Genomic DNA, 144179 nt, shown 5'->3' with positions numbered 1-144179 from the left:
GGATGCTACCCTCGGCACTTGCGCTGTTCACTCTCTTGCTGCTCAGATTACTCTGTCCAATAGCTAGCTGCCGGCTGAGTCCTATTCCTCCTTTTAGCCAGCGCCAACCACAATTTGGCGCGCGCCAACTCACTTCCGATGGAAATGGGAAGTACTTTTGCTTTTCATTTTATACAACGTAAGTCTCTAGGTATGAACCAGCTTATAGGCAGTTGTAAACAAACATCTTTTAAAAAATCTTATTATTTAAATACATTAACAGGTCGACGCAAAAGTCACATAATTATTTTCCTCCAATTAATGCAAAGAATTTAAATAGTAAAGAGAAAACATTTTGCACTACTTTCCACTTCATTAAAACAGTTCAAAGACATTACATAGTGAAAAATACATACTTGACACTGAACAGAATTAATCAGTACAAAATATTTACAGTATTAATTATGGTGTAAAAGTCCTCGCAAGTTTCTGTGGTATCGCTTCATGTTTCCCGCCTGTGGTGTGGCACCGCGATCTCTGCACGATGCCACAGTTTGTGTTTTTGTTGTAATATTACGGTCACTTCCATTCTGTAGACATTTATTCTTTTGACAGTTTTTTTCTTATTACCTTACAAGTGCATTTCTTGCCGGATAGTAGAGCAGGATAAAGCATTCATTCCAGCTGAACAGTCCTAGTATTTATAGTTTCGTCATTCTTTCAGCTTACCGAGACAGTGGTGTCTCACAAGAACAAATCGAAAATGACGCAGCGACTTAAGAGACAAATTTTATTTAGTACTACACTAATGACCATTAAAATTGCTACACCACGAAGATGACGTGCTACAGACGAGAAATTTAACCGACAGGAAGAAAATGCTATGACATGCAAATGACTAGCTGGCGCCGGTGGCGACACCTACAACGTGCTGACATGAGGAAAGTTTCCTACCGACATGAGGAATGTTTCCTGTTTTCAACAGCAGTTGACCGGCGTTGCCTGGCGAAACGTTATTGTGATGCCTCGCGTAAGGAGAAGACATTGATCCTCGCGTTGGTCGAGATCCCATGACTGTCAGCAGAATACGGAATCGTTGGGTTCAGGAAGGTAATACGCAACGCCGTGCTGGATCCCAACGGCCTGGTATCACTAGCAGTCGAGATGACAGGCATCGATACGCTTGGCTGTAACGGATCGTGCAGCCACGTTCGATCCCTGAGTCAACAGATGGGGACGTTTGCAAGGCAACAACCATCTGCACGAACAGTTCGACGACGTTTGCAGCAGCATCGACTATCAGCTCGGAGACCATGGCTGCGGTTACCCTTGACGCTGCATCACAGACGGGAGCGCTTGCGATGGTGTTCTCAACGTCGAACCCGAGTGCACGAATGGCAAAACGTCATTTTTACGGACGAATCCAGGTTCTGTTTACAGCATCATGCTGGTCGCATCCGTGTTTGGCGACATCGCGGTGAACGCACATTGGAAGCGCGTATTAGATACTAGCGTATCAGCAGGCGTGATTGTGTGGGATGCCATTGGTTACACGTCTCGGTCACCTCTTGTTCGCATTGACGGCTCTCTAAACAGTAGACGTTACATTTCAGATGTGTTACGACCCGTGGCTCTACCCATCATTCGATCCCTGCGAAACCCTACATTTCAGCAGGATAATGTACGACTGCATGTTGCAGGTCCTGTACGGGACTTTCTGCATACAGATAATGTTCGACTGCTGCCCTGGCCAGCACATTCTGCAGATCTCTCACCAACTGAAAACGACTGGTCAATGGTGGCCGAGCAACTGGCTCGCCACAATACGCCAGTCACTACTGTTGATGAACTGTGGTATCGTGTTGAAGCTGCATGGGCAGCTGTACCTGTACACGCATCGAAGCTCTGTTTGACTCAATGTCCAGGCCTATCAAGGTCGTTATTACGACCATAGGTGGTTGTTCTAGGTACTGATTTCTCAGAATCTATGCGCCCAAATTACGTGAAAATGTAATCATATGTCAGTTCCAGTATAATACATTTGTCCAGTGAATACCTGTTTATCATCTGCATTTCTTCTTGGTATAGCAATTTTTATGGCCAGTAGTGTAGTTTGTTGAAGTATCGGCACTATAGAAATCAATGAGTACGGCCACAACGAAAGTAGCAACTTGAGAAGGTCGTAATCTTTTCCCCTGTTAGCAAAATATACTTCATGGTCTGCGTAGTCTAGAAACAGTAGTCTCGCACAGTAGTAAAGAGAGGAAATACTTGTGCAGTTGCTGAGAAGCAGCTCTTAGAGACCCAGGGCTCATGCATAAGTGATTGGTTTTCCGGCAGAACGAATTTCAAAGGAAGTTTACGGGAGACGCGTCTGGCGGGAGCGGTGGGCGTTCCCACTCGAACGGAGGGCAACTTTTGCGGAGGCGGACTAAGCGGCCCGCTGCAGCTGCAGCTGCGGCTCACACCGGGTTCCCGAGTTTAAACTGTGCAGCGGAACAAATCCAATCTGCGGCGCCGCCCCTCAGCCTGGGCGGGCCATCCGCGCGCCCGCTACACGAGATTCCGTGGCCGCGCCACCTCGCTCAGCGCACCTGACGCTTTTGTCTGTCAGCAGAGGAGGCGCCAGCTACTCGACGGCCTATCATGTATCTGCACAGAAAAAAAAACCAAAGAAATATCCGAATAACAAGCGTAAACTTAAAAACTTGTCTCGTCCAGGTGATAGTATAGTTTTAAAGATAGAGATGTCCACTCCCAGTAGCTGAGTACCTTGGCCGCCGCATCCAATCAGCCTTTGGATATTTCGAGGTCAGCAGAGGCACTTTTCAAAGTCCGCTACACCACTCTAACACTGCCTCCTGCAAAATACTGGCCTCACACTCGTCAACGTGCGGGCGCGATCCTCTGCACTCTTTGTCCACACTCTGTTGCGGCACTGCCAGGGGCCGGTCCCGTCCTTAACACGCAGTCTCTCAGATATCCTCCGACCAGCTTCTCTCGATCCACTGCTCAATGTGGCACCTATTTCTTCATTATTGTACCACGTCGCCAATTGTTTCATAGAACTCAGCTACGTTCGGGACGATCTTCCAGTCACCCGTCCTCCCCGTACAAAAGATTATTATCGTTTGTTTCTGCTGTCCAACCTTTGCGACCCCAAGGTGCTACAGCGCTCTGACATTAACTGTAGAACAGTTTTTGGGTGTGTGTCTGCATCCTTTTTACCGTCGTCTGTGTCTGCAGTCTCGTATGTTTTAGTCTATGGCAAATTCCCAACTAATAGTCGACTTTATCGCATAGGACTGGCCACCTCCCCACTCTGCCCTGACTGTCAGTTCGAAAACACCGACTAGCACCGTCTTACTTGCCCCCAGAAACAAAACGTATGGCTCCTCATCCAACGAATCGTGGGCTTTTACCTCCGTGCCCCGCCAACGACGGTAACCCCAGATTTCTTGTTGTTGCCCCAGACATTTTACTAGCCCCTTGTTAAACACCACACACTCATCTGGTTTCGAGGACAGGCTTCAGAATACCTCTTCAACAGTGGTCCGCATCAGTCCTTGACTTCTGGTACAAAGTTGTGACCACTCACAACACCCTCACCCGAAAACCATCTTACCGACAAACTTTTGCCGGTTATCTCCGCAGCGTCTTCCTTGACCTCCCTGAAAGTTGGGGTGTGCCATGCCTACCCGTCACATGATGCAACACCCTTATCCACGTTCTCATACATCGACCATCGAGCAAAACAAAAAATTAAAAAAAACAGAATATATTATATTTTGTTGTCTTTAATGTTTTTGTAATATTTTTCGTTTAACTGTCAATCATTTGTATATGTTTAAATGGTACCTTGAAGAACTGTTGCATTGTGTATGTACATGTACTGTTAGTTTGTTCCATAAATATTATAGAAAAAACAGAATATGTTATATTTTGTTGTATTTAATTTTTTTCTAATATTTTTCGTTTAACTAACAATCATTTGTATATGTTTAAATGGTACCTTGAAGAACTGTTGCATTGTGTTTATATATGTACTGTTGGTTTGTTCCATAAATATTATTGAAAAAAAACACAATATGTTATATTTTGTTGTATTTAATCTTTTTCTAATATTTTTGTTTAACTAACAATCATTTGTATATGTTTAAATGTAAAAAAAGTGGTCAGCGCGACGGACTGTCAATCCTACGGGCCTGGGTTCGATTCTCGGCTGGATTGGCGGTTTTCTCCACTCAGGGATTGGATGTTGTGTTGTCCTAATTATTATCATTTTCATCTCCATCTACGAGCAAGTCGCCGAAGTGGCGACAAATCGAAGGACTTGCACCCGGCGAACGGTGTACCCGATGGGATGCCCTAGTCACACGACATTTACATTTACATTTATGAAAGAAATAATATTGTGATAAAAGAGTTCACTGATGGGAGTAAAACTGAACGAGGAGTGGTGTTTGGAATAGCAGTTTTCATCAACAAAAAGCCAACATACCTGGTGAAATACAGTGGTCAAAGTACATGGTTATTCTAAATGGTAGACCCATTTTCAAAAATTCGTATGTATTCAAGTACAAATACAAAATGAAGAAGCTTTATACCAATGAAAAGAGGAAGTTTCAAATATTCTGGCTGGCGGCGGCGGGCGGGCGGTGATGGTTTCAGAAGCGACCGGTAGAGTTCGCGCGGCAATAGGACCGTCATTCCGTCCCACTGTCAGTTGTGAGTGAGATGGCGGCTGTGAAGCACAAGGTTTTCTGCGTTCCTGAGTTTGCGAAAAGTGAGTCGCAAATTGCAGTGCAGCCGACATTTCGTACCAAATTCGGTATTCAACCACCAACTCGCAAAAGCATTAGCCGTTGGTTTAAGCAATTTACACGGACTTAGAGTGTGTGCAAAGGAAAAAGCTCAGATCGACCGCTTGTGTCAGAGGATGATGTCTGACGGATTCAAGAAAGTTTTGCGCGCAGTCCTAGTAAGTCTACCAATAGAGCCAGTCGAGAACTTTGAGTACCCCAACAATTTGTGTGGAAAGTTCTGAGATGGCGCTTGCTGTGCAAGCCTTACCGATTACTGCTTGTGTAGGCTCTCAACCCCAATGACAAAGAGAAGCGTCTAGCGTTTTGTGGTTATGTGCTAGCAAAGATGGAGGATGACGCATTTCTACAGTATGTAATTTTTAGTGATGAGGCGACGTTCCACCTTAGTGGAAAAGTCAAGAGATACAATGTTTGCATAAGGGGTTTGGAAAATCCACGTTCACCATTGCAACACGAAAGAGGCTCACCGAAGATCAACGTGTTATGTGCTGTATGCCGAACAAAAGTTGATGGACCATTTTTCTTTGCGGAAAGCACTGTATAGGGAATCACGTACCTGTGCATGTTGGACCAATAGCTGTTCTCTCAAGTTATGGAAGATTCCCAGCACTTCATTTTCCAACAGGATGCAGCGCCGCCCCATTGGCACCGTGATGTACGAGGCTTTTTGAATGACTCCCTTCCACAGCTCTGCATTGGCCGTAGGGAACTTGAGGACCTCGCTCTACACTTCAGGCCATCGAGATGTCCTGATCTCACATCCTGCGACTATTTCTTGTGGGGCTATTTGAAGGAAGCTGTTCACGTTTCTCCGCTACTAATCACTCTGAACGATCTGCAGAACCAGATTACTTCTCCCATGCACTCAGTAACTGCAGATACACTTTCGCGTGTGTGGGACGAGTTTGGCTACCGTGTCGCTGTTTGCTGTGCAGCCAACAGTGGCCACATTTAACATTTATACCATTTCTAATTATTAAATAATTATTAAAAACTAGTTAATTACGAATTACTAAATTTATTAAATTGATATCAAACATTATCAAAAAAACTTTGAAACTTCCTCTTGTCATTGGTATAAAGCTTGTCCATTTAGGATTTGTCCTTGAATAAATACGAAGTTTTGAAAATGGGTCCATGATTTAGGATAAACCTGCACTTGTTGTACATTGCCGAAATTTTAAAAGTGAACGTTTTCATCCAGAAACGCTTTGTGGCATCAGTACATTGGTTTGTTTGTAACGGAAACAGTCCATATTCCTGCAGTCATGGGGCAGTAAGTACAGTCTTTGGGAACCGTGTCAACTGCAAACATTGCAGTACTTGTGCTGTGTATCATCATGAGGGTTGTGTTGGTTCGCGATGGTTTGGACAAAAATAATGTCGATCAGAAGCTCCGTGTAGTCACTCAAAAGGAGCAGCGAATGAGACAGGCTGACTTCGTAATATGTCGCTGTGACTCAAAATAATGTCGCTAGAATCTGGAACAAGCTGAGGATCGTCACAGAAGAGGCCTCGGAAGAAAGACAATAGACCTGCAGGACCGATATCTGTGTATAACAACAAGTAGACAGCCTCAATATAATGCGACACGTCTACAGCGGCAGTCCCAAACAGCTACAGGAGTGCAGGTATTAACACAAATGATACAAAACAGGTTCTGTGAGCAGAGATTACGTGTCAAAAGACCTCTCAAGGCTTCTCTTCTAAACCGGATTCGGAGAGGGGCTCGTCTTGCATGACCACATAACGACTGTTTGTGGGCTGGCAGCTGTGGGACACAACGCTCTTTTCTGATGAAACCTGCATCAGTATCCACCCTGACAGTACCGAAATTCGTGGCGGAGGTAACGAGGACAACGTTTACATCCCAGCTGTATCATAGTCTGCCAGTCATGTTTTGAGGTCAAATCGTGTATGGCCGCAGGAGACCTCTTGTGCCAATACATGGGAAGATGACTAGTGTGAAGTATCTGGACGACAACTTTGCACGCACTGTGGCTCCTTTGGGTGAACATACTGGGATGGGATCCACACTGATGGACTACAATGCACGCCCTCATTGTCACAATCGTGTGAACGCCTATCTAGTGGAGCATACAAACAGTCGAACTGAATGGCCCCCATATTATCCAGATCTTGGGTGTACTGGCAGTGCGTGGGCGGTACTAAAACGAACAGTTGGCAACCGTCCTGTCACACCATGGACCGCATGGAGGAATGAGACTGGTATCTCACAACTAGTGTTGGGATAGCATGAAACGTCCCCTTTGAAAAATTATACAAAACTGTGCTTAAACTGACACACAATATTTTTAGCGCAACGCAATCTGACTTGACTTGCGAGCATCACTACTGCCAGCTAAATAAAAGATTCTAACTACGGAAGGCACTAACTACTGATAGGTATAGTTAGCAAATGAAAGATTTTGAAAGAGAACAAACAATGTATTTACCTTAATATTCATAATATTTATAGCAGTTCATGACATCCAGTCTTACAAATTTCAAAACTCCGCCATCTCTCTCCCCACATCCACCACTGCTGGCGGCTCACCTCCAACTCCGCAACGCTACGCGCTGTTAACATACGGCTGCCGCTGCCCAACACTACAATGGCAGACAACAATGCAAACCAGCCACTGACTGCACACAGCACAGTCAGTGATTTTTCATAGGTGGCGGCGGCGTCACCAATAAAAAAACCTAAACAGCCTACTTACAATAGTTTTAAGCAAAACACAAGAAAGATGGACCCGCATATTTGGTCATTAGTTGTTTCATTTAGCTCACTTTATTTCTTAACAACAATGTTATCATTACTATTAGAAAAACTTATGAAAAGAATCAGAATTCTCACAATCAAAACTTGAACAGGCTCAATCCATTAAAAACAAGTTTTAACAATTGTATCATTAAGAGTAGAGCTTGAAACCGGAAGTATACAGTTCCAAAAACAGGAGACGGTCACACCAAGTGTGCGTGGCTGCAAGAACGTTCAACAAACAATTTTATCAACCAAATGAATTATAATTTCAGCCATTAAATGAGCTAATAATTTCCAAGCTTAGTTAACTGTTGCGCAATTGGACAACATTCATCCAAATACAGGAAGGACCACAAGTCACGCCACTGCCTGTAGCTGTTGGAAGGCCGCTTAGCAATGTACAAGTCTTAATGAAGGAATCCCTTATGCAATAAAATACACAGTCCCTCAAAACAAACAAACTGGCAAGGTATAAAACTTATATATAAATCGCAACCGGTTCACTCCAACTAAACCTTGAAAATGACCTTTAATAAACATACAATTGCCAAAAATTCAAGATAAGTTGGGAGTACATGCAACTAAAACGTACTCCTAACTGTTACAAACCAACAGAAACGTCGACAATAACTTATTGATGGAGAGTCGTTCAATAGGTAATGCCCCATATTTTTTTCTCAGAACATATTTATTGTTAAGAGTCAGAATTTGGCGACAATATACATCAACGCGTCCTGCCAGTGTCCTATCTTTCTATGTAGCCTCCATCACATTCCATGGCCGTAGGCCAACTTCATGGAAGAGTATGTATTCCCTGCTGGTAAAAGCTCTTGTCCTGTACCCGTAGCCATGTTTTCACTGCACGACTGACACTCTCGTCATCTTCAAGGTGTGTTCCTCATAGAGAATCTTGAAGTGGCCCAAAGATATGGAAGTCTGAGGGTGTCAGGTCTGGACTGTTGGGTGGATGAGGCAATGCTGTCCAACCCAATTTGGCGATCTGTTCCCAGATTCTCAGACTTGCGTGTGGGCATGCATTATCGAGTTGGATCAAGATTTTTGCTGGATTATTGTCCAATGGAATACGTCGGAAATGGTTCTTGAGTTCATTCAAAGTCTTCACGTATGCCCCTGAATTGACAGTTGACGCTCTTGGCATCACATCCACGAGGATGACGCCATCACAATCCCAGAAGACTGTCACCATGACTTTTCCCACAGTGGAGGTTGTCTTGACTTACTTCTTTTGTGATGAATGAGGATGATGCCTCTCCATGGACTGCCTTTTGGTTTCCGGTGCAAAGTGGTGCATCCAGCTTTCGTGCCCCACAACGATCCGTGACAGAAAGGCCTCTCCGTTTGGTCTCAAAACGCTCCAACAATTCAGATGAAATGGCCTTTCTTTGAATCTTGTGGCCCGCTGTGAGCATTCATGGAACCCACCGTGAGCACCTCTTTGTATACCCGAGAGTCTCGATCATTGTATACACACTTCCAATGCCGACCGACAACTGTAGAGCCAACTGTCGAATTATGATGCGCCGGTCGGCACAAATAATGGCATCAGCACGATTCAGCATGTCTGGCTGTGACAGGACGCCCCGAACCTGGCTTATCATGGAGCTCTGTTTATGCATGTCCTGAGGCTGTAACTTTCTTTACCCACCGCCGAACTGTACTCTTATCAGCTGCAGCTTCGCCATACACTGCACACAAACGTTTATGGATGTTCACCACGGTTTCTTTTTCTGCACACAAGAATTCAATAACAGCACGCTGCTTGTAGCGCGAGTCATATGTAGACGCCATTTTGAAGATGTACTACGGCTCTGCCATCTGCCAGAACAGTTCGAAATTTCACCGGCGCACAGAAGAAACATCAGATGTGAAGCATCAACAAGGACACAGGTCTATGTGTGTTAATGGCTTTTTAAAAAAAAAAAGTGGGGCATTACTTATTGAAGGACCCTGGTACAATTGCCAAAAATTCAAAATAAGTTGAGAGTACATGCAATTGAAATGTACTTCAAACTAATACAGAAACGTTGACAATAACATCTAATAAATGCACAAGTGACCAAATTCGAAGTAAGATGAGAGGTACAGCAGACAGCTGTCACAGCCAACAACGGAACGAGTTTCGCAGTAAGTTTAGTTAGCTAATGATTGTGCACCAAGGTAAACTTCGACAGTTTATATTGATAAGTAATAGGTCTTACAGTTAACACCCTAAGAGCTAGTAATACGAGTGCAAGGTTTAAATGACTAGTTAAAGAGGTATAATGAAGAGGAACTTCGGGCTTGGCAAACACACCTTAATCCTCCTGAGCTTATTAAATTCACCAAAGAGAGCAAACTACTGGTTCCCATTTAATTGGCGACGCTCCGCTGTGGCGCTCGTCTAACGATCAACTTACGTAACTTGAGCCACCACGACAAGACTGCCGGCCAACCCAGACGCCGTGCGGCGACGGAAGCGCCGCCCCGGCAAAAAGCAAACACGCCTCTGCTCCGGGCCCAGGGAAGAGGAAAGCGTGGTTTGCCGCCAAAGCTACTCTGCCAACACACATCAAAATGGAACAATAATCTGCGCAAATAACGTTACACACAAAAAATGTCAACTAACGGCACAAGCGGCTGCCGATACAGGTCACCAGTTTAACAATCCTTAAAATTACTGTAACTCAGGAGCGAAAATATCGGTGCTTGTTGACGCAATAACTTACACATACACAAGTACCAAGTTTGTTTTGCCTCTCACGCAGGTTATGTTAAATTTAATTCCCTTCATGGAACTTTCAGCAGGGTATACTTGTGCACTTGTAGACACATGGCTCGAGACACAAATTGCGATTAGTAAGACTGCCCAAGTCCAATTCCATATAACACAGACATGGCCTTACAGTATCAAGCACTCAAAGTAAGAAAACAACACTTAAATCCATTCAGGTGTGAAGGAGCCGTGACTTGCAGGATTCCAACTGGGATGTTATTGCCTCCAATTCTCACAGGCGACTGTCCAGGTGACGTTAACATTTAAGCTTACAGAGTGGGCCAGGAACTTGCCGACCAGACTACACGCAATGTCCGTGGCACTTCCCGCGGATCACCGCTACGGATCCTTGAGCAACCCGGCAAGGCCTGCCCCCTACCGATATAAGCATTCACGGCTTCTCGAGACCCGCGCTGGATAGCCGGAGTCCCCACCTCGACCTAAGACCTTTAACTCGCGACACACTATCGAATCGATATTGGCAACCAAAGCAGTTAGTGGCGCCACTGGAACGCCATGCAGAGAAGTTTAGAGCCCAACAGCTTAGGGACGACATACCACAAGACTATCTTGATAGATGGGTAAAAAATGTACCCAACCGCTTACGTTGTTGTTGTTGTTGTTGTTGTTGTGGTCTTCAGTCCAGAGACTGGTTTGATGCAGTTCTCCTTGCTAATCTATCCTGTGCAAGCTCCTTCATCTCCCAATACCTACTGCAACCTACATCCTTCTGAATCTGCTTTGTGTATTCATCTCTTGGTGTCCCTCTGCAATTTTTACCCTCCACACTGCCCTCAAATACTAAATTGGTGATCCCTTGATGGCTCAGAACATGTCCTACCAACCGATCCCTTCTTCTGGTCAAGTTGTGCCACAAACTTCTCTTCTCCCCAATCCTATTCAATACTTCCTCCACACTGGACCCGCAATCGGGAGGACGACGGTTCAATCCCGCGTCCGGCCATCCTGATTTAGGTTTTCCGTGATTTCCCTAAATCTCTCCAGGAAAATGCCGGGATGGTTCCTTCGAAAGGGCACGTCCGACTTCCTTCCCCGTCCTTCCGTAATCCGCTGAGACCGATGACCTCGCAGTTTGGTCTCTTCCCCCAAACAACCAACCAACCAATACTTCCTCGTTAGTTATGTGATCTATCCATCTAATCTTCAGCATTCTTCTGTAACACCATATTTCGAAAGCTTCTATTCTATTTTTGTCCAAACTATTTATTGTCCATGTTTCACTTCCATTCATGGCTACACTCCATACAAATACTTTCAGAAACGACTTCCTGACACTTAAATCTATACACGTTGTTAACAAGTTTCTCTTCTTCAGAAACACTTTCCTTGCCATTGCCAGTCTACATTTTATATCCTCTCTACTTCGACCATCATCAGTTATTTTGCTCCCCAAATAGCAAAACTCCTTTACAACTTTAAGTGTCTCATTTCCTAATCTAATTCCCTCAGCATCACCCGACTTAATTCGACTACATTCCATTATCCACGTTTTGCTTTTGTTGATGTTCATCTTACATCCTCCTTTCAAGACACTGTCCATTCCGTTCAACTGCTTTTCCAAGTCATTTGCTGTCTCTGACAGAATTACAATGTCAACCTCATTTTTAGTTCTTCTCCTTGGATTTTAATACCTACTCCGAATTTTTCTTTTGTTTCCTTCACTGCTTCCTCAATATAAAGACTGAATGACATCGGGGAGAGGCTACAACCCTGTCTCACTCCCTTCCCAAACACTGTTTCCTTTTCATGCCCCTCGACTCTTACAACTGCCATCTAGTTCCTGTAGAAATTGTAAGTAGCGTTTCGCTCCCTGTATTTTACCCCTGCCACCATTAGAATTTGAAAGAGATTATTCCAGTCAACATTGTCAAAACTTTCTCTAAGTCTACAAATGCTAGAAACGTGGGTTTGCCTTTCCTTAATCTTTCTTTTAAGATAAGTCGTAAGGTCAGTATTGCCTCACGTGTTCCAACATTTCTACGGAATCCAAATTGATCTTCCCCGAGGTCGGTTCTACCAGTTTTTCCATTCGTCTGTAAATAATTCGCGTTAGTATTTTGCAGCTGTGACTTATTAAACTGATAGTTCGGTAATTTTCACATCTGTCAACACCTGCTTTCTTTGGGACGTGAATTATTATATTCTTCTTGATGTCTGAGGGTATTTCACCTGTCTCGTACATCTTGCTCACCAGATGGTAGAGTTTTGTCAGGAGTGGCTCTCCCAAGGCCGTCAGTCGTTCTAATGGAATGTTATCTACTCCTGGCTTCTTGTTTCGACTCAGACTTTCAGTGCTGTGGCAAACTCTTCACGCAGTATCGTCTCTCCCATTTCATCTGCATCTACATCCTCTTCCATTTCCATAATATTGTCCTCAAGTACATCGCCCTTGTATTGACTCTCTATATACTCCTTCCACCTTTCTGCTTTCCCCTCTTTGCTTAGAACTGGGTTTCCATCTGAGCTCTTAAAAAAATATTCATACAAGTGGCTCTCTTTTCTCTAAAGGTCTCTTTAATTTTCCTGTAGGCTGTATCTATCTTACCCCTAGTGAGATAAGCCTCTACATAGTTACATTTGCCCTCTATCCATGCCGGCTTAGCCAATTTGCACTTCCTGTCGATCTCATTTTTGAGATGTTTGTATTCCTTTTGGCCTGCTTCATTTACTGCATTTTTATATTTTCTCCTTTCATCAATTAAATTCAATATTTCTTCTGTTACCCAAGGATTTCTACTAGCCCTCGTCTTTTTACCTACTTGATCCCATTCTGCCTTCACTACTTCATCCCATGACTATTAAATTTTCGTCTCCCTTCACTACCTGAATAATTTCTTTTATCTGATCATACATTTCTTAAATTTCTTCGTCATCTGCAGAGCTAGTTGGCATATAAACTTGTACTACTGTAGTAGGCATGGGCTTCGTGTCTATCTTGGCCAGCATAATACGTTCGCTATGCTGTTGTAGTAGCTTACCCGCACTCCTATTACTTTTATTCATTATTAAACCATCCTGCGTTACCCCTATTTGATTTTGTATTTATAACCCTATATTCACCTGGCCAGAAGTCTTGTTCCTTTAGCTTCATTAATTCCCACTATAATTAACTTTAACCCAACGCTTACAGGAGAGCCAATTGGTTCATAAATAGTGTGTTATGTAAAACAACAGTGAGAAGAAACTGTAAGAGAAATCTTTTGTAAGGTTTGACATTACGTGCATGTCCTCGGTTTCTCGCGACCGTATCTGACAGAACCAAACCAGTTTTGTTTCCTATTATGTTCAGTACTGACAATAAAGCAATAAGCAACAAATATTTTGACCACTGTATAAAGTGGGAAACACACAGTTTGAGTGCTCTTCTCAAAAAATTAAACACATTAGATCGCTTAAAAAATGGCACTAATACACGCCGACAAAGAAACAACAGATTTTGAAATTTATCTGTCCCAACTCTCATAGCTTGTGGTATTCTTTGTTTCATCCATTACTTGAAGAAGTCGTCGATGTAGGTGTTGAACAGTGTTGCTCATATACTGTACTACAGCTTTGCCTCACTCCCTGCTTAATCGCTATTACTGATGTCAACTCTTTGTCCCTACGATGCTTCTCGCTGACGGCAAGGTGAGCATACAGGACACCGAAGAGAAATTACAGACGACGTTATGTGCATTACACAAAAGAAGCTACTAACAAAATGGGCACATGATGTTGGTAAACGCTCAATCCATCTGAAATCCAAGTGGTACTGGTTGGTCATTTCAGATTCATTAGCCCAAAGAATCGGGAATCCATACCATCTATAACTCGAAATGGGACAAATATCAACTTCTCTCTCTCTCAGCAAATAGTCTAGGAGTAATGATAGATAAAAATCTAAATTGGACCAACCCATAACAGCAATGTGCAAGAAGGTATGAACGTATCTTCATGCCGTACAAAAATGTAAAAGGCTGTTTCCTCTGGACCTGAAGAAGAAACTTGTACAAGCACTTCTAGTTATTTATTTCGGCAATGATATCCTACAAGGGCTTTTTCAGGAAAGCTCACGGCGCCTGGAGCTGTTTATGAATGCCTCTATTCGTTGTATCTGTGATGTTCAACTCTTTCATCACATTTTACCATCATATACACAGTTATCCTGGCTGCGTGCAGACAAGCGCAGATATACGTTCTGTCCTTCTCTTCTGTCTTATCAACGAACATTGTCCCTCAAATCTCTCATCAAGCTTAACGCTATTATCTGAACAATGTGGCAGAAACAGCCGTTCTCATCAGAGCAAATTGCTTTCTGCCACTCTTCATCGTTCAGCCATTTTCTTTAAATCGTTCTCAGCATATTGAATCAGACTCGGGATGACCTCCAGCATTATAATAGAGAACTGAATAACATTCGCAGCTTCAGAAGGTAGCTAATGATATATCTGCTGAAGTAACAATAATGATTGCCGTTGTCCCTGTATATCCTACTTTCCAACCACATCTTCCTCTTCTCCCAGTATTCGTAGGTGGTGAAGTCTTCTTAAATTTCATTTTCATAGAACTCGCTACATCAGAATGCATCTCTTGAACACCAACATATTCGTCTTCTATCTGCCACTATCATTATTGTTATTATTGGCATTTTTATTATTATTACTAATATTAGTGGCAGCAGTAGCAGTATTATCCCCATTAGTTCATAGTATTATGTACTCACATTGTTACTTCAGACACTCAACTCATTTTAATACTGTTTGTCACATTCACACTGTTATTTTTTTAGGAAACTATGAAGTAAAAAGTGTGAAATCCTGGTCCGATGTAAGAGAGTGCCTAGTGGACCTAATCAGCTAAGGTGAAAAAAATAAAAAATTATTTTCTGAAGATTTCAACAACAAAAATAGAAACAACGAACTGTTTAGGAAAATAGCCCATAAGGACTAAGATAATGATAATACGAGGGTTGGAAGTTAAATAGTGGCAACAATTTATCCACACCGATACAAAAGAGTTACCTGCTTGTACCTGTTACTGTCCTTTGAAGTAGTCACCAGCGTTGTGTAGAACCCTTTGCCAGCGATGTAGAAGGCGCAGTATACCGTTAGCTGAGACTGTTCTGTTGATAGCGAGAATGGAGCGGTCTAAATAAATAAATAAATACTGCCTGTCGAATCTCTGGAACAGTTCTGAAACGAATGCCACGAAGTGGTTCCTTTATCTTCTGAATCAAATCAAATTACAAGGACTTAAGTCCGGGGAGTATGGTGGATGGTACAGTACTTCCCAGTCCCATCGACCGAACAGAGCAGCCACAGCTTGCGCTGTATGCGCCCGCGCATTGTCGTGCAAAATGATGGGTGGGTTGCGCAGAAAGTGTCGCCGCATCTTTCGCAATGCAGATCGCAAATGATACTCCAAAAACGAACAGCAATACTGTTCATTGACGGTCTGGCGCGGAGGAACGTAATGCGTTAGGATAACACCGTCATAGTCGTACACGAGAATCACCGTAAGTTTAGACCGCTCCATTAGTTATCATCAACAGAACAGGCTCTGCTAACAGTATGCTACGCCTTCCTCATCGGTGGCAACTGGTTCTACACAATGCTGGTGACTACTTTGAAGGACAATAACAGGTGCAAACATGTAACTCTTGTGTATCGGTGGTGACTACTTTGAAGGACAATAACAGGTGCAAACATGTAACTCTTGTGTATCGGTGGTGAATAAATAGTTGCCACTATTTAAGTTTCAACCCTCGTAATAGATAAGATGTCTCATTTCTGTTACCTAGGACGTGAAGCAACTTTTGAAGAAGAGAAAACCATAAATAAAAAAATTAACATCTACTGCGCGATAAGGAAAACACTGAAGGGTAAAACGAGAAAAGAACCCAAATGAAATTTTACAAAGTAGTGGCACTACATAGTAATACGAGCAGAAAGTTGGATGTTAAGATCGAGAGACCTAAGACAACCTGAAACATCATAAACGAAGTCCCCACATCAGCGAAAGGCAGCACAACAGAAGACAAAATAAGAAATGAAGATAGATGAAAAAGAAATGGGGTTAGCTATTAACTGGAAACGTAACCCAACGAAAGTATAATTGGAAAGAGCATGCACTATGTATGTCATCCCAGAAAAGCCGTCGAGAAGCGATGGAATAGAAACCTATTTGGTATCAGGTGTGTGGAGAGGCCGAGAAAAGGATGGTGAGGCGGGAAGGCCATAAGACCTAATCCTGGACTGTCAGGCGAAGAACCCAAATAAAAGCACGACAGCCTAATTGAAGGAACAGGAAATAACACTAGAATAATACCATAGAGGAGCTGGATTTTAGATGTTACATGTATTAAAGCTCACATCAGCAACACGGGAAGGCATCTGCAGATCAGATCAGACCAGACCAGCTGGCCAAAGAGGCATCCAGATCATGAGAGGAAGGTCAGTCTTCTGACTGATTTGATACGGCGCACCACGAATTCCTCTCCTGCACCACCCTCTTTATTTCAGTATAGCACTTGCAAATTAAATCCTTAATTGTGTGTTGGATGTATTCCTATCTCTGTCTTTCCCTACAATTTTTTCTTGTGCTATTTCTAGTACCATGGAGATTATTTCTTGATGCTTTAACACACGTCCTGCCATCCTGTCCCTTCTTCTTGTCAGTGTTTTCCATATGTTCTTTTCTTCGCCGATTCTACGGAGAAAATTCCCATTCCCTATCTTAACAGTCCACCAAATTTTCAACATTCTTGTGGAAAACTTCATCTCAAATGCTTAGATTCCCATCTGTTCAGGTTTTCCAATCTCCATGATTCCTGTACAGTTCTGTTCTAAAAACGTAAACTCTCTGAAATTTATTTCTCAAATTTGCTTCAAATTTTGATGCTGATTATCTCATCAGTCTTATTTCTGCTAGTTCTCATTACATTTGCCTCTTTCCAGTTTACCATTAGTTCATATTCTATAATCATTAAACAGTTCATTCCATTCAACAGATCCCGTAATTCTTATTTAGTTTCAAAGAGGATAGTAACGTCATCAGCGAACCTTATCATTTATATCCTTTCACCTAGAATTGTAATTTCACCCTTGAATCTTTCTTTTATTTCTGTAATTGCTTCTTCGATGTGTGGACTGAACAGGAGGGGTGAAAGATATCATCCCTGTTTTATTCCCTTTTTAAGCCAAGACATTCCTTCTTGGTCTTCCAATACTATTGTTTCCTCTTTCTTCTTGTACATATTGTGTATCACCCGTCTTTTTCTATATCTTACTCGTACTTTTCTCAAAATTTCGAACATCTTGAAGAATTTCCCATTGTTGAACCCTTTTTCTAGACCGGCAGATCCTGTGAGCGTATCTTGATTTAAGTCTTCCTTCCACTTTCAAGTCCAATGTAGTGGCAACTTATGTCACCAAATGTATCAGGATGACCCAATGTAGTGGGAAGAGGTCTAAGGCACCGTATTAAGACTCGTCCGAGCTTTCCAAGTGATTTATTGTTTGCCGGCAGGAGTGGTTGAGCGGTTCTAGGCGCTTCAGTCTAAAACCATGCTACCTCTACGTTCGCAGGTTCGAATCCTGCCTCAGGCATGGATGTGTGTGATGTCCTTAGGTTTAAGTAATTCTAAGCTCTAGGGGACTGATGACTTCAGATGTTAAGTCCCACAGTGCTCAGAGCCATTTGAACGTTTATTTTTAATTTATTGTTTCAACTACAGTGCCCCCGTTCATCTCAATCTGCGTCACTGGGTCCCGCAATGCTGAGGACACTACTCTGCTGTCTGTGGAATGGCTTGGAGCGGAATGGCTGCCTCAGCGACCTGTGCATGCACTGCTGTGTGTTGGCCTCGTACACCAGCAGAGTAGTGGCGTCGTCAGGATGCTGGCAGTTGACTCAGTGGTCTGTGTCCCTGCCAACTCAGCACCGCAGATGGCCAGCTGCATGCTTCTAGCCAGCTAAGATCGCGGTGACAACAAGCGCCCGCGACCCGGCATCCGAATCTGCGGCTCTCGCCTCTGGCATGTGTTGGAAGCCAGGATGCCTGCCCGCAGTAGCGAGCCGTGGAGTAGCCTGCTGCTGGCTGGCTACGGACCCCATGTCGGCCTCAGGGTCAAACCAGCCTCCCGCCATGGACTGGAACGCTGGCGCCCCATCTGCTGCTGCGTGTAGCTAGTGATGTGACATGCCCCACAGTCCAGGAGAGCTGCCACACTTGAACAAATCTCGTCAGAAGCCCGAACCTATTTGTACGCAGCTGTGTGCTCTGTTTTGCCATACGTGGCGCTTCGCGTCATGTACCCATAACATGCTAGGTTGGCCAGTGGGCCCCTTCTGCCTGTGATCTGCGACATGCAAAACTGCTACGTAAACTCTTTCAGCAATTTGACAGCCCTGTGACCTCTATTCTACATCGCAACTGTTTGTATGCGTAACTCACTGCAATCCAGCCAGCACCTGGCTGTAACTTGAGCTCAGAATATTGCACAAAACTAACTTTCCCTGTCCGAAACGTTGGTGCCGCTACATCAACGTTAGCACTGCCTTTCTGGTGTCTTTACCTATCCCAAAGCATAAATTGACCATCATCTAATAGATAATCAATTTTCTTTTGCTTTCTTCTGTATACAATTCTTGTCAGCAGCTTGGATGTATGAGATGTGAAGCTGATTGGTATGATATTTTTCACAAATACCTGTTCTTGCATCCTTCTAAATTGTGTGGAAGACATTTTTTCCGGAAGCCTGATGGTACTTAGCCAGCCTCATGGATTCTACATGCCAACTTTAATGGTTTGGTTGTTATTTACCATAATAATTTTAGAAATTCCGTTGGTTTGTTATCAATCCTTTCTATTCTATTTGATCTCAAGTCCTGCAGAGCTCTTTTAAATCCTGATTCTAATAATGGATCCTCTACGATTTCCTTATTGACTCCAATTTTCAAGTCTTCCTCGTCATAGAGGCCTTCTGTGTCCTCTTTCCACCAACCCGCTCTTTCCTCTGCGGTTAACAGCGTAATTTACATTTCACTCACAATATTACCTATCTTGCTTTTAATTTCATCCGAGGATTTTCTGATTTTTCTGTATACTGAGTTAATCCTTCCAGCGATCATTTCGTTTTCGATTTCTTCATATTTTACCTGCAGCCCTTTCACTTGGGCTACCCTGCACTCCCTATTTCTTCTGCGACTAAGTAATTTGTATTGCTGTATTCCTATATTCCCTTGAACTTTTATGTGCTTCCTTCTTTTGTCGATCAATTGAAGTATTTCTTCTGTTACCAAAGGTGATCAAAAGTATCCGGACACGTGGTTGAAAATGACTTACAAATTCGTGACGCCCTCCATCGGTAATGCTGAAATTCAGTAAGGCGTTGGCCCATCATTACCCTTGATGACAGCTTCCACTCTCGCAGTCATCGATGTCGGTCGGTGAGGCCTCGCACGAAGGCGGGTTTCCAAACATCCCAAAGGTGTTCTATAAGATTCAGGTCACGACTGTATGCAGGCCAGTCCATTACAAGGTTGTCATTGTCGTGTAACCACTCAGCCACAGGCCGTGCATTATGAACAGGTGCACGATCGTGTTGAAAGATGCAATCGCCATCCCCGAATTACTCTTCAGCAGTGGGAACCAAGAAGGTGCTTAAAACATCAGTGTAGGCTTGTGCTGTGATAGTACCACGCAAAACAACAAGGGTTGCAAGCGCCCACCATAAAAACCACCACCACACCATAACACCACCACCTCCGAATTTTACTGTTGGCACTACACACGCTGGCAAATGATGTTCACCAGGCATTCGCCATATCCACACCCTGCCATCGCATCGCCACATTGTGTACTGCGATTCGTCACTCCACACAACGTTTTTCCACTGTTCAATCGTCCAATGTTTATGCTCCTTACACCAATCAAGGTGTCTTTTGGCATTTACTGGCGTGATGTGTGGCTTATGAGCAGTTTCTAGACCACGAAATCCAGGTTTTCTCAGTCCCGCCTAACTTTTATAGTACTTGCGGTGGATCCCGATGCAGTTTGGAATTCCTGTGTGATGGTCTGGATAGATGTCTGCCTATTACACATTACGACCCTCTTCAACTGTCAGCGGTCTCTATCAGTCAACAGACGAGGTCGACTTGTAAGCTTTTGTGCTGGACGTGTCCCCTCAGGTCTCCACTCCTCTATCACATCGGAAACAGTGAACCTAGGGGTGCTTAGGAGTGTGGAAATCTCGTTTACAGACGTATGACACAAGTGACCCAGTCATCTGACCTCGTTCAAAGTCCGTGAGTTCCGCGGAACATCCAATTCTGCTCTCTGACGATGTCTAATGGCTATTGAAGTGGCTGATATGGAGTACCTGGCAGTAGGTGGCAGCACAATACACCTAATATGAAAACCGTATGTTTTGGGGGATGTCCGGATACTTTTGATCACATAGTGTAGGTCCGACTACCTAAAATCTGTGGTTGACCTTTTTAAAGGTCATTCCTCTTAAAATGAACAACTTGCTTGTATATTTCTTACTGTAATATCCACATCCTTAGCCATCTACAAACGTGTGTCATCATTCCTGAGTCCATCACCATCCCACCTCCTTCTACATTCTTCCCTATGATTCTTTGAAACTTTAGTCTTCTCTTCATCTTTACTATATTATGATCTGAGTCTACATCTGCACCTCAGTAGTCCTTACAGTGCGTTATTTGATTTTGGAATCTCTGTCTGACCGTGATGTAATCCACCGGGGATCTTCCTTGTTTCTAGGCCTTTTCCTAGCACACTTCCACCTCTTGTGGTCTTGAAAAGAGTATTCGCTATTACCATTTGAAATGTTTTACAGACATCAATTAGTCTTTCTCCTGTCACATTCCATTGCCGAGACCATATTCTGCTGTAGTCCTTTCTTCTATTCCTTTCCTCATAACCGCATTCCATTCCCACATGATTATTAGAATTTCATCTCCCTTACATAGTGAACAACACGTTCAGTATCCTCATATATTTTCTCTACATCTTGTACCGTGATGTCACCATGTATACCTGAACTATCGTTTGCATTGGTTTGCTGTCGAATCTGATGAAAACAGCCGTGACTCTCTATCCTGCTTCCCTGCTCATAAAGAATCCTACTCTCTTTATGCCATTTTCTGCTAATGTTATCCTGTATTTGTCTGATCAGAAATCCTCGTCTTTTTCCCATTTCATTTTGCCGACACCCACTACTTTGAACCTCTGCAGTCCCTTGTCAGATTTTCTAGTTTTCCCACTACGTTCAGAGTTCTGACATTTCATTCTCCTACTCATAGAATGTTATCCTTTCAATGGTTATTCTGTCTTTTTCTCACGATCACCTCACCCTCCACATTCCTCAGCCATAGATCCGAATGGAGGACTATCAGGAATTTTTCCCAATGGAGAGATCATCATAACACATTTTCAATTACAGGCCACATCTCCTCTGGATATTCGTCATGTCCCTTCAATATATTGATTTCCGTTGCCTTCTGCAGCCTTACGCCGTTCATTAGTGGCAATTCTTCCACGTTGTACGGGAAATTTCCTACGTTAAGGGCAGGGGAGTGCCCTGAACATATCTCTGTTCCTCTGTCCTCTTTGACAAAGCCGATGGCAGAGCGAGTGTGATTTCTCATGTTGGAAGTCTTTGGCCGCCATTGCTGATGACGTTTACTCAAAATGTAAGGGGTGACCGGGTTCGGACCCTGGGCCCATGGCATTTTTATTACTAGTTAAAAATGCTAACCCTGCACCAAGGTCTCAGATTAGTATTTGCTGCATAAAAGGTCATAAATCCGTCGTGAAGCAAATGTCACGAAAAACAATTCTGAAGGAAAGGGAGAAATAATGGCAACAAATTTCAAAAGGAATAATTACAAAAGAATTTTTTCAATGGTAGGCCAGAGGCTGGTGATCGGATTACCAATATCCCCTAATTCCATAGTGACATTAACTGGACGTAAAAAACTGAAGACTTGTCACCATCGATTCGAACCAATGATACTGTGTGTCCATTCTTGGAAAGGAGAGAAACATACTGCCAAAAAGTGTAATAGTAAATGGTGGAAACTGGCCACTTAGTAAGAATGAACAGGTAAAACTCCTTTTAAAAGACTTCTGTGAATTCTGTAATTCAGTATAGTTTTCGAAAGTATGAGTTGCACACATCAATTTTAAAACAAGCATTGTACTAAATTTAAGGCGGTAACCATTGCAAGGGAAATTAAACAATATTTAATATGGCTATGTCAGGTCTACTTACTTCAAGACACAACAATCGTTACACTTAGCGTCTTCCATTTTCCATTGTATATATACTAATGTCTGTTTATTCCTGCAGTTTTGCTCCCTCTTCCAACATGGAAGTTCTGCTCCCTCTAGCACCACGGTATTTATTACCTAATGTCATTAAACTTGGTCTACTGTGATGTCTCCACTAAAGAGGGGAGGTGGGCGAGTAGAGACAGAGAGGAGAAGGACATAAGGCAATCAATCTAGGTGGAACGGTTTCCATTTCACGACTCTTTGGCAGCTTGCGTGCCAATTTCGCTGCTTATTTTGTCAAATAACTTCTCGTTTTATCTCATGAGATGAGTGGAGATCTTTCCAGACCATATATGCCACAGAAAAATCAGAGGTGGTCATCGGGACTCGATCTCTGGACCTCCTATTAACCAGAAAATGAAGCTGATTACTAGACCATGAAAGAGTTATTTTCCTAGTTTTGTTGTGGACATCCTGTAGGGATAGTAAACTATTCTCGATCAAAAACGTTTTGAAAAACAACTGGAGAATCGCTTCTGCTCTGTGTCACTGCATGGATTGAAAAATGATGATCAAAGTGTCATTTGTGTACTTAGAAGAATAAAATTACTTTGATAAGTTATTTAACTGATGTGATGATTTTTATGGAAATGTCATTTAATTATTACCTGCATTTTAGAGGATTTTCAGTTGGCGCCGATTTCTGGAGAACTTTTATCACCCAGCCACTGACAAGGGAAAAAAACTTTTTTTTGCCTCGTAAGAGACATTAAACTATCATGTTATCCCTTCTTGCAGTTATTATTTTCCATGTCTTCATATCCTTGGCGATTCTATGGAGAATCCATTTCTTACCTATCCAATCTACTTAAGGGCCAACATTCTTCTGTGACACTTGCAAGGTGGCAGTCCATTTCTATCACCTTCCATGGGCAACAGATATAGTGATAGTGCAGTTTACCATCTTCTACGGCTATCTCCTTCACGACATGATTCGAATAATATGTCAAATGCCATACTTTGGGCGTAACAGACTTAATTTTCATATGAAATTACAATGAAAGTGTACATGTCTGACAGGAATACGTTACTAAGTAATCTCTTTTCCCATTTGGATGTACATATATTTCGGTAGCAACACAAATCTGCAACGGAGGGTAGGCGACGAGCCCCGACACAACATTTTCCTTTAAAAGCCACTTTGCAAACCCTTGTTGAAGGATAGGGATGGGTCATAAATATCACGGCCGCAAGGGACGCAGTGTGGGTCTCGACAGATTCACCTAATTTATTTCGCCACAGGTGGCCAGTGGTGCATTTACTTCCTCAGGTGTCCCAAGGGAGAGGCGTCTGTGCAGTTCACACTAATTGAATGGGCTGCATTTTCAGAGACAGAGAAGGAAATACGTAGTTAAAACAGCAAGCGGAACTCACGTGAACATTCGTGATATCTACTTAGGGAAGGGAAACTGCACCCTTTACGTCATTTCCCTATAGAGATGGAGTTAGCGAATATGACGACTGAAAGTAATGTTTTGAGAGTGAGAGAAATAATTCCTTTTTTCATAGCAGTTTGGTTGGTAGACTCCAGTTTCGGAGGGAGCCAATGTACTTCACAGGCAGAGGAAACTGAGCGAAATAATTCCTGTACACAGCAGTTTGGTTGGTAGACTCCAGTTTCGGAGGGAGCCAATGTACTTCACAGGCAGAGGAAACTGAGAGAAATAATTCCTGTACACAGCAGTTTGGTTGGTAGCCTCCAGTTTCAGAGGGAGCCAATGTTCTTCGCAGGGAGAGGAGACTTAGATCGATATATAAAATTTACAGACAAGAAAAGGATCTCTCTCCGAAACTTTGTGTTGACACATGGGGTGCTTAACTCTCCGTAGGGTGTGGCGAGAGATTTCTTCTGTGGTCACTTTGATCGAAATGGACTCTAATTTGATCGGCGTTAAACATGCAGAGAGTCTCGAATATTCTACAAGAGGGGCGATCGAGAAGAGTCTTATTAGTTAATACGCTTTTGCGAGAACTGCACGGTCACCATTGTGTATGTCATCCCACCAACCAGGCGCGTGTACACAGCCGCTATAGACAGTCTTCTGCTTCATGGGAGAACTCGGTAAGAGAATACAACTGACACTTCAGTCCAGAACAAGCAGTTTTATGGGTTGACAGGCAGCACGGAACAGACGTAGCCGTCTGACGTCCTGCACATCCAACTACCCACCATGCAGCAAAGGTAAATGATGCAATGCAGTCGCGCACGAAGTACGTCAAAATACGAGTATGATACTGTCACAAGAAAGCATCCTCGTCCAGTTCAGTGTTTGATTTGGAGTACTACACTAAACCCTCCCTAGTGTTATTTTTAGCCATGTAATATCGTAATGTTGAACCTCAGTTGTCCAACTACATTAATTGACGTTGTTTGAATATAATATATTGCAGAAACCATTTGTGCAGAGTTTCTTTTATCTTACTTGTTTGTTTTAACTTATCGCGTAGCACAGCGTTGTTGTCTACACTGAAGAGCCAAAGAAACTGGTACACCTGTCTAATATCGAGTAAGGCCCCAGCGAGCACACGGAAGTTCTGCAGTATGAAGTGGCATGGACTCGACTACTCTCTGAAGTAGTGCTGGGAGGAACTGACCCCATGAATCCTTCAGGGTTTTCCATAAATCCGTAAGACTGCGAGGGGGCAGAGATCCCTTCTGAACAACGCGCTGCAAGGCACCCCAGATGTGCTCAATAATGTTCCTGTCTGGGGAGTTTGGTGGCCAGCGGAAGTGTTTAAACTCAGAGGAGTGTTGCTGTAGCCACTCTGTAGCAATTCTGGACGAGTGGGTAGTCGCATTGTCCTGCTGGAATTGTCCAAGTCAGTCGAAATGCACAATGGACACGAAAGGACGCAGGTGATCACACAGGATGCCTACATACATGTCACCTGTCAGAGTCGTATCTAGAGGTATCAGGTGTCCCATATCACTCCAACTGTACACGCCGCACACTATTACAGAGCCTCCTCCAGGTTGAACAGTCCCCTGCTGACAAGGAAGGTCCATGGATCCATGAGGTTGTCTCCATACCCGTACAAGTACACACGCTCGATATAATTTGAAACGAGACTCGTCCGACGAGGCAACATGTTTCCAATGTCGGTGTTGATGGGCCCAGGCGAGGCGTACAGCTTTCTTTCGTGAAGTCTTCAAGGGTACACCAGTAGGCCTTCTGCTCCGAAAGGCCCATATCGATTATGCTTCGTCGAAAGATTCACTCGCTGACTCTTGTTGATGGCTCAGCATTGACATCTGCGGCAATTTCCTGAAGGTTTGCTCATGTCACGCTAAATGATGCTCTTCAGTCGTTTCTGGTCCCGGTCTTGCAGGATCTTTTTCCGGCCGCAGCGATGTAGGAGATTTGATGTTTTACCGGATTCCTAATATTCACGCGTACACTCATTAAATGATCATTTGGGAAAATCCCCACTTCATCGATACCTCGGAGGTGCTGTGTCCCGCCGGCCGCGGTGGTCTCGCGGTTCTAGGCGCGCAGTCCGGAACCGTGCGACTGCTACGGTTGCAGGTTCGAATCCTGCCTCGGGCATGGATGTGTGTGATGTCTTTAGGTTAGTTAGGTTTAAGTAGTTCTAAGTTCTAGGGGACTAATGACCACAGCAGTTGAGTCCCATAGTGCGCAGAGCCATTTGAACCATTTTGCTGTGTCCCGTCGCTCATGCACCAACTATAACACCGCGTTGAAACTCATTTAAATCTTGATAACCTGCCATTGTAGAAGCTGTAACCGATCTAACAACTGCGCCAGACACTTTGTAAGGTGTCCGGCAAATCCAACACCTTCCATGAAAACCCTGACATGATAAGCAAATCCAGTAGTATGTCACATAGCTCCGAATAAATCGAGACATTAAATTAACCAACGTAATACGAGTAACGAGTGAGCAAATGGAATACCACAGACATTTAGACAGAATGTCTAAATGCATGTCATACCTTCCCACCGTGAGACAGACGCAGTTCCGAGGGGAGAAACGAGAACAGAAGCCGAGAGCAGAACAGTGTTAAGCTGGAAGGCCCTACGATAAGGGATGGACGGACACCCACGTTTCCAGCTAACCGCTAAGACCACGCCACCCACAAGTTTTAGCGTGAGACTTTTTCGCGTCTCTGTTACGTCAAGGACCACCCCCAGCCCATGTTAAAAGCTACAGACCTCTAGAAAAACAGTATAGATCTTACGATAACACAAAAAGGGCCACACCACCCGCAAGTTTTAGCGTGAGACTGTTTGGCGTCTCTATTACGTTAGGACCACCCCCCAGCCCATGTTAAAAGATACAGCCCTCCAGAGCAACAGTAGAGATCTTACGATAACGCTGAAAGGACCACACCAGCTGCAAGTTTTATCTGCGAATTTTTCGCGTCTCTGTTACGTTGCAAACTTTAAAAACATTGCCCCACCACGAAAAGTATAACGTTTCTCATTGGATAGACAGAATTTTTGTAGGCGGAGCTAAAGGTTAACATTGAGACCGTGATTGGTCAGATGAAAACACAGCCAGATAGTGTTTTTTAAACCAACTTCGCTAAATGGTAGTAAGGAGAAGTTAGGAGAGGGGAATTAGCTCCTAGACAGCGAGCTGGATGGCTGCTGCGCCGGCCGCTGCCCCCCTGAAGCTGCCTAACCAACGACAAGGTAATGAACGCATGCGATGCCGCATAACAGCGCATAAAGTTTCACTCAGAACTGCAGAAGACTCATCTGTTACACCCCCTTTTTGCGTAATACTAGTGCCGATCGTCAATTAAAGGTCATGGTGTTCACATTTGCCACTAGTTATTGAGAAGCCACATCAGCCACTGTAATTTACGACAAGTTAAATAAGTAATTAAAGATAATTGAGGGTCACTGTAGACCATTTTCATAGTTTGCTTTTTTGTGAAACTTAATTTAAACCTAGATTATAGATGTGATATGGCATAGGTCATCCTTCGATCCATTGTAGAACTTGGAAACCCATTCAGGGAATAGTCGTTCACATTTTTGTTGAACGCAGTTGGTTTTTACCATCCTGTATTAAACCACATCCTTTTATCAATAGTGCTATTTATAAACAATGTTTTGCGAGTAGAATAAAATTTCCAATGTTAATCTTAACTGCTTTTTCGACGTTATCTTACCAGCTAACTAAAAATAGGAATGCCTTTAACCGCTTCCACTACATTTAGTTAGTATTAAGATTCTTTTACAGGGAGTGCAGTGGAGCTGACGCTGTGATCATTAAGTATTTGGTTATATCATCGCTAGTCTCACTGAACTCTTCTGAATTCTACATGTCATATGTGGTCTGGCGTCTCCTTACCAGCAACAGGTCCCATGTCCAAACTAGTCAATTCCCTAAAAAACACGCTCAGAGCGTCGTTGCGCGAAAGTGGTAGGGAGACATAATATAGAACAAACAGACACCACCATGAATGTTAGAACTTGTTCTCTTATATAGGTGGTGTCGACCGCAGCGCTGTATTCTGCCTGTTTACATGTATCTGTATTTGAACACACAGGCCTTGCCAGATTCTCTGGCGTTTCAGTGTATGACTATATGATACTTGCATCAAGATTCATGTGTACTTTTTTCAATGTAAGTATCAGTAAACCATTTCTATTCTGAATCTTTTGTAAACAACCCGATAGTAAAAACAGAATAACAGTATAGGTAATGGATTATTTGTCCTAGAAGTAGGTTACCTACTCGCGTTAAATTAAATCCCTTGGTAAAGAAACTATTTCAGGAATTCACACATAATCATTTTTCTGATGTCTAATCAGTTACGCGATTCTTGCTCCTTACCTTGCAGGGCCAGAACATAAACACTTCTATACGTACTCAAAGCGATCCTTGGATGCCAGGTGGTGGGGAGCAGACTGTAAGAATCGCCAGTACGTTAACACTGCATTGCAAACGCTTGGATGTTCTTATTCACCAGTTTTCTTGTCCATGATTCACTTCCAAAAACTGCAGTGCTTAGAGATTCACGTTGTTAGAAACATGTTTCTCAACGTAAGTTCAAATGGTTCAAATGGCTCTGAGCACTATGGGACTTAACATCTATGGCCATCAGTCCCCTAGAACTTACAACTACGTAAACCTAACTAACCTAAGGACAGCACACAATACCCAGCCATCACGAGGCAGAGAAAATCCCTGACCCCGCCGGGAATCGAACCCGGGAACCCGGGCGTGTGAAGCGAGCACGCTACCGCACGACCACAAGATGCGGGCTCTCAACGTAAGTCTTACGTTTGATATTAGTAACTTCTTTCCGCAAGGAGCTTCCTTGTGCGTGCATTGACTAAATATTCAAGTTTAAAGGACAGTAATCAGTAGCAAAATCCGTCATTTATTGAAGCATATATAGATTTGTTGTATTTCATAGTCATCTTTAGTGTAACTACTTATATACATATACCTCCATAACAAACAGTGTCAACTATATGTTGCAACTGCTACCCTCTTTCAGGCACTAACTGTTATCGACGGTAAACTGGTATGTATAAGAGTGCAAATACACACATCAAAAAAAGTTTACATCACCCCGGTTCTCACAACTCTTGAAGATAGATGTTGACAGTGAATATTGTATCACCCTTTGATTGTTCAGAGTTGTCACTAAGACAGCCCAAAGATGTAAACAACCATGCTTGAGCAGCCCCTATTTGGCGGAGGGGGTCCGACAGCCGTTTCAGGCACTAACTGTTATCGACGGTAAACTGGTATGTATAAGAGTGCAAATACACACATCAAAAAAAGTTTACATCACCCCGGTTCTCACAACTCTTGAATATAGATGTTGACAGTGAATATTATATCACCCTTTGATTGTTCAGAGTTGTCACTAAGACAGCCCAAAGATGTAAACAACCATGCTTGAGCAGCCCCTATTTGGCGGAGGGGGTCCGACAGCCGTTTCAGGCACTAACTGTTATCGACGGTAAACTGGTATGTATAAGAGTGCAAATACACACATCAAAAAAAGTTTACATCACCCCGGTTCTCACAACTCTTGAATATAGATGTTGACAATGAATATTGTATCACCCTTTGATTGTTCAGAGTTGTCACTAAGACAGCCCAAAGATGTAAACAACCATGCTTGAGCAGCCCCTATTTGGCGGAGGGGGTCCGTCAGCCGATTAGTTCCACTCATTCCATCAGGAAGGAGGCACATGGCTCATGTTGTTTGTAGTTCAATCTTGCCTAGACGATCAATACCGCGGTTCGATGGCGTCCGCATTGTTAATTTGAGCCAGGAAGAGCTCTGATCAAGAGAAGTGTCCAGGCGTCTCGGAGTGAACTAAAGAGCTGTTGATCGGACATGGAGCAGATTCAGAAAGACAGGAACTGTCGATGACACAGCTCGCTCAGGCCACCCAAGGGCAACTGCTGTAGTGGTTGACCGCTACCTACGGGCTATGGCTCGGAGGAACCCTGACAGCAACGCCATCATGTTGAATAATGCTTTTCGTGCAGCCATATGACGTCGTGTTACGACTCAAACAGTGTGCAATAGGCTGCATAATGCGCAACTTCACTCCCGACATCCATGGCGAGGTCCATCTTTGCAATCACGACACCATGCAGCAAGGTACAGATGGGACCAACAACATGCAGAATCGACCACTCAGGATTGGCACCAGGTTCTCATCACCGATGAGTGCCGCGTGTACTTTCAACCAGACAATCGTCGGAGACGTGTTTGGAGGCAATCCGGTCAGACTGAATGACTGAGACACACAGTTCAGCGAGTGCGGCAAGGTGGAGGTTCCCTGCTGTTTTGGGGTGGCTTTATGTGGTGCCGATGTACACCGCTGGTGGTCATGGAAGGCGCCGTAACAGCTGTACTATACGTGAATGCCATCCTGTGACCGATAGTGCAACCATATCGGCAGCATATTGGCGAGGCATTCGTCTTCATGGATGACAATTCGTGCCCCCATCGTGCACATCTTGTAGATGACTTCCTTCAGAACAACGACATTGCTCGACAAGAGCAGCTAGCATGTTCTCCAGACATGAACCCTATCGATCATGCCTGGGATAGATTGAAAAGGGCTGTTTATGGACGACGTGACCCACCAACCACTCTGCGGCATCTACACCTAATCGCAGTTGAGTAGTGGGACAATCAGGACCAACAGTGCCTTGATGAACTTCTGGATAGTATGCCACGACGAATACAGGTATGCATCAGTACAAGAGGACGTGATTCTAGGTGTTAGAGGTACCGGTGTGTACAGCAGTCTGGACAACCACCTCTGAATGTCTCGCTGTATGGTGGTACAACATGCAATGTGTGATTTTCATGATCAATAAAAAGGGTAGAAACGATGTTTATTTTGATCTCTATCCCAATTTTTTGTACAGGTTCCGGAACTCTTGGAACCGAAGTTTTGCAAAACTTTTTTTATGTGTATATTTGAATCCAGTTGCCCCTTCTGTAAGAGCGAGAACGACAAGTATTATCTCAGCAGTGCATTTTTCAAAGAATATACGTGAATGGTATTCTGAAATGGATTTTAGAAGTAGTTTTTAAATGGTATCCCAGACTCTGGAGAACCAAGAAGTTCTTAAGACATCCCATCACAAGACATACAAACTTGCATTTGAGCTACTGATCACATGTACTGACCGAATACTACTACAGACACGATGCGTAATTGAAAGTGTGAGTAGACAATACTATATTCCTTTCGTTAAACTAAACAACTTTTTATCTTACAGGAGGAAACATTGAATGCGTGCCAGATGTCAGTGGATCTGAATAACAGCGATACCAAGCATGTACCATCTCACCAAAACAACTCAACACTTCCTTCACAGAAATCGGGAGCTTTTTCTTGCGTTTCTACAAAGTGATGTTTTTTTCACAATAAGAGTCTTGAACAGTCTTAAGTTCGTGAATTTTTAATATACAGGGTGTTTCAAAAATGACCGATATATTTGAAACGGCAATACAAACTAAACGAGCAGCGATAGAAATACACCGTTTGTTGCAATATGCTTGGGACAACAGTACATTTTCAGGCAGACAAACTTTCGAAATTACAGTAGTTACAATTGTCAACAACAGATGGCGCTGCGGTCGGGGAAACTCTATAGTACGATATTTTCCACATATCCACCATGCGTAGCAATAATATGGCGTAGTCTCTGAATGAAATTACCCGAAACCTTTGACAACGTGTCTGGCGGAATGGCTTCACATGCAGATGAGATATACTGCTTCAGCTGTTCAATTGTTTCTGGATTCTGGCGGTACACCTGGTCTTTCAAGTGTCCCCACAGAAAGAAGTCACAGGGGTTCATGTCTGGCGAATAGGGAGGCCAATCCACGCCGCCTCCTGTATGTTTCGGGTAGCCCAAAGCAATCACACGATCATCGAAATATTCATTCAGGAAATTAAAGACGTCGGCCGTGCGATGTGGCCGGGCACCATCTTGCATAAACCACGAGGTGTTCACAGTGTCGTCTAAGGCAGTTTGTACCGCCACAAATTCACGAAGAATGTCCAGATAGCGTGATGCAGTAATCGTTTCGGATCTGAAAATAGGCCAATGATTCCTTTGGAAGAAATGGCGGCCCAGACCAGTACTTTTTGAGGATGCAGGGACGATGGGACTGCAACATGGGGCTTTCCGGTTCCCCATATGCGCCAGTTCTGTTTATTGACGAAGCTGTCCAGGTAAAAATAAGCTTCGTCAGTAAACCAAATGCTGCCCACATGCATATCGCCGTCATCAATCCTGTGCACTATATAGTTAGCGAATGTCTCTCGTGCAGCAATGGTAGCAGCGCTGAGGGGTTGTCGCATTTGAATTTTGTATGGATAGAGGTGTATACTCAGGCGCATGAGACGATACACGGACGTTGGCGTCATTTGGACCGCAGCTGCAACACGGCGAACGGAAACCTGAGGCCGCTGTTGGATCACCTGCTGCACTAGCTGCGCGTTGTCCTCTGTGGTTGCCGTACACGGTCGCCCTACCTTTCCAGCACGTTCATCAGTCACATTCCCAGTCCGTTGAAATTTTTCAAACAGATCCTTTATTGAATCGCTTTTCGGTCCTTTGGTTACATTAAACCTCCGTTGAAAACTTTGTCTTGTTGCAACAACACTGTGTTCTAGGTGGTAGAATTCCAACACCAGAAAAATCCTCTGTTCTAAGTAATAAACCATGTTGTCCTCAGCACACTTGCACGTTGTGAACAGCACAGGCTTACAGCAGAAAGACGACGTACTGAATGGCGCACCCACAGACTGCGTTGTCTTCTATATCTTTCACATCACTTGCAGCGCCATCTGTTGTTAAAAATTGTAACTACTGTAATTTCGAAAGTTTGTCCGCCTGAAAATGTACTGTTGTCCCAAGCATATTGCAACAAACGGTGTATTTCTATCGCTGCTCGTTTAGTTTTTATTGCCGTTTCAAATATACCGGTTATTTTTGAAACACACTGTATCTGCAATATTGAAAAACACTAATACAAATTTGACAGTTTTTCTGGGAGACAATTGGAAAGAATGCTCAGAAAATTCATTCAAAATGGTATGCTTTATTCATATTTTGTTCTTTATTCAGTCACCAAAATATTCATAATGATGAAAAGTGCGATTTAAAGAACAATAATTGGTGTACAGAACCACAAATTGTCACTGACGGCAGGTTGCTAAAAAGGGATATTTTTCCTCCAGAAATCCATACGCTTCTTTGCCGGGTCAAGTTTCAAGGAGAATCTGCTGCCCATGTGGAGGTAGTTGTGCATCCAACGCGTGTATGGCATCCAGAGTGTCGGGAATCCAAGCGTCGAAGGTCGTCTGAAACAATGAAGGACAATAGTTTTCAGGAGGTGCTGCCCCACAGCTCGTATGTATTTGAAAAAAAAAAAAATCTCAGAACTGCCAAGAGCTGCTGATAAAATAAATCTTTAATAAATATCGGTTTCTAACATCCGATAATCCTCAGGTAACACAAAATTATTTATAACAGACTACATGGCTACGCCCTTACTGTGGCGTTCCATAGGAAAAAAAAAACTTCCTGCGTCACTCTTGGCAACAGTGAAATACACTCCTGGAAATTGAAATAAGAACACCGTGAATTCATTGTCCCAGGAAGGGGAAACTTTATTGACACATTCCTGGGGTCAGATACATCACATGATCACACTGACAGAACCACAGGCACATAGACACAGGCAACAGAGCATGCACAATGTCGGCACTAGTACAGTGTATATCCACCTTTCGCAGCAATGCAGGCTGCTATTCTCCCATGGAGACGATCGTAGAGATGCTGGATGTAGTCCTGTGGAACGGCTTGCCATGCCATTTCCACCTGGCGCCTCAGTTGGACCAACGTTCGTGCTGGACGTTCAAACCGCGTGAGACGACGCTTCATCCAGTCCCAAACATGCTCAATGGGGGACAGATCCGGAGATCTTGCTGGCCAGGGTAGTTGACTTACACCTTCTAGAGCACGTTGGGTGGCACGCGATACATGCAGACGTGCATTGTCCTGTTGGAACAGCAAGTTCCCTTGCCGGTCTAGGAATAGTAGAACGATGGGTTCGATGACGGTTTGGATGTACCGTGCACTATTCAGTGTCCCCTCGACGATCACCAGAGGTGTACGGCCAGTGTAGGAGATCGCTCCCCACACCATGAGGCCGGGTGTTGGCCCTGTGTGCCTCGGTCGTATGCAGTCCTGATTGTGGCGCTCACCTGCACGGCGCCAAACACGCATACGACCATCATTGGCACCAAGGCAGAAGCGACTCTCATCGCTGAAGACGACACGCCTCCATTCGTCCCTCCATTCACGCCTGTCGCGTCACCACTGGAGACGGGCTGCACGATGTTGGGGCGTGAGCGGAAGACGGCCTAACGGTGTGCGGGACCGTAGCCCAGCTTCATGGAGACGGTTGAGAATGGTCCTCGCCGATACCCCAGGAGCAACAGTGTCCTTAATTTGCTGGGAAGTGGCGGTGCGGTCCCCTACGGCACTGCGTAGGATCCTACGGTCTTGGCGTGCATCCGTGCGTCGCTGCGGTCCGGTCCCAGGTCGACGGGCACGTGCACCTTCCGCCGACCACTGGCGACAACATCGATGTACTGTGGAGACCTCACGCCCCACGTGTTGAGCAATTGGGCGGTACGTCCACCCGGCCTCCCGCATGCCCACTATACGCCCTCGCTCAAAGTCCGTCAACTGCACATACGGTTCACGTCCACGCTGTCGCGGCATGCTACCAGTGTTAAAGACTGCGATGGAGCCCCGTATGCCACGGCAAACTGGCTGACACTGACGGCGGCGGTGCACAAATGCTGCGCAGCTAGCGCCATTCGACGGCCAACACCGCGGTTCCTGGTGTGTCCGCTGTGCCGTGCGTGTGATGATTGCTTGTACAGCCCTCTCGCAGTGTCCGGAGCAAGTATGGTGGGTCTGACACACTGGTGTCAATGTGTTCTTTTTTCCATTTCCACGAGTGTACATTACATTATACTGTTTATACTGTCATTATATTTTACTGAATTTTTGCCCTGTTCTTCTTTAAATCTTGTCTACTTTTTATTAATCCTATATGGTATGGGGCCCGGACTATGGAACAGTACCCAAGTTTCACCAAATGATGTACTAGTGGCATTCAGTAAGTAATGAAACACTTTTTTTTTCTCAAATCAGGTTATTTCATCCGGATTTCAATACATCATCTTATTCCTCACTCTTTTGGTTACAAAACGCTATTTTCAACGCAGTCTCTGTTCAATGTGATGGCTTTCGCCACTCTACTGGTAGGGCCTGTATGTCTCCATGGTGACACGCTCCTGGTTAATGGCTTGCTGTATCAGCAACCTCATCATCATCCACGTACTGCTTGTTCATTGGGCCGAAGAAATGGAAGTCGAAAGGTGCTAGATGGGGCTACACATCTATTAGTACCCCAACTGGTGTTTGAGCATTACCGACACAAACTTCCATTTGTGCAGCGAATTGTTTGATTGTGATTCGTCGATCAGCTGGAATGGGAGTGTACACACATTGTAACAGTGCAGGCGTCACAGCTGTGTGCGGCCAGCTGGTACGCTGGAGATCGAGAAGGTTTCCGCGACCTTATTGCGATGATGACAGACGCCTCTCTCAACGACTCGACGTGCTTTTGTTCACTGCCAGGTCTCCGAGTGCATTCTGCATGCGCGTATAAATATCTGTGAGGCTGTGGTTTCCTGCCAAAAGAAACTCAATGACAGCTCTGTGCTCGGTACGCTCCTCTGTCACAGACGGCATTTTGAAGGCTACATACAACGCCGCCGTCTGTCGGAATTTCGTGAATCTATAGGGGCTCAAGCACGAATATTCCATGATGTCTCACAACGAATTCTGCGTTTTTTCAACCGAAATTTACCGAGGAAAAAAATGTTTTTCATGTCATGTGGCTTCCTGAGATGTAAGGGGCAGCAATTAATATGATAATATTTTTGGAATGTACAATCTTGACATTTTAATAGCAAACATCTCTGTGATGTACAGTTCCTCCCTTTTATCATATGTCATTATTATTTATTATTTATTCGAGTCAGAAACAAATACAATATAAAATCTAGTAGGTGCTCCATGGTCAACGCTTCTCCACATTCATAGTTGGTAGTACCTACAGGGAAATTTATGGAAATTACTCCTCCATCTTCCATCTCCAGAACGAAGTCACTTGGATGACTTCCACATAATCCAGCTCTATTCTGTCTAGGTAGGACGATTTCCGAAAGAGTTGGCCTGGTAGAGTTATTTTCAAGTCGAGAAACCCACAACTGTTTAACAGCTGTAGCTGCTGTTCTTTGCAAGACTGAAGTGGTGTTGAGGAATTTTCTTTTGGACCTCATCATTTGGGCTGCCGGAGCTTAATCTGTTTTCTCTGCGTTGACAGCTACTTCGCAACGAATATCTGGTGGAGCCATCGCCACCAAATGGTAGAGTTTTACAAGTGTTGTAGATTTCACACAACCTGTAACAAGCCTACACGTTTCGTTGAGTGCATTGTTAACTAAGTTTGGGTAGGTCAATTTGTACCACCATGGGCACGCATTCTCTGCAGCATTGTAGCATGTTGCTATGCCATCGTTCTCAGAGTTTAAGGGCGAAATCTCCACGTGAAAACAGTGATCTTACGAAGGATATTATTTCTAGGTTCCTTCTTCATTCTCGTATTCTCGCAGTGTACGTTCCAGAAATGATGTCCAGATGTTTACTGATTGTATCCTTTGGCGTATGATGTTCAGTTCGCAACATGCCTCATTGTGCTTAAGATAAAACCTGTATACTTAGGTTTTAGCTGGGTTTGGACGCAGCTGATAGACAAAGACACTCAACTCTCTGAATCCATCTGTCAGGTGCGCTTGAACTACTGCAAAAGATTTCCCTTAACATGGTAATGCCTTATCACTGGTATAAAGGAAATTCCTTGTGTTCGCCGAAAGTGGTTGATCAGTCGTATGGGTGAAAAATTTCTTCCTTCTGACAAGTCATTTCTTTGAAATCTCCATCGACAACGCTGACCCTGGAAGTCCCGTGAAATCTGTTTTGGAGTGAACTTTCATTAACTTCGGTAAAACCATGATACTTCGTTATCCTGTAGATCTTTGATGACAATGCCCGGTGATTCACAGTGCCATAATCAGCCGTCACGACGATAAAAACTAGTTCTGTAATTTAGTGGGTATAAAAGCTTCCTCATTAAATTGCGTGAAAATGACGACCTGAGAGGTGCAGCTCTTCTCTGATCTGAAACCTGCTTCTCCTTGTATTAGAATTGGGTCTATAGCGTGCATTAAATGACTGAACAACATTCACTCGAAGATTTTGTGCATATGGCACATCATGGATAATCACACGTAGAGTTTGTACACAGATGTTGAAAAGTGCCAAAATCCATTTTCTCGCTTAACCGTCGAATTATTTGATATGCTCCGTGGTGAAAATGGGTAACCATTTTCATGAGACTAGTCTACCTGCTTAACATTAACAAAATGCTCTGCTCTCCTTTCGACCTTCCCTGTTCCTCAATGGATGCTGTCTGGTAAGGTCACAGACCGCCGAGCAGTAGCCAAGAACTGGTCGAGCTACGATTTCGTTAGCTACTTTCATCTACATCTACATCTACATCTACTCTGCTATTCACAATAAAGTGCCTGGCAGGGAGTCCAATGAACCACCTTCATGCTGTCTCTCTACCGTTCCACCCTCGAACGGCACGCGGCAAAAACGAGCACTTAAATTTTTCCGTGCAAGCCCTGATTTCTCTTATTTTATCGTGTTGATCATTTCTCCCTATGTAGGTGAATGCCAACAGAATGTTCTCGTAAGCGGAGGAGAAAACTGATTGAAATTTCATGAGAAGATCCCGTCGCAACGAAAAACGCCTTTGTTTTAATGATTGCCACTCCAATTCACGTATCATATCTGTGACACTATCTCCCCTATTTCGCGATAATACAAAACGAGCCACCCTTTTTTGTACTTTTTCGATGTCATCCATCAGTCCCACCTGATGCGGATTCTACACCGCACAGCAATACTCCAGAATAGGGCGGACAAGGGTAGTGTAAGCAGTCTCTTTCTTCGTGGGTGACTTACTTTTCCTTAGAAGTGTTTCAATTAATCCCATCTTTTGTCTGTACAGCTAGTTCTATTTGGTAGTTGTTTCCCGTTACTGACCGCCAAACGTGTTAGCAAACAATGGCAAGTCTTCCCATCACAACACGTGTCATTTGCCTATGTAGAGAGTTAACTGGCAGCCCCTCCACCGAGCGGTGACGTTCTGCAGATCTCCCAGTATTTCGCTACAATTTTCTAACATTACGACTCCTGTACATACAACCGCTTCATTCCTGAACAGTCCATGGCGCTTCTGATTACATCCTTTATGTATTTGTGTACACTGTGGATGTTAACGAATCTGAAGTAATAATTTCTGACGACATGACCCCGATAAGGAAGACGTGCTGTCCACACACCAAACTATGCAGCATAGTGTTCTCAAAAATTTCTGCAAGTTTGTCAGTGGACTTAATATTCGCCATCTGTACATTTTGTTGTGTTCAACTGAACAAAACGAGACGGTAGCCTTGATCATATACTGAATATCAGTATTCTAGACCCCTCAAATCAAACCGCACTTCAGGGAGGAGCTTATTCTGGGACTACGAAGGCGTGGACATCAATAAAAACTGACAAACTGCAGGGACGTATTCCTGACATTAGATGGAAGAAAAAAAGGTCCTACGAACATGTATCCGGAAATGCATCGTTGCCACGGTAGATGGAGCTGACGAATGACAGTTCCTTTGAGCACCTTCCGTGTGTTGCATGCTGTGTGATTGAAGCAGCGTATATAAGCATCTGAACGGTCCGGCGTTCATGCCCCGAACAAGCCAAGATGGTGTTTGTGTATGGCCAAGCAGCTGGAAACGGTCGAGAGGTAGCACAGCTATAATACAACAAGTACCCTCACAGAAGCCAACTACATCACACAACATTTCGAGTGCTTTTTGGACATTTGTGTGATCATGGGTCCTCTCAGACAGACGAACTTGCAGGGGAGACCCGGACTGTGTGTGCGCCAGATTTGGAGGACGGGATCCTACAGGATATTGACACAAATTCTAGTACAAGCTCCAGGCAAGTGGTACTCCAACGTGATGTAAGCCGTACGATTATGTCTGTTCTGCATAACAACCGCTACTATCCGTATTACCTACAATCCCATGGAGGCCACTTTGAACATCTGTTGTCACGTGGATCCGATGTGGCTCTGTACTTTGTTCCGAGACGATTTGCTGTCGTTGCACGCACACAGTTCACTTCCAGAGACAAGTTCATAGGAAGTTATTTGCTCCATTGACAGTCAGGAATCCGTTCCTGCAGTTCGTCGGTTTTATTAATGTTCACCCTGCGTAAGAAAGTTTATTACTCATTTCGAAAATTTTCGCTATGAAGAAAATTCAGTACCCAGATTTTGCGAAGTTTGTCCAGAGTTTCACCAGCAGCTGCCTCGTCCTGCCGTCCTTCGTCTTGATGTCCCAGCTGGGGCCAGTGTAGTTGGCATTGAACAGGTAATAAATTTCAATGCAGTGAGGTGCACCTGAAACATAAGACAAGTTAGCAGCTTACAGAAAGATAGTATATAAACACGCATATATCTTTTCTGTTAACTTCAGTTTTCAGTCTCATTTATTTATTTCCGAAATACCGGGTGATGAAAAAGTCAGTATAAATTTTAAAAATGAGTAAATCACTGAATAATATAGATAGAGAGGTACAAATTGACACACATTCTTGGAATGATATGGGGTTGTATTAGAACCAAAAAAATAAAAACGTTCAAAAAATGTCCGACAGATGGTGCTTCATCTGTTCAGAATAGCAATAATTAGCATAACAAAGTAAGACAAAGCAAATATGTTTTTTACAGGAAATGCTCAATATGTCCACCATCATTCCTCAACAATAGCTGTAATCGAGGAATAATGTTGTGAACAGCACTGTAAAGCATGTCCGGAGTTATGGTGAAGCATTGGCGTCGAATGTTGTCTTTCAGCATCCCTAGAGATGTCGGTCGATCACGATAGACTTGCAACTTCAGGTAACCCCAAAGCCAATAATCGCACGGATTGAGCTCTGGGGACCTGGCAGACCGAGCATGACGAAAATGGCGGCTGAGCACACGATCACCACCAAACGACGCGCGCAAGAGATCTTTCACGCCTCTAGCAATATGGTTTTTTTTTTTTTTTGTTCTAACAGAACCCCATGTCATTCCAAGCATGTGTGCCAATTTTTACCTCTCTATCTACATTATTCCGTGGTTTATTAAGTTTTCAAATTTATACTGACTTTTTGATCACCCGATACATTTATTGACGAGTGATTAATGATATGAGATATTTGAAAATTCTCAAGTCAGTTGTATATTTGTGGAAATTCTTCAACAACATGATAAACCAACATACATTGGCGGAAAAAAATTGCAACACCAAAAAGTGATTAACGTAGAGTAATGAAATTTCGGGAAAACATTTATCTAGGTAACATATTTAAGTGATTAACATTGCAGAATCATAGGTTAATGTAAGCACTCACTAAGCCATTACAAATATGAAATGCTTGTACATTAATAACCGGCGATTGACACACTGTAGACGATGTTTGGCTACAACAGCGGTATGTGGGCGAGTGTTATCCAGGTGGGGAAAAAAATTGAAATGCTGTCCATGGCCGGCCGAAGTGGCCGAGCGGTTCTAGGCCCTACAGTCTGGAACCACGCGACCGCTCCGGTCGCAGGTTCGAATCCTGCCTCGGGCATGGATGTGTGTTATGTCCTTAGGTTAGTTAGCTTTAAGTAGTTCTAAGTTCTAGCCCCATAGTGCTCAAAGTCATTTGAACCAATGCTGTCCATGATTGGCAGCACAACAGGTCGACACACCAGACCTACGTACAAATTCGCAGTCAGTGTGAGTGGGATAACCACGAGGGAGCTGCGGCTGTAATACGAAATCACAGCCCAGACCATAACTCCAGTTATAGGTCCAGCGTATCTAGCACGCAGACAGGTTGATTGCGAGTCCTCAAAACTGTCCTCTTTCTAACTCACATTCGAGCATCAATGGCACCGAGACAGAACCAGCTTTCAACAGAAAACACAACGGGCTTCCACCTTCCACCCCCCACCCCCACCCCCCAAAGAGCTCTTGGTTCACTTCACCATAGCCGCAGAAGGCGGTGATTTGGTGTCAGTGGAATGGGAGCTGCAGGGCCTCTGGCCCAGTGCTGTCCTAAAAGTAACCTATTTGTAACAGTTCGTCGTGCCACTGTCGGGGAAACTGCTGCTAAAATTGCTTCTTTAGATAACAATAAAATAAATAAATGTCGTGCGACTAGGGCCTCCAGTCGTTTAGACCGTTTGCCGAATGCCCCACTTCGTCGGCTTGCACGTCGATCTGGATGTAATGATGATGATAAGACAACGTAACACCCAGTCCCTGTGCGGAGAAAATCTCCGACCCAGCCGGGAATCGAATCCGGGCCCTTAGGATTGACATTCTGTCGCGCTGACCACTCAGCTACCTTTTTTCCTCTATATTCGTTGAATTTGTTCGTGGCGGACATCCAATGACACCCGTTCAGGTTGTTCGTTGATCCATTTACTCAGTTTTTTTTTAATTACAGTTGGTAGCTAAACCCTCTGACCGAGCACGCTGAACTACCGTGCCGGCACCTTTCAGTAGTGCCACGTGGCAGCCCTGAGCCCAGTCTTCTTGCCACCGTACATTATCGTGGCCGCTTCTGCAAGCGAACATATACAGTGGCTATATTCCTGCCAACTCTTTCTGCAGTACTACAGAAGGAACATCCAGCTTCTCGTAGCCCTATTACCCAACTCGTTCAAATTCAATTAGGTGTTGATAGAGGCGTCTTTGTTTCCTTAAAGTTATTCTTGACTAACTTCAACCCACCACGTCCAGTCTCAATGTAACTAACGCTTACGACCTTTGCAGTGTGTATTTAAAGCAAACCTGATTTGGATCCCCATTTCTGAGCTACTAGCCACACTCTTGTACGAATGGTGCGAAATTTGAATACACATCATATCTCAGTTTTAGAAACACGCCCACCAACTTCGCACAACTCCTTCTTGGTGTTGCGATTTTTTTTCCATCAGTACATAAATTATGCATAAAATGTGCCACATATTTTAGTGCAAGCTTTTGCATGTAGATACTCTTAGACGTATGACAGCGCTATGGCTAAAACATTTGACGATCACTGCAATTTACCTTCATGTGGAGGGCCATAACCTCGTAACAATGACAAAGGTCGCCTAGAGTACTGCATGAACGACGCCCTTTACAAATTATTCTCCAATGGCTCTACTTCATCTAGCAAAAGGCCTCAAAGTACTACGCTAAAGAGCACTTAGACTGTTATTCTCTTTTTTCGGCTGATAGATTCCATGACCCTGTTTCATGTTCCATCCCTTCCAACCTTCCTAGCATATTGACACGCAAGAAACATTCAGCTGTTAAAGTGGTTACATAACGGGATTGAATCTTTATGTAGTTAGGTCACTAGTAGCCTTCTCCAATTAGATGGAAAATATCCCTATTTTATAATCCGGTGGTCGAGGGAATCTCAAATAAGCGTCGTCAATGGCGTAATGAAGATGGCAGAATGCAGGTGTATCAGGTACAAATTCTGAGTCCATGTTTTTCTGACACGCACTCTGAATTTAAAGGCACCCTGCATGAATATTTTAAAAGGAGCCGCTTCAGTGTCAACGACACTCATCAGTGCTGGCCCAGGATATATGACGTTATATTGGTACAAGTGTGTGCACTGCAGTTTTAATTTCATCGACGTGTGCTTGTTGTTTAACATTTAGCAACGTTTCAAAGGACTTGAGCGGTCAAAATCAACGGTTCCAATGTGCGCGAGCAACTCCATCTCTGTCTCAGTATCGTAATCATCAGATTATTACTCTATAATTTGAATGAGACTATGGATATCAAAAATAGCCTTCGGTAAGAACGTGTCATCAACCTGCTATGTTCAAGAATCATGAGGAAGATTTCTTATTGCGTCACTCAGTTCCCGCAAGCATCAAAGCATAACCAGGAATATAATTAAATTTAAAAATGTATAAGATTTTAGAAGTTTCTGTTCTACTAGTCATGTATTTATACCTTTATTTATTTGTTTAAATTTTGTAAACTTAAAAAGAAATTACAATTTTTGTTTCACTGGAGGGCATAAGATTTGTAAGTCTTCATACACTGAAGAACTACAGAATTTGGTACACCTGCCTAATATAGTGTAAGGCACACGGGAGCACACAAAGTGCCGCAACACGACTTGTCATGGACTCGACTAATGTCTGAAGTAGTGCTGGAGGCAATTGACATCGTGAATCGTGCACGGCTGTCCATAAATCCGTAAGAGTACGGTTGAGGGGGGGGGGGGGGGGGGGGCGAGATCTTTTCTGAACAGCAGATCGCAAGGCATCCCAGATATGTTCAATTATGTTCCTCTCTGGAGAGTTTGGCCGCCAGCGGAAATGTTTAAACCCAGAACAGTGTTGCTGAAGCCTCTCTGTAGCAACTCTGGACGTGTGGGGTATCGCTTTGCCCTGCTGGAATTGCCCAAGTCGGTCGGAATGCACAATCGATAATGAACCGACGCAGGTGACCAGTCAGGAAGTTTACGTACAAGTCACCTGTCGTCAGAAGCGTATCTACACGTATCAGGGGTCCCATATCACTCAAACTGCACACGACCCACACCTTTACAGAGCCTCCGCCAGCTTGAACAGTCCCCTGATGGCACGCAGGGTCCACGGATTCATGAGGTTGTCTCCATACCCGTACACGTCCATCCGCTCGATACAATTTGAAACAAGACTCGCCCGACTAGGCAACATATTTTCAATCATTAACAGTCCAATATCTGTGTTGACAGACCCAGCCGTGGCGTACAGCTTTGTGTCATGCAGTCATCGAGGTTACACAAGTGGACCTCCGGCTCCGAAAGCCGATATCGATGATGTTTCGTTGAACGGTTCGACCGCTGACATTTGTTGATGGCCCAGCATTGAAATCTGCAGCAATTTGCGAAAGGGTTGCTCTTCTGTCTCTTCAGTCGTCGCTGGTCCCGTTCTTGCAGGATCTTTTTCCTGCCGCAGCGATGTCGGAGATTTGATGTTTCAGCGGATTCCTGATATTCACGGTACACTGGTGAAATGGTCGTATGGGAAAATCCCCACTTCATCGTTATCTCGGAGGTGCTGTATCCCATGACTCGTCAGCCGACTATAACACCACGTTCAAACTCACTTAAATCTTGATAACCTGCGATTGTGGAAGCAATAACCGATCTACCAACTGCACCTGACACTTGTCCTACAAGGGGGGTTGTCAACCACAGCGCCGTATTCTGCCTATTTTAATATGCATGCCTGTACCAGTTTCTTTGGTATTTCTGTGTATATTCCATACCACTACAAACTGCAGGGCTTGATAGGAGTAAAAACATATTTGACAACTGCGTAATGTTTGTTACCAATAATTATAGATTTTGAAGTTGGGAAATGTCGGGTGATATTGGTTCGATTATCTTGTTATGTGTTTGTGTCTAAAATAAATAAAAAGGAAGTGTCATTGAAATTTGTCTTCCAAAAACAAGATATGTATTAGGTCAAAAAACAAAGCAGTACTTACCGTATTCTGTGTATCCCCAGCCGTCGTAGTCGTAATGGTAGTAGTAGACAGGCGCTGAGCTCACCTTCACCAAAGCCTGGACGAAGGTCTCGCAGGGTTCGATGTAGTAGATGTCCGATATCATCTGCAAAAACAATATCCAGTCAGTCTACTAAAGCCCCATTACTGGGACACTGTAAAAAAGTACAACGTAGCCGGCCGGAGTGGCCGAGCGGTTCTAGGCGCTACAGTCTGGAACCGCGTGATTGCTACTGTCGCAGGTTCGAATCCTGCCTCGGGCATAGATGTGTGTGATGTCCTTAGGTTAGTTAGGTTTAAGCAGTACTAGGGGACTGATTGCCTAAGAAGTTAAGTCCCATAGTGCTCAGAACCATTTGAACCATTTTTGTACAACTTACACTGAGATGATAACAGTCATGGGGTAGCGATATGCACTTATACGGATGCCGACAGTATCTCATACACAAGGAATACAATGGCAGTGCATTGGCGGATCTGCCACTTGTACACAGGTGATCCATATGAAAAAAGTTTCCGGCGTGATTATAACCGCATGACGGGAATTAACAGATTTTGAACGCAGAACGGTAGCTGGATCAAGACTGATGGGACATTCCATTTCGGAAACTGTTTGGGAATACAATATTCCGAATTTCACAACGTCAAGAGTGCGCCGAGAATGACAAATTTCAGGCATTACCTCTCACTATGGACGACGCAGTCGCCGACGGCCTTCACTTAACGAGCAAGAACAGCAGCAGCTGGGTAGAGTTGTCAGTGCTAAGAGACAAGCAACGCTGCGTGTAACAACCGCAGAAGTCAATGTGAGCGTACGACGAACGTATCCGTTAGGAACATACTGGCTTTAATGGGCTATGGCAGCGGCCGATCGATGCAACTAAACTACTGGCCATTAAAATTGCTACACCAAGAAGAATTGCAGATGATAAAAGGGTATATGACAAATATATTACACTAGAACTGACATGTGATTACACTTTCACGTAAATTGGGCGCAGGGATTCTGAGAAATCAGTACCCAGAACAACCACCTTTGGTCGTAATAACGACCTTGATAGGCCTGGGCATTGAGTCAAACAGAGCTTCGATGGGTGATATGTAAGGTGTCAGGCAAACCATACACCTTTCATCAAAAACCCTGACATGATAAGCAAATCCAGTAGTATGTCACATAGCTCCGAACAAATCGTGACATAAAATTAGCCAAAGTAATACGAGTAACGAGTGAGCAAATGGAACACCACAGACTAACACAAGAATGCCTAAATACATGTCATACCTTCCCACCGTGAGACAGGCGCAGTTCCGAGGGAAGAAACGAGAACAGAATCCGAGAGCAGAACCGTGTTAAACTGGAAGGCCCAAGGATAAGGGATGGACGGACACCCACGTCGCCAGCTAACCGCTAAGACCACGCCACCCCCAAGTTTTAGCGTGAGACTTTTTCGTGTCTCTGTTACGTTTGGACCACCCCCCAGCCCATGTTAAAGGATAGAGCCCTCCAGAAGAACAGTATAGATCTTACGATAACGCTAAAAGGACCACACCAGCTGCAAGTTTTAGCTGCGACTTTTTCGCGTCTCTGTTATGTTGCAAACTTTAAAAACATTGCCCCACCACGAAAAGTATAACGTTTCTCATTGGATACACAGAATTTTTGTAGGCGGAGCTAAAGGTTAACATTGAGACCCTGATTGGTCAGATGAAAACACAGTCAGATAGTTTTTTTAAACCAACTTCGGTAAATGGTAGCAAGGAGAAGTTAGGTGAGGAGAGTTAGTTCCGAGACGTCGAGCTGGATGGCTGCTGCGCCGGCCGCTGCCCCCCTGAAGCTGCCTAACCAACGACAAGGTGATGAACGCATGCGATGCCGCATAACAAAGCAAAAAGCTTCACTCAGAACTGCAGAAGTCTCATCTGTTACACCCCCTTTTTGCGTAATACTAGTGCCGATCGTCAATTAAAGCTCATGGTGTTCACATTTGCCACTTGAAGTAAAAATCTGAAACGCGATGATTTTTCTCTTACATAGTTATTGAGAAGCCACATCAGACACTGTAATTTACGACAAGTTAGATAAGTAATTAAAGATAATTTAGGGTCACTGTAGACCATTTTCATAGTTTGCTCTTTTGTGAAACTTAATTTAACCCTAGATTATAGATGTGATATGGCATAGGTCATCCTTCGATCCATTGTAGAAATTGGAAAGCCATTCAGGTAATATTCGTTCACCTTTTTGTTGAACGCAGTTGGTTTTTACCATCCTGTATTAAAACATTTCCTTTTATCAATAGTGCTATTTAGAAACAATGGTTTGTGAGTAGAATAAAATGTCCAATGGTAAACTTGACTGCTTTTTCGACGTTATTTTATCAGCTAAATAAAAATAGGAAAGCCATGAACCCTTCCACTAAATTTAGTTAGTATTAAGATTCGTTTACAGGGAGTGCAGTGGAGCTGACCCTGAAATCATTAAGTATTTGGTTATATCATCACTAGTCTCACTGAACTCTTCTGAATTCTACATGTCATATGTGGTCTGGCGTCTCCTTGCCAGCTACAGGTCCCAGGTTCAAACTAGTCAATTCCCTAACAAACACGCTCAGGGCGCCGTTGCGCGAAAGTGGTAGGGAGACACGATATAGAACAAACAGACACCACCATGAATGTTAGAAAATGGCGACCTCTAACAAACCTATGTTATTGGATGCACCCTGTGGACATCGTGATAAAGCATCTGCTAATACATTCGCTGATCCTGGTATGTGTGTAATAGTGAAGTCAAACTCTTGTAGTATTAACATCCATCTGGCTAACCTCCCATGAGTTAGTCTGGCGGATAACATAAATTCTAATGCTTTGTGGTCAGTGTATACTTTTGTTTTTCTTCCGAATAGGAAGTATTGAAAACGTTGGAAGCCCCATACAATAGCCAATGCTTCCAGCTTTGTGACTGAATAATTTTTCTCGCTTTTTGTGAGTACCCGACTGGCAAATGCAATTGTTCTATATGATGTTAGCCCTGCCTGTTCGTATTCTTGGAATAAAACAACTCCTAAACCTGTTTTCGCGCTATCAGTGGCCATACAAAAATTTTGTGTTAGATCAGGATGTGCTAAAATAGGTGCTGCTGTTAGTGCGTTTTTCACTTTTAAAAATTCTTCATTGGCTTGTTGATCCCATACCCATGGCGTGATTTTTTCCAGTCAATGCACATAGGCGTGGTGTTGCGAGAGAGTAGATCCAAATAAATTTTTTATAGAATCCGGTGAGACCTAGAAATCCTCTGAGAGTTTTCTTATTATATGGAGTACAGAATTCTTTGATTGGGTCGGGCATTACCCCTATCTCGGAAATTATGTGTCCTAGAAATTTGACCTGTCGCCTTCCAAATTTGGATTTTGTTATATTTACTGTGACCCCATGCTCTTTCATGATCTGTAAGAACTGATTTAATGTGTCGTTGTGATGTTCCCAAGAGAATTCTGCTATAATCACGCCGTCAATATAACAAGTAATGTTTTGTAAAATTTCAGGACTGAGTATAGTATTAAATCCCCTAATAAACGCTGCTGATGATATGTTTAAACCAAATGGCAATCGTTTAAACTGGTAACATCTACCGAGTACGATAAATGCTGTAAATTTTCCACATTCTGGGGCCAATTCTATTTGCCAGAAACTACTCCGTAAATCAATTGATGAAAATATCTTAGCACCTTGGAAGTTCTGTATCAATTCCTCTAATTTTTCTGGGCGATCTGTCACAGTGATTATGGTTGTGTTGATCTGTCTGGAATCAAACACTAACCTGATGCTCCCATCTCGTTTTTGTACAATATCGTCATTTAACATTTTAGATATCTCCTGGAATACTTTATTCCTGTAGCTTAATGGGATTGTATAGGGTGGCTCTCTAAATGGTTTGTGCTGTTTTACTTCAAACTTCTACTGGAAGTAATACTACCAGTCTTAGGTAAATATACCTCTGCATTATCTCGTAAAATACCCTCTAATTCTCTTTTACTGTGTTCCGAAATACCTTGAGCATCTTGCAATTTTTCGACGATTTCTTTATGGACTTCTAACATGAGTTGAGGCGATTCCTTCTTTTGTGCATACCATTCTAATTCTTAATCCTCTTTATCTCGCGTCATTCTTAATCGTTTGTTTATAACTGGTGTTTCTTCTAATTTTAGCTTTTGCTCAAAGAGAAGTGTGACATTCCCGGACGTTACGCTACATTTCCCCATAACTATTTTCGCTCATCTCTCATTTAAAAAATCTGCACCTATCATCAAATCTACAGTTAGTTTAGGTATAATCACGAAGTTGGCTTCGAACTTTTGACCTTGGCACGAAAGAGTTAACTTCGTTTGTCTCGTAACTTCCGCAGCATTGTTTCTAATAGGATCTCTTACTTTAATCTTACGTGTTTTCAGAACTGGCAATTCCTCATTGGCATTACATTGCATGAATAAAATTTCTGAGATCGCAGTCAGTTCACTTCCGCTATCAATTACAATATTGACTGGGATATGCTTTACCATGGCCTTCACAATTGGTTGAATTTGAAAGGGTTGCTTATGTTCTTCTTCTTCTTCTTCTTCTTGCATAAACGAATCCTCCACTAATTCATACACGATTTTTTTTAGGAATTTCCCTTGTGAATTCGAACTTTCTGTAGGATAAGCTTCGACTGTTACTTCTCTCTCTTTTATTTCCTCTTCTCTATTTCTTCCTTCATTTACGCTTTCTTGTACATCCTCTACTTTCTCCTCATCCTCGTCTATCCTCTCCTTCTTCGTCGCTACTTCCACATAATCGCATCTAAAGGCTCTAATTATTGCTTCATAACTTCCTTCATTATATACGTTGGGTTGTGTGCCCACTTGTAACTTATTTTCAACATCTGTCGACTGCGCATTATCCTCATTGAATTCGCTTTCCCTGGTTTCCATCTCACATAGCTCTGCAGTACTCATTATTTCGTCCTTTCCTCCTACATTCGTTGTGCATGCCTCTGGTAATTCATCTTCCTCATCAGTATTCTCCCAATTAATTTCGTCCCAAAACGATATTGTTATTTTCTTGTCTTCGTTTTCATCTGGTCCCTGCGGATTTGTTTCTTCCTTAATCTCTTCTCGTGATAAGATTTTTACTTCTCTGTTCAAGGTGCTGCAATTGTCCTGGGTCGGTGCGTCATTCTCTATGGCATGGGCGCTTAGCTGTCAATTCGAACGTTTATTGGGGTTTGGTGGTTTTACCTCCACCTCTTCTATCTGTATTCGCTTTTCATGTTCAGCTTGTTGGTAGTGGTTTCTTTGTTGATAATTTGTCGGTAATTGGTTCTCCAGTACCCGTTCCAGTTGTTGTTATTCCCTCTGTAATAGTTGTTGCCGTTCCTGGGTGAATTATAGTTATTGCTATATTCTCTTCTAAGTCCATAACCGGTTCTTTGTTGAAATCTAATGTCGTTTCTTGGTGCGAAGTTATCACGTGGTTCGTAATTATTGTTTCTTCGTACTGTGTCTTGTGGATTCCACTGCTTTTTGCTTTCGTTTTCACGTGTGCATCTTCATTTTCTTGCGTCATCTTCCGAAAATATGAACTCTAGTTCCCTTAGAATACCTTTAAATGCTTCGAATTCATTGTCTCCGCGACCTACTAATGATTGCCGATATTTCAATGGGAGCTTCATCGCGCATAATTTAATCAACTCTCCGTCACTGTATGGTACATCTAAGCATTGATTTTTCTTTGCAATCAATTCGAAAAATTTCAAGGGACTCTTCTCTCCTGAATTTTCAAAATATGGGTTGTGTAATAATTCGTACTTCACTCTGTTCTGTGCTTCGCTGGACAATATCGTGAGAGAAACTTCTCTCTGAAATCTTCGTACGATCAGCATGTCGCTGCAACATTCTGCATGGTTTCTGCGACTGTTCCTGATATATGTGCACATATAAAGTCTAATTTGTGTGCTATCGTCCAGTGTTCTGGTAATCCTACTCGGAATTGATCAATAAAAGATTGTGAATGTAATGAGTTTCCTTCTCGAAAGTGTTGAAATTTTCTGACTGTGAGGAAATGATCGATGTCGTACTTCGTCATAGTTCCATATGAAATTCGCGATTCTTCGCCACTTTTGTTTCTGATAATTTCTCCCGTCGTTCTTTCCGGTTGTGGTAGATCCATTGGATATTGTCCACTGTAAATTTCGGCTACCCCTGCGTAGTATCGTTGGAGTGGTACGCAATAATTTTCTTTCACCGGTTGTGAACGTGTAGCTGAATGCATTGCACTGTACTCTTAGCGACCTGGCTTTCCATTGTCATGTAATGGTTGGGTATCTTGTCTGGCTAACCTTAACGCTTCATTGCACGATCCAGGCTGTCTTGAAACATACATTTGTAGTTCCGCATGTGTTTGTGATGACGTTTGTTCATCAAGAATTTCGAAACGTGTTTGTTGCTGTGCAAGCTGTCTGATTTCACGTATGTTACTTTCCGCCTGTGATTGGAATCGCAAATGCGTAATATCTTCGTTAATTGCTTGTTTTTCCGGTGCTGATACAGATACGGATGTTGTTGCAGATTCTGTGCTTATTCGATCCTGTTCACTACGCTCTCCAATGGTTTGCAACAACTCTGTTCGCAATTTCTGAAATTGTCGCTTCGTTTGCGCTTCTATTTTGACTATGCGGTTACCATATCTTTTCAGCGCTGCTTTTGTGATACGTTTGTGTAACACACTGTTTTCAACAATTTCCCGCGCTGTACCTGCTGCTTGTCTAGTAATTTCGTTTATCTGTTTCTTTAGTTTCTTGACTTCTCCCTGGGTGTTGTTACGTAATGTTTTGATCTCGTCCTGAATGTCATTACGCAATGTTTGTACGTCCGCTTGTACCTTGTCAATGTCTGTTCTCAATTGTTTGTGACCTGCTATTAAGTTTCCTATCACTTCTCGAGATTCTTTTGCCTCGTCTTCAATATGACTTAAGTGTAACTGAATTTTTTTGTTTTATTCTTTAATCTCACGCATTTGTCTCGTGGTTACTGCAATTTGCTTCGTCATTTCTTCATTCTGAATTTTAATTTGGTTCGCAATTTCTTTATTTTGTCTTGTCATGGTTTCCGTCATTAATTGTAATAATTCTGCCAGATTGGTGGGTCCTATTGCGTTTTCTTCCGACGTCCCACTCTCTGTGTTTTCGCTCAAGTGTTGGTTCGCAACCGATTGCATTGAACTGTGCTATGACACGTTTCTGCTTGCATTCCTTGTACTCTGTGGTGAGGGAGCTCTGATTACTTGTACTATGGGTTCTCCGTATTCAAGACGCAAGTTAGAATCCTCATCGACTGTCTCTCTACTTTCCTGCTCCTCTGTCGTACGCTGACTTACGTTTTCCGTGCCTTGACGTACATTATCCTCGTTATGGTGCGTTATATGTCCTATTTCTCGCGATACTGCATTGTCTGTTGTACTGTCCTGTATTCTCTGGCCATTTTCATGCTGAATCTCTACCTCAATTAGGTCAAGGTCTCGATCCGCCATTGCTAATCTTTCCGAATCCCTTATTTTCTGTTTTAAAAGCAATTCCCGCGCCCTACTTCGCGTCAACATGCGCTCATACGATCTCACGGGTTTCCTAAACTTTTTGTTCACACGACTTGACAAAACATTCACTTACTTGTTGGGTGAGAATCAAATTGTCAATGATGTATCCGCCACCTGAGCGCTTGCATTGGAGAGAAAACTTAATTCTAACAATATCAAAATTCATAACTTAATTATGCTGTTGTCTCTGTTACGACGTCTCACTATTTATTGAATACTTTCTTACTATCTATCGCTGCAGCTACTGTTTTCGACTATATATAACTTTAAGAAAAAATTTTTTACTACGAAAATTTTTCAGCAGGTATTTTTGTGACCTAGTTAGGCATGTGGTCGACCTTCAATCATGGTATTTTACCATCCTGGCAGGGTCGCCATTTTCTAACATTCATGGTGGTGTCTGTTTGTTCTATATCGTGTCTCCCTACCATTTTCGTGCAACGACGCTCTGAGCGTGTTTGTTAGGGAATTGACTAGTTTGAACCTGGGACCTGTTGCTGGCAAGGAGACGCCAGACCACATATGACATGTAGAATTCAGAAGAGTTCAGTGAGACTAGTGATGATATAACCAAATACTTAATGATTTCAGCGTCAGCTCCACTGCACTCCCTGTAAACGAATCTTAATACTAACTAAATTTAGTGGAAGGGTTCATGGCTTTCCTATTTTTAGTTAGCTGATAAAATAACGTCGAAAAAGCAGTTAAGTTTACCATTGGAAATTTTATTCTACTCACAAAACATTGTTTATAAATTGCACTATTGATAAAAGGAAATGTTTAAATACAGGATGGTAAAAACCAACTGCGTTCAACAAAAAGGTGAACGAATATTCCCTGAATGGCTTTCCAATTTCTACAATGGATCGAAGGATGACCTATGCCATATCACATCTATAATCTAGGGTTAAATTAAGTTTCACAAAAGAGCAAACTATGAAAATGGTCTACAGTGACCCTCAATTATCTTTAATTACTTATCTACCTTGTCGTAAATTACAGCGGCTTCTCAATAACTATATAACAGAAAAATCATCGCATTTCAGATTTTTACTTCAAGTGGCAAATGTGAACACCATGAGCTTTAATTGACGATCGGCACTAGTATTACGCAAAAAGGGGGTGTAACAGATGAGACTTCTGCAGTTCTGAGTGAAGCTTCATGCGCTGTTTTGCGGCATCGCATGAGTTCATTACCTTGTCGTTGGTTAGGCAGCATCAGGGGGGCAGCGGCCGGCGCAGCAAACATCCAGCTCGACGTCTCGGAACTAACTAACGTCTCCTAACTTCTCCTTACTACCATTTACCGAAGTTGGTTTAAAAAAAACTATCTGACTGTGTTTTCATCTGACCAATCAGGGTCTCAATGTTAACCTTTAGCTCCGCCTACAAAAATTCTGTGTATCCAATGAGAAACGTTATACTTTTCGTGGTGGGGCAATGTTTTTAAAGTTTGCAACATAACAGAGACGCGAAAAAGTCGCAGCTAAAACTTGCAGCTGGTGTGGTCCTTTTAGCGTTATCGTAAGATCTATACTGTTCTTCTGGAGGGCTCTATCCTTTAACATGGGCTGGGGGGTGGTCCAAACGTAACAGAGACACGAAAAAGTCTCACGCTAAAACTTGTGGGTGGTGTGGCCCTCTTTATGTTATCGTAAGCTCTATACTGTTTTTCTGGAGGGCTGTAGCTTTTAACATGGGTTGGGGGGTGGTCCTTGACGTAACAGAGACAAGAAAAAGTCTCACGCTAAAACTTGGGGGTGGCGTGGTCTTAGCGGTTAGCTGGCGACATGGGTGTCCGTCCATCTCTTATCCTTGGGCCTTTCAGTTTAACACGGTTCTGCTCTCGGATTCTGTTCCCGTTTCTTCCCTCGGAACTGCGCCTGTCTCACGGTGGGAAGGTATAACATGTATTTAGGCATTCTTGTGTTAGTCTGTGGTATTCCATTTGCTCACTCGTTACTCGTATTACTTTGGCTAATTTAATCTCACGATTTGATCGGAGCTATGTGACATACTACTGGATTTGCTTATCATGTCAGAGTTTTCATGGAAGGTGTTGGATTTGCCTGACACCTTACAAGTTCATCAACAGTATTGTGGCGAGCCACTTGCTCGGCCACCATAGACCAGACGTTTTCAGTTGGTGGGAGATCTGGAGAATGTGCTGGCCAGGGCAGCAGTCGAACATTTTCTGTATCCAGAATGGCCCGTACAGGACCTGCAACATGCGCTCGCGCATAATCCTGCTGAAATGTACGACTTCGCAGGGATCGAACGATCGAACGAAGGGTAGAGCCACGGGTCGTAACACATCTGAAATGTGACGTCCACTGTTTAAAGTGCCGTCAATGCGAACAAGAGGTGACCGAGACGTGTAACCAATGTCACCCCATACCATAACGCCGGGTGATGCGCCAGTATGGCGATGACGAATACACGCTTCCGATGTGCGTTCACCGCGATGCCACCAAACACGGATGCGACCATCATTATGCTGTAAACAGAACCTGGACTCATCCGAAAAAATGACGTTTTGCCATTCGTGCACTCAGGTTCGTCGTTGAGTACACCATCACAGGCGCTCCTGTGTGTGATGCAGCGTCAAGGGTAACCACAGTTACGGTCTCCGAGCTGATAGTCCATGCTGCTGCAAACGTTGTCGAACTGCTCGTGCAGATGGTTGTTGTTTTGCAAACTCTCCATCTGTTGACTCGGGGATCGAGACGTGGCTGCACGATCCGTTACAGCCATGCGGATAAGATTCCTGTCATCTCGACTGCTAGTGAGATGAGGCCGTTGGGACCAAGCACGGAGTTCCATAATACCCTCCCGAACCCACCGATTCCATATTCTGGTGACAGTCATTGGATCTCGACCAACGCGAGCAGCAATGTCGCGATACGATAAACCGCAATCACGGTACGCTACAGTCCGACCTTGATCAAAGTCAGTAACGTGATGGTACACATTTCTCCTCCTTACACGAGGCATCACAACAACGTTTCACCAGGCAACGCCGGTCAACTGCTGTTTGTGTATAAGAAATCGGTTGTAAACTTTCCTCATGTCAGCACGTTGTAGGTGTCGCCACTGACGCCAACCTTGTGTGAATTCCTTGAAAAGCTAATCATTTGTATATCACAGCAACTTCTTCTTCGTGTCGGTTAAATTTCGCGTCTGTAGCACATCTTCGTGGTGTAGCAATTTTAATGGCTAGTAGTGTACCTTTGCTAACAGCACGTCATCGCTTACAGCGACTCGGCTACGTGGAGACCATTTGCATTCACGGACTTTGTTTTCCAAAATAGGGGGCCACAATTGTTTGCGATTGGTTTTAGGAAGATTCTGGACAGGTCGATGGAAAGATTTGGCCACTCACATCGCCCGACGTGAATTTCATTCGAACATTAAAGGAACGGAATTTAAGTCAGTTAATGCACGAAATAGTGCACTGGCAACACTTTCGCAATGGTGGACGGGAATAGAGGCAGCATGGCTCAATATTTCTGTTGGGGACTTCCATGCCACGTACAGCTGCTGCATTACGCCGGGCGAGAAAGGTCCGACAGGATATTAGGAAGTATCCCATGACTTTTGTAAGCTGAGTGTATATTACGTGTGAGCCGTGTCGGCTCCGTTTCCTTTCACTAATTGCCCGCCTCGACCACATGAGTTCGCAGCCGCGCGCTGTTCATGTAGGGAAGGGGGTGAAGGGGTGGTGTCGCTATAGGGGAAGCGAGGCGTGGCCTCGCGGAGTAGTGAGCTGGGAATGGTGGGGCTTGGCCGGCCACGACCTCCCCCCTCGGTGCCAAGGGGGTCACAGGGTTCGAATTTGTTCTAGGCGGACTGACTTTGTGCATTGCGAAGTTTGTGTGTGCCAAACGATTTTCTGGGGTCAGTCCCTTTCTTAATGTAAAGCTCAGTAACGTCTTCTGGAATTGATTAGTTTGCCGGGTGGTAATCTAGTTGCGCTTGGTAGCTGATCCGTGGCCGCTTTGCTGCTTCTTCGCCTAGAGTGGATTTTGGCTCCGAGAAACCGATTTCTTGTCTGAAAGTATGGTAATTTGATGTCACTAAAGGCCCCCTGGCTCAGCAGCTCTTGTGGCAGAGCGCCTTCAGGAAATTTTGGAAAATATTTCGAGTAGATTTCCCCGCCATGTTATAGTTCTGGATGGGGATTTTAATTTGCCGGCTATAGACTGGGAGACTCAGACGTTTATGACAGGCGACAAAGAATCCAGTGAAATTTTTTAAAGGGCTTCATCTGAAACCACCTTGAGCAGTTAAACAGAGAACCGACTCGTGGCGATAACATACACTCCTGGAAATGGAAAAAAGAACACATTGACACCGGTGTGTCAGACCCACCATACTTGCTCCGGACACTGCGAGAGGGCTGTACAAGCAATGATCACACGCACGGCACAGCGGACACACCAGGAACCGCGGTGTTGGCCGTCGAATGGCGCTAGCTGCGCAGCATTTGTGCACCCCCGCCGTCAGTGTCAGCCAGTTTGCCGTGGCATACGGAGCTCCATCGCAGTCTTTAACACTGGTAGCATGCCGCGACAGCGTGGACGTGAACCGCATGTGCAGTTGACGGACTTTGAGCGAGGGCGTATAGTGGGCATGCGGGAGGCCAGGTGGACGTACCGCCGAATTGTTCAACACGTGGGGCGTGAGGTCTCCACAGTACATCGAAGTTGTCGCCAGTGGTCGGCGGAAGGTGCACGTGCCCGTCGACCTGGGACCGGACCTCTGCGACGCAGTGCCGTAGGGGACCGCACCGCCACTTCCCAGCAAATTAGGGACACTGTTGCTCCTGGAGTATCGGCGATGACCATTCGCAACCGTCTCCATGAAGTTGGCCTACAGTCCCGCACACCGTTAGGCCGTCTTCAGCTCACGCCCCAACATCGTGTAGCCCGCCTCCAGTGGTGTCGCTACAGGCGTGAATGGAGGGACGAATGGAGACGTGTCGTCTTCAGCGATGAGAGTCGCTTCTGCCTTGGTGCCAATGATGGTCGTATGCGTGTTTGGCGCTGTGCAGGCGAGCGCCACAATCAGGACTGCATACGACCGAGGCACACAGGGCCAATACCCGGCATCATGGTGTGGGGAGCGATCTCCTACACTGGCCGTACACCTTTGGTGATCGTCGAGGGGACACTGAATAGTGCACGGTACATCCAAACCGTCATCGAACATATCGTTCTACCATTCCTAGACCGGCAAGGGAACTTGCTGTTCCAACAGGACAATGCACGTCCGCATGTATCGCGTGCCACCCAACGTGCTCTAGAAGGTGTAAGTCAACTACCCTGGCCAGCAAGATCTCCGGAGCCGTCCCCCATTGAGCATGTTTGGGACTGGATGAAGAGTCGTCTCACGCGGTCTGCACGTCCAGCACGAACGCTGGTCCAACTGAGGCGCCAGGTGGAAATTGCATGGCAAGCCGTTCCACAGGACTACATCCAGCATCTCTACGATCGTCTCCATGGGAGAATAGCAGCCTGCATTGCTGCGAAAGGTGGATATACACTGTACTAGTACCGACATTGTGCATGCTCTGTTGCCTGTGTCTATGTGCCTGTGGTTCTGTCAGTGTGATCATGTGATGTATCTGACCCCAGGAATGTGTCAATAAAGTTTCCCCTTCCTGGGACAATGAATTCACGGTGTTCTTATTTCAATTTCCAGGAGTGTATTACGCCATCGGGTGACAATCAAAACGCGAACTATTAGAAATAGTTAACGGGGAACAGTGAATCAGCGATCATAAAGCGGTTACTGCATCGATTATTTCTGCCGTAAATGGAAATATTAAAAAAGGTAGTAAGATTTTTCTGTTTAGCAAAAGTGCCAAAAGCAGGTTTCAGAGTACTTCACGGCTCAACACAAAAGTTTTGTCTCAAGTACAGATAGTGTTGAGGATCAGTGGACAACGTTCAAAACCATCGTACAATATGCATTAGATGAGTATGTGCCAAGCAAGATCGTAAGAGATGGAAAAGTGCCACCGTGGTACAACAACCGAGTTAGGAAACTGCTGCGGAAGCAAAGGGAACTTCACAGCAAACATAAATATAGCCAAAGCCTTGCAGACAAACAAAGATTACGCGAAGCGAAATGTAGTGTGAGGAGGGCTACGCGAGAGGCGTTCAATGAATTCTAAAGTAAAGTTCTATGTACTGACTTGGCAGAAAATCCTAAGAAATTTTAGTCCTATGTCAAAGCGGTAGGTGGATCAAAACAAAATGTCCAGACACTCTGTGACCAAAATGGTACTGAAACAGAGGATGACAGACTAAAGGCCGAAATACTAAATGTCTTCTTCCAAAGCTGTTTCACAGAGGAAGACTGCACTGTGCTTCCTTCTCTAGATTGTCGCACAGTTGACAAAATGGTAGATATCGAAATAGACGACAGAGGGATAGAGAAACAATTAAAATCGCTCAAAAGAGGAAAGGCCGCTGGCCCTAATGGGATACCAGTTCGATTTTACACAGAATACGCGAAGGAACTTGCCCCGCTTCTTGCAGCGGTGTACCGTAGGTCTCTAGAAGAGCGTAGCGTTCCTAAGGATTGGAAAAGGGCACAGGTCATCCCCGTTTTCAAGAAGGGACGTCGAACATATGTGCAGAATTATAGTCCTATATCTCTAACGTCGATCAGTTGTAGAATTTTGGAACACGTATTATGTTCGAGTATAATAACTTTTCAGGATACTAGAAATTTACTCTGTAGGAATCAGCATGGGTTTCGGAAAAGACGATCGTGTGAAACCCAGCTCGCGCTATTCGTCCACAAGACTCAGAGGGCCACAGACACGGGTTCCCAGGTAGATGCCGTGTTTCTTGACTTCTGCAAGGCGTTCGCTACAGTTCGTCATAGTCGTTTAATGAACGAAGTAAAAGCATATGGACTATCAGACTAATTGTGTGATTGGATTGAAGAATACCTAGATAACAGAATGCAGCATGTCATTCTCAAAGGAGAGAAGTCTTCCACAGTAAGAGTGATTTCAGGGGAGTGTCGTAGGACCGTTGCTATTCACAGTATACATAAATGACCTTGTGTATAACATCGGAAGTTGACTCAGGCTTTTTGCGGGTGATGCTGTGGTATATCGAGAGATTATAACAGTGGAAAATTGTACTGAAATGCAGCAGGATCTGCAGCAAATTGACGCATGGTGCAGGGAATGGCAATTGAATTTCAATGTAGACAAGTGTAATGTGCTGCGAAAGAAAGAAAGAAAGAGCTCTTATCATTTAGCTACAAAATAGCAGGTCAGCAACTGGAAGCAGTTAATTCCATAAATTACCTGGGAGTACGCATTAGGAGTGATTTAAAATGGAATGATCATATAAAGTTGATCGTCGGTAAAGCAGATGCCAGACTGAGATTCATTGAAAGAATCCTAAGGAAATGCAATCCGACAACAAAGGAAGTAGGTTACAGTACACTTGTTCGCCCACTGCTTGAATACTGCTCATCTGTGTGGGATCCGTACCAGATAGGGTTGATAGAAGAGACAGAGAAGATCCAACGGAGAGCAGCGCCTTCGTTACAGGATCATTTAGTAATCGCGAAAGCGTTATGGAGATGATAGATAAACTCCAGTGGAAGACTCTGCAGGAGAGACGCTCAGTAGCTCGGCACGGGCTTTCGTTGAAGTTTCGCGAACATACCTTCACCGAAGAGTCAAGCACTATATTGCTCTCTCCTATGTATATTTCGCGAAGAGACCATGAAGATAAAATCAGAGAGATTAGAGCCCACATAGAGGAATACCGACAATCCTTCTTTCCACGAACAATACGAGACTGGAATAGAAGGGAAAACCGATAGAGGAACTCAAGGTACCCTCCGCCACACACCGTCAGGTGGCTTGCGGAGTATGGATGTAGATGTACAAAGGGTAGACTGAACTTTTACAAGTGAGAGTGGTAGATAAGGCAGTGTAAGAGTCTCACTGCCCCTCCCCTCTCTTTCCTGGTGGATTTGTAAAACAGTGAGGAGCCGAGCTGAGCTGCAAATTTCTGGCTGTTTAGGTTTCTCAGTTCATGTAGGGCAGTACCTCTGGAATTATTTTTCTATTCTAACATCTTGTTTTGTGATGTCCACAGTGTGTGTGTACTATTACATGTTTAGCTTTTTCGCTGAGCGGTGTAGCTGCGGCAGTGTTGAGGAGCTTGCAGTGATGGCCCGGTCATAGACTGCTCATTCTTATTGCTTAGTAGTTTATTTAATATGACAGACCCCCCCCCCCTTTCTTTTAGTCCTTGGGACTGTAAAGGCACTGGTTTTTGGGGACCTCTACATCTGCATCTACATCTCGTGCTTGGTTTGGTCCAGTTGACTCTATTTTTCGTTATTTTGTCAGATCTATTTATTTTGTTTGGCGTTACCAGTCAAATCTTCCAAGAGGAAAAGCATATAATCTGAACGGCGCAGCTTAAACTTCTTGCTTAAGGGATTTATCCCTGCCGCATTGTTCAGTGTGACCGAACTTAAAAAGAAAAATTAATTTGTTTCTTCACTCGTTTAATTTCAAGCTTAGCTACGACGCCAGAATTTGTTTTTGTCTCTTGCTGGGGATGTAGAGGTAGCACCTAGTTCTGAAATTTCATTCTTTTTAATTTTTTTTAATTCTAAAGTTCGGGCCGTGCGCAAGAGCATAAAAAAGGAGATTAGCACTGGCAAAAAAAGCACTCCTGGCCACCAAGAAAAGTCTACTATTATCAAATATATGACTTAATTTCAGGCATAAATTTTCGAGAGTAACACAGAATTGTGCAGCAGTGAGACCTGGACTGTGGAAAACCTGAACAGAAGAGAACAGAAGCATCTGAGGTGTGGCACTATAGAATAATCTTGATAAAGTAGTGAATGAGGAGGTTCTCCGCAGTGAGGAAATGAATATATGGTAAACACTGACAAGAGGAAGAGATAGGATAACATGACATCAGGGAATAACGTCCATGGTACTAGATGGAGCTGTAGAGACTAAAAACAGTAGAGGAAGATAGAGACCGGGATACGCCCAGCAAATAAATGAGGATCTTGGTTGCAACTGCTACTCTTGAGATGAAGAGACTAGCTCATGAGAGGGATACGTTGGGAGCAGCATCGAACAAGTCAGAAGATTGATGACACCACTGGCCATTAAAATTGCTACACTAAGAAGAAATGCAAATGATAAACGGGTATTCGTTGGACCATTATATTACACTGGAACTGACATGTGATTACATTTTCACGCAATTTGGGTGCATAGATCCTGAGAAATCAGTACCCAGAACAACCACCTCTGGCCGTAATAACGGCCTTGATACGCATTGACTCAAACAGAGATGGCGTGTACAGGTACAGCTGCCCATGCAGCTTCAACACGATACCACAGTTCATCAAGAGTAGTGACTGGCGTATTGTGACGAGCCAGTTGCTCGGCCACCATTGACCAGACGTTTTCAATTGGCGAGAGATCTGGAGAATGTGCTGGCCACGGCAGCAGTCGTATATTTTCTGTATCCAGAAAGGTCCGTACAGGACCTGCAACATGCGGTTGTGCATTATCCTGCTGAAATGTAGGGTTTCGCAGGGATCGAATGATGTGTAGAGCCACGGGTCGTAAAACATCTGAAATGTAACGTACACTGTTCAAAGAGCCGTCAATGCGAACAAGAGGTGATCGAGATGTGTGATGGTATGGCACCCCATACCATCACGCTGGGTGATACGCCAGTATGGCGATGACGAATACGCGCTTCCAATGTGCGTTCACCGCGATGTCGCCAAACACGGATGCGGCCATCATAGTGCTGTAAACAAAACCTGGATTCATCCGAAAAATGACGTTTTGCCATTCGTGCACCCGGGTTCGACGTTGAGTACACCTTCGCAAGCGCTCCCGTCTGTGATGCAGCATCAAGGGTAACCGTAGCCATGGTCTCCGAGCTGATAGTCGATGCTGCTGCAAACGTCGTCGAACTGTTCGTGCAGATGGTTGTTGTCTTGCAAACGTCCCCATCTGTTGACTCAGGGATCGAACGTGGCTGCACGATCCGTTACAGCCATGCAGATAAGATCCCGGTCATGTCGACTGCTAGTGATACGAGGCCGTTGGGATCAAGCATTGCGTTCCGTATTATCCTCGTGAACCCAACGATTCCATATTCTGCTAACAGTCATTGGATCTCGACCAACGCGAGCAGCAATGTCGCTATACGATAAACTGCAATCGCGATAGGCTACAATCCGACCTTAATCAAAGTCGGAAACTTGATGGTACGCATTTCTCCTCCTTACACGAAGCATCACAACAACGTTTCACCAGGCAACGCAGTTTAACTGCTGTTTGTGTATGAGAAATCGGTTGTAAACTTTTTTCATGTCAGCACGTTGTAGATGTCACCACCGGCGCCAACCTTGTGTGAATGCTCTGAAAAGCTAATGATTTGGATATCACAGCATCTTCTTCCTATCGCGTCTGTGACACGTCATTTTCGTGGTGTAGCAATTTTAATGGCCAGTAGTGTAAGCAAATAAAAAATAAAAGCGTCCATGTGTGGCGTGCCGGACGAGCTTGTTTGTCCCCAGCATAGCTGGACAACGATCTTCTGGGCGGTGCTAGCGACCCTGAGTAGACAGAGGATGGGGTGACCGCTGTCGTCATCAGAGGGAGCCACGGCAGAGCAGAGGCAGTTGAAAGATTGCCAGTCTTCTCTGGAGAACAGCCGGCTTCATGTTGCGAAGCAGGAACTCGCAAAGCAAAGTAATGACACAGTTTGGTGAACTTGCATTCATTTCACTCTGGTCTGGAGCAGTGGATGGTACCAGGCTTCGAGGACGCAGAGAACACAGAGTGACCAGGAGTATAGTGTTGTTAGCTGCAGTATGTTTCCAACTGTCAGAGTTAAAAGAAAATTTACTGCTTGTGATCAGTGCAGTCTTCTAGAGCGTTGGTTGGACAAATGAAAATACCAAGAGATCACAATTTCCAGCTACGGTGGGGCTGCTGTGCGCCTAGTTCGTTAAGACAGGAAGAGTTTATGTTATTGTTGTTGTGTAGAATGAAATTGTAATCTCTCCTTGCTGATAGTGTTCACTGTTCTGTTATTCTCATTGATTGTGCCCAAAAGTGGTTTAGTATTGGTTAGCGTGTCTCCTTTGGTTGGGTATATTTTATTCTTTCTTATTCTGGATTAAGATTTATCATTGTGTTGTTTTCTTGTTCTTCTTTTACTGTTGTGTAATTACTTTTGGTATAATATTGTATCCTTTGCTATAAAGGTGGTGAAATACAAAGATGCAGATTATTTTATTGTGTGACTATTGTATTAGATATTAATTTGTACAGTTTGGTATACTGAGCACTGAATACCTTACTTGTGTCATCTTGTGTATGCACTCACAGTTGTTGAATTTGATTACTAAATATATTTAAGTATTTTTATGCACTTACACTCACACAGCCCCCAGCCTCTTTCCACTCCCACCATTTTTTGCACTGCAGTTGGTAGCATAATGTGAATGTATGTTGTGTCGGCATGTTGTAGGAATGGTGGCTAGGGACGTTACAGATACGAACCGGTTCAGGAAGGACGACTTGGCCTGAGAGACTGTCATTTGTCGGCAGCCACCTGAGCTGACCAGAAAAAAAAATTGTGAAATCTTACGGGACTTAACTGAACTGCTATGTTGGTTGGTTGGTTGGTTTGGGGAAGGAGACCAGACAGCGTGGTCATCGGTCTCATCGGATTAGGGAAGGATGGGGAAGGAAGTCGGCCGTGCCCTTTCAGAGGAACCATCCTAGCATTTGCCTGGAGTAATTTAGGGAAATCACGGAAAACCTAAATCAGGATGTCCAGACGCGGGATTGAACCGTCGTCCTGCCGAATGCGAGTCCAGTGTACTGCTAAGTCATCAGTCCCTAAACTTACACACTACTTAACCTAAATTATCCTAAGGACAAACACACACACCCGTGCCTGAGGAAGGACTCGAACCTCCGCCGAGTTGACCAGCAGCTTTGCGAGGTAGTGGTGGATCAGGCAGTAGAAGGATGTGAGTAGAGGATCTGCTCCTATCCAGTCAGCTTCGATTGATATTGAAATGTTATCATATTTTCGTGAGATGAGGCATGCTCCCACTCATAGCTAAAACGGTTTCAGGCTAGGATAACTCTGTACTTGAATTGGCTGAATTATTTGTCAAATAGAGACGGGGTAAACCATGCCATGTTAGCAGGATTACAAGTAAAGGCTCAGCAGGTAGAACTGATACTAAATGATATGCTCTTAGCTGTTTCGGTGTAAGGCAGCTGGATGAATTTAGATGTAGTACATGTGGAAATAAGGAGATCATCATGACAATTTTTTTGTCAGTTAAAGGCTACAAGTCCTGTAGATACACGTTAAGTGTCTTTAATGCAGTGATTCATTACCTTTTGCATTTTGGTGCCGTTGATAATTGCTGATGCTACCTCTACACGTAGGTGAAAGACAAAATAATGTAGCAATATTTATGCTAATCTTTGATTGCAAGAGCATTTTTATTTCATTTGATAGTTGTTGCAAGACAATGTTCGTTAGATCAGTCTAGAACACACAAAAAGAATGGGTATCTAATTGTAAGTGAAAATAGTGCAACGATTAGAAATTATTGACAATGACATGTACATTCAGCTCCCCCGTAGCTGGCCCCAAGACCAGTTGATAAAGGATGAGTGGGAGGAGTGACACCTCGTTAAAAAACAATGGTTCCCTTGCCCTGGATTATAGTACCTTGTGAACAAATAATCTCGTTCATGTTGAGCACTACAGTTGACAATAATGTTAATGATTAATGAAAACCACATCGGTTATATTATCATAACTTTATTGTGTTACATTCGATTTCGTTGGTTGAACATCTTCCAGTTGCCGAATTGTGCTGTAGCCAAGGCACAAGCAATTGTAATCTCGACTCTAGCACAAATCGGCAGCCTAAAGATTGTCAACGAATGAAACCGCGTGTAACACAAAAAATGTGTAGCAATACAGCTGAGGTGGTTTTCATGAACACCACCTGATGGTCCCTGTTAGAGCTAAGGCGAAGACTTCAGTGGCAGTGAATGCGGAGATGATGATCGTCGGAACGGCTGAGCTGTTGGATAAAACAACCCCTCCTTTCAGGGGTAGTGCAAACGCTCAGGAGATGCAAAACTGTGAAGTAAAAGCCATGCAGCATCTGTTGTTCCTATTAGGGGCAGCATGAAATTAACTCTGAGGCTAACAACCTCAGTGTTAAATCTGGGGAGTGTGCTTTGCCCATTCTCTCAACTGTCTTCAACTTATGGCATGATGGAAACACTCTCGGTAAAGACTACTCCAAGAGGTAAGCAGAAAAGAAAATCTTCCATGAGTGACGCAACCAGGCCATTGATTCTGGAGAGCCTGGAACATCGTTTGAAAGAGTCCGCGTTCTCCAGGGTAACAACACAGAAGATACATCCGAAACCAACACTCTTGATAGGAATCCTGAACACCAACATGCTCCTAAAAACAGCTAAATTAAAGCTACTGACTAATGTTTTTAAAGAGAGAAACATTTACATGCTAGCCTTACAAGAGACCAGATACCAAAATGGAAACGAAACAGATTCAGAAAAGTACAGAATCTTTAACAGAAGTCCTGCGGTGAAGAGTAGTTCATACATAACTATTCTAGGAAGGGCACTTGTAGTTAAAAAAGAATATAAGAGAATGTATCACTTTTTTATTTATCCACCTGCAGAATATAAAGACAGCGTGAAAGAAAACGACTGTCTACATTTCCTCACACATGAAAACAAACTGTAAATGATAAACGCGAACCTGAATAAAATAAAACGCCTTCGTGCATACTCCGACCATTACATGCTGAAGATAGGGAGATTCCGGGCTTCATGATGTACCGAAGCCGCCCTAGTTTCTTTAGGAGCCGCTTTGTTTCAAAAATTGTTTGCGTCGACTAGAGCAAATATAAGAACACTGAAAATGTAATTATAACTGAAAGAGTTGCTTCCTCTGGATACAACAGAACCACATGTTGCCGCACAACCTCTCCTCCAACAAATCCCACTCCCAACAGTGGCGTGCTCACACACACACACACACACACACACACACCAAAACGTTAATGCCATTTGACCGATTTATATGTAAATTTAAAAGAGTTACCGTTTTAGTACTTCATTTTCTACAGTGTTACATGTTAAGAAATAACTACATATTTGCATATTCTTTGACTGCTGCATGCAAACCTTAGGCATCTTGTTTTTAAGAGAACAAATGCGTCGACCTAGTTTTGTGTAGTTTTCCAGAGGCTTGACTAGACCCTGACGTTAGATTTGGATGTAATAGATACCATGAACTGGAACTTAAACTAGGGCAAGTGCCCACAGTAGCAAGGATACGAAGTGTAAGAGCTAACTTACTAGTATAGCGTCTCCTTGTTTTCTACACTCCTGGAAATTGAAATAAGAACACAGTGAATTCATTGTTCCAGGAAGGGGAAACTTTATTGACACATTCCTGGGGTCAGATACATCACATGATCACACTGACAGAACCACAGGCACATAGACACAGGCAACAGAGCATGCACAATGTCGGCACTAGTACAGTGTATATCCACCTTTCGCAGCAATGCACGCTGCTACTCTCCCATGGAGACGATCGTAGAGATGCTGGATGTAGTCCTGTGGAACGGCTTGCCATGCCATTTCCACCTGGCGCTTCAGTTGGACCAGCGTTCGTGCTGGACGTGCAGACCGCGTGAGACGACGCTTCATCCAGTCCCAAACATGCTCAATGGGGGACAGATCCGCAGATCTTGCTGGCCAGGGTAGTTGACTTACACCTTCTAGAGCACGTTGGGTGGCACGGGATACATGCGGACGTGCATTGTCCTGTTGGAACAGCAAGTTCCCTTGCCGGTCTAGGAATGGTAGAACGATATGTTCGATGACGGTTTGGATGTACCGTGCACTATTCAGTGTCCCCTCGACGATCACCAAAGGTGTACGGCCAGTGTAGGAGATCGCTCCCCACACCATGATGCCGGGTGTTGGCCCTGTGTGCCTCGGTCGTATGCAGTCCTGATTGTGGCGCTCACCTGCACGGTGCCAAACACGCATACGACCATCATTGGCACCAAGGCAGAAGCGACTCTCATCGCTGAAGACGACACGTCTCCATTCGTCCCTCCATTCACGCCTGTCGCGACACCACTGAAGGCGGGCTGCACGATGTTGGGGCGTGAGCGGAAGACGGCCTAACGGTGTGCGGGACCGTAGCCCAGCTTCATGGAGACGGTTGCGAATGGTCCTCGCCGATACCCCAGGAGCAACAGTGTCCCTAATTTGCTGGGAAGTGGCGGTGCGGTCCCCTACGGCACTGCGTAGGATCCTACGGTCTTGGCGTGCATCCATGCGTCGATGCGGTCCGGTCCCAGGTCGACGGGCACGTGCACCTTCCGCCGACCACTGGCGACAACATCGATGTACTGTGGAGACCTCACGCCCCACGTGTTGAGCAATTCGGCGGTATGTCCACCCGGCCTCCCGCATGCCCACTATACGCCCTCGCTCAAAGTCCGTCAACTGCACATACGGTTCACGTCCACGCTGTCGCGGCATGCTACCAGTGTTAAAGACTGCGATGGAGCTCCGTATGCCACGGCAAACTGGCTGACACTGACGGCGGCGGTGCACAAATGCTGCGCAGCTAGCGCCATTCGACGGCCAACACCCCGGTTCCTGGTGTGTCCGCTGTGCCGTGCGTGTGATCATTGCTTGTACAGCCCTCTCGCAGTGTCCGGAGCAAGTATGGTGGGTCTGACACACTGGTGTCAATGTGTTCTTCTTTCCATTTCCAGGAGTGTAATTATCATCGTTATTAATGGCTCAAGCCGGTGAAACATTACTTGAAAATAACGAGTACAGTTATTAAATAGAATACGTCTTTCCACATTTAGCTCTTCCACAGCGCTTATACATACATTAAACAGAAGGTATTAATTATCGAAATACTCGGGCTTCTTCATTGAATTTGGTCTTTGTCTCAAAATATACACTCTGCTCATAAATTAAGAATAATGCTAATGGTGAAACAACGCTCTGGTGGTCGGTTTGCGGGTTTAAATCACCTAGGGTTATGACCATGCGGTGCATTTGACCTGCGGTCGTGGCGTTGGCAACAGTCCACATACGCAGAAGTGTGTAGATGCATGTCAGAGTACGGTGCAGCGAGCGAGTGTGCAGACGACGTTTTCAGACGTGCTAATGGTAACTGTGTGTTGAAAATGGCTCAAAGAACACATATTGATGACGTTATGAGGGGTAGAATACTAGGGCGACTGGAGGCTAGTCAAACACAGCAGGTCGTAGCAAGTCAGTGTGCCACAAAATGTGATCTCAAGATTATGGCAACGATTCTAGCAGACAGGAAACGTGTCCAGGCGCTACAGTACGGGGCGTCCGCAATGTACAACACCACAAGAAGACCGGTATCTCACCACCAGTGCCCGCAGATAATCACGGAGTATTACGAGTAGCCTTGCTCGGGACCTTACCGCATGCACTGGAACAGTTGTCTCCAGACATACAGTCTACAGACGACTGAACAGACATGGTTTATTCGCCCAGAGACCTGCAAGGTGAATTCCACTGAACCTTGCTCACAGGAGAGCCCGTAAAGCCTGGTGTCAAAAACACAGTACATGGTCTTTGGGACAGTGGTTCCAGGTTATGTTCACGGACGAGCCCAGCTATAGTCTGAACAGTGATTCTCGGCGGGTGTTCATGAACCAGGAACCAGATACCAACCACTGTATGGAGGTCGTGGTATGATGGTGTGGGGTGGGACTATGATTGGTGCACGTACACACCTGCATGTCTGACAGAGGAACTGTAACTGGTCAGGTGTATCCGGAAGTCATTTTGCACCAGTATGTCCGCCTTTTCAGGGGTGCAGTGGGTCCCATCTTCCTTCTGATGGATGATAACGCACGGTCCCACCGAGCTGCCATCGTGGAGGAGTACCTTGAAACAGAAGATATCAGGCGAATGGAGTGGCCTGCCTGTTCTCCAGACCTAAACCTCATCCAGTATGTCTGGGATGCTCTCGGTCGACGTATCGCTGCACGTCTTTAAACCCCTACGACACTTCAGGAGCTCCGATAGGCACTGGTGCAAGAATGGGAGGCTATATCCCAGCAACTGCTCGATCACCTGATCCAGAGTATGCCAACCAGTTGTGCGGCCTGTGTATGTGTGCATGATGATCATATCCCACACTTATGTCGGGGTACATGCACAGGAAACAGTGGCGTTTTGTAGCACATGTGTTTCGGGACGGTTTTCTCAACTTGTCAACAATTCCTTGGACTTACAGATCTGTGTCGTGTGTGTTCCCTATGTGCCTATGCTATTAGCGCCAGTTTTGTGTAGTACCACGTTGTGTGGCACCACTTTCTTAAATTATCCTTAATTTATGAGCATGACTGTACCTATGGCAGCTACATGTGCTGCTAGTAGTGGACACGTTAACCGTTGGAATAGCTTTCACGGTTCTTTACAGGTGTGAATGGAATTACGCATGTCCACTTGTCCCGAAAGAGGCGTCAACCTACAAGCTTGTCTCTTCTTGCGTGTGAGGCATGACGTCTAGGCGCAAGGCGGATAGGTACAATGGCACCTTTAAGCTGCGTTAGTGGTCTATGTAGGATAATTAATGACTACTCGAACCGTCGAAAACGCTTTTTCAGTGAGATACCATGGTTCAGTTTCCCTTTTTTATTGCTTTACAATCGCTCACTTCTTTGTCTCCAAACTTCACCGACCTTAGAGCAACCATGTTGGATAATCATAACACCTTTTCAAGTAATTGCAGTACTTTCTGCACTCACGTCATAGACTGCTTGCGGGTCCTCTAGACTGAAGCCTTTGCCTTTGAAGTAGAAGTCCTGCAGCTTGGCGGCCGCTTCGGCCCTCTGCTGCTCTGTCGGCAGGCGCAGGTGCTGGCCCACGAGAGTCGTGAAGTTCTCCCGCACGTCCGCCACCAGCTTTGGGTTGTTGAAGAGATCCGTCGCTGTGAAGGAACGAAACAGTGGTAAAAATCTCGTCTGTGCTAATTCGATGTACAGGGAAGGACGGGAACGCAAACTTTACAACTTGCAATGTCGTACCAAGCAATATGCGGCAAGATAGTAAAACAACCATACAAACAATTCTCTAGTCAGACAATTCACAACGATGAAAATCTCGATTTTCATTACACCCTCCTCTAGTTTGACCAATGGACTGGTTCCGCCAGAGTAGAACAAGTAATGAAAAACAAATTTGACAATATTTTTAGTGTTTTGCGTGTCTGGTGATCACTTCGTGAGCTATTCTGTGATTGGCAAAAAAAAAAAAAACAGATCGGGCCATTTTTTTGTTACAGGAAGCCCTAGCAAACAACTTAACAGCCCATCAGTGTTCTGTCGATACACAAAATATACTGTCCATATTGGAAGAGCAAGTTTTGTCACACAGCAAACGTCTTCGATTACTTCAATAGTTATTCCGCGAACTCATCTTCATTTTGTTGTTAGAATACTTATCCTCCGTTACATATTTTCAAGGGAGTTAATTAGTACGTTAAACATACTGTAAATAGTGAAACAGCGCTTCAGGAAAGCTGATTAACAGACAAAATTGAACAAGTGTATTAACCTAGCCTAACAGCTACTTTGACGAATTCTAAGCGATCCAGGACGGTGTTCAGTCATCGCAAGTTCATTATCCGTTTTTACCACAAATACACGATTTGTCACAGTCCGGCTCTGACGTCATCCGAGGCAGAGCGCGATCCGACGTATAACAGACGTGGATCTTACAGTGGCTGAGTGCGAAGTGACCTTCTTACTAGACTTGGCCACTGTTTCTATGTTTCGATACAGTGAATCGATACGTGTAACTGTTTCACTGTTTCGAAACTGCTATGTTTCACTGTTACGAAACAGTGGTGTTTCATTCCACTTTTTGTCGGATAACGGAACCAGATTCGATCTCGAGCCAGCCACAGAAACTGTATCGTTGTTTCAAAATAACGGTATTTCAGTCCACTTGTGCTTGGAACGGACTAATTGTATCGAAACAGTGATGTTTCATTTCGCTTTGTCTCGGACGAGATTCGGGCACGGCACAGATACGGAAATACGTTTAATATACTACTTCATCAACTCTTTCAACAGTGTCGAAATCTTTTTAACACACAACAGCATGAAGTTTAAGATTTCCGAAAATAAAGTTTCGTTTCTAATTGACCGCTCTATTCCCAAATGGCGAAATATTTGCTTTAGAAACACTAACAAACAATAAAATAAAGCACACTATTCGCATTCAAAATAATAAAAGTGTGAAAACATTCAGTTAAATTACACATGTCCTATAACATATGCTTCTCTGTTCATGTAGGGCAACCACATTAAAAGACTCAAGTAAACCTACAGCATTTTGAATTAAAAAAGGCGTAGAGTGGCAGTTTTTAGACATATACGCAAACTGAATGTACTTTTAAGCAATGTGAATGACGGATCATTGATGATGTAATGGTGAACGGGAAGGATTGGGAAGCATGGTGGATTTATACACTCCTGGAAATTGAAATAAGAACACCGTGAATTCATTGTCCCAGGAAGGGGAAACTTTATTGACACATTCCTGGGGTCAGATACATCACATGATCACACTGACAGAACCACAGGCACATAGACACAGGCAACAGAGCATGCACAATGCCGGCACTAGTACAGTGTATATCCACCTTTCGCAGCAATGCATGCTGCTATTCTCCCATGGAGACAATCGTAGAGATGCTGGATGTAGTCCTTTGGAACGGCTTGCCATGCCTTTTCCACCTGGCGCCTCAGTTGGACCAGCGTTCGTGCTGGACGTGCACACCGCGTGAGACGACGCTTCATCCAGTCCCAAACATGCTCAATGGGGAACAGATCCGGAGATCTTGCTGGCCAGGGTAGTTGACTTACACCTTCTAGAGCACGTTGGGTGGCACGGGATACATGCGGACGTGCATTGTCCTGTTGGAACAGCAAGTTCTCTCACCGGTCTAGGAATGGTAGAACGATGGGTTCGATGACGGTTTGGATGTACCGTGCACTATTCAGTGTCCCCTCGACGATCACCAGTGGTGTATGGCCAGTGTAGGAGATCGCTCCCCACACCATGATGCCGGGTGTTGGCCCTGTGTGCCTCGGTCGTATGCAGTCCTGATTGTGGCGCTCACCTGCACGGCGCCAAACACGCATACGACCATCATTGGCACCAAGGCAGAAGCGACTCTCATCGCTGAAGACGACACGTCTCCATTCGTCCCTCCATTCACGCTTGTAGCGACACCACTGGAGGCGGGCTGCGCGATGTTGGGGCGTGAGCGGAAGACGGCCTAACGGTGTGCGGGACCGTAGCCCAGCTTCATGGAGACGGTTGCGAATGGTCCTCGCCGATACCCCAGGAGCAACAGTGTCCCTAATTTGCTGGGAAGTGGCGGTGCGGTCCCCTACGGCACTGCGTAGGATCCTACGGTCTTGGCGTGCATCCGTGCGTCGCTGCGGTCCGGTCCCAGATCGACGGGCACGTGCACCTTCCGCCGACCACTGGCGACAACATCGATGTACTGTGGAGACCTCACGCCCCACGTGTTGAGCAATTCTGCGGTACGTCCACCCGGCCTCCCGCATGCCCACTATACGCCCTCGCTCAAAGTCCGTCAACTGCACATACGGTTCACGTCCACGCTGTCGCGGCATGCTACCAGTGTTAAAGACTGCGATGGAGCTCCGTATGCCACGGCAAACTGGCTGACACTGACGGCGGCGGTGCACAAATGCTGCGCAGCTAGCGCCATTCGACGGCCAACACCGCGGTTCCTGGTGTGTCCGCTGTGCCGTGCGTGTGATCATTGCTTGTACAGCCCTCTCGCAGTGTCCGGAGCAAGTATGGTGGGTCTGACACACCGGTGTCAATGTGTTCTTTTTTCCATTTCCAGGAGTGTAGTAATGATTTGAAACACCTTGAGCGACAAAAAATTTTTTTCTCTCATATTTTGTTATTTTTTCGAATAATGTGGCTTTATTCATGAGTCTATAGTCAATGTGCCTATTCTCCAAAATGATTTCTTTTGTGTGCTTGAATATTAGCAGGCCGGGAATATATTATCCATACTAATGAAATTTGGGAATCCCAGTAGCGTATCCGTTGTTTCTGCAGTTTGTTCCCGCCTCCAGTGCAGTTCGTGTTGGTTCTTCTGTCTTCAGCTATGGCATTACGAAGCCCGGTGTGGGGTTATTTTATGAAGATAAATCCTGAGAAAATTAACTGTAACTTGTCCTCGGCAGTGTTGGCGTTTACAGTAGTTCAACTTCTTGTTTAAACAGACACTAGCGACATAAGCATCCAACAGTTATTTTAAGTGAAACTCGTCCGAAATCAGTTTTTATGAATCTGCCCAGTGAAGAAGCCAGTTCAGTTTCCGCAGCAACTGTTCAGGAATCTGCCATTTCAGTGCCTGTCTGTCAAGATGAACAATCTGTACAAGAAATACCCATCACTTCCACCAGTTCAGTTCTGGGTAGGTGTGGTAGACAAACAAAGATTACTGGATTTGCATCAAGACCAGTGTCTTCATCCAAACGAGCCAAAATAGACGAACAGATTTTAAGACTTGTTGTTAAAGTATACCTTCCATTTAATGTAGTTGAGAGTGTAGAGTTTAGAAAAATGACTTATTTATTAAATGAAAACTATGTACCTCCCAGCAGGAAAACACTCTCCCACAGTTTACTCTCTCAAGTGCTCGACAGCACACTAGTGAGAGTAAGATCTGCAGTGCAAGCTGCATCCTACATCTGCACTATCTGTGAAAATTGATACTTACATTGCAGGGACTGCTCACTTCATTGATGAAAACTGCAATCTGAAGTAATGTTTGTTATCTAGTTTAAAATTCCATGACAAGCATACAGCAGAAGACATTTCTAGTGAATTACAGAATGTGACTTCAACTTGAGGTATTACCAATAAAATTGTAGCTTGCACTACAGATAATGCACCTAACATGGTGAAGGCAGTGATGATGTGCAAATGGTGGCATGTACCTTGTTTTGCACATACACTGAATTTAATTGTGCAAGCAAGCCTTGAACCAATTACAGACACAAGGGCAAAAGTGAAGTCAATAGTGGAATTTTTCAAAATAAATCCTCAAGCACTTGAGAAATTACGCAATATTCAGAAGCAAATGGGATTCCCTATTTCAACACCGAAGCAATATTGCCCTACGAGATGGAATTTCACGTATGAAATGTTTGACAGGCTTTTGAAACTCAAAGAGCCTTTGCAAATCACCCTCACCATCATCAGTGTGGATTCACAAACAAAACTGTCCAACGAAGACTGGTTAGTTACTGAAAAATATTGTGAAATACTATCTCCTTTTGAACAAGTCACAACAGAAATTAGCAGTGAAAGAAATATAATCTTGTCGAAAGTTGTCTCATTAAGCAAAGGTTTACAAAGTCGTTGTCTGAGACTGAAAAACTCAGATCACAGCAATGAAGGCACTAATACAATAATTGCTAAACTTGAGGACGGAATCTGTACCCGCCTCGTTCAAAAGTATGCAGATCAAGCAATTGCTTGTGAAGCAACGTTATTGGATCCTCGATTCAGGGAACATGGTTTTCCAAAAACTGGGCATCGATTAAAAGAAACAAAAGATGCCATAATTAACAAATGCTCTGCAATACGACAGAAACCCACTCGGTGTTCTACAGAAAATCCACCATCAGCCAAACCAGTTGTGGTGAGCACATTCACCTCTAACAGTGGCAACATTTGGCAGGATTTTGTCCAAGCTGTAGGTAGCTTGATCCAAAGTGTAGACAATCCACGTGCTGCAATTATAGTCGAGCTTGATAAATATATGAAGATACCACTGATACACAGATCACAAGATCCATTGATGTGGTGGAAAGAAAATCATGTGTTGTTTCCTACACTGTTTGAAATAATGAAACGACGTCTTTGTATTATGGCCACTTCCGTTCCATGTGAGCGCGTATTTTCAAAGCAGGGGCAAACAATAACAAATAAACGATCCCGTCTTTCAAACGAAAAAGTATCAAAAATGACATTTCTAAACTACAACTTAGAACAGGTACAGCAGATCTACTCAGAAATGAAACAGTAAAATTTCAATTGATTTTGTTCTTCTCTGGACCGAGTGCGCTGAATTTATATTTGATTGTATTTTGTTTAGTCCACTAAATTGTGCATGTAACTACCTTACAAGAACATTTTTCTCAAATTTGTTGCTCACAGAAGACACGTTTTTGCTCACCATTCAGTGAGTTTAATTTTTTTAGTATGTTATTTATTCATTTATATGTTTGAGAATAATTATCTGATTTATATATGTATATGTTGGTGTGTTTATTTTTATAAATGTGCTGTGTTTGGTTACGACACTGTAGGCATCTTCATACTTGTGAATGATAAATAATTCTAAGGCAAATCAACAATGGTACTTCGATACTTTTGTTTTTGGCGTTCAGATACTGTGATAAAAATTGCATTTCAGCAGCAACGTAACTTCATCTCTGATTTCCTGGGGAAGTTTATAATAAAATGGTAATACATCTGCTTGCTGTCAGTACTTGAGGGATCTCCATGTACCTGTACCTCAAAGAAACTTCTTTAGCAAGAACTATAAGTGGTGTAGAGGCAGATCTGGCACGATATAGGAATCACAAAGTCATTTCACTCTATGAATTGTTTTAAATTTTAGTCTGGATTTTATATTTCAAAGAAACATACCTATCTCTGCATTTCAGTTACCTTGAAATGTTTTCCAGTTCTGCAAGTGTACTTACTATTAGATGTATCCAGCTAACTTGTGAATGTTTGATGAGAAACTGCCATACTTGACCATTGTGCTATATCCTTCAGTCTGTTACGGTAATTTTTTGATCTGTGTGGCATCAGTCACTTTGCATCCTGCTCTGTGTGACAAACAATGGAAAATTTAACTGTGAGTAGTAAAAGTGTGAGTGGCACACTCATAAATGTTAATTCAGTGCCTCGCTTCCCAGAATGTTATCTCAATAAATTATATCTCATGATATGCCTTTTCAAGAGGACACACTGATTATCACTCATAAAACCTATCAAAGTTATGCACTAGAAGACAGGGAAACGAGTTTGGCAAAATCTGTTATGTCAAACATATTTAGTCTGACCTCGGCCAATTGGAAAGTATGAAAGTCACATGACACGAAAGCAGCGCATTTGCTACAGGAAATATGGAACTGCAAAGACACCTAAGTGAAAGTTTCATACTTTCTGCGATATGATTGGCGGTCTCGCACCTCATTTGTGTTTTTATAACAATATTTATATAGTAGACACTCAAGATGATATAATGTGAAGGCCGATACGAATTACAAAACACAAACTGTTTCATTATTTCGAAACAGCGTTTCGAAACATTACATTGTACTGTTTCATTTGTTTAGAAACAGTTATGTGTTTCAGTTTGCCCATCTCTACTTCTTAGTGCCTCTCGGGCTGTATTTACATAGGTTCCACAGCGGACGACCGAGGGAACATCTGTTGTCAACTGCTTTAATACACGGCAGCAGCCTCAGAACGACCGCTTTCGCGTACACATAATCTTTAATATCATAGTTGTTAATTAATTCAGAAACTTATTAATTTTTACATGTATTCAGGTAAGTTGTTTGAAAGTCCAGAATAAGTTTCAGCTCGCTTGAATAAAACTTTTGCCTTCTAGAATTTTTGTAGTGGATCTAACGGTAGATCGTTACTTCTGAACCATACCTTTACTAGGACTTGTATTGGCTGTAATTAATACTGCAAATCTACAATTTGATATAGCTCTATTATTTTGTAGGTTTTATCATCTGATTTAGCCAAAACGCTCTACTAATAAATTACAGGTACTTAATCTACTATAAATGGGTATATTTTAGTTCCAAATCTGGTTTTTACTTAATTACTCAAAAATTATAAGAAGTAGCTTAACGTGGTCTCTTAGTTATGATTTTTACGATGAACTTAAGCATAAACCAAATTTAGCGCCTTCCATTTTTCCTAAAAACGTGGATTCCAGTGTTAATCTTCGTTTTTTAGCTTTGAAACTTGCACCACTCATTTATGAGCTCCATAGGCACATTCTGACCAAATTCTGGCTTTCTAGCTTTATTATTTAGTGCCATTTAGTTTTTCTTAAAACTGCATCTTTACGGAAACTGTCAAGTCCATGTACATAAAGACTTGATATTTGTAACATTATTATACTGAACTATATTTTAACAAAGTTTTAAACGTAAATTTTGACTTTTAATTTTATACTTAATTGTGTTGCAATACTTGTGCACTACGCGCAGACTCGTTAATGTGACGTGACGCTGCTATCAGTGAACTGGGATAAGTCGCGGAACAGTCGCTCGCACTCTGTATATCACAAACAATACAGCGCTTGCTTTGCTTCACGCACGAAAGTGGACAAGAAGGGCGCATGGGTGGTTCACCAAACCCGCGTCCAGTCAAGTGTGGGGTGACGTTACATAGTGTCGCTAGCCGGATTCCAGCATTGGAGAACATTATAATAAATCTTTGCTGTCGAATTCCGCGTCACCGGTATAACCCCCAACATACAGCTGTGCTCCACGAAAAACGTCTAAATATGTGATAGCGAGGGCGATAAATGTCCAAAGGTACCGGTGGGCACAGCGTGTGTGGGGCCACCTCTGCTATCAGGATGCCAGGAAGACTGTCTGTTGGTGAAATCCAGAATCGCCGCACTGAGCGAGGGTAGAACGCCAACGCTCTGTGTTTGACGTGAGTGGATCCAACACCTCCTTTGTGGAAGGGTAAAGTAAGAATAACAAAACGCATCTTGAAAACTGCACCAGCGTTCACCACTTGTCAAAACACTGCCCGCATCCTGGAAGCCATCGTGTCTGTCATCGGTAATACGTGGGCGTAATGGTTAAGTTGAGAAGTCATGTACACCTTGACGTACTGAGTGCGTTTCAAAATGTCCAGCTATCTAAATTTGTTGAGGCGAGTCTCTAGGCGGAGTCGTCGTAAGACCTTACGATATGTAAATGCCATGGTACGTTGTATTTTTTGAAGGGGCGATATCCCTAAACATTTGAGCATTGAGACCTTTCTCAGGGTACATCCAGTTCTGCAGGCAAACCTCGTCCCACCCCCACGTAGCTTGATCCCGGAGGTTTATCACACTACCTGCAACTGCCCCATACTGTTCGAGCCAGGAAAGCGCCGTTGGTATTTGGTCACCAGTTCGTGCTAAGAACATCATATCATCGACGTATGCGTCACATCGAAAGGTCACAGAGCGGAAGCTAAGATCTTCCATGCGTCTCCGCAGTCCGTGACGAGCTGGTTCGAGGGCACTGACGAATAACATGGCAGAAAGAAGACAGCCCTGTCTGACGGACCTGTCGATACGGACAAATAGCCGTTTACCATAATTCTCGTGACCGCCCCATGGATTAAACAAAGCACAACAGATGTTGTCGCACGTGGGATACCGATATGTTCTATTACTGGACGCAGAAAACTATGTCTGACGCGATCGAAAGCGTGGTCAAAATTCAGCGCAACAAGAGCGCCGTGGAGACGGCATGTTTGCATCTGCGTCACCATGTCTATATACGTGCTCAAAAGTCGTAAACACATTAGTGTTGCGTCCGAGGCAGGTTTGATCAGTGTGAATGGTCACCATTACTGTAGATCTGAGTCTCTCACGGAGGATGCGTGTCAACAGTTTGCAGTCGGTGTTTAGCATCGTCAATTGTCGAAAAACAAGTGGGCGACAGGCTCCTCCGGGTTTGGGCACCGGAATGAAGAGACCGTCAGTGAATTCAGATGGTGCTTGAAAATCGGGGTTCAGGAGTTCTCTGTACATCCTGACCTACATTGGGCCCATGAGATCAAAAAACCTTTTGTAAAATTCAAGAGACAGTCCGTCAGGGCCTGGTGTTTTGTTGGGAGCACCGCGAAATACAGCCTCTCGTAGTTCTTTCAAAGTCACCTCCTGCAGGAGCGTAGCATCGTCTTGCGGATTCCGAGAGACTGGTAGGTCGGACTGGACTTCCCTGACTCACACATCCACGTTGTGCTCTCACTCGTAGAGAACTGTATATGACTGCGTGAACGCTCGGACGATGTTCATTTGCGTTTCAGCCTGTCGGCCATCCTGTCTCGACATCCGTAATGAGCTGCCTCTTGCGTCTTTTCCTATCTTGTATGATATGGTGGAGGGAAGGTCGTTCTCCTCTAACATCATCAGTTGTCCTCGCCCATGCTCGCACACCCTCGAGACGTACGGCGGGGATACGTAACAATTGTGCCTTGACGTGGTGCTCTGCCGATTGTCTTTCCGGCGACGGCGGTTGCACAGTCAGTTCGCGGAGCGCAGTGTAGTGGAAATCAGTGGTCGCGGTGTACCAGCGCGGTCTATCTCGTCCATAGCTGGGTAATGTTCGGCACAAGGCGGGCTTGACATATCATAACCATCATTGAAGTATGGAACCTTTGGCGGGTAATCCCGGTGGCATCTGCTGTATGTGGAATCAACTTCGCGTCTGCAATTTACCTCATCAAGAAGGGCCACATTGAGGCGCCACAGACCTCTACTTCATCGGACGCGTTAGCGGGAGAGGACGAGAGTACACACATACGCTAAGTGGTCCGTGAACGCTGCCGGCCACATCTCAGCGTCGACAACTGCCGATCGCAGGCCGAGTGTGCCGTAAACTCGATCCAAACGGCTCGCGGAAGGAGTAGTAAAGTTGGTGTATGCCTTTCGGTCGCCGTGCTGTATGACCCATGTGACAAACCCATGTCCTTTACAAGCGCCTGTAGTGCTGGGCAGGTGGTACAGTGCGGCATCTGGTCGGATGGTCTGAGAACACAATTGTAATCTACGCCTACTTCCAAGTGGTCCGCATTGCCCTGGAAGAGCAGTGCTATGTCTTCGGCAAAAAAGGTACGGCTTTCTCTCCTTCTGTTGGTGCGTGAAGGAATATACAGGTTTACCAGATGAATTGTACCAACCGTGAGTGCGACCTCCCGCACAGACGGTAAAAAGGATACATCAGTTGTCATAATCCCTTCCCTCAGCAGAATAGCCGTACCTACTCCGCCAGCATCTGAAGGCGTCATATCCGTAGGTATCGATATAGAGTCCAGATCGGACTTCTTGAAGGAAAACGACACCCAGATCCGCAGCTCGCAACATATCTTGCAACATACGTGTTTTGAGAGCATAAGTAACAGCGTTCACGTTATTCGTGGCGAGGCAGTATTTCTGTTCCATCAAGTCGGGGGAGGCTATCCTTGGTATTACAGGTGGGCAGTAGACGCGGTGTGGAGCGTCTTCAGGACGTAGAGGTAGGAAGCGACGTGCGTGTGTCATGCCGACCTAGACGTCTGTCGCCGTCAACTAGACGTTGCCAACGGCATCGGTGTACCGTCTGGGTCCTTAAATGCATCCTGAATCTACATCCTGTGCGCCCAGTCTCCCAGGGAGGTCGATACCACTGGATCTCGAGAGGCAGACGTAGTCGTGGGTGCATCCCCGGGGGCGGAGCTTCGGTGACCTCCCGCATCCACATAGTGCGCGGTCCCACCGGTAGCGGGAGAAGACAGCGAACCGTGTGACACGTTAGTATCGGCCGTGTCGGATCGGTTTATAAGCTGACGCACCTCATCCTCCATCATTGCTTCCTCGGGCCGTTCTACTGCGTCGGTCGTTATGCGCCGTTTCTTAAGCCGCTTCGGCGATTTCTGTTTACGCTGTCTCGCCTCTGTGTCCGGCACAGGGTAGGGGGTGGACGCGCCATCCTGTTCTTCAAATTCCACCGCACCGTCGATGCGCCTGGGTTCGACGAGAGGGCAACAGAGGCATCGGCGCTGGAAGACGCAGGGGGCTCCTCAGGAACTGCTGCAAGGGCCTCCAAGGCTTGCACCAATATAGAAGGCTCGACATAAACAGCTGGCGTCTGCTGCTTCGCCGCCGCAACATACGTAATCGATATAGAGGTCACTATCGACGGTCCAAACTGATCAGCAGAGGGCGTCTGCACGAGACGGCGTTGCAGGCATTCGGTACGCACATCTCCACATCCGGAGCAGGTCCTCGGCTGACAGTCGTAAATAATTATCGCCCGGCAGCCAGTCATCGCGAGATACGAAGGTGCAATTCAATACGGACCTGCCGCACCCCGTTAAGGACAGGGTAAGTTTCGATGGTCTTCCATTTTTCTTCCGTATGGTCGAGGACTGTGCCATAGTGTCGAAGGTCAAGGGTGACCAAATCGACTGGAACTTCAGATGGTAGCTCAAACACACACATTTTGTATTCCCAGTCCAGCACGTTCAAGCGTTACCACGCCCACGTTTCCGTCAGAGTGGCAGAACATATAACCTTCCGTCGAGCGGTTGAGAAATTTGTCACAGACCTCGTCGTCAGTGAACGTACCGTAGACAGCGATGGAGATGATAGATAAATGGATACCTAGCAGCTCTTTCGGGTCAACATGTATCACGTCGCGTAAAAATCTATTTCCTGGGCCTTGGGTCTAGAGCACGTAGTGTCAAACTGCAGCTTGATCGTGGCTTTCTGATACGACAGAGCCATCGGACGTCAGGAATGTAACTATAACACTCAACACTAGAGCGGTGGCGCAGTAAGCAACAACACACCTGGAAAATCGCGGAGCGGCCGGGACGTATAGCACCGCTCCACAGCCTAAGGCCAATTGTACCATTTGGCTATCCATAAACGAGTCGCGGCCAGATCCAAACTTCCATAGGCCGTGAACCCTGCGTCTACGACCCGTACTCGTGCATCCATTATGTACATTCCCGTACAGGTCACACGTTGTACTTGAAAGTCGCTAGCCCAGTATCGGCGGATAAATAAGATATTGCAGTGCCTATGTTATTGTATATATTGACTAGTCCAACAGTAAACTTGAGACCTTCGTTGTAGGTGAAGCATGTGTAAATAATACTTCACTACGAAAGAGCTGTCTTCAGGGACAGACTACGAATGAAAATAATACCGACTATCTTCAGGGGCAGGTTCGTTGCACCAAGTTAAGAAAAAAATGTCCAGTAACATATGGTCTTAAATGCATACTTTAAGAGCTATAAGCACTTCCTCATCTACGCTAGTGTCAAACACACCTCTTCTACTGAATAAATACGAATAGCTTTCAAGATACGTGTTTCAGAGCCCATATTTACTAGACACCTGTTCTGGTTTTAGTCCATGTTACTTCATCCCAAAACGTGGAAAGCAAAGAGCTTCAATTTCATATATAGTGCGTAAGTTCGAGGGGTTTTCTTTAGGTTGGTATATATGGAATCGTTGTGTCAGTTGTAGTGAGTGGAGCTGTGGAAGCTAGAAAATAGAATGCCACCTGGAGAAATCGTAACGTTTCCGACATATTCTTCTGTTTGAGTTCAGTGGAGGGCTGACAGCAGCGGAGGCAGCCAGAAATATTTCCGTCATGTATGAGAATAGTGACAGTGGACAGATCACAGCACGAAAATATTTTTCTCGTTTTGTAAAGGATCGTTTTGACATTAATGATTTTCCACGTTCAGGACGCCCTTCGTGGTTTGACGAAGATCATTTAGACACAATGACGCTCGTTAGTATACTCGAGAACTGGGAAATATGTAGAACTATGATCTTTCCACCAGCGTGCATATGTTTGCAACTTGGGAGGTTCAATAATCAGGTGTACGCTACCGCACGCTCTAAGCCAAAATCACAGAAATCAGTGAGTGGCCATACATTAATCGCTGCTTGGTCGTCATTAATTAGCTCCTGAACAACACCGACCATTCCTATCCTGTATCGTTATTGGTGACGAGTAATGTTGTCCTTATGCTAATATACGGAAGACAAGGGAGTAGTTGAGCCCAAACAAAGCAGTAACTCCCCGTAAAAAGAACTGCGCGCATCTACAAGAGATAATGTTACGCATTGGTGGAGCATCGACGGTGTGGTGTACTATGAAATGTTTCCCCGAGGTCTAAATATCACTGCTTGCATTTATTGCCAACAACTTAGACGTCTTGCAGACGCAGTCCAAGAGCAACGACCAGGCAGACCGCGTGAAGGATGCTACTACACGATAACGCTCGCCTGCATTCTACTAGACTGACAAAAACACTATACACTCGTTGGGTTGGGAAGTTATTCCACATCCATCTTATTCACTTCACCATGCGCCAGCAGATTTTCAATTTCTCCGCTCTCTATTGAACAACTTTCAAGGGTGAAAATTTGTTCCGAATATGGCTCGACGAGTTCTTCGCTACAAAACCACGTGATTTCGACGGTCGCGGAATCGAAAAGTTACCACAGCGTTGGCAAACTGTTGCAAAGTGAGGGAAAATATGTTATTGATGAATAAAGTAGCCGTTGTGTGTATCTGTTGTGTTTATTAAACTTACGGAAAATCTCTACGGACTTATTCACCAACCCAATATTTGTGTGTGTGTGTGTGTGTGTTTGTGTGTGTGTGTGTGTGTGTGTGTGTGTGTGTGTGTGTCAGAACAGCAAGTGAGAGATCTGTCAAAAACATCTGCCAGTACTTACTCTGCACGAGGACGGAGCCATCAGCGGAGTCCACGCCAGTCATGACGGGGACTTGGTGGAAGCGACCTTCCTTCAGCACCAGAGCTGGATCCTCGACAATTATGGCCGTCGGTGAAGGTGGTTCTATCACCGGCACGAATGCCAGAGCGTTCAAACTCCGTAGCTCCTGTAACATCCAAGCATTCTCTTCGTGACCCTAGGTCGTGGTAACAGAGAACATTGGTCGCTTTGGAACGATAGGAATACTGTAAAACTTGCACCATTTGGTCATGTGACCCTCAACCGCAAACGTAAATTGTGGCAGTGAAGTAGTGTGTTGCGCCAGTCAGTTGTATGGAATCAGTGCAGTAAGGTGGATCGACGGCAGCTCGTGGTCGTGCGGTAGCGTTCTCGCTTTCCACGCCCGGGTTCCCGGATTCGATTCCCGGCGGGGCCAGGGATTTTCTCTGTCTCGTGATGACTGGGTGTTGTGTGATGTCCTTAGGTTGGTTAGGTTTAAGTAGTTCAAAGTTATAGGGGACTGGTGACCACAGATGTTGAGCCCCATAGTGCTCAGAGCCATTTGAACCAAGTTTTTGTGTTTTTTTTTTTTTTTTTTTTTTTTTTTTTTTTTTTTTTTTTTTTTTTTTTTGATCGACGTGGTGAAATGACAGAACTACAGAAAGCAGCTACTGTGTTTGGATGGTCGCATGCCCAAACGTGAACGAAGTTGCCCAATTGTTTGTATTAATCTGAACTATCCAAATGTCTGCAATGGATTGGGTACCACTTGTGTTGTGTAACACGGCTTACGAACAGTGTTAGTAAAAAGACAGAGACAGTATACGAGTGTCACACCTTGGCAACGGCAGTCGGTTTCAAATCATACAAGAAATGCTGTCCCCTGTGACTCTGAATCTATCTCTCCACCAGTTTTCGAGCGAAGTTTGTGAAGAAAACTACATGCAGTGGAGTTTTGGAAGTCGGGTACCTCGCAAAATTGCTCATAGAAGTACATATACCTGTAAGTCTTCAGCCATGCAACACACAAACTCAACATTAACTCACTGCAAACGTCCAATGTGGTCCGACGAGTCACTATTTTGCCTCCGTTTAAAATTGTACAAGTTGTTGAGTGTATTTACGACCAAATGAGGCGATTAACGTTCTGCATGTGGCGAGTTTAGTTCAGGCCGGAGGTGGTTCTGTGTTGTTTTTGGGTGATTTTTGCACCATGTCGAGGGCCCAGTCTTTCGTGAGTCAGGGTGGTTATTCCAACATTCTCGGTGATCAAGTGTTGCCCTCTGTCCTACATCTTCGTAATGAGTATGCTATAGCTCCACCCATCTACCAAAATGACAACAGGTTGTGTAACTATAATAACGATGTGTTACCTAAAAGTTTTCTCCATAACGTTTTTTTGTAAATACAGTGAACTTACCTCATTCTGTAAATGTTTAGATACTATGTGTTAATTAGAAATGTGATATGTGCTGTAACGAGTATACATTATTTTGTGTTAGGAATTATTTATTCTGCGTTAACAGCGTTTCAAAAGTTTAGGAAATGCAATATTGTTGAAGGACAGTAAAGATGTGTGTTAGAGCGTTGTCTCTGGACGTGAATGTGACCTCAGAGCAGAGTGGGTAGAAAACTTACATCGTTGTGAGACATAAGAGTGATCACACGCAAAAAGCGCACACCGTCGGGCCTATGTGCGACGCAATTGTTTTTAGCAAGGCACCAAGAGCATGACGAGTGTGGGCACATGTAAAAGGCTCCCACAACATCAAGGTCCTGCCCTAAATCGTCATTGCGAATTAAAAGTGTGCCCTCAATATTACAGGAGCAATGGAAGCATTGTATGCGCCAATGAAGAAGACGGCTTAATGTCTGCGAGGAACTGTAAGGTTGTTTTATTTTCGTTCACGTTAAAAACTTTGTGAGGCATTACTTAATGACAGTCACAGTTAATTTTATTTAAGAAATAAGTGTTGTATGTAAGAGCTGTCGTACCTAATCTCGCCACTATCCTCAGTCATTGTCACCTACTTAATGTGACAACCTTTTCCAGTTACTGAATTTCCGACTGTCATTGATTAAATATCAAAAGGAAAATAACAAGATTATCATCGCCAGTAATTAATAATGAAGCCTCAATAAATGAACAGCGTTGTGCAAGAATATTCAGAGGCAGCGTCATTCCTTCTAATTGAATGCAGACAAAGTAGACTCGAGAAAAGAACTTAACGTAATTTTTAGCAAGTTTACATATTTCATCTCTGTATTTGTTGTAATAATAGTATTGTGTACTGGCAGCGTTAATCTGTTGAAAGCAATAGTTGCTCATTTTGTGCAGTAAATTTTCATAGTAATTACAATCTATTCAAAGTATGTAGCTTGCCATGCCCAGGAATGTGCTACAGATGCGTAAACGTTAGTCCAATGTTACACTGATTACTGTCGTAACAAAAGAGCTACCGCCGGTCAATCACTTACTTTTTAACAAAGAGTTTCAGTATCTCATCCAATTTAACATAGCTGAGTTTTAATGACGTCAGGCGATTGCTTTACTTAGGCATTATTATTTCATAACGTACTGTGTTGTCATGAGCATGTGTCAACCTTCTGTTGCCAAACGTACACCGAAACAGTTACGTATTCATTGCTGTCCGGAATATTGATCAGACAGTGGCCAGACCACCCGCAAATGGGCGGACGACAGTATTAATTAATTTCTGCATTATTTCAGTTAGATATGTTGTGGGCCCCTTGTCATGTGGTGTCCCTTTTCGTTTCGTTTACTATGTAAGTAACGTCAGTGTTCTAAGAATTAAATAAAAATCCAAATAAGTAGAAGTTGCAGAACTAGAATAGTTTGCTCATTAGAGCAACTTCTGGTACACTTCTGTCCCCTAAGCGATCAAAATTTTCTTCGTAGACGGTAGCCTTGTACAAAATCAAATTCATTGTGCATACGCGATCAGGGTCATATCATTGCATTAAAACCGACTAGTAAGAGAGGAAGTTACATTGTATGCATGCATACGTTCCTCGTTTGTCAAATGCTCAGGCATCCTATCACGTATCGACTGGCTGATGGTCAGTTTCTGAGACTGTTAGCAATAGCAAATGTATCATTCAACAGCCCAGTAGACTGGTTGCTCTACGGGATCTAATTATCAGTGAAGTATCTTCAACTGGATATGCTACATCTGAAGGAACTCGTGGACTATCTTCCTTGCCAAAGTGAGACCATCATGGAGGATAGAGACGGTGTTACAAGCTATTATCGTGATGTCTCCTGTGGTGTGATTAAAGAAATCGTTTCTGTTCTATGAAACGGAGATTTTTCTGCATCAGCTAGCATGATATCAATCTCCCAAACGGTTGCTGTCTGTAACATCCTTTCACTGCCATACTGCAGAAGCATGTGGTGAGGAAATTGCACCCACAGTCGCCGATGTTCAGTTTCGCAAATGTTTTTCTCGGACAACACATTCATAATGGAATCGTCAAGGATCTTATAATAGTTTTCTACTGTTAATCGTTCCACAAACACGTGGGAAGTTTCCATAAATGAACGCGGCTTTAAACGGGCAAGTAAAATCCAGGATTATGTCATTAATTGTCGGGGTAAACTAAATACAGGAGATTTAGGATAACGTGCACGTGGGGGAGTTATTTAGCCGCCTAGAATTGGTAGGATGTGAATCTGCATGTGCGACTGACTGCTAGCCATTAGGCCGAGTGAGCGCAACGGCCGGTCCAGCAAAGCGATTGGTACGGCCCTACCCGTCCAGGTACAAAGGCGGACACCGCTTAGGCGAAAATGGGTAAAATCCAGCGCAGGGAATTTGTATGACAGCTGCTCGCTTAGCCGAAGAACAGACAATACAGCGGAAATGACAGAGTGTAAGACAGTTCGAACAATAGCTACTTACGGCTCTTCGAAAATCTGTAGCAATTCACAGTTAAATAATAGAGCGAATTTAAATACATTGGCAATCTCAGGAAAATGAGGTGCATCAAAGAAACAATAATAACATCAGTAACTTTAAAACTATGGAAATTAATGTTTTACAGTAACTATGTACACTGAAGCGCCAAAGAAACTGGTATAGGCATACGTATTCAAATACAGGGATATGTAAACAGGCAGAAAACAACGCTGCTGTCGGCAATTCTTATGTGTGACAAAAAGTGTATGGCGCAGTTGTTAGTTTGGTTACTGCAGTTACAATGGCAGCCTGTCAAAATTTAAGTGAGGTAGCGATGAAGTGACGATTTTCCCGTACGGCCATTTCACGAATGTACCGTGAATATCAGGAATCAGGTAAAACATCAAATCTCTGTCATCGCTGTAACCGGAAAAAGATCCTGCAAAAACGGGACCAATGACGACTGAAGAGAATCGCTTAGCATGACAGAAGGGCAACCTTTCCGCAAATTGCTGCAAATTTCAATGCTGGGCCATCAAAAAGCGTCAGTGTGGGAACCATTCAACGAAACATCATCAGTATGATAATCAAAATATCCACGGGTGTGCTGCCGGTCTATAGTGTCCAACGGGCACAATATTTCGGCGATCATACATGTCGCCATCATCAGGTGAACAGACGGACTGAGCTCCTGTGAATGTGCCGGCATGGAGATCCGTACGCTATGGCTGCTCAGAGGGAACTGGGTTCGGTCGCGGCTGCAGCCGATTTAAACACCCTCCGCCCGCGGCGCGCTCCCTCCGCCGTCCGCGCCCCGCGCCCCGCGCCCCGCGCCTCGGTCACGCGGTGGAACAGATTGCGGCGGCGTCTGAGATGACGTTGGAGTGATGGCTCTGTCCGCCGTGGTCATCACAACTATACGTTTGCTCGATTTACTCTTGATTAACCCAATCGCTGGTTCCCAAGCCTTGCTAAGATTATAGCCACAGTCACGGTTTATGAGGTCGTCATTGGTGCGAAATTCGATGGCCTCTCTAACAACGCTGTCCCAGTATCTCGACGTCTGTACCAGAATCCACGTGCGGTCATACTCCATAGCGTGGTTTTCCGACAATGTTCAGCGACCGCCGACATGCTCGGATACATCAGTTGAGTGTGCCTGTGGTGTTCACGGCATCGATCCTCGACGGTACGCAACGTCTGACCAATATACGACTTGCCACATTGACACGGAATCTGGTACACGCCGGCCTTCCTCAAACCGAGGTCATCTTTGGGGCTCCCCACCAGAGGGGGGACAAAACACAGTTCCGACCCGGTGTTTCTTCAGAATGCGGGCGATTTTCTCCGAGAGTGCGCCTGTGTATGGAATAAATGCAGTGCCTACCTCCTCCCTCGTGACTTCATTCATCTCAACAGGTTGTGCTGCAGTGGTTGGACGGAGAGCAAGTTGAATCTGTCACTCTGAGTACCCATTTTTCCGAAATACAGTTCTCAGATGTTACAATTCCTGGGGTAGACTCTCTGCGTCAGAGATAGTGCGCGCCCTATGTACTAGAGTTTTAAGTACCCCATTCCTCTGTGAAGGGTGGTGGCAGCTGTCTGCGTGCAAACACAGATCAGTGTGCGTTGTCTTCCGATACACCCCCGTGACCTAGGGTGCCGTCAGCCCTTCTCTTGACCAAGGAAAGGTAATTTACCCTCCGTTTCAGTCTCCATAGTGAATTTGATGTTGGGGTGTATGGAGTTTAGATGTGTAAGGAAGTCAAGGAGTTTATCCATACCATGTGGCCAGATGACGAACGTGTCGTCTACTCAACGGAAAAAGCAAGTAGGTTTCCATTTGGATGACGACAAGGCATCCTCCTCGAAGTTCTCCATGTACAAATTCGCTACCACCGGTGAGAGTGGGCTACCCATGGCGACTCCCTCCGTTTGTTCGTAGTATTCTCCATTAAAAAGAAAATACGCGGAAGTCAAGACATGCCTAAGAAGTTCAGTGGTCTTCTCGTCAAACTTCTGACTAATCAATTCTAGCGACTCTCGCAGGGGAACCCTCGTAAACAAGGAAACGACGTCAAAACTCACCATGATATCTGACTCATCCAACCTGAAGCTATCAAGGCATTTAACAAAATCCACGGAATTACGGATGTGATGAGGGCATTTACCCACATAAGGACTTAATATTCCCGTCAGGTATTTGGCCAACAAATATGTAGGTGCCCTGATGTTGCTGACAATGGGGCGTAATGGTACCTCCTCTTTGTGAACCTTCGGGAGTCCATATAGTCTAGGCGGTACCGGACGTTGGGGTAACAATTTCTTAGCGTCACCCTCCGGTAAATCTGCGTCCTTGAGAAGCGCCCTCGTCTTGTTCTCCACCTTCTTTGTAGGGTCAACGCTGAGCTTCCGATAGGAATCGTCAATTAGCAGGCTCTGCATCTTATCAGTGTAGTCCTTATGGGAGACAACATTGCCTTTGTCAGCCGGTAAGACAACAATTTCAGAGCGCTCCCTCAGATCACGAATGGCCGCCCTCTCTTTACTGTTGATATTTGACTTCATCGGCTTGGATTTCGTCAACGCACGACAAGTTTCACGACGTATTTCCTCGGCTGATTCTGGCGGAAGTCGAGCTGCAACCTGTTCTTCTGCGACCGGAATGAACTTGGGGTTGGCAGCGAAGTCGAGGCCTTTCTGCAAAACCGAGACCGCATCATCACTCAACACCATGCCACTCAAATTGATGACAGTCTTGCACGGTACCTGCAGAGATGGCTTATCAAGGAGACGTGAGAACTTAGCTGTTTGACGTCCCGTAGCCTTCTTATGGGCGGAATCAGCTGACACCCAGGTGACACCATCAATCCAATCCCAGGAACAAGAAGTGAACTTAATAGCCAGTTGCCCATCAATATGAGCTTTAGGAGCCGAAAGCACACTCGTGTGCCCTTGAAGACTGCACGACACGAAGCTTTACGCCTCGCCTGGGCCCGTCGATCCCGACATTGGACTGCTGACAACTGGAAACACGTTGCCTGCTCGGACAAGTCTCGTATCAAATTGTATAGAGCGGATGGACGTGTACTGGTATGGAGACAACCTCATGAGTCCGTGAACCCTGCCTGTCAGCAGGGGACTTATCAAGCTTGTGGAGGCTCTGTAATGGTATGTGGTGTGTGCAGTTGGAGAGATATGGGACCTCTGGTACGACTCCGACAGGTGACATGTACGTAAGCTACGTTTTATTTATTTATTTATTGTTCCGTGGGACCACATTAACGAAAGTCTCCATGGTCATGGAACGAGTCAATACATGAAATTACAACACGATTGTAGAAACAGATAAAATTAAATATAAGAAACATATTCAGTTGTAGATTGTAGAAACAGATAAAATGAAATATAAGAAACATATTCAGGCGACAAGTCGTTAGTTTAAATAAAGAAAATCAAGAATGTAACACTGGAATTTGCTTAATTTTTTAGCTCTTCCAGGAGCTCTTCGACAGAATAGAAGGAGTGAGCCATGAGGAAACTCTTTAGTTTAGACTTAAAAGTGTTTGGGCTACTGCTAAGATTTTTGAGTTATTGTGGTAGCTTATTGAAAATGGATGCAGCAGAATACTGCACTCCTTTCTGCACAAGAGTCAAGGAAGTGCATTCCCCATGCAAATTTGATTTCTGCCTAGTATTGACTGAGTGAAAGCTGCGAACTCTTGGGAATAAGCTAATATTGCTAACAACAAACGACATTAAAGAAAACATATACTGTGAGCGCAATGTCAGAATTCCCAGACTATTGAATAGGGGTCGACAAGAGGTTTTCGAACTTACACCACACATAGCTCGAACAGCCCGTTTTTGAGCCAAAAAAACCCTTTTTGAATCAGAAGAATTCCCCCAAAAAATAATACCATATGACATAAGCGTATGAAAATATGCGAAGTAGACTACTTTTCGTGTTGAAATGTCACTTATTTCAGATACTATTCTAATGGTAAATAAAGTGGCATTTAGTTTCTGAACAAGATCCTGAACATGGGTTTTCCACAACAGCTTACTATCTATCCGAACGCCTAGGAACTTGAACTGTTCCGTCTCGCTTATAATATGCCCATTCTGTCTGATTAAAATATCAGTTTTTGTTCAATTGTGAGTTAGAAACTGTAAAAACTGAGGCTTACTGTGATTTAGCATCAAATTATTTTCCACAAGCCACGAACTTATGTCATTAACTACATTATTTGATAATGTTTCAATATTACACACAAGATCCTTCACTACCAAGCTAGTGTCATCAGCAAACAGAAATATTTTTGAATCACTTGTAATAATGGAAGGCATATCATTTATATAAATAAGAAACAGCAGTGGCCCCAGCACCAACCCTTGGGGAACGCCCCACTTAACAATGCCTCATTGGGACTGAACATCACTACCACTCTCAATATTGCGGAGAATTACCTTCTGCTTTCTGTTCTTAAAGTAAGAGGCGAACCAACTGTAAGCTACTCCCCTTACTCCATAATGGTCCAACTTCTGCAGTAATATTTTGTGGTCAACACAGTCAAAAGCCGACGTTAGACCAAAGAAAACACATAACGTTCCCAACCTCTTATTTAATCCGTCCAAAACCTCACAGAGAAAAGAGAATATAGCATTTTCAGTTGTTAAGCCATTTCTAAAACCAAACTGTACATTTGACAGCAAATTATGTGAATTTAAATGCTCCAGTAACCTTATATATACAACCTTCTCGATAACTTAAGCAAACACCGATGGCATAGAAATAGGTCTATAATTGTCAATATTATCCCTGTCTCCCTTTTTTTAAAGTGGCTTCACTACCGAGTACTTTAATCGGTCAGGAAACCGACCACTCCTAAAGGAAAAGTTACAGATATGGCTAAGTACTGGGCTAACATACATGGAACAATACTTCAGTATTCTGCTAGATACCCCGTCATATCTATGAGAGTTCTTGGTCTTTAGTGATTTAATTATTAACTCAATCTCCCTCTTGTCAGTATCACGGAGGAGCATTTCAGGTAACAGTCTCGGAACACTTTTTTCTAAGAGCGCTATATGATCCCTGTTGGGACTAAGTTTCTATTTAGTCCACCTGCTGTATTCAGAAAGTGATTATTAAATACTGTATATATATGCGACTTATCAGTAACACGGACATTCCCACTACGCACTGATTCTATATCCTCTCCCTGTCTCTGCAGATCAGCCACTTCCTTTACGACTGACCATATGGTTTTAATTTTATCCTGAGACTTAGCTATTCTATCTACATACCACATGCTTTTTGCCTTCCTAATAACTTTTTAAGCACCTTACAATACTGTTTGTAATGGGCTGCTGCATTTAGATTGTGACTGTTACTAACGTTTTGATATAATTGCCACTTTGTTCTACAAGATATTCTTATCTGTCTAGTCAGCCACCCAGGCTGCCTGTTTGTGCCAGTACCCTGTTTTGAACGTTCTAACGGAAAACAACTTTCAAAGAGCATCAGAAAAGTCTTGAGAAAAGCATTATATTTATCGTCTATTGTATCAGCGCTATAAACATCTTGCCACTCTTGTTCCTTGATGAGGTTTACAAATGTCTCTACAGCAACTGAATCTGCTTTCCGAAACAGCTGATGACTATATTTAACACGTGATGCAGCACAAAAATCTTTTAGAGTTAAAATTTGTGCATCATGACCTGAAAGGCCATTCACCTTTTTGCTAACAGAATGCCCTTCTAGTAATGAGGAATGAACAAAAATATTGTCTATGTAAGCACACCGTCTGATCAACTGCGTCCATCCATGTCCATTGTGCATTCTGACGGACTTGGGCAATTCCAGCAGGACAATACGACACCATACACGTCCAGAATTGCTGCAGAGTAGCTCCAGCAACACTCTGAGTTTAAACACTTCCGCTGGCCACCAAACTCCCCAGACAGGAACATCATTGAGCATATCTGGGATGCCTTGAAACATGCTGTTCAGAAGAGACCACCACCCCCTCGTACCCTTACACATTAATGGACAACCCTACAGGATTCATATTGCCAGTTAGCTCCATCACTACTTCAGACATTAATCGGGTCCATGCCACGTCGTATTGCGGCACTTCTGCGTGCTCGCGGGGGCCCTATACGATATTAGGCAGATGTAACAGTTTCTTCGGCTCTTCAATCTATAATAAATCACAGTTAAATAATAGAGCAAATTTAAATATATCGGCAATATCAGGAAAATGAGGTGCATCAGAGAAAGAATAACAGCCCAGTAACTTGAAAAATTTGGAAATTAATATATTTTCACATTGAACCTTAGAATTAAGAACTTTTAAATGTTTCATGCGATTTCAACAAATGATGTCTCAAATGGTAGCATTGACTACAGCTATCATCCCGGAAAGCTACAAATATGCACCTATTTCATTTATTGATTTATTACATTTTACATCTTTTTCAAAATCCAAACATTCATAAGAAATCATATAATTATTTAAGGAATATGTTATTATGTTTGCCAACAGTTTTATTTATACATGATGACAATCTATACTGCAAAGCCATGGTAGTTTAATAAATGTGACATATGTTAGCTGACACTACCATCGAAAAAAATGCCAAAAGACGTTTCTATCAAGCAAACATAAATATTTGTTTAAACAATATTTAACGAAATTTTACTGTAATTTAACGTGAGCACTCCTTACAACAATATTAGCTTCTTCAAATGATTGTTTATATTTAATGTAAAACGTCTGAGTGTGACAGAATCTTTATAACATTCTTTATTTAAATATTGTTATAATGTATTAGCTCAGTGTGGAAAGTCGTCCGCTGAGTCGAATCATGTCTGTAGGACATGGAAACGAGGTATATTTGGTGGGGAGGTTTCAGCCAGAGATAGACAGTGGCGGAACACTGCCGGAGTCAAGTGGAGAGAGAGACTTTTGAGTGGTGTGCTCAAGGAAAGATCCTGGACACTTTTATGTTAGAGTTGGTGAAAGGCAGACCTGGCTGTGGTAACGAGTGTTATTTGGTCCTGTAATTGATTGATTCCGAGTGGTGAATGGCTGCTGAAGTTCTTTAACTTTTGAAGGGACTTCCACTTTTGCCAGGTCTGGATGGGCTCCAGTTCAGAAATTTGACTTTCTGCTTGCATCTGACAACAGACAGATCATGAGTTTCCACTCGTCATCTCTCGAGTGTTATTGTAAGTTGCTATACCAAACTCTGAAAAAGTGTGAGCTGGCGAAAATTTCGTGTATTGTGATCAAGAAATGGACTCATTTTTCGAGCTTCTTTTATGACTATTTAGGTTTGGTACTTTGCTAGCATTCTAGTTATGCTCTCAGCGTAACTTAACTCACTTTTAATTAGGTTATTTTCAGACTGTATAATAGAGATATACCTCCTTGAATTAATATTATTCAAAAAGTTCTCTGCTATCATTTACACTGCACTGCTTGCTTCTAAATTTATTATTTGTGTGTTAATTTTGGGCGTGGGTGGGAAACCAGTCCTATTCATCTAAATCCGTGAAGGAAATCCCTTAAAAGCTACGACTTTGTTGGAAGTAACACTAGATCAATAATCCTTAATTTGACGCATGGATTCCATCTTAGTGTAGCAAAAATCGTTGTTTTGTAGGTTATAGCTCCACTCATTATGTTGCACTAGCAAGGCAGTAGTACTAACTGTTAAATTACTACAAATGTTCATCTTCTAGAGCCCCCATCGTAGCAAGCATAGTGTTAAGTCTAATTGTTTGGAATTCTGTTAGTGATAATAGGAACAGAAAGATGAATGAAGAACTCACAATGTCGGAAAGACCGCGCGAATCATTCGCGGTGAGCTCCAACGCGTCGGCCGCCTTGAGGAACTGCGTCAGCTCCTGCAGGTCGTCCGTCTCGAAGCCCATGGAAGCGGCCAAGCGGAAGGCCTTCTCTCGCGGGTTCCTCTCCAGCCCCCAGGGAGCTATGGCCTCTCCGCTCTGGATGATAACTTGCTGGAACAGCCCTGTGTGAGAACCACAGGTCGTAGACAGGTGTGGTTACGGTCGCATTGACATCAGAACACAGCCTGCTTGTTAAAGCTCAGATATGTTTTGAAACAAAAGGCTAGCTGATCTGATTATTTTCCGTACATCATCATTCCTTCTGTATTTTAGAAACGGCATTTTCCACCTGACTTGTTAGTAAAGGTATACTGATCAGCCAGAACATAATGACCACCTACCTAATTACCAGTATGCCCACCTTCGGCACGGATAACAGTGGCGATGTGAAGTGACATGGTAGGTCGCCGGAGGGAGCTGGTACCACATCTTCACACCTTCACACACAAGTCTCCTAATCCTAGTAAATTCCTGGACGGAGGGCGATGAGCTCTGCCGCCATGTTCGGTCACATCCAGATGTATTCGATAAGGTTCAGATCAGGCCAATTGGAGGGGGGGGGGGGGAGGGGTGCACCACATCAATTGTAACTCGCCGCTGTGTTTCCATCACATTCCTAGTATTGTGACATGGTGCATTATCTTGCTAAAAAATGCCACTGCCGTCGTGAAGCACAATAGTCATGAAGGGGTGGTCTGCAACCAGTTCCATGCTCCTTGGCCATCATGGGGGCTCTGCATCAACTCCACTGGACCCATGGATGGCCACAAGAATGGTTTTCAGAGCATAATGGAGCCGCTGCCAGCTTGTCTCCGACCAACAGTACAGGTGTCAAGGAGCTGTTCGCCTGGAAGATGTGTGACGAAGAGGGTATCGGGATTCATTCGACCACGCAACGCTCTGCCACTGCGTCAACGTCGAATGCCCATTTCAGTCGTAGTTGCTATGTTGTGATGTTAACATTCGCACATGCATTTGTACTCTGACCAGAAGTAAAGTTGATGTTAGCAGTCTATCCAGTCTACGACGTCCGTAATGAAGAATGCCCGCCTGACCCCACGACGTCTGAACGTGGTATTGCCTTAGTTTCGCCACGTGTTGAAGGCGCCCATCACAGCACTCTTCAAACACCCTAAAAGTCGTGCAGTTTCCGAAAAGCCCCTGCATAGCCGCTGGGCCACCACAACCTGGCCTCGTTGAAACTCAGATAGAACGCGCGCCTTTCCAAATCCACACACACAGACAGCACGCTCGCTGATACCATATGCACCTTGCGTGTATCTGCATGGTAGTCATTACTCGCAAGGTGACGCTGCTATCGACTGTTGGGGTTTACAGGTATATCGATAGTAGATAGGTGGTCGTAATATTCTGGTTGATCAGTGTATTTACTTACGATCGTGAATTCGGCTGTTGTGTCAGTCTTAAGTAATAGCTGTAACAACACTGTAAGCGCCATTTTAATTCACCAACTACTTTTGCAGGCAATCTTTGAGGAGGTAACTAGTTTATTTGAAGCGGATGTAAAACCCTCCCCGTGGGTATCACGACGATGTCGGAGATGGAGTCAGGTTGTCGATCATTATATGTAATATGAAAGAAAACACACGGCACTTCTGAAATGTTTATCACTTAACTAACCCGTTTCCGGCTGTTAGATAATCATCAGGTTGAACGACAAATGAGTGTGACTGTGGATTTTGTGAGATCAATGATTTTAAACTGGGTGCATCCAAAGAGCCTCTTAATTGCCTGTAAATGATGCCTTTTGTTAACGTGGTGTTTAAGACCAAGCGAGAAGAATTATTTTGATAAACATGTGAAGTAAAGACTATTCAGCTTGGACAAATATATGAAACGTAGCGTTAACTAACAACGCGACAAATAACAGAATTGTTCAGAGAAGAAAAATAAACCGGGCAAAACACCGTTTCAAGGGTATGACTCAACAACATAGTATTTTCTTAAACAAGTTGATATTATAAACAAGTATGTTAGTATTAATACAAGTGACGTACTTGATGTGCTTAACTGCTAGTGAATCATTTGTAATTGTTAAGTAAATAATAGGGCTAATGAAACCCCAGTAACTTAAAAAAAAACGTGAAATATGGATCACATAAGTTGCAGTGGTAATTTACAAAGTAGTCTGGATGGTTTTTTTTTGTGGTGTCTGTTTTTAGAAGTGATGAATAAGCGAACTGTGTCTAAGGACTCAGAACCAAGTTTGGGCAAATAGCATATTTTTAGCAATTTGCAAAATGGTTCGTCTTTCTCTCTTAGTGGATGTCTTATAGGACTTTATGTTGCATCTTTTGGCTTTGACCTTCATAAAGCAAGTGGTAATTCTTCTCTGAACATCAGTTACAATTTGTGATATAGTTGTTTAAGTCAGTGTGCCACACATTTTATCCAAGCTAAAAAGTTTCTTCTTCGTATTTTACCGTAATACTTCTTCTCGCTTAATCTTATAGCGAACATTAAAATTATCATTTTTGACAGCTAATTTAGAGACTCTTTAGATGCACCTAGTTTAAAACCTTCAAAATTCACAGCTACAAGTATTTTTGAGCGCAATGATAATCTAACAACCGAAAACCGGTTAGTTAAATAATAAGTATTCTACAATATTAAACAATAAACATGTGTCGTACGCTTTTCATTCATGACGTATTACATGTTCGACCATGAACCAATGTACAGTCGATTGAAGCAGTTGTTTTTATTGTGACTATTTAACGTATTGTAAAACTACGGAGCAATGTGTCATTTATAAAACATAAAAATAAATGCTAACACTAACATCTGAAAATATTAACATATTATTATAAATTACAGCAAGTGAAAATATAGAAATGATATTAATATCGCAGTTCCATTAAGGGTCTGTGTCCAGAGAAGTTAACCACAAATGGTATTTGAAGAGGCCCTTAGGAATCTTTTGCATTCCCTTGACATCTCCGTACTGGCCATTCATTAATAATGAGTTCCGTTGTTGGCTCCATTACGGCACAATTTCTTAGTCCTACTTATGCAACTACATTTAAAAACAGGTGTTTGTTCGAGTTACAGGTACCAGTTTTCAAACAAAAAGTCGTCCATAGAATAGAAGGAATTTTTCAGAAGATATGATCAAAATTTTTTGTTGTTGCGTATTGAGCCCCTTTCTGACCCACTGACGGCTTTAATAATGGGTAACAAAGGTCATTTTTTCCTCTAGTGTTGTAGATATAAACATCTCTGTTCTTCAGAAATTGTAAAGGATTATTAATGACAAATTTCATTGGCGAATGTATGTATTGTGTCGGCGCAGTCACAATGCCTAACATCGTGAAAGGGTATATACATGACGATTGCTGATAAACATCACATATTATTTTTACTGCTCGTTTTTGTGCATTCAGTACTTTCTTTGCAAATGGCGAGCTACCACAGAAAACTATTCCATAAGACGTTATTGAGTGGGAATGTGCAAAATACGAGACATTGTTCGTTTATTTCCAAGGCTACCAATTATACTAAGAGCAAAATTAGCTGAACTTAACTATTTAGAAGAACAGTAATATGCTTCTTCCGGGTTTTCATCAACATACACATCCAGAAATTTGCAGCATTTTACCCTTTTTAGCCTAGCTGGAAGACTGTAGACCAGTTTGACAGCGGAGGCCTTGTCCGCCAAACGGTCAGATCCGTAGCACTCTTCTAGACTGCAAAGACTAGTTTGGTGTGAGATGCTGTAAAGACTCTCTAGAATTAATACTGTTACTGGCATGACATGGTCGTAGGGGCCTGTAAGCGCAGTTCGTAAATGTGGAAGATCAGGAAGAATTTTGTTGACTGGGGAGTTTCTGAAACTTCAACAATTGCATATCTTGTTCCATTCCCAATGCACTGCTTGTTGTCGTCTGAGACCTTCTGATACTGCATGAGGTGAGATATGAAAGCAGGGAACTGATGTTTCTCATATTGTATCTAGACGTCAATTTTGTTGCCTCACTGTTTCTTGCCCAAACAGAAGCGCAGAACCCAGCAACAGAGTACACAATCGACTGCGCTGCTATACGATTATCGTTGTCAACGTTGATGAGATATTATAAATTGCAATGGTATTGAACGCTGTAAAATGCAGTAGCGGTGCAGTAATAACTATAGTATAACAAGTTTGGAAGATTTACTGAGTTTTCCGTCGGCCCTTCTCAAGACAGGAAAATAATGTTAAAAAGGAAAACATTTCCTAATGTTCTATAGGCCTACAGTTATATTTATTTGATCACTAACAGGCATTCGGTTCCTACGATCATGTTTATGTGACAAATAAATGTTGCAAACACAGATAAACGTGATGTACGACTTAGGCAGCTATTATCTGCACAGAAGATACAAAAACGGCAGAGTGTTTCCATAGTGAAAGATTATATTTTTTGTCATTTAGAAATAATTACATTAACTAAAAAAGGAATTAAACAAAATTTTTATGTGAAGATACATTTAAAAACCGATGAGAAATGAGAGTTTGAATCTAGTATTTGTAACGAAAACTTAATTTAACAAAGGGATAATTTTAAATTGAATCCGATCATTTAATACTAGACTGGCACTCTGAGTAATGTATTGCTGATTTACAGTATTTTCATTAGAAATCCACTTTTAAACCTAAGCTAGGTATCAAAAATTCTGTGGCTCTTGTTGTTAAAATTAAGATATGCTGTAGCTTGTTTATAAATCTGCTACGATGAATCTATAAACATATCAACAGGTCTTTTGCAAACCCAAAGCAAATGATATAGACTTATATGACATAACCGACACTACCCAAATGTGTTTAAAATTGAATTACTTCCGGTTTAAGAACAAGTATTATATTCAGTCTGATGGCCTAGCTATGGGTTCACTTCTTAGTCCTATACTACGTGAAATTTTCATGGACAATTTCGAACAAATTTTCCTACAGAAAGAACCACTGAATTGCAAAATGAAGCACTGGTTTAGACATGTCGATGACATGCTGTGTTGTACCACTAGACAATTTGATACGTTACTAAAGCATTACGCTGCTCATCGGAGCTGAATTCGAAGGCGAGCTTATCACTGAGGGCAGTTCAACTCCCGTCAATGAATTCCAGGCTTAAGACGTGTCTGGAGACTCCAGGATACTGGTGGGATACGAGCCTGACTGTCGCCAGCCATACGGACGGACAACCTGGAGTGATTGTCTGGGATGCCATTTCTTTCCCTTTGGTTGTCAGCCACGTCACCCATAGAGCACAGCCATACGTCGACGATATTCTATGTCCTGTTTTGTTGCCCTTCATTGAAAGCCATCCTGGGCTTACATTTCAGCGAAAGTTTCTATTACTTGTATTTGTGCTTGCCAAACCATACATTGACCAGCAAGGTCGCCGGACCTCTCCTGAATTGACATCGCTTGGAGCATTATGGGTAGGTCCAAAGAGCTCGGAATTTTGACTATCAAACGCGCCAGTTGGACAGAATTTAGCAAGATTTCCCTCATGAATATATAGAACAATTCTTATCAATTAACGCCAAGACGAATACATCTACATCTACATTTATACTCCTCAAGCCACCGAACGGTGTGTGGCGGAGGGCACTTTACGTGCCACTGTCATTACCTCCCTTTCCAGTTCCAGTCGAGTATGGCTCGCGGGAAGAACGACTGCCGGAAAGCCTCCGTGCGCGCTCGAAGCTCTCTAATTTTACATTTGTGTTCTCCTCGGGAGGTATAAGTAGGGGGAAGCAATATATTCGATTCCTCATCCAGAAACGCACCCTCTCGAAACCTGGACAGCATGCTACACCGCGATGCAGAGCGCCTCTCTTGCAGAGTCTCCCACTTGAGCTGTTAAACATCACCGTAACGCTATCGTGCTTACCAAATAACCCTGTGACGAAACGCGCCGCTCTTCTTTCGATCTTCTCTATCTCTTCTGTCAACCCGGCCTGGTACGGATCCCACACTGATGAGCAATACTCAAGTATAGGTCGAACGAATGTTTTGTAAGCTACCTCCTTTGTTGATGGACTACATTTTCTAAGGATTCTTCTAATGAATCTCAACCTGGCACCCGCCTTACCAACAGTTAATTTTATATGATCATTCCACTTCAAATAGTTCCGTACGCATACTGCCAGATATTTTACAGAAGTAACTGCTACCAGTGTCTGTTTCGCTATCATATAATCATACAATAAAGGATCCTTCTTTCTATGTACTCGCAATACATTACATTTGTTTATGTTAAGGGTCAGTTGCCACTCCCTGCACCAAGTGCCTATCCGCTGCACATCTTCCTGCATTTCGCTGCAATTTTCTAATGCTGCAACTTATCTGTATACTACAGCATCATCCGCGAAAAGCTGCATGGAACTCCCGATACTATCTACTGCTTGCAAGAGGACAGAGGTGAATCAATGCATTATTGGCTTGCTCAATTTGTAAAGCTCTTTCTCTTGAATAAATCATGCAATTTTTCTGAAACTGTAGTCATTTGTCTGTCTGTACATATACATCGCATCTATGTATTTTCGTGCCATTTGGATAATTCCTTTGGTTTTTTTTTATTTTTTTATTTTTTTTATAAAGAGTATATAATACTCTAGCTTCGTTGATACTTCTTTTTGATGACGTTAACGAGATTCAGGTTGTCAGTGTTTCAAGAGTATTATGTATTTCTGATAAACACACATAAACTACTGCTACAAAAGCTTGTTGTGTTCTTAATCGGTGTTATCGCACAAACTGCTCGACGGATAATCGCGCTGCTGCCGTGGCCCCGGGCAAACAAGGGAGCGCTAATCTGGCGCGATGACACGTGCCGGGTGATTTACGCCGCTGTCGGCGGGAGGTGCGCGGGATTAGCGCAGAGGGGCGTGGCGCGCAGCCTACCTGGCGTGGCCGGCGACAGCAGCAGGTGGGACACGGAGCAGCCGCCGGAGCTGGCGCCGAACAGCGTGACGCGGCGCGCGTCGCCCCCGAAGGCCGCGCCGTTGCGCTGCACCCACCGCAGGGCGGCCACCGCGTCCTTGAGGCCCGCGTTGCCGGGGATCTCCTCCGTCTGCAGGCTCAGGTACCCTGCAACCACCACCAAGCAGCTACCAGAGTCTAGAGCCGGCAAACGAAACTGTTCCTTACCGATACGCACCATTATAATCACCTCGTAGTATCTAGAGAAAACACACTTTGTAGCGTGCACAGTAACTAGGCGAATTGGAAATTGCGACAGCACAATTTTACTGGCTCCATCAGAGGACTGTAATTCCCTAAACAGGGTCTGTCACATTAATGTACATTTATTCCAGATTTATTTATTTACTTGTTTATTTTTTTAACCGATTGAGGTGGCGCAATGGTTAGCACACTGGACTCGCATTCGGCAGGACGGACGATTGTTCAAACCCGCGTCCGCCCATCTTGATTTACGTTTTCCGTGATTTCACTAAATCGCTTCGGGCAAATGCTGAGATGGTTCATTTGAAAGGGGGACCGATCACCTACTGTTTGGACCTTTCTCCCACATCAACCAACCAAAGCAACCAGATGTTTTTTACTACTTATATTTCTCATTAATTGATTATTTCTCAACTCTTTGAGATTAGGGAACCTCTTCTATAACCAACTTCAGGCGCTAGAGCAGGTCTGGGATGATGGTGCCGAATTTTGTGACAGGTACATCTGTAACGTGCTCAACAAAGTTGCGTAGGGGGCACCGAAATGGGTGCTCTTCGCCATTTTATTCACGCACGTGTTGATGTTGCAGTCCCACGTGATCACGCCACACGAGGGCGCAAAACAGGAGGTTTGAAAAAGCCTAAGTACCCTTTGATGCTTCGGATCACGTTCAGATTTCGTCGAATGGTTCTGAGTGGTCCTTAGTGGTTTCAGCCTGCACACGAGACCAAAAATTGCGGTCACGCTGCACTCCGAAGGGGTGCTGCCACGTTCAATGGGGATGCATCCCACAATGTCCTTAGAGAAGGTTAGAAACGTCCATCAGTGTCGAAAATTGTCGGGGACATCTTTTCTGTTGAAAGGGTCCTGTAGCGACCTTTCATTATTCCGGTAGCCCATTTTCACTAGTATTTCTTTCTTTTCCTTGTTTCTCTTTTCTCATAATTATCATAGTGGTGTGATTGAATGAATGTGGTTGTGTGTCACGTTGCTAGACGGTGGCGTAGTCTGCTGCAGAAAGTCTGCGATAGTCGTACATATTCAGCAGCAGTTGTAGAGAATAGCCAATAGTGGTCAAGTAGGCAAAGAGGTTTTCGCTACTTGTGAGAAATCCACCTGCGTTGGGTTGGTGGCGGAAATGGCATCATTGGGTTTTCCGGGCCATGCGGAGCGTGGAAAAGGCTGGAGAAGGAACGGGAGGCAGTCTGCCGCTGGCGCGGGAAGCGTCCACAGCTGTGGACAGACGGCGTGGCGCGTTGTTACTTGGCGAGAGGAGAGCTTTTGGTCTCGCTTTTCAACTCTGAAAGATTGCTTTGCCTTTTCGCTGCAAGGAATGCAAAACTTTGGCAGATTTTTCTTTTAGTAAATTTCAGTAGCAGACTTGGATCCACTGGAAGAGTGCCACACAAAGGTGTCGATAAGAAGTGAGCACTCGCTTCTGTACGAATGTCTGGTTGCCTTCAGCTGTGCCTGTATACGCTTTTATTTTTCTAAATATCAATAGCTTTGCCTTCTCGTAAATTTTCCTTGCTTTATGTGTCTTTCGTCCGTGGGGAGCCAACCACGTGGTAGAACACTAGAGTTTGTTGGACTATCGTCATCACTAACTGTCCGATCTCATGTTTGTTTTAAGGAATGTTAACTGTTCATGATTGTGTGATGTGATAGTGTTGCAACTTGGCCACGATACCTAGAAACTGCGTCTTCACAAACCACGTGGGCGCGCGGGTGTGCTGCGAAACGTGTACCGCTTTACCAGTTATTGCGATCAGTTATCGGGCAACAGCAGTTGTATGAATGATTCACACTAATGATTTTAGCTGTAGATTATAACGGTGAATGTATCGATGCTTTTCTTTAATGTTTTAGGAATTAATGTTACCAGGGATTGTGTACATACCTCACATCCATATCTCAGGAATAAATGATTTTATCCATAATTTTCTCTTGTTTTCAGAGGTTACGTTTTTGCACCTAAGCCACTCACGTCATAGCTTTCCTGTTAGCACATCCAACGCGTTTCCTTACGCACAGGTTCACTGATTAGTTTCCCCTTTTATTTTAAAACAAATGCTTTAGATTAAGTCTTATTTTCAGGTGTGTTGCAGGGAGCTGATCTTATGCACAGTGTTCATGCATTTTCTAGTTTATTTTAAATGGTTGATTCTCGTGAATAGTGCACGGGCAATACTAGTAATTACATCGCATCCTCTATGAGCGATATCACGACGTATGCATTTTTATGAGTTTTTGGTCTGTGATCAAATTAATTTATTTTCCGACTCGGCCAAACCTTTGATTAGCTGTATGGTTAGAGTCGGTGGCGACCCTAATCTTCTCACGTTAATTTCACAATCAATAGGCATTTCCATTCCCACTCTTAACGTAATAACACATAGTAACAGGTTAGTTACACTGCGAAGTGTCGTTTTCGATCGTGAAGTGTGTGGGAATCAACGCCGCACGAGAAAAAGCCATTCACTGTTACTCTTTAAACCACGCTCTGGGGCGTTTTCCTGTCGATTCTGAGCGGCAGCGTATCTGCAATGTTTCTTTCGATCACCCACAAGAAAACAGCATGATTTTAGCGCTGGGTGTCACGGTTCTGACCCCACTCGTAGAGACTTCAAAAGAAGGGGTAAAATATGGGTAAGAGGACCTTGACTTCTTCCGTCTCCTCACGCTGTACTGTAGAGGCGGGATGGAGAACGCATCTGATCTGCCATTCCAAATGGCGCTCAGCAGATCAGACGCGCTCTCCGCCCCATCTCTACAGTACAGCGTGAGGAGACGGAAGAAGTCACGAAAGAAGATATAGCCACTGCCTATATACCGTATAGTGGCGAACTATCGGGGAAAATAGGACGAATATTGAGGAAACACCGAGTAGGAAATGTCTTTTGCCCACCAAATAAAACACGAACAATATTGGGAAGTGTCAAAGACGATTTCTGTTTGCGGGTTCCATGCCAGATTCCATGTCAGTGTGGGAAGACTTACACTAGGCAGGCAGTGCGCACCAGCGAAGATCTTTGCCTAGGACATCAGATGCACTCTCGACTTAGGTACCCTAACAAGTCGGCGATCGCAGAGCACTGTTTGTCCGAAAATCACGAAACGGGACTACCAACATATCAGGGTCTTGGCACAGACATCTAAGTACTGGGACAGCGTCGTTAGAGAGGCTACCAAAATTCGTACCGGGGACAGACTCATCAACCGAGATTACGGCTATAACCGTAGCAAGGCATGGGAACCAGCACTGACTCTAATTAAAAAGACGCTCGGCAAAGAAAACGAACTGGCGATCAGGGTGCAGGAGGCAATTACACCGACGCCACCACAGTCGCCGACGCCAGCGTCTCAGCGACTGCTGGCGCGGGCGCGGGCGCGGACCGCTGAGAGAACACCTCGCGAGGTGAGAGGATTTAAGACGGCCGCCCACCCTCAGGGCTCAGTTCGTCAGCGCACCTGACGATGGCGACATGTCTGATCGCCGAAATATTGTGCCCCTTGTACACTAAGGACTGGCAGTACATCCATGGACTGTTCGAGCAAGAACGTGAACTGTTTTACTATCGACAAATATCGATATCAAAACGAAACTGTATCATTCTAGATTCCACTGAAGATGCCTTAAAGTAAAAGGCAAAACGAGTCTGGAACAAAAAGAATACTGAGCAGCAACACAATGGCACTTTGTACTTACAAAAAAAAATATTTCTGTTCTTGCTTGCACCTGATGGTCGTGCAAACAAACTTCTGAAGGATATCGTTCTCGTGGTAGCACAATATGCTACAGAGATGATTGTTGCACCATGATGGAGGATATCAAACAGAATAACCCCTTCAGAGTCCTTGAAGTTCAGGTCCATGAATTTACTGGCTGAGGGTGCAGCTCTGAACGTCTTCTTCGGAGGAGAGATGGTGTGGCGCCACTCCATGGCAATGCGGTTTTGTTTCCACCTAGTAGTGATAAATCCGTATTTCATGGTCCAAGACGATGTTCGACAAAGAGCTGTCACGACCAGCCTCGTTTCGCACAAGCAATGGTGCTTCGTTGCTTTTTATGGTCTTTTGTTAGGCGGTGAGGAACCCAATGGGTACTCACCACCTTTGAGTGCACCAGCAACTGGTGGACGAGGGTGTCAGCACCGACAACAGTGAAGTCCAGCTGAGCAGAAAAGCAGAATAGTAATTCAGACGCATTAAGCAGGAAGTGGTTTTATGCGATCTGCCACGAATTCTCCTCCTGTGCCAACACCTTCATTTCAGAGCAGCGCTCGCCACTTACGTCCTCAACTATTTCCTCGATGTATTCAAATCTCTGTGTTCCTCTGTAGTTTTTGCACTCTACAGCCCCCTCTAGTACCATGGAAGTCATTCCCTGATGTCTTAACAAATGTCCTATCATCCCGTCCCTTATTCTTGTCAGTGTTTTCCACATATTTCTTTCCTCTTCGATTCTGCGCAGAACCTCCTCATTCCTTACCTTACCAGTCCAGTTTCCCCACAATCCATGTTTCCAAGCAGGAACGTAGCAGTGCTGAAAATTCTGGGTTATGGTCTTGTGGAGTGGCAGGCAGCACAGTGCACTAACAGTGACTGGAAATTACAGTTTGACACATGTGAGAGGCTGTTGTACAAAAAAAAAATGAGGTTAGGGCCACGGGTAGCAATACCAGTGAGGTTTAAAGATGATATTCTAAACGAAGCACATGGTCACAGAGTATCTACTCATGGAGGGTGTGGAGCAACAAACTGAAGAGTGGCTGACAGATATAGGTGGAGAGGAAGGCAAGCGGGTGTGGATCAATATGTGAGGAACTGCATACGGTGTGCACAGTGAGCTGATCTGAATCATAAGCGAGTGTCATTGCAGAGGCAACTGGAAGCATCAAAACCGTTTGAAATGCATGTAACTGATGTATTAGGACCGTTCAGTCGTACACTTGAAGGAAACCAGTTCATATTAACAATAATAGATAACTTTTCGCCGTACATGGAGATGGGTGCTATGTCGAACCAGCAGGCAGCGACAGTATCACAGGCTATGGTTAGCATCTGTTTGAAACGATAATTACAGACCAGCATACGAACTTATGTTTGACATATTGAAGGAACTGTGTCGGATGTTGCAAGTGAAGCATTTAAGAACTAATCTTCTTCATCCACAGGCCAGTGGTAAACCGGAACGGGTCATAGAACTGTTGGGAGAATGTTAAGTTTTGATGTGAATGAGCGTCACAACGACTGTGATATCTATTGTATGCTATGTCAGTGTGTAATTCAAAAGTACTCATGAATGATGTTTTATTAGGTGGTATATGGTCAGAAAATGCCATAACCATTCGATCTGACAAAGGCAAAGAAAGATAAAGACGGAGAGTCAGTCCATGAGCTTGCGAAAACAGCACGAGAAGTGTGGGAAGCAGTACAGAAGGCGAATATGAAGGCCTTACAGAAGCAGGAGGAATCAGTGCACCGTACAGCAAGTTTACTAGAATATATGTTAGTGCAATGGATAATGTTATCGAGTCCTTAAATGCTGAAAGTGAAGTTCATCACAAGGTGTCAAGGACCCTATCAGGTGGTGGAGACTATTTCGCCAGTCAGCATGAAGCTTCAGTTGCCAACAAGAACGACCATAGTACATGTTGGCTATCTACGACCTTTTCAAGGTAGTATGGAACTGATTCCAGGAGTTTCAAACATGGAGGTGGAGAAGAAATCAGGAAGAAGAAAATGGGAAGATAAAGAAGATGAGGGTTGTCTGTCAACGATTATTATATATTTGTACAGGACTGTAGTGAACAAGTTACGTTAGTGTGAACTTTTTTTCTGTTATTTTTGTTGTATGTGAGTGAGCTTGCTAGTCGCAGCAGCCTTCTGAGGATGAAGGATGGCTGATATTTGTTCCTGTTGTCAGGTTTCGATACGCCAGCGGCAAGACTGGAAGGAATACAAGTCATAGCAGTGGTGGTTTGGATTACAGGAAACGTAGAGAGAGTTACTGCCTTAGTTAAGTCTGATTGTGGAACCCAGTAGACAAAACCTGCCCTTATACTAGAAGACGGTGACAGTGAAAGTGAAAACTGACTGAGCACCATTGTATATTCTAATTCGATTCCCAATAATAGGATAACATCCACAGTGGACGTGTCACGCCATTCACACATACCTAGTGAAATGGGGATCCGCGAGATTTTACTAACTTCGGAGAATGGTAGCAGGCATGCAATAGTGGCAGAGGAGCAGTTAATTTCGAAGGTGGGGAAGTCGCGATGTTTCTGACCAGCGTTATACAAACCAGTCAGAGAACATGTACGGTACAGCTGTTCATAACCAGACAGAAGGGACTAGTTTTGTCCGAAGGATATCGTTGAATTTCTAGCAAGCAGGTTTTCTTTGGATTTGCTCCACTTATAATGATATGGTAATAGTGGCGAGTTGTTACAAGCAGGGGAAGCTCATGGATGCCAGACTGACTCAATTCAAAGGAAGTGGGTTATTAGTCGGAAGGATTACATGCAACATAACAGACTAGTCTCCCATCTAGCAACCACGAATACGGGAATCACGTAACCGAACGACTCACAACTGCAGTTGTATTGGCCAAACGTACTTTTGGAAATCATTGCCAGAGCCGAATATACCGTTTCTAAATAAAAGTTTAGAAACCGACCTAATCTATTCCCTGGATCGATTCATTGCCATGTATGAAGGATACATTTAAGCTGAGCAATTAATGGAGCATGTAGAGCAGTTCAGATTAGAACAATGATGAATGACGGTGACTGCGTGCCGCAATACCGTATGCCACAGTGGCTCTCACACTACTGTTTGTGGCTTTGATGTGGAGAGCCGACCATCAGCATAAACCACCGATAGTCCAGATTCCAGTAGACTATATCCATAGGGTATAAGGTACAGAGTGTAACCTTGTAGTGTGAATGCGGAAAAGATGTAAATTTAGGGTTAAGAGAAAAGAATGGAATGGGACAACTCAGGAAGGTTAAAACTGCCAGAGGCACAAGTATGTTTAATAGATTGGCAATAAGCATTGTAGTTGGAAAGCCAGGACTCGGTATCTAAATCCTGTGGGCAAGCCGCCAATTGTTTTGGCTATAAATTTTGTGTGTATTTTGCACAAACTTGTAGTATAAGATCAAACTGGTTTTAAGGTCGACCTGGGGGTCTGGGCCTTGTTCATAGAGGAGGGGAAGGGGGGGGGGGGGGTAATGTAGTGTGCCGACCATATATGGGCGTTTTCATGTGAGCCAGAGCGGTGTACTGTAGCAGTCCTGACAGTAGGCAAGCACAGGATGTTGTCACTGTAATAATTCAACAAGGCTGACGCAATGCTGCGAGGCAGTGCTGCAACAGCGTACTCAGCAGTACTGCACAGACTCATTCAGCAAGGGGCAAGGCACATTTCCTCACCAGCAGTGGCAGTGGTCTTCTAGGACACGTGACTGGTAGTGGCGCCCCTGCTCAACAAGTGCGCTGCTGCCGACTACAACTTCAGGAATTTTGTAACGAAACTATCTCAATCTTGCAGCTCTATCAAGACGACAGGGCTGTGCCAGGTGAAGTCGTTACATCCATCTGCCAGCAGAAGACATCGGCTCAAGGTCATGGTAGGGCAACAGCTATATGCCCTAAGGCTCTCCCAAAATTAATGCCACAGCCATCTCAGATCTACTTCAGCAACATGACAAACTTCTGTCCAGTGGGCATTGGGTTACTCACCGTGTACAACAGCCGTCTACCGTCATCGCATGGGGGTGCCTCATCCCTGTGGGCATCCCCCGCCGTGACGCAGCTGTGGCATTGCCCAAAGCTGTAGTATATATGGCATCATCGAGGATTTACGCCATTGGAAAGGGAGCCACGTGGCTGGCTTACATAACGTGTCTGCTGCCGCACCACAGACACTCCGTGTCAGCATCATAGCTTGTGCATGCTGCCATCCCAGCCGAATTCAGTGGCCAGTTGCCCACTGACTCGGTGTACTACAAGACGCAGATGTTTCAATAATGAACTTGTTACCTTTGCAGCAGCTTTTCTCTGGAGCCTTCTAGATTGTCACCTCGTTTCCCACATCCTCTCGCACCGTCCTGACTCATAGCCGCCCCTCCCTGCACTGGGACCACTATACTCTCTACAGTTTATACTGGCAGATGATCAAGGAACCAAAAAAAAAAGAAAGGATATAATTAAAACGGAGAGTAAGCGAAAGGATAGAATCTATATCAGCTCCAGGAAGAGTTCAGTTGAGAGCAGATTCAAAAGTGAAGCTGGGTGTGAACCCACTTGCGTAGTCTATCACATACCCAGGACGCCGCTGCGGTAGTTAAAGGTGACGAGAATAACCCCGTGGTCGACGATGAAGTCTGGACCATACAGATTGGTGGAGCTGGAGCCGCCCTGGAAGGCGCCACCGTAAATCATGAGCATGATGGGCATATTGACACCGCCGGCGGGAGCATACACGTTGAGGTACAGGCAGTCCTCCGAGCTCTCCCCTGGCCACATCTGTGGGCACTGCAGTGGCTCCGACAGCGCGTCGCGCACGCCGCTCCAGTTGGATGGTGGCTGTGGCGCCTGCAACAGCGGCAACCCGCGTCTGTTTGTGGCGTCCAGACGCTACACTACACTTATCCTCACCCCAATCAAGATCTTTTATCACATCAATGGGCAAAACTAAATTATCGATTCTTTGCTTATAACTTTCTGGCTGATAGGCCGTGGTCGATTTTCGGAAGACATCCTCCGAGGTAAAGCGCTTTACCTCGGATGATGTCCCCCAGAGTCGGAGACAGAACGTCAGGGGAGAGTTTTATACACCGACTACGACCTATCAGGCCGGTAGTTTTAAGTGAAGATAATACCGGCCTGAAAGCCTACATTGTATTATTTAATTACCGACTACCAATTTTATACTGTCGATCAAACCTTGGCAGGCCGTGTTGGCAGAAACCAAAAGTTGGAGCAAACATTTGGAGGAGACCAGTGGAAAACCATTCTGAACTTGCAGTGAGCAGTGCACCACTCTCAGCAGAGCACGCATTTCTTGCATAGCTAATAACAAAAAGGCGAGAAACACGAGCTGAGCATGCTCCAGGAAACGATCATCATATTAAGTTTACACACCCTGCTGTTTGGCTTGTATTAACGGCCTATGGGATATTGGAATTTAAGAAGTTATTGAAATAAAGATTACTGTTAACACTCTCAGCATAGGCAGAGGCCTCCAGCTGTGGGGATCCAGAGGTTGCGAAGTTGAAATGGCACATCGAACACGGTGTCATTGTGTGGCTATATATGATGATACTGCGGGCACCAGTGACGTCACAACCGGCACCTAGTGTATAAGGCCGTACCAGCAACCCATCAGCAACCAACTCAGTTGACAATGGCTAGTGAGAACTTGGTATAATGTTCGTGACATTTTAACCGTTTGACACCACTGGAAGCCCGAGACGTTTTTATGCAAAATATTTTGTGCACCGTGTACAGCAAGAACGAAGAAGTAAGGATATGTTCAAAGCATAATGATACTGAGTGTAACTCGATTATGGCTGTGCATTTGTCATTGTTTGTGGCTTTATCATAAAGACGCGTTTAATACTGTTAAGCTGCGGGAGTTCCTTTCAAAGAGTGGCAGTCTCTTTGTTTTATGTGGCGGCATTGTATCGATAACTTCAGTCAGATAACTATATATTTATTTTTGAAGTAAAATTTGTATAGATAATGATTATGCGTGTAATCCTGCAGTATCCAAAGACCGGCTATTGGTGGTTTTCAATTACTTTTTATGATTACAATATAAAATCAAAATGTTTGAAATACTTCATTTCATAAAATTAGTTTCGATAAATCCAAATTATTGTAATAATTATATATAAAAGAAGACTTAAAACGAAAATTGTTTTATTTGCCGACTCACAGAAATCATATTCCATTATATTTGTACGTAAATTATATATTTCATGTACTTTGTACCGATAGTTTTGGAGGGAGAGGTTCTATCTGTACTGTACAAGGGAAAGTGATAACGTAAAGTTGTGACTGAGCAAGGAGAGTGTAAGGATGTACTAGAATTCCGTTATACAATTTCTGGTATTATTTGCCGAATAAATGCAGAATAAATGGAAGTATTATTGAAAAGCACCAGTTCCACAAGTCATATAAAAATCCGTAGAACCAAGGTATACATTGGACCAGCAATCGTACAGAATATCGATCCAGAAAGATAAGTAAAAGATGGGTTTCATTTCCAGCTCATGAGTAACTATAAACGCTCTACAATGAAATCGTTATTTTGGAGTAAACTTAAAGTAAAATTAAAATCTGTGTAAGTTCTGTAGTCTAGAACTATGAGAGAACAAGTGGTAATGATATTTTTTCTAATTGGACCTTTTTAATCATACGTATCACGGAATGAAATTTTCACTCAGCAGCGAAGTTTGTGTACTAATATGAAACAACCTGGCAGATTAAAACTGTGTGCCGGACCGAGAGTCGAACTAGGGACCCTTGTCTTTTGCGGGCAATTTTAACCAGTTGACACCGTTGGAAGCCCGGGACGGGTACAATACCTGAGCCCGTGTACAGGAAGTTGTGCTTATCTCATCTGCATTGTGGTGTAGCTCGCGGGAATGCCAGTGCAACTCGTTGGTTGTACGCAGGAAGATGCCCGGCCAGACGACTTCCTAGCATTCCATTCCCTCCTAGTCGTGTGGCGGTTCGCCGCCGGATGCAAGTCTTTTCATGTGACGCCATTTAGATGACTTGCTCGTCGTTCATGGTGAAATGATGATGAAGACAATACTGTACTCAATCCCCGAGCGGAGAAAATCTCGGACCCGGCCGTGAATCGAACCCGAGCCACTTCCTCGTAGCTACCGCCCCATCTCTCTTACCAGCTGCGTTTGCAAGGTGATGGAATGTATGGTTCATGCCTGGCTGGTGTGGTGGCTCGAGTCTCGCAGTTTACTGACGAATGCACAGTGTCGATTTCGAGCGTGGCGTTCTGCAGTTGAGCATCTCGTTACTTTGTCCACCCATGTCATGAATGGTTTTCTGCGGAAATCCCTGACTGTGGCCGTGTTTTACGATTTGGGGAAGGCCTAGAACACCTGCTGGAGAACTGGTATCCTCCATACGCTTTACACGTGGGGCTTCCGTAGCCGCCTGCCCTTTTTCCTTCAGGCATTTTTAAAAGACCGAGTTTTGAAGGTGCGTCTGGGTTCTGCCTTGTCGGACACCTTTATCCAGGAAAATGGTGTGCCTCAGTGTTCCGTCCTAAGCGTAGTCCTCTTTGCTATCGCCATGAACTCTATAATGGCCTGTCTCCCGCCGAGCATCTCTGGCCCCCTTTTTGTTGACGATTTTGCCACCTACTGCAGTTCTCCACAGACCTGTCTCACTGAGCGGCATCTTCGGCGATGTCTTGATCGTCTTTACTCCTGGAGCATCGACAATGTCTTTCGCTTTTCCACTGACAAAACCGCCTGAATGAATTTCTGGCGACGCAATTGGTTTCTCCCACCATCTTTACATCTTGGGCCTGTTGCCCTTCCGTTAGTTGAAACTATGGAGTTCCTGGAGCTCATGCTCGATAGGAGATTATCTTGGTCTTCCCAAATGTCTTTCATGGTAGCGCATTGTACGCAGTGCCTCAATGTCCTGCGTGTCCTCAGTGGTGCTTCCTGGGTTGCCGATCGTACCACCCTCCACCGTTTGTACCGGTCATTTGTCCGTTCGAAACTCGACTATGGGTATTTGTTTATGCGTCTGCCGGCCGGAGTGGCCTAACGGTTCTAGGCGCTACAGTCTGGAACCGCGCGACCGCTACGGTCGCAGGTTCGAATCCTGCCTCGGGCATGGATGCGTGTCATGTCCTTAGGTTAGTTAGGTTTAAGTAGTTCTAAGTTCTAGGGGACTGATGACCTTAGAAGTTAAGTCCCATGGTGCTCAGAGCCATTTGAACCATTTTGTTTATGCATCTGCACGCACATCCCTCTTGCGGCGTCTCAACACTATCCACCATGGGTGCCTTTTACACGAGACCGGCTAAGAGTCTATGTGCTGAAGCTGCCGAACTACCACTGTCCTACCGCTGTGACTTTCTTCTCAGCAGGTATGTATGCTGTTTGTCTGCCACGCGTGGCCACCCATCCAATGCCTCCTTCTTTAATGATTCCTTTGATCGCCAGTATGGGGTGCGTTCCTCTTCGGTGTTACCTCCTGGAGTTCATTTTCAGCACTTGGTACGGCGGCTTAACTTCACACTACCTGCAACTTTCCCGGTGTGTGTGAACCCTTCACCACCGTGGCTTTGTGAAGGGGGCAATGTTAACCTTTTCTTTTCCTAAGGACACTACTCCAGCCTTGGTGTATCGCCTTCAGTTTCACGACCTTCGCACGGAACTTCGTGGTGGAACCTCGGTCAGTGGCACTTGTGTCTTTCGATATCGGCTTCCGGCATACTCCTCAGTATTTACAGCCGAGATCTTCGCCTTGTATCAGGACACGGAGTACATCCGGCGACACAGCCTTTTCGATTATGTTCCCTGCTCAGACTCACTCAGCGCCCTTCAAAGTCCATGTGCGCTGTAAACCGCCCATCCCTTAGTGCAGCGGGTCCAGGAAAACTGTCACTTGACTACTCTTGGTGGAGCCAGTGTGATTTTTCTGTAGGTTTCTGGTCATGCCGATCTGCGAGGAAACGAGGCTGCTGACAATGCTGCCAAGCCTGCAGTCCTCGTACCTCACTCCGAGTGTTCCTATATTCCCTCTTACGATCTCTGTGTTGCCAACTGTCAGGAGGTGGTGTCCCTTTGGCATCGCCGCCGGCCGGTGTGGCCATGCGGTTCTAGGCGCTTCAATCTGGAACCGCGTGACCGCTACGATCGCAGGTTCGAATCCTGCCTAGAGCATGGATGTGTGTGATGTCCTTAGGTTAGTTAGGTTTAAGTAGTTCTAAGTTCTAAGGGAATAATGACCTCAAATGTTAAGTCGCATCGCCTATGGTCCTCGCTTCACAAGAATAAGCTTCGACTTATGAAGCCTCTCCCAGTGACTTGGACGATCTCCTCTCTGTCCTCCTGCCGGGAGGATGTCATGTTAAGTAGGCTGCGGATTGGGCATTGTCTTTTTAGCCATCGCCATTTGATAAGTGGCGTTACCCTGCCACTTTGCGCACATTGCGCCCAAGTTTTAACTGTCCGCCACTTGCTGACGGACAGCCCATATTTTAACCGTTTACGTTCCCAGTTAGGTTTGCCGTCTGAGTTATCGGCCGTTTTAGCAAATGACGCTCGGGCTGTGGACCGCGTTTTACTTTTTATACGCCAAAGTAATATGGCGAAGGCCATTTAATTTATAGTTTTGGACCTTCGTTCCTGTATAGTGTCCTTTTTTTTTAGCCCTTTTTCCATGTCTTGTTTTTAGCTGTCTTCTATTATTTCCATTGGGACTGATGTATAGTCGTTTTCTAACTCCTCCCTGTCTTCGTGTTCTATAGTTTTGACTTGGGCGCGTATGACCCCAGTTGTTTTTTGCGCCCAAAAGCAAAACAAAACCAAACCAGCCGCATTCTGTACAGATTGTTACTCTACAAAAAGGATAGGTAATAAAAACCCAGAATGAGATTTTCACTCTGCAGCGGAGTGTGCGCTGATATGAAACTTCCTGGCAAATTAAAACTGTGTGCCCGACCGAGACTCGAACTTGGGACCTTTGCCTTTCGCGGGCAAGTGCTCTACCATCTGAGCTACCGAAGCACGACTCACGGCCGGTACACACAGCTTTACTTCTGCCAGTATCCGTCTCCTACCTTCCAAACTTTACGGAAGCTCTCCTGCGAACCTTGCAGAACTAGCACTCCCGAAAGAAAGGATATTGCGGAGACATGGCTTAGCCACAGCCTGGGGGATGTTTCCAGAATGAGATTTTCACTCTGCAGCAGAGTTTGCGCTGATATGAAACTTCCTGGCAAAGGAGAGCTTCTGTAAAGTTTGGAAGGTAGGAGACGGATACTGGCAGAAGTAAAGCTGTGAGTAGGTGCCGTGAGTCGTGCTTCGGTAGCTCAGATGGTAGAGCACTTGCTCGCGAAAGGCAAAGGTCCCGAGTTCGAGTCTCGGTGGGGCACACAGTTTTAATTTGCCAGGAAGTTTCAATAAAAACCCAGTTTGTAAATCAAATCGATCTACATACGGTACCAGATACTAAATGAAAAGTCTTCAGTGTCAAAGACGCTTTGGTGGTATGTGCTCTTGTGTTGTCTCACTGAAACATCCCTAAGTTTTTTCGCTAGCCATTACTTCTCTGAAGAAAGGTTGCAGAATTTTGAAGTACATTCGTAACTTATAGGTGTGATGTCAGCCTCATCATTTTTTTTTTTTGAAGTGTACTTCAGAGTTTTCTCATAAAATACCAATATTCTAAAATAATAAAAACATCCGAAGTTTCGATCAAGTCGCAGCTGCCGTCCCTGAGGGTGTAAACTCGTAATCCACAATATAATTCACAGATGTAATTATGACTCATAGCGGTTGCGTCCAGAGCTACGAGATGCAGTGCGTTGGTGGTGAGTATAGCCGTTTTGACTGGGGTGGTGGCTGGGGAGGGTAAGACAGTATCGGACACCGGACTGTATTGGACAAAAGCCGTTTCCAGGCTCTAGCGCTAATGACAGCACCTGTTGCGCCACTGCTGTGTGACCTGTGGAGGCACCAGACCTCACGCGATTTTGAATCAAAACAACAATGCATTTCGGAGTGACAATATGTTATCTATTCCTAGTGAATTTTTTGGTGCATTAACTTAAATTTGCAGTGTCCTTTTCTGTTCACAAGTATGTAATATTACATTTTTAACTTAAATTTGCAGAGTTGTTTTATGTTCACAAGTATGAAATATTACATTTTTATTGTGTCTTTAGGTGCAATTCATATTCTTTATGTTGCAGACTAAGGCACAGTGTAGTCCAGGGTCGACCAAGAATTCCGCTCAGGAGCCACACACAGCCTGGCACGCGTGCAATAATGCCCGGGCTCACTGCACACTTCCCCAATCACCACGCCACACAGTCTGGGCGTAAAGAAGAGAAAGGGGGACAGGGCGACTGCAAACGCGTCGCATTTAAAGGGCAGTGCAGTCATATATTCCCCGTTTGTAAACAACATAAATGACAAACAAAACAAAATTTCAGTATTATTTAATTATTCTTGGAGTGCTAAAGGCGTAATATACTTTTTCTCTGGTACCAACTGTCCTTATACGGACAGACGCAATTTCGCAGACTCTCGCACTCGGGTTGCCACGCAATCCACGCTTCACACAGATATATCGGTAGGCATATTATATTGTTGTTGTGATGCCTCGTGTAAGGAGGAGAAATGCATACCATCAAGTTTCCTATTTTGATAAAGTTTGGATTGCGGTTATCGTATCGCGGCATTGCTGCTCGCGTTGGTCAAGATCCAATGTCTGTTAGCAGAATATGGAATCGGTGGGTTCAGGAGGGTAATACGGAACGCCGTGCTGGATCCCAACGAGATCGTATCACCAGTAGTCGAGATGACAGGCATCGCATCCGCATGGCTGTAACGGATCGTGCAGCCACGTCTCATTCCCTGAGTCAACAGACGGCGACGTTTGCAAGACAACAACCATCTGCACGAACAGTTCGACGACGTTTGCAGCAGCATGGACTATCAGCTCGGAGACCATGGCTGCGGTTACCCTTGACGCTGCATCACAGACATGAGCGCCTGCGATTGTATAGTCAAAGACGAATCTGGGTGCACGAATGGCAAAACGTCGTTTTTTCGGATGAATCCAGGTTCTGTTTACAGCATCATGATGGTCGCATCCGTGTTTGGCGACATCGTGGTGAGCGCACATTGGAAGCGTGTATTCGTTATCGCCATACTGGCGTGTCACCCGGCGTGATGGTTTGGGGTGCTATTGGTTACACGTCTCGGTCACCTCTTGTTCGCATTGACGGCACTTTGAACTGTGGACGTTACATTTCAGATGTGTTACGACTCGTGGCTCTACCCTTCATTCGATCCCTGCGAAACCCCACATTTCAGCAGGGTAATGCACGACCGCGTGTTGCAGGCCCTGTACGGGCCTTTCTGGATACAGAAAATGTTCAGCTGCTGCCCTGGCCAGCACATTCTCCACATCTCTCTCCAATTGAAAACGTGTGGTCAATGGTGGCCGAGCAACTGGCTCGTCACAATACGCCAGTCACTACTCTTGATGAACTGTGGTATCGTGTTGAAGCTGCATGGACAACTGTACCTGTACACGCTATCAGAGCTCTGTGTGACTCAATGCCCAGGCGTATCAAGGCTGTTATTACGGCCAGAGGTGATTGTTCTGGGTACTGATTTCTCAGGATTTATGCACATAAATTGCGCGAAAACGTAATCACATGTCAGTTCTGGTATAATATATTTGTCCAATGAATACCCGTTTATCATCTACATTTGTTCTTGATGTAGCAATTTTAATGGCCAGTAGTATATATTACTTTTGCTTCCTGATTATGGAGACGTGAAAACTCTGCCTGAGGAAAGCAATGTAGGCGTTCTGGACAGTTTCAAAGTAATAGGATTTGTCATGAAAATGGGAATTACTTTGCAGATCAGTCTGTTCCATGCACAGGGGCGCTTTCAAATGAAACGGCAAATAGTCAGAAAACAGATGTAAGGCAGTGCCCCAAAGTGTTTAGAGAATTATTCTTGCAATTCTTTAAAGACCACTTAAAATGGTCAAGTCCACTAAAAATGCTAGGTCTAGAATCCATTCCGGGTGTTCTATGTTTCGTACTTCTACTCCTTTTTCCTTCATAGATTTAACAATAGTGAGTTCTAAATCAAAAAATCGTTTCAGGCATGCCCTTTGACTTAACCACCGTCCATTGCAGTAATATATAAGGTCTCCATTTCTTCGCGAATTGCATGCCTGTAACCTCAGCACAAAGCACTTGTTGATGTTTAGAACAATTAATCCCGACTGCCGCTCGTTGTAATTTTTTGGGCTTTTACTGTCAACTAAATCTTTAAATTCTTTCTGCACAATATTGTAATAATGTTTCGTAGCATATCTTCAAGACCGTCACTTAGGCAACTACATAATATATGTTGAGGAATATATGTTCTGTTATTCCCCATCATTTCTAAAGTCTTGTGACGATAAATCGCTAGACTGCCTGTTTTTGTTGACACAGCCTCTGAATCTGTGAGTGACCTTCATACCACAGACAAAAAGCGAAGGTTAAACACCGCCCACACTACGATTCTGCCGATCTGAAGAGAGTTGTGCAGACCAAAAAGTGTCTACACCGCAGTAGTATATGAGATGCCACGCTGTATCAAGTAGGCTACTTGCAGGAAGGAACGAGCAAAGCATACACACAGGCCGAGCCATGGTCGGCATGCAGCCAGCACACCCGGCGTTCATGAAATTCGGCGCGCTGTGGCTGGCCCTGCTCTAGCCCATATAACACTTTGAATGTTAAACTACAATCGGTTATCTCTGCTTTCATCGAATACTTTCGTGTTGTACCAGACAAAGCAGAGAGTAAAAAAACTTAAATTTTTACGCTTCTTCCTTACCAAGTAGAGGGGGAGAAAGAAGGACATGTTGTTGTTGTTGTGGTCTTCAGTCCCGAGACTGGTTTGATGCAGCTCTCCATGCTACTCTATCCTGTGCAAGCTTCTTCATCTCCCAGTACCTACTGCAACCTACATCCTTCTGAATCTGCTTAGTGTATTCATCTCTTGGTCTCCCTCTACGATTTTTACCCTCCACGCTGCCCTCCAATACTAAATTGGTGATCCCTTGATGGCTCAGAACATGTCCTACCAACCGATCCCTTCTTCTGATCAAGTTGTGCCACAAACTCCTCCCCAATCCTATTCAATACTTCCTCATTAGTTATGTGATCTACCCATCTAATTTTCAGCATTCTTCTGTAGCACCACATTTTGAAAGCTTCTGTTCTCTTCTTGTCTAAACTATTTATCGTCCATGTTTCACTTCCATACATGGCTACACTCCATACAAATACTTTCAGAAAAGACTTCCTGACACTTAAATCTATACTCGATGTTAACAAATTTCTCTTCTTCAGAAACGCTTTCCTTGCCATTGCCAGTCTACATTTTATATCCTCTCTACTTCGACCATCATCAGTTATTTTGCTCCCCAAATAGCAAAACTCCTTTACTACTTTAAGTGTCTCATTTCCTAATCTAATTCCCTCAGCATCAACCGACTTAATTCGACTACATTCCATTATCCTTGTTTTGCTTTTGTTGATGTTCATCTTATATACTCCTCTCAAGACACTATCCATTCCATTCAGCTGCTCTTCCAAGTCCCTTGCTGTCTCTGACAGAATTACAATGTCATCGGCGAACCTCAAAGTTTTTATTTCTTCTCCGTGGATTTTTATACCTACTCCGAACTTGTCTTTTGTTTCCTTTACTGCTTGCTCAATATACAGATTGAATGACGTAGGGGAGAGGCTACAACCCAGTTTCACTCCCTTCCCAACCGCTGCTTCCCTTTCATGCCCCTCGACTCTTATAACTGCCATCTGGCCTCTGTACAAATTGTAAATAGCCTTTCGCTCCCGGTATTTTACCCCTGCCACATTTAGAATTTGAAAGAGAGTATTCCAGTCAACATTGTCAAAAGTTTCTCTAAGTCTACAAATGCTAGAAACGTAGGTCTCCCTTTCCTTAATCTTTCTTCTAAGATAAGTCGTAAGGTCAGTATTTCTTCACGTGTTCCAGTGTTTCTACGGAATCCAAACTGATCTTCCCCGAGGTCGGCTTCTACTAGTTTTTCCATTCGTCTGTAAAGAACTCGTGTTAGTATTTTACAGCTGTGGCTTATTAAACTGATAGTTCGGTAATTTTCACATCTGTCAACACCTGCTTTCTTTGGGATTGAAATTATTATATTCTTCTTGAAGTCTGAGGGTATTTCGCCTGTTTCATACATCTTGCTCACCAGATGGTAGAGTTTTGTCAAGACTGGCTCTCCCAAGGCGGTCAGTAGTTCCAATGGAATGTTGTCCACTCCGGGGGCCTTATGGGATGAATTAATTTGAAAGAAGTCGTAGGAACAGCCTGATTTACGATTTCTTGAAACGAGAACCAATACTCAGTTCAAAGATGTTTTAATATAGAACCATCATGTGTCCACGAAACCTGAAGAAAACAATATTGTCTTATCGTGTTAAAAATTTAGGTAGCCGGCTTTTCTAAATCTAGTGTAAAAATTTGCAGAGCAACTGAAAATAAGGCCTCGGTTAAGCAAGTGAAAAATCAGGTAAAAACTTTCACTATGATTTTATGGAAAGATGTCACACTTACTTTAGAATGGGTACGTAATATTCGGAATATGGTGCAATAAGTGAAGAAAACGAATCTCCACAGCCGTATCACCAAAGAAATTTATTTCGAACAACTAGTTTCAGCGGAATACTTACGCCATCTTCGTGTTCATTATAATCAAAAGAGAGGTTTCATTCCTTGACCCTTGTATCGCATAACCCATATAATGCTAATTGTTGTGGATTGCATGCACCAGGAGCGTAAACATGGGCCAAATGAAAGTACTCTTTTGGTTTACAGTGGACCTGCAGATGGCGTAAGTGTTGCGCGGAAACTAAACATTTGAAATAAATTTCGTTGATTATACAGCTGTGGTGGTTCGTTTTCTTGTGGCGTTTCGCTGACGTATCACGGTGTCATCCACCTGGTACCACCGTTCTCGTTCGCTATTGGGTAAGCAGAGCTTCACCATATATAGTAGCAAGAAATTTCCTTTGCCGTGATTGGCTAAAACACTCGTGCCAGAAGCTACCTTGCATCGCTAAAGAACTCCAGTTTCACTGATAGTAATCACAATCTAATGGAGATGGCCACGGTGATGGGTCGTGTATGGCTAGTCACGGTGTAGAAATTAACAATTGTAAAGTAAATTAATTGTTTATTAAAGAGGATATCCGGTGACTCACGAAGTAATCGACCACGATTGTGATGGCAGTGGCCATTTGTTACTGAAAATCCCATTATTAATTGTGTCCTGATCGAATGCGAATGGGACTACGACGCTAATTCCAGCCGCTCAAAATAAGCCTGGTGATACGTGTGATTGTAATCAAAGAGAGCAGAAATAATTTTGTTTGAACGCTGTTCTGTGGCAAGATTTACAGAGCATAATAAAACATGGGATCCAATAAAATGCATGATGTTTTCTTTGGCGCAGATTAAATCCTCACTTTCCAACTGTTTTCATCTAACAGCACTACAGCTACTCCGTGGCCACAATCCTGTGCTGTCATCTGCTTCGAGAAAGATATCTTGAGAAGATACCACGTAGAAGACGTCTACAGAAACTTTGTGTGAGGTGTGACAGGCTTGCGAATCTCCAACCACAGCCCTCGCGTGTGCGATCTGTCTGTTACAGCCAGACAACAGGAGCACTTAACTTGTTAATGCAAGAGGAGTGTTGTGAAAACGTGAAGACTTAATGTCGAACACAACTGATTCGACGAGTTTGCAGCGAGCAGCAGGTTTCAGCAAGGAATAAGGTGACAGATCTTTTGATATATTAGGTGAGGCGAAGGCGAAGTTCGAGTATATAATCATTTACGATCCACGTAAAACATTTTTGCAACGAAAATAACTTTTCTACACGTTACTAAAGTCTTAAACGACCAAAAATAAATGGCGTAGAAAATATAAATAAAGCAACACCGAATTTTTAATCTTATGAAATAATGTATAACAATAATATAATTTCGAAACCTTTCGTGTCTGGAACTACCCAGTCAAGCTGAACGCCTTAGACACACTGTCCAGCGAGTGCAGCAATGTGGAGGTTCCCTGCTGTTTTGGGGTGGCATTATATGGGGCTGACGTACGCCGCTGGCCATGGAAGGCGTCGTAACGGCTGTGGCTGGTTAAAGTTTAGGATCGAATATCTCTGTGATGTTAAACGCTGTGACTGGAGATGTGACGAAATCTGCTGAATCCTAACAAATATTCATCTATCTGAAGCTGGTCTCTACTTACTCTTCCAGCAAGGTTTCTGTGGCGTTAAGTATCCTTTTATGATACAGATCGTGATGAAATTCGAACTGGAGATTTGCTGATTAGTACATATTTACTGGACGACACTGTTTTTTATACACACATCAAAACAAGTTTTGCATCAACCCGGTTCCGAGAACTCCTGAATATAGACGTTCACTGTGGATATTGTATCACAGACACAGTGCTTTTGACTGTTCAGGGATGTCACTAAACCCGCTCAAAGATGTAAACAACCATGCATGAGCAGCACCTATTAGACGGAGGGTGTCCGACAACCGATAAGTTCCAGTCATTCCACCAGAATGGAGGTATACGGCTCTTGTTGTCTGTAGTTCAACCATGCCTAGACGGTGAATACCGCAATTTGACCGCGTCCCCATTGTTACTTTGTGCCAGGAAGAGCTCTCAACAAGGGATGGGTCCAGGCGTCTCGGAGTGAACCAAAACGATGTTGCTAGGACATGGAGGAGATACAGAGAGAGAGGAACTGTTAATGACATGCCTCGCTCAGGCCGCCCAAGGGCTACTACTTTAGTAGATGACCACTACCAATGGATTATGGCTCGGAGAAACCCTGACAGCAACGCCACCATGTTGAATAATGCTTTTCGTGCAGCCACAGAACGTCGTGTTTGTTACGACTCAAACTGTGCGCAATAGGCTGCATGATACGCAACTTCACTCCAGACGTCCATAGCGAGCTCCATCTATGCAACCACGACACCATGCACAGCGGTATGGATGGGCCAACAACATGCCAAATGGACCGCTCAGGATTGGCATCATGTTCTCTTCACCGATGAGTGTCGCATATGCCTTCAACCAGACAATCGTCGGAGACGTGTCTGGATGCAACCCGGTCAGGTTGAACACCTTAGACACACCGTCCTGCGAGTGCATCAAGGTGAAGGATCAATGTTGTTTTGGGGTGGCATTATGTGGGGCGGACGTACGCCGCTGGCCAGGGAAGGAACCGTAACGGCTGTATGATACGTGAATGCCATCCTCCAACCGACAGTGCAACCATATCGGCAGCATATTGACGACGTCTTCATGGATGACAATTCTTGCCCCCATCGTGCACATCTTGTAAATGATTTCCTTCAGGATAACGACATCGCTCGACTAGAGTGGCGAGCATGTTCTCCTGACATGAACCCTATCGGACACGCCTGTGATAGATTGAAAAGGGCTGTTTATGGACGACGTACCCACCAACCACTCTGAGGGATCTACGCCGAATCGCCGTCGAGGGCCGCGCAGTGTAGCCGCGTGGTCTAGGGCGCCTTGTCACGGTCCGTGTGGCTACCCCCGTCTGAGGTTCGAGTCCTCCTTCAGGCATGGGTGTGTGTATTGCCCTTAGCGTAAGTTACTTTAAGTTATATTAAGTAGTGCGTAAGCTTACGGACCGATCGGTGACCCCTGCAGTTTGGTACCATAAGACCTTACCACAAATTTGCAATTTCCAGTTACGCCGTTGAGGAGTGGGACAATCTGGACCAACAGTGCCTTCATGAACTTGTGGGCAGTGTGACACGACGAATATAGGCATGCATCAATGCAAGAGGAAGTGACACTGGGTATTAGATGTACTGGTGTGTACAGCAATCTGGACCATCACCTCTGAAGGTCTCGTTGTATGGTGATACAACATTCAATGTGTTGTTTTCATGGGCAATAAAAAGGGCGGAAATGATGCTTATGTTTATCTCTATTGCCGGCCGTTGTGGCCGAGCGGTTCTAGGCGCTTCAGTCTGGAAGCGCCCTACAGCTACGGTGCCTCGGGCACGGATGTGTATGATGTCCTTAGGTTAGTTAGGTATAAGTAGTTCTAAGTCCTAGGGGACTGATGACCTCAGATGTTAAATCCCATAGTGCTAAGAGCCATTTTGATCTCTATTCTATACAGGTTCCGAAACTCTGAGAACGTAGGTGATGCAAGACTTTTTACTATGTGTGTATCTAACATGAAAGTAAGAAAAAGTTCGCAAGACGACTATAGAATAAACGAACTAATGGTTATCCTGAGCTATCGTTCTGGAGTCGTCGTGAAGATACTGCGCTGCACCATGTTTCACGAAACTTCGGGCGACGTGCTGTCCTGGCTTTTAAAGCAAATCCCTTCTTCAATCGATTGGTCTCTGTATGCTGAGATGACGTAATCTTCTATAAGTCAACAAACTCTCTCTGTGGCTTAATACAGCTCCTCTGAGCGCGAATATAAGCCGTATATTAGCTTAAACATTGAACTAAGGCACTTCTTTCACGTTTCCATCCATTCTGCGCGTAAATAAATAAAACATACTGCATATGTAACAATCTGTCCTGGTTGCTTTTGTAATGTATAAAATTTAGAATTTTATGCGTTTTGGCAACTGAGACATGTACACTGGCTGTGCAATGATGTCCTCGTAATATGGTTCCGAAGATGGCTTGATGATGAAAGCGCAAAAAATAATAAAGTTTATACCATTAAAAAGCGATCAGAACTATCATCGCATTATCTGGAGCAATTATTCTCGCAGACTTATTTAATTATTATATGTCACTGATTGACAAAATATAGACATACAAGTTTCAGCCGTATTTCAGAACTACGTGTGTCACAGATTATGCATTCATTAATCGTTCAGTTTTCCTAATATTTTCAAAAACATAAGACTAAACAGTTAAATTACTTTTACAGTACTCACCCGAAAGCGGAGGTCTCCCACCGGTGGCGCAGCGTAAGGCACCCCGAAGAACCTGTTGTACTCTGTTCCAAGGATGCTAGTGGTACGAACACCTCTCAGGAGACCTTGTTCCACCTTGGCAAACACATCTCTCGCCTGAGAAACAACATCAAGGGCTGTTATTATCTGTTGTCCGTTTGCTCAGCTATAATGAATACGTTTTACTTGGTGACTAAACGACTGAGCCAGTTTCATTACTTAAGTATTAAGTACACAAAGTATTTTGCATACGTCTGCTGTTCAGTGGTTTACAAAAAAAAGCATTAACGTCACACATTTCCTACGAGTGCTATTTCTTTCACCGTCCGATCGGTCACGAAATTAAAACCACAGTGAAAATTCTGTGAAGCCTTGCGCATTTGCGCTGCGCGATGCCTCTATTAAGCTTGCCTATCGCGTCACGTCGCGTATTTCAGTTCTGAGCCCACAGTGAGTACGTAAAGATGGCTATCGTCTCCTGCCAAGTGTAAAGTCCTCCGAAGGGTTTCGCCTGATTTCCTGCAGTCTGCATAACAAGTGTCATACGTTTACCTCTTCACGACAAGTCTGCAAACTGCAGGTGCTGCAAAGATGCTCCTGCAACGTTTCCGGTGAGGAGTTTTTGCTAACCCGCCAAACAACCTGGACTTGTATCCCTCTGATTTTCATCTCTTCACTCACATGGGCAGCTCACACGAGGACAGCATTTACGCACAGACACCGTGCTCCAGACCAGCGTAGGTAAGCGAGGAAAATCACAGGCGACTGCTTCCTATGGCGAGGACATTGGAAAGTTGTAACCATGCTACGCCAAGTGTCTAAGTCGGAGCACCGACTATGTGGAGAAGCAGATGCGGAAAATGGTACTGTAGATGTCGTAATGCGGAAACGGTGCAATTTATCTGACGTCCAAAAGGTTATGAACAATGGCTTTCGGACCAAGTACGGAGGCATTTCCGGAAACAGCCGTGACTTAACTTTTCGCGTGCCGCAGTGATCAAAGTATACTGTGCGTAGCAAAATGACGCTACCCAAATCCGCGCCGAGGCAACTGTACCGCACCATGGGCCATAGATGACTGGGGTGAACGACGGCTGATGTGTGAGGGCGAATAGACATGAAACTATATGTCAATTGAAGGTGGAGAGGGGAAGAAAGGAAAGGGAAGGGGAGAGATAACTGCTGTCAGCTGCACTGGGACATTAGGCCGTATCTGCGGCGACGAGTGAAGATGTGTATCGGACCGGGATTCGAACCCACAATCTCCTGCTTTCTAGGCAGGTGCGGTAACCACTGCGCCGATCCACACTCCCATTGTGCGCCACTTATCAGCAGCCACTGTCCATTTCCTCCATATTCGCTCTTCCGAGATTCCCTCCGGAGGTCGGACGTGTTTGTGCATCTGCACTGAGGGTAGTGGATTCATTCCCCAGCTAGGCGTATCACTTTATATGAATGAGTGGTGTCTGTTCTTTCGGACATGTGGGAAAGAACAGACACCACACATTCATAAAAGACTTGCAGTTGTTGAGCAACTGACCGTCCAAATGAACCAATGTGTAGCCAACGTTCGTTCAGAGAACGATGCTGCGTGTGTGCTACACAGTAGGCGCCTGCTTAATGCACCCATGCTGACTGCTGTTCACCGGCGACGGAGGCTGGAATTTGCACGTACCAGTACCGGAAATGGACGTCCACTGAGGGCGACAGATGTCCTTTTCGGATGAATCGTACACGTGTGCCTTGTAGTGTAAGGCGTGAAACTTCTGAAAGCACACCCTGGAAGGGTCCAGCCCGGAGGAGGGAGCATTATGGTCTGAAGAATATTTTAGTGATTTCGTCATTCTGGAAAGCCCAGTGGATCAACACAAGTGTCCCTCTATCCTCGGAGACCTCGCTCATACCTACAAGCAGTCTCTTTTTCCTCTGCACGGTGGCGTCTACCAACAGGACAATGCAACGCATCATACGTCTCGCAGTGTACGTCCGTGATTCGAATAGAACTAGGACGAGTTTACTGTACTCCCCTGATTACCAAACTCCCCGGATATAAACCCAATCGAGAATCTGTGGGACTGGCTCGATCTGGCTCTTCGCGCCATAGATCCTCAGCCGAGATACCCAGTGCAGCTGCCCATGTCACCGGAGCCGGCACAGGTCCACATCGCTGTCGGTACCCACCAGAACCTCACTGACTCTCCGCCAGCAAGTCCCACAGCGTTCTGCGGTGCAGAAGGCGATTATTCAGCATTTTGTCAGGAGTCTCATTAAAGTAACTGGCCATTAAAATGTCTACTCCAAGAAGAAATGCAGATGATAAACGGGTATTCATTGGACAAATATATTATACTAGAACTGACATGTGATTACATTTTCACGCAATTTGGGTGCACAGATCCTGAGAAATCAGTACTCAGAACAACCACCTCTGGCCGTAATAGCGGCCTTGATACGCCTGGGCATTGAGTCAAACAGAGCTGGGATGGCGTGTACAGGTACAGCTGCCCATGCAGCTTCAACACGATACCACAGTTCATCAAGAGTAGTGACTGGCATATTGTGACGAGCCAGTAGCTCGGCCACCATTAACCAGACGTTTTCAATTGGTGAGAGATCTGGAGAATCTGCTGGCCAGGGCAGCAGTCGAACATTTTCTGTATTCAGAAAGGTCCGTACAGGACCTGCAACATGCAGTCGTGCATTATCCTGCTGAAATGTAGGGTTTCGCAGGGATCGAATGAAGGGTAGAGCCACGGGTCATAACACATCTGAAACGTAATGGCCACTGTTCAAAGAGCCGTCAATGCGAACAAGAGGTGACTGAGACGTGTAACCAATGGCACCCCATACCATCACGCCGGGAGATACGCCAGTTTGGCGATGACGAATACACGCTTCAAATGTGCCATGTCGCCAAACACGAGTGCGACCATCATGATGCTGTAAACAGAACCTGGTTTGATCCGAAAAAATGACGTTTTACCATTCGTGCACCGAGGTTCGTCGTTGAGTACGCTATCGCAGGCGCTCATGTCTGTGATGCAGCGTCAAAGGTAACCGCAGCCATGGTCTCCGAGCTGATAGTCCATGCTGGTGCCAACGTCGTCGAACTGTTCGTCCAGATGGTTGTTGTCTTGCAAACGTACCCATCTGTTGACTCAGGGATCGAGACGTGGCTGCGCGATCTGTTACATCCATGAGGATAAGCAGCCTGTCATCTCGACTGCTAGTGATACGAGGCCGTTGGGATCCAGCACGGCGTTCCTTATTACCCTCCTGAACCCACCGATTTCATATTCTGCTAACAGTCATTGGATCTCGACCAACGCGAGCAGGAATGTTGCGTTACGATAAACCGCAGTCGCGATAGGCTACATTCCGACCTTTATCAAAGTCGGAAACGTGATGGTACGCATTTCTCCTCCTTACACGAAGCATCACAACAAAGTTTCACCAGGCAACGCCGGTCAACTGCTGTTTGTGTATGAGAAATCGGTTGGAAACTTTCCTCACGTCAGCACGTTGTACGTGTCGCCACCGGCGCCAACCTTGTGTGAATGCTTTGAAAAGCTAATCATTAGCATATCACAGCATCTTCTTCCTGTCGGTTACATTTCGCGTCTGTAGCACGTCATCTTCGTGGTGTAGCAATTTTAATGGCCAGTAGTGTATGTACCTGGTCATAATTTAGTGATTGTGTGGTGTAATTATTTACCGTTCGACGATAAATAATGAGCGCCTTGTATAGCAAAAACACCCCGTTGATTCGTGGGAATGCAGATAACTATTATGTTTCAGGTAGTGTAGCTAGAGTTTGATGGCCCACTGAATTAAGGAAGTGTAGACCGGATAGATATGGCTCAAATTCAAAGATACAGTATCGACAGCAATAGATAGATTCATACCGCATAAGTTAATAAGAGACGAGCCTGATCCACCATGGTACACAAAACACGTCGTAACACTTTGCAAAAGCAACGAAAAAAGCAGGAATCCCCAAGACTGGCTAAGTTTCACGGAAGATCGAAATTTAGTGCGGACGTCAATTTGAGATGCTTTTAATAGTTTCCACAATGAAGCATTGTCTCAAAATGTGATAGAAAACTCAAAGAAATTCTGGTCGTATGTAAAGTACATCAGTGGCAAAAAAACAGTCAATACCGTCACTGCGCGATATCGATGGAAATGTTACCGATGATGGTTCCACTAAAGCGGAGTTACTAAATACAGTTTTACGTAATTCCTTCACGAAAAAAACGAAGTAAATATTCCAGAATTCAAAACCAGAACTGCTGTTAGCATGAGTGACATAAAACTGGGTATCTTACGTGTTGCGAATCAACTCAAATCACTTAAGAAAGGCAAGTCTTCCGATCCAGATGGTATAACAATCAGGTTCCTTTCAAAGTATGCAGACACAGTAGCGCCATTCTTAGCAATCATATACAAACGCTCACTTGATAAAAGGTCTGTTGCTAAAGACTGAAAAGTAGCACAGGTCACGCCAATATTCAAGAAAGGAAATAGGAGTAACCCATTGAATTACAGTCCCATTTCACTGACCACAATTTGCAGTAGGATTTTGGAGCATATATGTACTCGAACATTATGAATCATCTTGAAGAAAATGACTTATTGATACATAACCAACACGGATTCAGGAAATATCGTTCTTGTGTAACACAGCTAGCTCTTTATTCCCATGAAGTAATGAGTGCTGTCGACAAGGGATCTGAGATCGATTCCATATTCCTATATTTCCAGAAGGCTTTTGATACCGTCCCTCATAAGCGACTGTTAATCAAATTGCGTGCGTATGGAGTATCGTCTCAGTTGTGTGACTGGATTCGCGATTTCCTCTCAGAGAGGTCACAGTTCGTAGTGATGGACGGTAAATCGTCGAGTAGAACAGAAGTGATATCTGACGTTCCACAAGGTAGCATCATAGGCCCTCTGCTGTTCCTCATTTACATAAACGATCTAGGTGATAATCTGAGCAGCCCCCTTAGATTGTTTGCAGATGACGCTGTAATTTACCGTTTAGTAGAATCATCAGACGATCAATTTCTGTATGGTGTGGAAAGTGGCAATTGGCACTAAACAAAGAAAAGTGCGACGTCATCGGCATGGCTACTAAAAGAAATCCGGTAAATTTTGAGTATACGATAAATCGCACAAATCTAAGGGCTGTCAATTCCACTAAATACCTAGGAATTACAATTAAGAGCAACTCAAATTGAAAAGACCACATAGATAATATTGCGGTGAAGGCGAAACAAAGACTGCGTTTTGTTGGCGGAACACTTAGAAGGTGCGACAAACCCACTAAAGAGACAGTCTACATTACACTTGTCCGTCCTCTACTAGAATATTGCTGCACGGTGTGGGATCCCTACCAGGTAGGATTGACGGAGGACATCGGAAAAGTGCAAAGGAGGGCAGCTCGTTTCGTGTTGTCGTGCAATAGGAGTGAGAGTGTCACTGATATGATACGCGAGTTGGGGTGGCAGTCACTGAAACAAAGGTCTTCTTCGCGACGAGATCTATTTACGAAATGTCAATCACCAACTTTCTCTTCCGAATGCGAAAATATTTTGTTGATACCCACCTACGTAGGGAGAAATGACCATTATAATGAAATAAGAGGAACCAGAGCTCGAACGGAAAGATTTAGGTGTTCCTTTTTCCCACGCGCCATTCGAGAGTGGAATGGTAGAGAAGTAGTATGAAAATGATTCGATGAACCCTCTGCCAGACACTTAAGAGTGATTTGCATAGTAACCATGTAGATGTAGATGTAGATGTGAATAATTTTTGGTCTAACAATTCAGCTTCATTTCATGTTGCTTAAGTCAGTTTTTTTCCACCTTCCAAATTCAATTTCCCTGTGATTTCACGAAATCTGTTAAGGTGGGTGCAGGAAAAATGTCACAGCCAAATCTCTTTCTTAGCTTCGTGCTGTGAAAAAATTCTTAATCAAAAGCACTTTGGCTCTATAAAGGGTAAGTGAAACGGAGAATCACTTTTCACGTTCCACTTATTAATGGAAGGAAGAATACAGTAAATACCGTAAATCTTAACACCAACTAGCAATTCCTTCCACAATGAGTTGAGAAATGAAGTGTCTGAATTCCTCAAACTAATGATTAAAAATGGCAAAAAGACGTGAAGCAGTAATTATAATAAAACTGGAAAAACATTAAAGACAAATTCCTGTGAAGAAAGATGAGGCAGGCTTAGAGCTTATCACTGCACTCTTTCAACTTAGGCAAGCTGGTCAAAGTAAAATATGTAAGCAGTTGACTGGCACAAAAAGATGCAGTTTTCAACAACAATATTATATTGTCATCATAGCTATGGAGGGAATTACCAGGACGAGAAGTGCAACAGATATGTAGAGGCGAAAAAAGTAGGATAAGATGTAGCGGCATGGAGAACGGCATAAAATTAGTGGAAAGAAAAGAAGTCTTACGAATATCTACACTACTTGACGGGATGATGCCTAGACTACCAAACGCTAAAAATGCGTTGCTCATGATCCCGTGTCAGGGCTGTTTCTTTGTTAGTTGTTGTCGTATGTACAAACATAAACATGTGTAAGTTTGTCGCTTAATAAGACGGAAAAATACGACATATGTGAGAGAATTTCTCGTGGGCTGTGTTTGTTAACATACCTCGCCTGTTGAAACGAGAGCCACACAGATTAGTAGCCCAAAAAAGTAGGAAGGGCTTTCCATGGTGAGTCCACAGGGTAGACTATCGCTAGCCTTTGTCCTTTGAGTACAGCCGCCTGCTGTTAGACTGACGCTCACAGATTGTACCTTGGGGATATAAATGACAATCGGCGTACGGCAGATAAAGAGTCTCCAACGGGCTAACTTGGAAAAGCATGACTATGTGAAAAAAGTACTGTCCTGAATTGCTCCGTTTCGTGACTGCTTATCGTAATCTTAGTATTAAGAGTCTTCATTGATATACAACGGGCCATAATCCATCGATAATGTTCCCTCCACGAACCATAGCTTTGTCAGGGTGGGATGACTGGCTTGCCTCTGCGATATGGATAGCCTTAATGTAGGTGCAGTTACTTCCGAGGGCTATCTGTGTAAAGGGCGGACGAACAAATAGTTCCTGAAGCAACAGCAGCAGCAGCGTTTTCAGTAGTTGAAGGTGCAACAGCTTGAATGATGTAACATCAGCCAAAAAATGCTTTCTTCGTTTGCACTGCAAGCGGCTACAGTCGTGGTTTTTCCCGAGAACATGCAACTCCACTGTATGACATAATTGTGTTGCTAGCCTCTTGCGTAAAATATTCCGCGAATAAGAGTCCTCCATTTGAAAAGAGAAACTGGTATGCTAAAGTTATATATAGTGGGTATTAGTGAAATCTCCTGCAGGAACAAATAGATTCTAGTCAGGTGAGTACAGGATTAACTACACAAATGCTGGATTAGGATTAATAGTGAATAAAACAGGAAAGTGTAGGATTTCACGTGAGGTGCCATGAACAACACAGTAAATGCTAGTGAAGACAGATGCAAGGCAGACACCCACTACAGTATTACAAATTTATATGCCGAATAGCTCAACAGATTGTAACACGATAGCTCTAATGCTCTACTGATTTATTTTGCCTTTTGTTTTATTTAATGTTACATCGTTGAGCTTCTGTAAATGTGTTTGATTGAATAGATGACACAAAATTGTATACTCTTTTCTTGGTTTAAAACTTTGGTGTCGTGGCTTGATTCTATGCAATGTAGTATATCTGTCATTTAAATTCTATGTCCACTTGGAGGGAACAAAACTTACTATATATAAGTGTAATTTCTGTGTGAATATTTATTTGTAGAAATGTCAATATGTACAAATGTTCTGTTTTATTTAATGCATTTGGTTGCTGTTATGTAAACTGCTGATCCTCACTTAGGGTTCTTAGTTAGTCACAACATCTCTCAGGTCTGTCTCCATTTGAATTATGATTACCGAGTGCCCTATTGTGTGGAAAAAATGAAAGCCTCAAAGTTAGACAGTTAATTACATATGTTGTTTGATCTTTGATGAGAAGGGAATATTCAGATTTACTGAGGATTTAGTGAAACTGTGGGAGGCAGTAAATATAGTTTTGTGACGTTTAAAGTCACCTATTTAATCATTTACTTGGAAGTAGGAGACTGTGGTAATAAAGACAATTTGCAGGTTCCTTTAAAGATTAAAAGTTCTTAAAACTAGGCTTATAATGTTTTGCTTAGTAAATGATCACATTGCTGTCTGTAGCAAATCCTAAAAGGTGAGTCAGTTTCTGGCAATTTTGTCAACATTGTGTAGTAAAGTGGAAAACTGCAATAGTAGAAAATTATACACTCCTGGAAATGGAAAAAAGAACACATTGACACCGGTGTGTCAGACCCACCATACTTGCTCCGGACACTGCGAGAGGGCTGTACAAGCAAAGATCACACGCACGGCACAGCGGATACACCAGGAACCGCGGTGTTGGCCGTCGAATGGCGCTAGCTGCGCAGTATTTGTGCACCGCCGCCGTCAGTGTCAGCCAGTTTGCCGTGGCATACGGAGCTCCATCGCAGTCTTTAACAGTGGTAGCACGCCGCGACAGCGTGGATGTGAACCGTATGTGCAGTTGACGGACTTTGAGCGAGGGCGTATAGTGGGCATGCGGGAGGCCGGGTGGACGTACCGCCGAATTGCTCAACACGTGGGGCGTGAGGTCTCCACAGTACATCGATGTTGTCGCCAGTGGTCGGCGGAAGGTGCACGTGCCCGTCGACCTGGGACCGGACCGCAGCGACGCACGGATGCACGCCAAGACCGTAGGATCCTACGCAGTGCCGTAGGGGACCGCACCGCCACTTCTCAGCAAATTAGGGACACTGTTGCTCCTGGGGTATCGGCGAGGACCATTCGCAACCGTCTCCATGAAGCTGGGCTACGGTCCCGCACACCGTTAGGCCGTCTTCCGCTCACGCCCCAACATCGTGCAGCCCGCCTCCAGTGGTGTCGCGACAGGCGTGAATGGAGGGACAAATGGAGACGTGTCGTCTTCAGCGATGAGAGTCGCTTCTGCCTTGGTGCCAATGATGGTCGTATGCGTGTTTGGCGCCGTGCAGGTGAGCGCCACAATCAGGACTGCATACGACCGAGGCACACGGGCCTAACACCCGGCATCATGGTGTGGGGAGCGATCTCCTACACTGGCCGTACACCTCTGGTGATCGTCGAGGGTACACTGAATAGTGCACGGTACATCCAAACCGTCATCGAACCCATCGTTCTACCATACCTAGACCGGCAAGGGAACTTGCTGTTCCAACAGGACAATGCACGTCGGCATGTATCCCGTGCCACCCAACGTGCTCTGGAAGGTGTAAGTCAACTACCCTGGCCAGCAAGATCTCCGGATCTGTCCCCCATTGAGCATGTTTGGGACTGAATGAAGCGTCGTTTCACGCGGTCTGCACGTCCAGCACGAACGCTGGTCCTACTGAGGCGCCAGGTGGAAATGGCATGGCAAGCCGTTCCACAGGACTACATCCAGCATCTCTACGATCGTCTCCATGGGAGAATAGCAGCCTGCATTGCTGCGAAAGGTGGATATACACTGTACTAGTGCCGACATTGTGCATGCTCTGTTGCCTGTGTCTATGTGCCTGTGGTTCTGTCAGTGTGATCATGTGATGTATCTGACCCCAGGAATGTGTCAATAAAGTTTCCCCTTCCTGGGACAATGAATTCACGGTGTTCTTATTTCAATTTCCAGGACTGTATATTCATGATTCCTAAGTGTTTGTCTCTCTTGTGTATTGGAAGTGCATATTAATAGTATAACAGGATCCACAGTTTGTCTATTATGCTAATGCTAGGTAACAAGTCATGGGAAGATCACTATTTATGAAAACCATAATTTCTTTATTCAAAAAATAGTGAGAAGCAACCTGTTAGTAGATTCCAATTAATTCTCATTGTAAATAGTAAAGTATTTAACTGAGAGAGACTTAACCTATGTCCAATTTATGATCCTGCAGTGAATGTTAATAGTAATGTTATAAAGACCATTCAGTTTGAACAAGCCCTGAAAGTAATAGTGTGTTTCAGTATCTGTTATATTTTGCCAATAGTTTGTGCTGCCCTAGCTGTTGGCTTCAATCTTACCGTAAACATATGTATGTGTCAGAGTTCATTGCACTCGCATGTGACAATGTGTAGGTTGTGTTTATCCGTTAAAGTTACTAATAACTATTTTCTTGAACAAGAATGTTAATGATTCTCTTGCCTAATCAAAGCAGATGGGCAAAAATTTTGTTTGTTACTGTTCAAATATTTACGCAATTCTGACTTTCATTTCCGATAAGCCACCCCCGTTCGACACAACTCGGTCAACACAACAAAATTCCTCTCATAGAGTAACACTGCTCTGTTGCATTATACCATAACTGCTTTAACAAGATAGTTTTATTTCACAACCCGCCTCCAGCTTTAAGGTTTGGAATAGCAATAGCAGACGGTAGTGTTATAAGATGGTCGAGGGATGAGATGATGTATGATAAGATAAAACAACTGAATGAGATAACTGAGGGAGACGAAAATTTAATTGTGTTAGGAGACTAGAACAATCGGGGAATATGGACTGGGATAAAGGGAATGGCGCCTGGTATAATTTTTCGCACAGCCCAATTTAACCATTGCTATTGTATTGTAATACTTTAAGATTCGTGAATGAAGGGTATATACGTGGAAGAGCCATGAAGACGCCGGAAGGTTTCAAACAGATTATATAATGATAGGAGACCAGATTTTTAAAGTTCAAAAATTTCCAGATGCAGATGTCGATTCTGACCATACTTTATCAGTTATAAAATGCGGAGTAAAATTGTAGAGACGTGGGAAGTTTAGGAGATGGGATCTCGATAAACTGAAATAACCTCAAGTTCTTACGACTTCAAACAGGAGCGTTAGTAATAACTGATTGAAACAGGCGAAAAGAGTAAAGAGAAGACGAATGGGTAGCTTTCAGTGATGAAACGGTGAAGGCAACAGAGGATGAAATAGGCAGAAAGAGAGAGCCCAGAAAAAAGTCTGGATAATACACGAGATATTAAATTTAATTCTTAAAAGGAGAAAACATAAAAATACTGCAAGTCAAGAAAGAATGCAGAACGAATTAGATCGACAGAAAGTGAAAAATTGTGAAGCAGGAATTGCTTGGAAGAAAAATTAGTCTACAAAAGCATACATGACTATGAGAAAGATAGAGGTCGCCCATAGGTAAATTAAAGACATCTTTTGAGAAAAGAGAAACGTCGGTATCGGTACTAAGAACCAGTAATAAGGATGGGATGCAGAAAGGTGGAAGGGATATGTAAAAGGCCGTAAAAAGGAAACGAAGTAACGTTATGGAAAGTGATGCAAGTAGATGAAGATGAGAGGGGATGTATGATACTGCAAGAAGAGTTTGAAGGAGCGCTGGAAGACCTAAATCGAAACAAGACACCTGAAGTAGACGGCGTCCTCTCAGAATCGTTGAGTCACAGTGAAATTCCTTCAACATTAAGAAGAATGGAATAATTTCAACCACAAGAGAGACAGTGCTGACAGGTGCGTATATTAAAAAAACTATCAGTTTCATAAGCCGTTCTGCAAAATACTGACATGAACTGTTTTCAGAAAAATGGAAAATGCTAATAGAGGTCGATCTGTGAAATCAGTTTGGAAACACAGAACGCACGAGGCAATGCCAATCTCAGCAGACAGACCTTGGAAAGGCAAACCTGCATTAACGGCATTTCTAGATTTGGAAAAAATCTTTTGACTGAAATGCACTCTTTCAGATTCTAATGGCAGCAGAGAAACAAGAGTGTAGATATGAGTCGAACAACATGAACTACGATGAGAGTGACAAAGGGTTGTAGCCTTTCCCCGATGTTATTAATTCTGTACACTGAACAAGCTTATCAGGAAACAAAGAAGAAATTTGTGTATGGTATGAAAGTTTCAGGAAAAGAACGGTTTTTTTTGGGTTTGCCAATTACATTGTAATTCTATGAGAGACGCAAAATACTTGGAATATGAGTTGAACGGAATCAAAAATAGTAAAACAAATGTAATGCGATGTAGAGGAGTTCAGTCAGGTGATGCTGAGAGAATTGGATCAGCAAATGAGACACTAAAAGTAGACGATGATTCTTGCTGTTTGGGTCCTTCGTGAATCCAGTCTAGTAAGACCCCCACACTAACGAAAACTGTCCAAGACTCTGTTGAATAACGGTTTTATTGCTACATCCACATTGACTGAGTTGTAGTTCCTTTGGTTTCTCCAACGAACCTCCCTAGCGTCAGTCTTACCTACAATCTGTTTTACGTGATCATACAACTTTACTACATTTAAAACGCATACGCTGATATATTGAACGGGTTCTCACGTTTCCTGTGGCTTATCGCCAATAATATAATGTAAAAGTAACGGAACTTTCTGTCACCTGATGTGTGATACATTATGTTTTTACGGTGAAGTTTGGCTGCAAATCTCTGTATCCCTTCCTAAAAGTCGCTGCTGTTTTATGTAGACCTCATATAACCTGGAGCAGTTTCAGATATCGTAATTCTGCTTTTGTGGAGATGGGTTGAAATAAAGTTCTCACTAAAACCGGCAGACATACTCTTGTAGTATCTCTAATATTCGAGTCAGTTCTTTACTTCGAAAGGAACTACAGTAGTTAATGAAATTATGTTGTGGATGGGGCACCGTGATACAGAGGAAACTGAAAGTTTCAAAGCATGCGCCTGACAAATTTTTAAGCTAAGCCATTTTAACAATTTTAAAGTACTGGACTGTACAGTTTTTATAATGGCAATAGGCCCTTTTTCCTCGAGAAACGTTTTTAAATCTAATTGACTTTGTAATATTTCTGGCTTAGTCAGTCATCATATTAGGCTCCAAGAAGCTGTTCCCAGAGCAGTGGAGATGCAAGAAGTATATAGATGACGAAATGTGGTGTGAGGTACCTGTGACAGATGTTAGATTCGGTACCATTCCCGTGAGAAAGAAAGCCTGCATAATGCTACTGCTATGTGATTGGCTGCTGTGTTCGGGGCAAGGGTGCCAAAACGTTAAAGTATAGTTATTATTATTAGTTAAACTACTCATTGGAATGACTTCACTTTTTAATATAAATATCTCTCAACAGCTGACTATTAATCAGTCATTTTAGAATTATTAAAAACAATTTAAATCAAAAACAAAAGACTGACGAAATTGCAGACGAAGCACTTCGGAAGAGTTCGGGTCACGCCTTTTCTGGTGTGGTGCGCGAAGTGTTTCGGGCTGTTCGTCACTCTGGATTAGGCAGTCGAGAAGAACAGACATGTTATCTATCGTAGGATTTGTTTCCAATTTTTAATTAAGTTGCTGTTCGTCACTCTGGATTATGCACTCGAGAGGAACAGACATGTTGTCTGTCGTAGGATGTGTTTCCAATTTTCATTTAATTTCCTGTTCGTCTCTCTGGATTAGGCAGTCGAGAAGAACAGACATGCTGTCTATCGTAGGATGTGTTTGCCAGTATTCAGTATTAAAAGATTCACTCCGGTAGTCATGAGTCACAGACACGTGCCACAAATAGTACGAAGATATATTTTCGTAAACATGGTGTTTGATCATTTACTTTGCTGTATCAGAAGGTGTTGTGTTAAGGTCATGTAGTCTTCTCGTGTGGCTATATTAAAATATGCGATTGACATCCCAAAGAAGTGATACATTATTTTAGAACAGAACCTCGCTAAAAGTCAGTTTCAGCCTCAACACACAGAACCTACGACCTGCGCGCTGTTTTTCTGCGCTAGGGACATCAACTTTGAGACAGCAGCTTAGTGAACTATAACAGAATCTTCTTATTCCACACAGTGCAGTGGAAGTAACTAGGAGCTCCACGTGTACAGAACAAATGTGCTCAGTGACACGTCATCTGCAGAAATGCACATGAGGTAAAGGAGGATGATCGTTATTAAAACCTACAATCAAATCATTCTTCCTTTCTTGCCGTAACATCTACTGTTTTTATCATTTGAAGTTGCTTTTCTACAGCATAGCGTAAGTCTTTTATCATTTCTGCACTTTTGCTATACATATACAGGATGTTACAAAAAGGTACGGCCAAACTTTCACGAAACATTCCTCACACACAAATAAAGGAAAGATGTTATGTGGACATGTGTCCGGAAACGCTTAATTTCCATGTTAGAGCTCATTTTAGTTTCGTCAGTATGTACTGTAATCCCTCGATTCACCGCCATGATTTCATACGGGATACTCTACCTGTGCTGCTAGAACATGTGCCTTTACAAGTACGACACAACATGTGGTTCATGCACGATGGAGCTCCTGCAAAATTCAGTCGAAGTGTTCGTACCCTTCTCAACAACAGATTCAGTGACCGATGGATTGGTAGAGGCGTACCAATTCCATGGCCTCCACGCTCTCCTGACCTCAACCCTCTTGACTTTCATTTATGGGGGCATTTGAAAGCTCTTGTCTACGCAACCCCGGTACCAAACGCAGAGATTCTTCGTGCTCGTATTGTGGACGGCTGTGATACAATACGCCATTCTCCAGGGCTGCATCAGCGCATCAGGGATTCCATGCCACGGAGGGTGGATGCATGTATCCTCGCTAACGGAGGGCATTTTGAACATTTCCTGTAACAAAGTGTTTGAAGTCACGCTGGTACGTTCTGTTGCTGTGTGTTTCCATTCCATGATTAATGTGATTTGAAGAGAAGTAATAAAATGAGCTGTAACATGGAAAGTAAGCGTGTCCGGACACATGTCCACATAACATATTTTCTTTCTTTGTGTGTGAGGAATGTTTCCTGAAAGTTTGGCCGTACCTTTTTGTAACACCCTGTATGAGCTTTATCTCTCATCTCCTGTTACACCAAAAGAAACCACAAATACCTGTATGCCCATCACTTTATGTATTAACATTTGGCAGTTTCGGATACAACTTCTCCTTCTCCATGACAACGCAGGGCTTAACACAAGTCTGCGCACTCGGGAGGAGCTCACAAAACTTCATTGGGCTCCCCTCACTCTTCCTGCAGCCCGGACCTCGTACTCTCCGGCTTCCATCTTTTGGTCCAATGAAGTTCACACTCCGCGGGGAGAAGTATGTGAATGATGGGGATGTTATTGATGATGGTCGGGTGGTAATTGAAGCAGCAAGACGTTGGCTCCAGCGTCAACCAGCATAGAGTGGTACCATGAGGGCATACATGCCTTCACAGTAAGTTGGTGTATAGCCGTCGCACTGAAAGCAGATGATGTAGAAAAATGGGGTTCGTACCCAACAGAGTGAGAAATAATATGATGTACTGCAATCCTGAAGAAAACCTAGTTTTAGAAAAAACGTTACACTAGTTGATGAACGTCCCTCATAACCTGTCTCGCGCGCTGCACATCGCTAAGACGGTGTCCTACGTGAGCGAACAGTTGCGAACGTGCCGCGAGGAGGCGACTTAACAAAGATATCAAACATTCTCGATCAGTGCTGTTCGAGAATGTTGTTCACATCTACATCCATACTCTTCAATCTACTGTGAAGTGCATGGCAGAGGGTACGTTCCATTGTACCATTTATTAGGGATTTTGCGTTCCACTCTAGTATTTCGTGCAGGGTAGCTTCATCTGCTGCCTTCAAATATCATGCAAGCATATACAAGCCAATCGGAGGGGGCGCTAAGTTCAAACGAAACTATTTTTAACTGTTGTCTGTCCTGGGAATGGAAGTTAATCAATAATATATTCGGTATTTTGACAACCCAGTGGTGAATCTAGCAACTCTACAAACTACTATTCAGTCTCTGGTCATAGAGGATGCTTAAGCAGTATCTGTAGCGTTCTAAAGGGCGAGGGAATTCTGAATATGATAACAGGCAATTAAACCTGGTACTTGGCATCCGTACCTCCACCTAAAGAACATTTCACTAGCGATGTTGTGGAGAGTAGTTGGCCAGCTGATATCATTACATATAATTATAAAGCACTTTGAATGTTATAAATAGCCGCGCGGGATTAGCCGAGCAGTCAAAGGCGCAGCAGTCATGGACAGTGCGGCTGCTCCCGGCGGAGGTTCGAATCCTCCCTCGGGCATGGGCGTGTGTGTTTGTCCTTAGGATAATTTAGGTTAAGTAGTGTGTAAGCTTAGCGACTGATGACCTTAGCAGTTAAGTCCCACAAATTTTCACACACATCTGAACATTTGTTATAAATAAACAAAAGATGTTAATGCAAACTGAAATAATTAAAATACGTAGTTATTTAGCGATTACATCTTGTGACATAACAACAAACAGGTTTTGATTAAAGCCAAGTAGCGCACATAGTATGGTGGTGATGGTTAGTGTTTAACGTCCCGTCGACAATGAGGTCATTAGAGACGGAGCGCAAGCTCGGGTTATGGAGGGATTGGGAAGGAAATCGGCCGTGCCCTTTCAAAGGAACCATCCCGGCATTTGCCTGAAACGATTTAGGGAAATCACGGAAAACCTAAATCAGGATGGCTGGAGACGGGATTGATCCGTCGTCCTCCCGAATGCGAGTCCAGTGTGCTAACCACTGCGCCACCTCGCTCGGTCGCGCACATAGGATATCGTAATATTAAATTAACGCGCGCAATGCCACAGTTTGCTTCTTTGGCCAGATACTGGTAGGAAGCTAGAACTGGGAGTAGTAGAGTACTGAGAGTAAACAAAATAATTTTGAAAAATTATTTATTTACCGCAGAGGCCTATCTTTCAAGTATCAAAACAAGTAAAATATGTTGGCGAGAATGTTCAAACTTTTGATCAAAGGATTCGGCATATTGGAAACAGATCTTTAGAT

At 44.0% G+C, this 144179-nt stretch overlaps 1 protein-coding gene across 1 annotated transcript; it reads right to left on the bottom strand.

The window, feature by feature from the left end:
* Nucleotides 1–33265: 33265 nt before the first annotated feature.
* On the bottom strand, nt 33266–134087 carry LOC126311221 (esterase B1-like). The gene is made up of 10 exons (XM_049992215.1): nt 133961–134087; nt 127269–127403; nt 111772–112042; nt 103154–103339; nt 96169–96368; nt 84406–84571; nt 70580–70761; nt 44996–45119; nt 39735–39867; nt 33266–33547 (listed from the first exon to the last, which is right to left on the bottom strand). The coding sequence occupies exons 1-10, from the start codon at nt 134021–134023 to the stop codon at nt 33400–33402; spliced, it is 1608 nt and encodes a 535-aa protein (XP_049848172.1). The 5' UTR covers nt 134024–134087; the 3' UTR covers nt 33266–33399.
* Between the last annotated feature and the right edge of the window lie 10092 nt (nt 134088–144179).

The sequence above is a fragment of the Schistocerca gregaria genome, chromosome 1 (assembly GCF_023897955.1).
Source record: "Schistocerca gregaria isolate iqSchGreg1 chromosome 1, iqSchGreg1.2, whole genome shotgun sequence".
Taxonomy (NCBI): Eukaryota; Metazoa; Arthropoda; class Insecta; order Orthoptera; family Acrididae; genus Schistocerca; species Schistocerca gregaria.
This window is presented reverse-complemented; position numbering and strand designations above follow the sequence as displayed.

Coding starts and splice junctions, on each gene's coding strand:
- LOC126311221 (XM_049992215.1), bottom strand. CDS start 134,023: ATGGAAAGCCCTTCCTACTTTTTTGGGCTACTAATCTGTGTGGCTCTC. Junction 127,404..133,960: donor CTCTCGTTTCAACAGGCGAG/GTATGTTAACAA, acceptor GTTGTTTCTCAG/GCGAGAGATGTGTTTGCCAA. Junction 84,572..96,168: donor CGCGCGGTCTTTCCGACATT/GTGAGTTCTTCA, acceptor TGGATGTTACAG/GAGCTACGGAGTTTGAACGC.